The sequence below is a fragment of the Phycodurus eques genome, chromosome 2 (assembly GCF_024500275.1).
Source record: "Phycodurus eques isolate BA_2022a chromosome 2, UOR_Pequ_1.1, whole genome shotgun sequence".
NCBI lineage: Eukaryota > Metazoa > Chordata > Actinopteri > Syngnathiformes > Syngnathidae > Phycodurus > Phycodurus eques.
Window position 1 is genome coordinate 16,495,889 of NC_084526.1, and position 144,179 is coordinate 16,640,067.

At 41.2% G+C, this 144,179-nt stretch overlaps 5 protein-coding genes across 12 annotated transcripts; 4 read left to right on the top strand and 1 right to left on the bottom strand.

Annotated features, from left to right (window-relative positions):
* The first annotated feature begins 4,989 nt into the window (after positions 1-4,989).
* LOC133399425 (trans-1,2-dihydrobenzene-1,2-diol dehydrogenase-like) lies at positions 4,990-18,096 on the top strand. Its single transcript, XM_061671006.1, has 7 exons — positions 4,990-5,082; positions 10,037-10,278; positions 10,810-10,975; positions 12,207-12,459; positions 15,867-15,991; positions 17,649-17,763; positions 17,891-18,096. The coding sequence occupies exons 1-7, from the start codon at positions 4,990-4,992 to the stop codon at positions 17,998-18,000; spliced, it is 1,104 nt and encodes a 367-aa protein (XP_061526990.1). The 3' UTR covers positions 18,001-18,096.
* A 2,274-nt stretch (positions 18,097-20,370) lies between these two features.
* Positions 20,371-26,869, top strand: LOC133397611 (trans-1,2-dihydrobenzene-1,2-diol dehydrogenase-like). Its single transcript, XM_061668710.1, has 7 exons — positions 20,371-20,486; positions 22,098-22,209; positions 22,312-22,475; positions 24,292-24,544; positions 25,355-25,479; positions 25,674-25,824; positions 26,310-26,869. Exons 1-7 carry the CDS (start codon positions 20,373-20,375, stop codon positions 26,417-26,419), a joined length of 1,029 nt encoding a protein of 342 aa, XP_061524694.1. The 5' UTR covers positions 20,371-20,372; the 3' UTR covers positions 26,420-26,869.
* A 2,971-nt stretch (positions 26,870-29,840) lies between these two features.
* LOC133397618 (trans-1,2-dihydrobenzene-1,2-diol dehydrogenase-like) lies at positions 29,841-33,971 on the top strand. The gene is made up of 7 exons (XM_061668724.1): positions 29,841-30,013; positions 31,262-31,373; positions 31,452-31,615; positions 32,558-32,810; positions 32,874-32,998; positions 33,152-33,302; positions 33,727-33,971. Exons 1-7 carry the CDS (start codon positions 29,924-29,926, stop codon positions 33,822-33,824), a joined length of 993 nt encoding a protein of 330 aa, XP_061524708.1. The 5' UTR covers positions 29,841-29,923; the 3' UTR covers positions 33,825-33,971.
* pkma (pyruvate kinase M1/2a) lies at positions 33,969-61,797 on the bottom strand. 3 transcript variants are annotated; one of them, XM_061668688.1, is made up of 11 exons: positions 61,502-61,797; positions 53,888-54,072; positions 52,322-52,413; positions 51,241-51,372; positions 50,966-51,152; positions 46,185-46,455; positions 45,806-45,956; positions 45,514-45,666; positions 42,789-42,955; positions 41,364-41,545; positions 33,969-34,992 (listed from the first exon to the last, which is right to left on the bottom strand). In XM_061668688.1, exons 2-11 carry the CDS (start codon positions 54,042-54,044, stop codon positions 34,886-34,888), a joined length of 1,599 nt encoding a protein of 532 aa, XP_061524672.1. In that variant the 5' UTR covers positions 54,045-54,072; positions 61,502-61,797; the 3' UTR covers positions 33,969-34,885. The 3 variants fall into 3 exon arrangements, with proteins under 3 accessions (XP_061524672.1, XP_061524664.1, XP_061524680.1); XM_061668680.1 differs by lacking the exon at positions 42,789-42,955 and adding an exon at positions 43,698-43,864 and having other exon boundaries at positions 61,502-61,795; XM_061668696.1 differs by lacking the exons at positions 42,789-42,955; positions 61,502-61,797 and adding exons at positions 43,698-43,864; positions 60,738-60,897.
* Positions 61,798-64,447: 2,650 nt separating this feature from the next.
* Positions 64,448-107,776, top strand: LOC133397622 (protein mono-ADP-ribosyltransferase PARP6). 6 transcript variants are annotated; one of them, XM_061668766.1, is made up of 24 exons: positions 64,448-64,572; positions 69,275-69,343; positions 71,397-71,493; positions 71,785-71,862; positions 77,370-77,464; positions 78,769-78,829; positions 78,990-79,080; positions 79,251-79,317; positions 80,975-81,124; positions 85,477-85,627; positions 86,634-86,765; positions 86,946-87,041; positions 89,443-89,535; positions 90,389-90,515; positions 95,101-95,168; positions 95,372-95,439; positions 96,488-96,536; positions 96,659-96,771; positions 99,513-99,585; positions 103,815-103,884; positions 105,254-105,333; positions 105,388-105,469; positions 105,556-105,640; positions 106,122-107,776. In XM_061668766.1, exons 3-24 carry the CDS (start codon positions 71,491-71,493, stop codon positions 106,207-106,209), a joined length of 1,920 nt encoding a protein of 639 aa, XP_061524750.1. In that variant the 5' UTR covers positions 64,448-64,572; positions 69,275-69,343; positions 71,397-71,490; the 3' UTR covers positions 106,210-107,776. The 6 variants fall into 6 exon arrangements, 5 of the variants coding, with proteins under 5 accessions (XP_061524750.1, XP_061524740.1, XP_061524722.1 ...); XM_061668756.1 differs by lacking the exon at positions 64,448-64,572 and adding an exon at positions 65,211-65,358; XM_061668738.1 differs by lacking the exons at positions 64,448-64,572; positions 69,275-69,343; positions 71,397-71,493 and having other exon boundaries at positions 71,761-71,862; positions 90,389-90,514; positions 95,103-95,168.
* The last annotated feature ends 36,403 nt before the right edge of the window (positions 107,777-144,179 follow it).

A 144,179-nucleotide genomic window follows, 5' to 3' on the forward strand; every position in this document is an offset into this window, starting at 1 on the left:
TAACTACCGTCGACTTCACTGCATGCCTTGCAGCATTTTGTAAATATGTGTTTATTGGCAATTATATTGTTGTTTCCCCCTCCTTAAGCCGTCATCTTATCGTGGTGGAAGGGTTTAGTGTGTCCCAATGATCCTAGGAGCTAAGTTGTCTGGGACTTTATGCCCCTGGTAGGGTCACCCATGGCAAACAGGTCCTAGGTGAGGGACCAGACAAAGCATGGCTCCAAAGACCCGGATGATGTTTAAAAATACTGTAGCCAGCCCGAGAGGTGGGGCTCGAAGGCGACCGCCTGGTGGCCCGGCGTGTACCCATGGGGCCTGGCCGGGCACAGCCGAAAGGGTAACGTGGGTCCCCCTTCCCATGGGCTCACCACCTGTGGGAGGGGCCATAGAGGTCGGGTGCAGTGTGAGCTTGGCGGTGGCCAAAGGCAGGAAACTTGGCGATCTGATCCCCGACTACAGAAGATGACTCTAGGGATGTGGAACGTCACCTCTCTGGCAGGGAAGGAGCCAGCGCTGGGGACAAAGGTCAAGATGTTCCAACTAGATATAGTCGGGCTCGCCTCCAGACACAGCTTGGGCTCTGGTACCAGAACTCTTGAGAGGAGTTGGACTCTCTTCCACTCTGGAGTGCCCACGCTGAGAGGCGCCAAGCAGGTTTGGGCATACTTATTGCCCCCAGCTCGGCGCCTGTACATTGGGGTCCACCGTGGTGGACGAGAGGGGTCCTGATTGTTGTTTGTGCCTATGCACCAAACAGGAGTTCAGAGTACACACCCTTTTTGGAGTCCATGGAGGGGGTGCTGGAGAGCGCTCCTGCTGGGGACTCCCTCATTCTGATGGGGGACAGTGAGACCTGGAAGGGCGTGATTGGGAGGAACGGCCCCCCTGATCAGAACCCGAGCGTTGTTCTGTTATTGGACTTCTGTGCTCATCGCGGATTCTCCATAATGACCACCATGTTTGAGCAAAAGGGTGTCCATATGTGCATTTGGAACCAGGACACCCTAGACCGCAGTTCGATGATCGGCTTTGTGGTCGTGCCATCGGACTTGCAGCCGCATGTCTTGGACACTCGGGTGAAGAGAGGGGCACAGCTGTCACCGAGTGGTGTGTTTGCTACAATGGTGGGGGAAGATGCCGGTCCGACCGGGCAGGCTCAGATGTACTGTGAGGGTCTGGTGGGAACCTCTGGCAGAATTCCCTGTCCGAAGGAGTTTCAACTCCCACCTGGGGCAGAACTTCACTCATGTCTCAGGGGAGGTGGGGGACATTGAGTCTGAGTGGACCCAATGTTCCGTGCCTCCATTGCTGAGGCGGCCGACTGGAGCTGTAGCCGTAAGGTGGTCAGTGCCTGTCGTGGCGGCAAGCCCCGAGCCCGTTGGTGGACACCAGCGGGAAGGGATGCCATCAAACTGAAGAAGGAGTCCTATGGGCATTTTTGGCCTGTGGGACTCCTGAGGCAGCTGATGGGTACCAGCTGGCCAAGCAGAATGCAGCTTTGGTGGTTGCTGAGGCAAAAACCTGGGCACGGGAGGAGTTCGGTGAGGCCATGGAGAACGACTTCTGGACAGCTTTGAGGAAGTTCCGATCCACCATCCGGCGTATCAGGAGGGGAAAGCAGCACTGCTTGCACTGTCAACACTGTGCATACTGGGGATGGGGCGCTACTGACCTTGACTTGAGACTCAATTCCACTGACACGCCTTCCCATGAGGAAGCAGAGTCTGGGGTCTCTGAGGCGGGCCCTCCTATCTCTGGGGTTGAGGTCACTGAGGTGGTTAAAAAGCTCATCGGTGGAAAGACCCCGGGAGTGGATGAGATCCACCCGGACTTCCTAAAGGCTCTGGAAGTTGTGGGGCTGTCGTGGTTGAAACGCCTCTGCAACATTGCACGGACATCAGGGACAGTGCCTCTGTTTTGGCAGACTGGGGTGGTGTCCATTTTTAAGAAGGGGGACCGGAGGGTGTGTTCCAACTATAGGGCGAATCACACTCCTCAGCCTCCCTGATAAGGTCTATTCAGGGGTGCTGGAGAGGAGATTCCGCCGGGAAGTCGAATCTCAGGTTCAGGAGGAGCAGTGTGGTTTTCGTCCTGGCCGTGGAACAGTGGACCAGCTCTACACCCTCGGCAGTGTCCTCGAGGGTGCATGGGAGTTAGCCCAACGATTCTAGATGTGCTTTGTGGACTTAGAGAATGCGTTCGACCGTCTCCCTCGGGGAGTACAGTGGGGGGTGCTTCGGGAGTATGGGGTACCGAATCCCCTGCTACGGGCTGTTCGGTACCTGTACGACCAGTGTCAGAGTTTGGAGCTGGATGAAGTGGCTGGGGAGAGGGAAGTCTGGGCTTCCCTGCTAAGGCTACTGCCCCCGCGACCTGACCCCGTATAAGCAAAAGAAAATGGATGGATGGATTGATGTTGCTGTTTTTGTAGTTTTGTATGCATTTTATCTACTTGGTTTGTGTTGTGCTATTGTTTTGTCTGCGCCGTGATTGAGGATAGTTTTCTGTTTAGTGACTACCATGTTCGTTCTTACATTGTTTAAGTGATGGATGAAAATGATGGTTCTTATGCCATTTTTAAAGAGTTACTGTAATTAAATTGCACACAATTGTGTAAAAGATATTCTTAGCCCCATTGTCATTCTGCTACCTGTGCACTTACTGGGAAAGGGCACCTTATCATGCATTTCTTCTACAAAGCATGGCTCCACAAGGGGTTACAAATTCCCTATATAATCGACAATGATTGACAGGTCATGCCTTTGCAATTAAAAAAATAATAAATCCCCCACCACAATAAACAACTTCCTGGTGCTCAACTACAATTGGTGTCAGAAATGGGATTGAAAGCACAACACACATATCTCATTTCCTGTTTCACATGTCATTCGACACGTGGAGTCAAATAAAGTCATCCCCTTACAATTGTATGCTATGCAATGACATATGAATGCTGTTTTACATCACTTCAACAATATCGTCGACTATTTCCTCAGTGAAATATAGCAAAGTGCTGAAGTTGTTATTCATCGCCGATTGCATAATGACAATGATGATGATGATGATGATGAAGGATGCAGTTTGCTGTGGATGTTCTGAGCGATATCACGGCTGAGAGGCCGGGTCACGCAGTTGGATATGCAGGTGCACAGAAGCGTCGGCTTTCCTCCAGCAAACAGGCAGCACTCCCGTCAGAGGCGAACTGAGGCGTGACACGTAAAGACACACACACACAAAATCTACAATCAGCCACATCTCCGCTCTCTGCCACTCTTTGCCACACGGATGGCTGATAAAAATATCACAAACCCTGTCAGGCAATTAAACACGGGGAAACGCAGCCGACTGTGTTGTTTGCTTAATGGCGGCAGTTTGTGTGACTGGATGAGGTCGTGAGGAAATGTTCTTTAATAATTCTTGAATTAATGTTATGAAGGTAACAATTTGGAGAGTATTGCTAGCTTGTTGGCAGAACATTAACCACTGCTAGCCTTACCCTCACCCTTAACCCCGAAATCCTAACTCCAAGCTTTTCATGCTATCGTGACCCTAAAAGTAACTCATAACCGCAAACCCGAACTCCTAATATTTCCCTAACCCACGCATTAATACACTAAGCTGAACCCTACCGCATTTCCCTAGACTCCTAACCGTAACTCTAACCCCTTAACCATAACCCTAACCCTAACCCTGAGCCCAGTTGTGGGTAAATCCTCGCTGTGCTTGTGGAGGACCGGACGCCTTACCCTCCCCGGATCCTAACCATAACTCTAGGGGGGACCAGCCATAACCATAGGGCCCCTTAACCCTAGTTTGGGACAACCCTAGCTTGGGATAACCCAAGGATCCAACCCTAGCTCTAGGGTATAACCCTAATTGGGAAAACCTAAAAATAAGGAAAATAACATAATTAAGGAGGAAGGATGGAACTAATTTGAACGGATGGACGATGGAAACTAAATTAGGAAAACTAACTAAATTAAATCAAATTAGTAAAGAGCCCAAACAAAAGGGGAAAACTCAAAGAAGAGGAATAATTCTCAAAATAACCTAAAGTGGAGACTAATTAAGAAAAAGGTATTAAACAAAAGGAACAGCATGCCATATTATTCTCGGTGTGGGGGTGCCAACGATAGGGATAGTGGAAAGAAGGAGGCGGTGTCATAAATTTTTTTATTTTGGGCTTTTGGGATTTAGATTTTTTTCATTGTGGGGGTGCCATTTTTTAAAAAAAATTTTTGGGGGGGGGGAAACAGTCTGGGGATAAACAAGAAATTAGGAAACCTAAATGAAGGGCAAAATAATAATAATTTGACTTACTGAAATACTAAAATTGAGGAAGGATGGAATTTATTAGAAAGGAAGGAGGACGGATCAACAAATCAAAATCAAACATGAATGGAGGGTAATTTTTTATTATTATTTTTTTTTTCGTGATGTGGCAAAATGCATTTGACAAAATAAGATCCTAATTTTGATAGACTTTAATTGAGTAGTAACCATGAGCCAGTGTAATTAAGTAATTTCAGGAGTAAATACTGCCCAGAATAAACAGGCACTCAGCAAAATGTGCATTTGAATTGGAATAGTCAAGGAACGAAATAAAAAGATTAACTATTAAATTTTAAATCCTGCTCCATTAACAATCCAGCTTGTGCACAGTTGCACACCCATTTTTAGACGTCACTGTCAAGGATCTAAAAGTACTTACGCAAATTCAGTGGTTCTGCGATTTTAGTTAGTCTGTGAAACCATCGCAAAAGCAAAGCGAGAACATGCAAACTTCACAAAGTAAGAACGGAGAGCAGATTTGAAATCCCACCTCAGAAATGTGAGGCGGGTGTGCTAACCACTTATCTACCATGCCACCTAGCCCTAAACCCTCACCCACTAACCCTAATCCACACTGTTGATCTTACCCTAATGCTGCTTCTCAGAGCACATTCAAAGGTGATTGTTCACATTGAGGACCCTCTTTTGACCACAATGGATCCTATCATCCTCAGCAAGCGCAATCGTTATCTTGCCTTTCACGTCAACAGGAGCTCCAAGATGGACTCCATATCAAATAATAACAAGGTGGCGCCATCCGAAAGCAAGCGTTCAGATTCATGCCGCAGTTAATGGAGCCTCACTTCTACTGCACTGATAGATGCGATAACTTCTTAAGCACTCAAAAGGTAATAAACCGCTGTACAAGGCTTTATTTGTTGTTCATTAAAAGCCGTGTTCATGCTCTGTTAGATCGAGGCGCCGTGGAAATACGTCTCAGTGGATTTGTAACCATAAAAACACTCATTAATAAAAGGCATTCTCCTTGTATTTTGGTGGTTGACGAAAGCAACAAATCATTAGTTTTTATGAATACAAATTACGGGTCGCCTTAGCGAGACGTTGCAAGTGTTGCATCAGGCTGAAAGGAGCTTTTTCATCACAGATGTAAAGATGAGGTCATCTGAGAGCCCCTTAGGGATCAGAATGCTATCTGTTTGCTGCTTAGTTGTACATTTTACAGAGACATTGTCGGGGCGCCAGGCAACCTGTAAACAAAGGATTTCTTAAAGGAGATATACACTACTCACTGAAATTCCAGGATGAAGCTAAAATGCACTACAAACTTTACAGGTGAAAATAATTTGATCTGATCTAAATTTTGAATGCACTTGGAAAATTGTCGGATGCTTCAGTATTTTTTGCACAATTTTCTTTTCCCTAAAAGGGAGATGAGAGGCAAAATTGATAACGGGTGTTTAATCCATTACATAGGCGAGTGCAGAGCCAAGATTCGAATTTCACACCTCTTGACCCTGAGTATTCAGAAAAGACCGAAGATCGAACAGCTGCTTGTGTTTGTGTTTCAGTTCTCTTTCAGGCCACTGTATGAGTTTCATTTGAGCATCCATTTCTGAGGGCTCGTGGGGACATCACCGTTTGGACTCGTCATTCTGTGGTCAGAGCGGATTTGGAGGAACATGGAAAGAGAGAATGACGAGTGATAACTCGTTGTAAGGGCTCTGTGTGCCCTCCCCCTTTTTTCACTCTCCCCATCATCAGCACAGGCGGGCTCAGATGAAGGGCTCCAGCTAAGTCAGCTCCAGTCCAGTCTGCTCTTGAGCCCCAGATCAGCCTCCTAGAGTGTATGTGCTGCAGACAGAGATAGTGACTCTCAAAGGGGCCGCTGCCACCACAATGGTGGGCAGCTCAAAAGGCTTGCTCTACCCCAATCACACTTACTAATGGGGAAAAAAATAACAGCACAACATATAATAAATGACGGACTCACCGAACTCATCCCCGTCGAGGCCTGTCACCTTTCTTCTGCAGTGACCTTGAGATGAAGGAGTTGCTCCCATTGTTGCTGAAATACATTTGCCCCCTCCAAAAAAAAAAAAAACCCAGTGCGCCTCTCATGACAGCTGGGAAGAAGCGGGGAAGAACCCTCTACATGTTGGCATTAATCAAAACGGGATTAGGCTGCCTCTCTCTGGTCCTTTTTATTTCCCATTAATATCAAGTGTGCTGATGAAATACAGAGCTGTTAAATGGTAACTAGTTTAGCCACGGTGCATCTGCTACTATCTGCGTCCAATCACATTCAAAGGAAGTGTGCCAAAAAACATCAATAAGCCTCCTCGCGGATGGTGACCTTGCAGTTCCATCCGTGCATAATGGATTTTCATATAACATAGCTAAGGACACGGAGGGCAGCGTCTTAAGAATAATACTTTGTGTTTAATAGTTGCAAGTCTCTGGATAAAGAACATGTTTTTTTTATGTATTTGGCCATTTTTAGTGTGATTATAAGGAGAATTCAGATCTCAACATGGTGCAAAAATAGTATGTCAAGGAACCATAATTGGTCACTTGAACCAAATTCAAAATGGAGTCCACATTCCCCACTATAAGGCAGAATAATGTGTGAATTTCCTCAAAGAGAGCTTAATGTAGTAATTGAAAAAAAATTTAATTAATTGCAAAAAATATTGTGCTAATTCTGCTATAGTTAAGTATTTAAAAATATGTGTACAGTAAATTCCAATTATATTGTATATTAATTTCAAACGGCAGAAATAATGTTTTTTTTCCGCACCAATTGTTTCAACACATGGAGTTCTATTTTCCCGACTAGCGCAAATCTGGCGCGGCGCGTGGCGTATCTCTGCGAGGCGGCGTTTTTGACCGGGTTGTTGTAAATTGCATGTCTGCGCCTGTGGGCGGAAAAAGTGCCTACTTTATTCACCGCCAATCAAAGCGGCTTATTCATTCATTTCCTTTAAGTGAGGTGCAATGACAGTCTCGCATGGAGAGAGCGATCCGTGCAACACTGGAGCATTGTCACTACCCTGGTGTGGCAAAAGACAACATGAATAAATACAGTATGAGCTGGTGATAACCGCAGGCGACTGAAATATGTCCCCGGAACTCGTTAATCCATCCCCACTCGTGCATGATCGTTTGTGCATTGTGCCCCATTCTTCTCTACTGTTTCTTTAAAGACAATCTGCTGAGTCTGATCCATGTTCGCTGGTGACCCATCAGATGCCATTCAGATGCGTCCCCGCGGACATGATGCATGAATTCTTAATAACGTAAAAAAAAGAAAAAAAAAGACGTGACATCAGTGGCGGGCCATCATCCTGGCCCCGCTGAATTAATGAGACTTTCTTCCACATGCTACGTTTCTGAGGCCTAGGCATGGATCCGATGGAAGTCATCATCCGCTCACTTTGTACTCCTGTTTATCGGATGAGCGTCAATTCCAAAAAAAGGAGTAGGCTCTTTGTGAGAGAGTTTCAAGTTGGGTTCTCTGTAGGGGTCTCCCGCCACCTGAGCCTGTTGATTGACTGACTGGTCGCTTCACACCAATTTAAAATCAGGTTGTCGTGTCAGGTTACACTTTCTTATTCGCACTCAGGAACTATTTTTCCCAATACCCGTGCTGATGTTGCTGCATGGCCCTGTGGTCTCCTGTTACCCCACCACTGACCAGTTATGTCCCTTGAGGGTCACTATAATTGTTGCGAAAACAACTTCCCCTCCTCTTTTCAGTATGTAATCATCCGGCATTCTACATGTTAATCTTGAGAGCACGACCAATTGGTCGTGCTCTTTGTCTCGAGGCTCCCGCACCATCTGGGTCAGTGATACAGCAGAGTTCAATACTGTACTTGTTTCCAAGATCGCCCCAGAAAAAGTTTTAGGGCATTCCCATGGTAACGAGGTAGGAATATGAGGCCGAGCCCTCAGAAATTTGCATACAAATTGCCCAGCTGGTACCTTGTTGTTATGACAATGGCAGCACTCAGATGCTAGGATTCATTTTGGGTGTGAAACACAAAAAGAACAAACAAGTACAGTCATTGTTAAAAAAAAAAAAAAAAAGTATCTTTTGTCATTATGAAGCTGCCACACTACATGATCTCGTGTGTATGGAGTTGTGAGAAGAAAAATAATCCACTCAAGACACAATTGGATGGAATTCATATAGAAATGGACACTATGAGGGTCCAATAAAAATTCTTAATTCTTTACATTTAAAAACTACCACAAAATATCATCCATCCATCCATCCCTTTTCTGAGCCGCTACTCCTCACTAGGGTCACTAGTTCAGGGTGTACCCCGCCTCCTGCCCGATGATAGCTGGGATTGGCTTCAGCACGCCCGCGACCCAAGTGAGGAGAAGCGGCTCAGAAAATTGATGGATGGATGGATGGATTTTCATAAAACTGGACTTTAGTTCACATGATTTTTTTTTTTTTTGCCAATCCTTTCTTTAACTTCTATCAAATCCTGTGGCAAAATTTGAAAATGGATCAGTATGAAGGTCTTTCATTTAAAATGTTTCGCTTCTCATTTAAAACTGACCACAAAATACAGCCTTTAGATAAGATTTTTTTGTGTATTACATAAAATACTATTGGAGAATAGGAGCATGGTGGGCGACTGGTTAGCACATCTGCCTCACAGTTCTAAATCCCAGCCCCGCCTGTGTGGAGTTTGCATGTTCTCCCCGTGCCTGCGTGGGTTATCTCCGTGCACTCCGGTTTCCTCCCACATCCCAAAAACATGCATGGTAGGTTGATTGGAAACTCTAAATTACCCTTAGGTATGTTCCCTGCGATTGGCTGGAGACCAGTTCAGGGTGTACCCCGCCTCCCACCCGAAGATAGCTGGGATAGGCTCCAGCACGCCCGCGAACTTGTGAGGATGAAGCGGTACAGGAAACGGATGGATGGACTATTGGAGAACAAATGAATATGAATGTTTTTTTTATACACATATACATTTGAGATAATTCGTATTTTAAAATGTATTTTCCTAAAACTGGACTGGTTAAATAATATATATTTTTTTGTAACCTTTGTATTTCTTCCATCAAATCCTGGGATGGAATTTGTGGATAGATGAATATGAAGGTCAAAATGTAGGTAAAAAATGTTTTGCGTTCCATCTAAAAATGACATAAACATTACTAAATTTGATATCATTTTTCAAAAATGTGTATAATTTTTCAACATGCTTTTAATTGTTCCCTCTCATCAACTCCTCAGCCAGTGAGCGCTTAAATGTCAGCTGACAACACAGTGCCCCCTTCTGACAGCATGTGGTAGCATGTTTACCACAAAAGAAGGTAATATTTAGCTCAAGGGCAACTGAGCTCAGCTGATGCTTTTCGTTTTTTATTGTCATCCAGCCTCAGCTTTACTAACCCTGCTCACCCGTAGGTGATACAACAGTGTAATCATTTGCTTCTGTTATCAAACAGAACCTTGGATTGACCTGTGCTTGCTTCCTGCAACATTAAACTGTGCAGTTGCCCCCCCCCCCCCGCACCCTCACTCGTGTGTCGCCTGTTACAGATTGTTAGGTACAAACCATCTAATGGAAAAAAGACCTGTGTCAGCAATAAAACCGTAACCCATCAGCATGTGTTTTGGTGAGGAAGGTGACACAAGACCTCTCCAGCATTTAAAAGCACCCAGCTCCGAGGCACGGCAGCTCTTCTTGCCAAGGTCACACCTCAACAGTAGCGAGACTACAGCAGCCTCCAGCATGGCGATGGGGGGCTCTGCGGCGCCGGGAAGATCAGTCACGACTTTTGCGTGGCTCTGGTTTGGAAAACAAGCTTGTTACATCCTCACTCACATTACCCTGCATATCGTTTGTCGGCCATCGCATCGAGGAGTTTGGAGCGGGCCCAAGACTTTGCCAAGAGGCACGGTGTCCTTAAGGTGGACGGTACCTACGAAGAGCTGGCTCACGACCCAAATGTCGGTGAGTGCTACAAGAGGTGAACCATTTTTGATTCACCAGGGACTTTCAAGAAACCTGAACATGGAGAATTTTGAATTTTTGCAAATATACTTCAATCTCTAAATAAACAATTCTGAAGCTGGAACAAAAATGTTTCTTTGGCGTTTTTTTTTGTTTTTTTTTTTACTTTTGGTGGGGATGTCCCATAGAGAGACGTGGAGGCAAAAAGCTAAAATGAGCAATTATAAGAAGCCATCCATTTTCTATAGCGCTTTGACATTAGGGTGGCACGTGAGCTGAAGCCAATCCCAGATGACTGGGTGAGAGGCAGAGTACACCCTGGACTGGTTGCCATTATCGCAAAATGCCAGTTAATTCCTATCAATGCATTTTGCATAGTATTTATATCTCAAAGTAAGTGACATGGACAATTTCAAGTTTTTTTGTGGGGTTTTTTTCAGTCTTTGAGATACAAATGATATGCGAAATGCATTATTACTGGTATATTGAGATAATTTACAATTCAATTCCCATATATTCCCATTAATAATGACATTGTGTATGTGGGAGTGCTACACACAAAACACTGGCGAGTGGGTCTCAGTTTCCTCAACGCTGGCAAGAACCTGCTGCGTGAGAAATCTTTCGCCATGAACTACAAACAGGTCAAAGACCTCGCGGAAGCTGCCAGGAGGAACAACATGTTCTTGATGGAGGTAAGGCTAAAGGTTGTGGTAACAACATTATCGATTGGTCAACATTGATGTTTTCACTCATTGGGCCACTTTATTGGCCTTGCACGTCATATACTGTCGACATGTTGAGAATTGTCATTTGTCTTAAGTGTACAAACCTCATAAAATTCTTATGTCAACACTATGGGCTCTATTTTCACAAATGGCGTAAATCCAGCGGGTCAGACATTTAGTAGTAGCGCGCAGGCCTGTGGCTCTAAGAGTGGGGTTTGCTGCGTTGTGGCATTAGCCGGATTTACATGCAGTCTTTTTTTGTCATTACCGATTGAAGATCTCTGGTCAACTGTTTACATGTAATGCGATCTATTCCGATCTGGTGTATACAGTACATGTGCACTATATTTAATCGGAAGATCGGAACAGCCGTGTGCAGTAGTTGGGATTGTTTTTACTCTTTTATCAAAGCAACAGCTTGATAAAAACAAGTTCTAAGTGTAGTTAAAAACAAGATCTCTGGTTGGAAGTCAACATAGCTACGTGTGTAAACGATGACTGCGCAATTACGTCAAGACAGAGCATACGGAGACAGAGTGAAGCCCTGCACCATTCCAATTCACGGTTTACATGACGGAAAGTTACTTCTGATTGGTTTGGCAAAAGGACTATTCCACCCCTGTGAGACCGAATGAAATTCCATTCGGATTCAGCCTGTTTATGCCTGAGGTGTTTATATGAATATAAAATTTCATTCTGTTTGGACATTTGACCCGATTCTAATCATAATACAAAGCTCATACTGTACTTAAAATTTTGGCCTGCAACACAAAGAAAAAAAGTTGACCAGCAACTGGATGTAACTCGAAAACTTTAGTCAGGATCATGCTAAATTGTATTTTCCCAAACTATTTTTAAGTTCTTTATTCCCTTACATTTTGTAAATTCCTAATTTATTCTCATCCATTCCTGTTCATTTCCATGGAAAGTTTCCCACTTTGAAAATTCCCAGAGTTTTTCAACCCTAAGCCTGAACCCCTAAACCTTCCCTACCTTGACCCTAACCCATTGGACAGAAGTGTCCAGTGAGTATATACAGGTCCTGTAAATCTCTGCATGTGTCAACACAGTTTCACACTAATGTGTGAATGTACAGAAGGTCATGTCACAAGTATGCAAGGAAAACAGGGTGTTGCGTCAAAGGTGTCAGAGAAAATGGTGAGCATTGGTAATCATTAAACTACCCTGTTCCTCTCAGGCCATCTGGTCCCGCTGCTTCCCCGCACATGCCGAGGTGGGCCGGCGGATGGGCGAAGGGGCCGTGGGGGATGCCAAACTGGTCAAGGCCTACTTCGGCTCCCCCCGGCTCGACATCCCACGCTCAGTGGAGAGCGAGCGTGGAGGAGGAGCCCTGCTGGACATCGACGTGTACTGCGTGCAGTTTGTCCTGATGGCATTCGACGGTGAGAGGCCGGAATCCGTCCGGGCCACCGGGGTGTTGCTTGACTCGGGTATGAGTCAGCAACTTGGGATTAGTATCATTAACCACCCGCCATGGATCAGTGATGACAAGCTGCTTATACTGAGCGTCTAATGCTTAGCAAACTTCCTCGTGAATTGCAGAGGTGGGAAAAAGTACTCACACGAAAAAGAAGTGTGACTCAGTTAAAGTAGAACATTATGATGCAACTTAATGGACTTAATTAAAAGGTTTTTTTTTTAAAAGTATAGAAATGTACTTAAGTACAAAAGTAAAGAGGAATTTACTGTCCAAGGTACACAGTACAAAAAACAAAGAAACAACTTATTTGCACAGAAAATAGTTTATCTCTTTTCTTAACTTATATAATGCTTGTACTGAGAAGAAGAAGAAGATTAGACGGAGAATGTTTAAACGCCAGTCACTAGCTTCTGCTGTTGAAGAATTCTCCGACTAGCTGCTCGCAGTTTATAGGCTGCCACAAGACAAAACACATTTGCCACAAATCATTCTTGTAGTTGACATTGGCAAAACAATTCTCCATTCCTCCATGTCATTGGTGTCCCTGTTTTGTATCTACTTAAGATAGTTTGTCTTTGTTTTTCCCTGTTAGCTTGGGCTTAAGAAGCTTTTCTGGAACCATTATGGAATATCCACTTCGGAGGGGGGGATGCCCGTCCCTCGTTTGGTAACAACTGGGCATAAGATTAGCGAACAGTTTTCAGAAGCAACACGGAATTAGCAACATTTCTGCTTGACAGGTACGTTTGTCGCCTCTATTTGACTTCTAATTGATTGTACATTCCAAAATCTAAAACCACAAACCGATACGTTTAGTGTTACACGTAGTAACAATCTATTTACAAATATGTCATGCCAACATCGCAGCCAAGGCTAGCTAATGTCGGCTTGTTTACATTGCTACGGCTAGCTTAGCATTGCTAGTGCTGCTATTTTGTTGAAGATGCACAGTGTTCTCTGTGAATATTTTGCACAACTGTGCACTTTAATAATTGCATATCATTATGAATGGCCATGTTTAAGCATTGCAGTCACGCATGTCAGTGAAGGGCGCAGCTTTGGTCACACTGGAGGTGGAGAGGGGATTAGTGAAATGAGGTGAAAAAATGTGAACTCACCTTTTAAATTGTGGTTGACTACTATTCTCCATTCACATTTTTTATATTGTGTCATCAACCGCGGAGGTTTAAAAAAGGTCACAAGCCTACAGTTGAAACCATATGTTAACATACACTAAATAAAAAGACAAGCTGTTTTTCCTCACTGCCGGCATTAAATCTGACTCAACATTTTAGGTCATTTAGGATTACCAAAATTAGTTCTTTTTTGCTATATGCCAGAATAATGAGATTTTTTAGATAATTTTTCCATTACATTCTTCAAAGTCAGAAGTTTACATACATTTCATTAGTAAGTATTTAAAGTGTATGGCTAGGGTCAAATGTGTTGTATATATACTACGTCCTCAAAAAGGCCCAGCAGAGGATGTACTTCCTGCGGCTTCTGAGAAAGCACGGCCTGCCACCGGAGCTGCTGAGACAGTTCTGCACAGCGGTCATCGAATCAGTCCTGTGTTCTTCCGTCACAGTCTGGTTTGGTGCTGCTACAAAAAAAGACAAACTCCGACTGCAACTGACAATCAAAACTGCTGAAAGGATTGTCGGTACCCCCCTACCAACCCTTGAGGACTTGCACGCTGCCAGAACTAAGACAAGGGCATGCAAAATCCTCTCGGACCCTCCACACCCCGACCGATCAATGCAAACTAGAACTAGTAGACATTCTAACAGCTTCTTCCCTCTTGCAATCAACTTCTTAAACAGCTAACCTATAATTCCACTACAACAAGTTGGCATTTTTTTGACTTGAGTTCGTTGTTATATTTCTGTGTGGCCAATTATGTATTACTCGTGCACTCACTGTGGTTGTCTCGCCATGCTGCACTATTTGCATATACTGGCCACTCATGCCAGAGTAGAATCTGCTCCATTTGCACACGGATTGAGGAGTATCTGCAACATTTGCACAACCAACATTGTCCCAGATGATCGCACTACTCGTCACTTTAAACCGCATACACTCCTTTAAGTCTCAGCGCCCTTTGCACAATGGTCATTGCACCGGACTATTGCAATATTAGTCGTTCGAACTGCTCTAAGTGCTAGAGGACTCTGCATCTTTTTGCACAATTGTTTTTTGTCAATGTCTTGATGTCCCCAAAGTGTTCTGTAAATTGACTGTCTGTTGTACTAGAGCGGCTGCAACTACCGGAGACAAATTCCTTGTGTGTTTTGGACATACTTGGCAAATAAAGATGATTCTGATTCTGATTCTGATTCTGATATCCTCCCACAAACGTCTTACAATAGTTAGCGGGAATTTTGGCCCATTCCTCCTGACAGAACTACTGTCACTGACCCAAGTTTGTAGGCCACCTTGCTCGTACATGCCTGATCAGGTCTTCCCATATATTTTAAATAGGATTGAGATCAGGGCTTTGTGACGATCACTCAAAAACATGGACTTTATTACCTTGAAGCCACTTTGTAACCAGTTTGGCAGTATGCTTCATGTCATTGTCCATTTGGAAGACTCATTTATGGCCAACCTTTAACTTCCTGGCTGCTGGCTTGAGATGTTGCTTGAGTATTTCATGTTCATCATCAACATCATGTTCTTTCCTCATGATGCCTATCTATTTCGTGAAGTGCACCAGTCCCTGCTTTGGAAACAACCCTACAACATGATGCTGCCACCCCTGTATTTCACAGTTGGGATGGTGTTCTTGGGCTTGCAGGCTTCCCTCTTTTTCCTCCAAATGTAATGATGCTCATTGTGGTCAAACACTTCCATTTTAGTTTCGTCAGACAACAGGACATGTCTCCAAAGCATCTGGTTTTAACTGTATTTTGACAAAGGAGTATAATGCATCATTATCTCTGTAAAATTTTCTTAAGTACACCAACGAAGTATTCGTCCAACTACTGCTGAACGGAAACCCCCTCCGTCCTGCAAATAATAAATGAAAAATTAAACACACCAGGGGAGGAATTCTTCACGTGGAAAAGCCCAAAGTTATCTTTTAAAATGTCAGACTAATCCAAATCCCTCCCCCGGGAAGCACAGTAATACGGCGAGACTGACAGGCAATGTGGACCTGCTCGTCTCACAGCCAGATAACCTGCCATGAAAAACTGTCACATTATAACTGTGATTTCCTTATCTTTCACCAACCGTCTTGTTGCACCATTTAATCATCTCCTAATGATGAAGGTGTGAAATCAGATTCCTCCTCTCATCTTTTCTCCTAGTTGAGAGCTCCATTCACCTCATTGAAGCATGTTTGATCGGTGTTCCAGGAACCGAACGGTAACTAAATGGCCTTATCCATAATATTAGATTTTTTTTCCTTGCAAGGAGTGGATGATTCTGTGGTTGTGGTGATGAAGTTCTCCAGGAAGAGGATGGCTACGTGCACCTTCGCCGTCACTGTCCGTCTTCCAAACAATGCTGTCATCGGTGGCACCAAGGGGTCAATCCAAGTAAGACATCATGATTAATACACGCCAGAAATCAGATAATGTTGCAAAGCTGGAATGGCAAAAGCAAGTGGAAGACTGCAACGCAGGTTTTCACATCATGTCATCAATATGAGCATCCCATATGGAACAGGGGTGATGCATGCGGGCACCAGATAGTCCCTAAGGACCACGAGTCGCCCGCGGCCCAGTTCCACAAGTGCAGTTGCTCACCATTATGTAACGACTGCGTAAACATGCAATGCGTTGGACCCCAAAGCAAACCTCAAATAAACTGAGCGGGTTTAGCAGAATGTATCAAACAAAAGATGCTCGAATCTGATTTGACCAAATGAAGCAGAGGAGTGGCAAAGCAGTATTTCGACACTTGCTTCAAACATGCAGATAATTGTGTGTTTATAGCTTATTCAAAACCCCTTCAAATGTGTCAGAATCACTCGGCAAATGGTGCCTTTTTTCAGAAATGTAAAGCGTTACTGATACAGTACATCCCAATTCTTTTCAATAAACAAGCCAGGGAAGGAGAAAAACATTTACATGACAAATGTTTCTCTAGTGATACACACACAGTGAGATGCTGTAGTGTAGATACATAACAGTGCTGCACCCTCGCTGCCTAAAAAGAGTGCTGGCCGGTAAACTTGCCGAGATCAGGACTCATTGCATGTTTGCAGGACTCATTGCATGTTTGCTTTGGGTCTTTGTTATGTTGGAGGACCCATGATCTTTGTCTCAAACCAAGTTTTCTTCCACTGGGTAAAACATTTCAGTCTAAAATCTCTTGATAATTTTCTTATTTCATGATACCTGTCATACATTCAAGGTCTCCATTACCAGATGCAACAAAGTAGACCCACAGCATTATTGACCCACCGCCATGCTTGTTCTTTTCCTGAAAGGCTTCATCGCACCGTCTGTAAACATAATGTTTGTCTTCATTGCTATAAAAGCCCTATTTTTTTCCATCTGTCCATAAAATATTGTCTATCATTTGCTCTTTTGTATCAAACACAAATTCTGTGTGGAAAAATATTGTTTCATTTGATTCATTTTCTTCAGGAGATACTGTATTCCACATTTAGTACTTAAACTTCATGGGTGCCAATAATGGTGGGCACGACTGTAGCTACAGTAAATTAAAGTACGCCATAACATTGTCGGTTGTTCAAAGTATAAAACAAAAGGTTTTAACACCAATTGATAGTTAGCCTTAAAGTTCACTGCTGATTTTGTTTAATTATTCAATCAAGTTGTTTTGCATAAATAAAAGGTATCATTGCTTATTTTATTTTTTCCCCCATACAAGTTTCAGAAATTTTGTTCCGATTACATTTGCATTGGACTGCCATGACATTAGTATATTTATCTCATGGTTGTCTTTTCTATTATGGCCTAAAATTTTAAATCATCAGTAACTTTTTAAAAAATAGGACTTCAAGTATGTCTGTTTCAGCATGAGCTATATTTAACCATATAAAACCATTTCTAAAGATCTTTTTTTCTTTCTTTACCATTATAAATGGAATTATATGAAAATGACCACCACAAAAAAGAAAAAAGAAAATCAGATTTTTTTTTTTCAGAACTTGAATGACTAAATGCAGAGAAATGTGCACAAGAACCGTTCCTTAACCAAAACGTGTCATCTCATGTCCCGAAGGTGCGCGGGCGCACGCACTGCCCTAACAGGGTCGTGGGGAACGGCAAAGTGAGCCGGTATTCCTCTGCCAGACTTTCCTACGAAGCCGAGGACGTACGACAGTGTCTGCTTAAAGGTAAACAAATATAACAAATGTATTATTTTGTATTTATAAATTCTATTTGATCTGAATTGTGCAGGTTTTAGTTTAATAACACACATGCCCTTCAGTCATAGAGGATATTACACCTTCTCTTCATCAGGTCTTAAGGAGAGCCCACGGATGCCTCTGGCCGACTCCATCTTACTTACAGAGATCATGGAAAAAATCAGGAAGCAGGTGGGTGTCATCTTCAGCCAGGACAGCCAATGATGGCGCTTGGAGGCCCGGCCTGCTTCACTTAAAACGCTAAGACGGTAGCGACGGAGGAGAAAGCGTCTTTGCATCTCAGCGACAAAAACGACATGGCTGCCACTCCATTAAAGATACAGTACAATCAGGAAAATGATTGCGCTGTGTAGTTCTTCTACGTGTCCTCTGATTTTTTTTCTTTTGTTTTTTTTCTTTTTGGAGCCTTGACTGTCACATTAAAGGTGCAAATAAATTTTCACTCTTTGTTGTACTGCAGCGATTTGCTAAAATCACATTAATGTACACACAGCACCCCATATTGACAGAAAAAAAAATGAATTGTTTAAATTTTTCCAGATTTATTAAAAAAGAAAAACTGAAATATCACACAGCCATAAGTATTCAGACCCTTTGCTCAGTATTTAGTCGAAGCACCCTTTTGAGCAAATACAGCCATGAGTCTTTTTGGGAATGATGCAACAAGTATTTCACACCAGGATTTGGGGATCCTCTGCCATTCCTCCTTGCAGATCCTCTCCAGTTCTGTCAGGTTGGATGGTGAAAGTTTGTGGGCAGCCATTTTCAGGTCTTTCAGATGCTCAATTGGGTTTAAGTCAGGTCTCTGGTTGGGCCATTCAAAAACAGTCACAAAGTCTGAATGCTTATGGCTGTGTGATATTTCAGTTTTTCCTTTTTAATAAATCAGCAAAAATTTCAACAATTAATTTTTTTTCCCCTGTCAATATGGGGTGCTGTGTGTACATTAATGATGAAAAAAATTAACTTAAATGATTTTAACAAATGGCTGCAATATAACAAAGAGTGAAAGATTTAAGGGGTCTGAAAACTTTCCGTACCCACTGTATATATATATATATATATATATATATATATAGAGAGAGAGAGAGAGAGAGAGAGAGAGAGAGAGAGAGAGAGATTGAAGAAGAGAAGGTGGCGCTTTGAGGTCATATTTGGAAAAATATGTCACGTTTGAGACCAGAGAAGAATGGCACATGACCAGAGAGAGCCAAGCGTTGGCTTTCGAAGGAGAAAGTGGTTTGGAAAAACAAACACACACACAAACACAGCTTTTGCTGGTATTTTTCAAATAAACTAAAATTGTAATCTAGTAAATTTCCAAAAGCAACATTAATTTGATTTTACATTTTCTCTCAATAAGGTCATATATGACAATTATGTAAATTTTTAATTAAATAACACAATCTTGTTACACGTAATTACTTATTCCTCCACACTGATTATAATCAGGATTTTTTGAAGATGTGAAAGTAATATGAATACACTTTTAAACATGTATTTATCTTTAACTTATGAAAAAAATATAGAAAAGTATAATATTATGATAGCCAGGACTAAATTTACGTATTTTGCATGCATTTATTATTAAACAGTATATGATAACACTGGGTTACAAAAAAAAAAACACAAAAAAACAATTGTAATTTTTTCAACTCTGACAATTGTGCATTGCGGAACCTGAAAATGACATCCGTTTGTCTTGTTCAGGTCAGGTTTTTATGCCAAGTTGTTTATTAATCAAATGTTAAAAACTTTGTTTACTGCAAAGTGAATAGTAGGATTTGATAAAAGTAAGTACCTGTAAATTGAATGTTATGTTATCATTGTTCAAAATTCAAGGAATAAATCACTGTTTATTTTAACCTCCAAAGCAGAGGCGTCAAACTCATTTTTGTCACGGGCCACATTGTAGTTATGACTTCCCTCGGAGGGCCACTACAGCTGTGAACCCATATAAATGAAAGATTACCTCATATACTGTAATTACATACAGTATACACAACACATTGATGAATAACCAGTTTTGAAATCAGAAGCCTATAAAAAAATATTTTTTGACTATTACATTTCTTTTCAAAGTGGGATTGGTAACAAAAAATGCTTGCAAATATCTCAATGGTTGACACCACAATACAATGAGCAATTTTGATTTGCTTTCACGGGCCACATAAAATGATGTGGCGAGTCGGATCAGGCCCCCGGGCCACCAGTTTGACACCTGTGCTCTAAAGCGAAAACAACGGTACATGTAAACAAAAACGTGGCCATAGTTCAAAAAGTCCAATATGATACTTGGATTCACCACATCAAAATTATCTCAAATCAGCTAAAAAAAAAAAAAAAAATACAAGCATCTTCGACAATACATTTTTGTTAACTAGTATAATCAGGAATAATAATAATAGGACACTAAATATATATTAAATAATCGCAGATAGACGCTATTTTTTGCAGTACAATAGTGGTTTAAATTAACAAACAAACGAATAACTATACTGAATCAACCCAAGTACTGTGCTGCAAAAAGGAAGCTTTGTCTCCATCTCTCGGCGTCATGCTGCAACTGCAACCGGATGCACCGCAGTCTGTCCTCCAACATGGCAACCAGGTGGGGAATCTGCGGCGGAGGCAAGATCAGTCACGACTTCACGGTCGCCATGAAATCGCTTCCGCCTGAACACCACCAGGTATCTGTACATAAACAGCCAATAGCCCCGCCACCATTTTGCTGATTAATTCAAGGATTCCGCAAAACGTTTGCACAGGGACGTCTGACCAGTCCAAAGGTCAAAGCATAGCCACGTGTTTATTTGCCGTTTTCTCTTGCTTCCAGAAAGTTATTTACTCTCCACATAGCACATAAACGACTCAAATGTTGGTGCTGCTTTCGTAGTGTTGCATAATTGTTGTTCGAACCTTTTTATTTGGAGGTAACCGGGTGTACACAAATGCTACAAGCCACGAAAAATACAGTATTTGTTGTCAAATATACATATTATCATTGCATGATCATTTTGTAGCCAAGGGGGGTTTCGTGGGAGGCCTCATTCCGCTGTATGCGCAACGTCACGTGACCAAAAACCGGAAAAAAACAGGTTCGTGGACTACTTGTGTATGCATCACCACGGGTTGATGACATGACATGATTGTTTGAATTTTTGTATTACTACATCATCTTTCATACCATTATCTTATTATTAACATATAATTTACAGTATGTTAAAATATTTTAAATGTATTGATGAATGTATTTAGTTACTAAATATTTATTCAATTGCCATTTTCATATATATCAGTAATTGTTTAACATGGGTGAATGTATTTACTTAAATAATGTTCTTATATATTTATTATTTGTGGTTGTTTATTAGGATGTTATATAATCAAAAATCCAGGTTTGTGTACTTAAAAATATATTATTTAATCATCTATCGTAATCAGGAAATATGTCAGCCCCGCATACAGTACTACTTACTAACTTTCATCTTCATAGATGCAGCCTCGGCTCTATCTTGCGGTAAAAACGGCATCTACATGGCATCAGTCATGGAAATTCATCGCTGTTGTTGTTGTTCACTGTTTTGGAAAAAAAATGAAATTTATTTTTTGGAGAAAGCAAAAAAAAAAAAAAAAATTATTTTCTTGCAGAATTCTTTTTGTCAAATTGAAATCGGCCAATCAGAAAATCCTGCAGATTGGAGGGTTTGTCTTTTGGCCATCAGAAGAGCATAGCATCACGAATAACAAATAAAAATTGTTTTGCTGTTCATTTAATTACATGTCAGTCAGGTGTCTTTAAAAAATGACCAGTTTTAATTTCAGTATTATTAACAGTGGTTAACTTATTTTGACAGATGTGTGGTAGTAATCTATCCATTTTCTATAGCGCTTATCCTCATTAAGGTCGTGGGTGAGCTGGACTTTATCTCAGCTAACTTTGCGCAAGAGGCGGGGTACAACCTAGACTGATCACAAGCCAGTTGCAGGGTATCAAGTGGACAAAGAACAATTCACACTCACATTCACACCTATGGGCGATTTAGAGAATTGTATTCCAACCTTGGACAATTTTGAGTCTTCAATTATTAAACTGAGGAAACACGCGTAACCATGGGGAGAACAATCAAACTACACTTGGAAGGCCGGAGCCGAGTTTCGAACCCAGGACCATTCACTGTGGGCCAGACGTGCTGACATACTGTCGTTAACAATGTTCCGTACTGTATGGTTACTAAAAGTTCATCGATGGTTTTAGGAGTGAACAAATGAATTCACTTGTTTAAATAATGTTTCAACAGGTTGTGGCTGTGGCTGCTCGAAACTTGGAGCGTGCACAGGAGTTTGGCAAAAAGCACAGCATCCCTGCAATATACGCCAGCTATGAGGAACTGGCCCGAGATCCAAACATTGGTCAGTTTGCGTCAAAGGCCCTGTAGGTCAAATGTGGACTGTCGGCATATCGTCTTAAAAAAAATCAATAAATAAATGACGGAACTCTGTGTGTGTTTGTAGATGTGGTGTACGTCGGCGTGATCCACCCCTACCACCTGAAAACCTGCTTGCTCTTCATGGACGCCAAAAAAAACGTCTTATGTGAGAAGCCTTTGGCCATGAACGCCAAGGAGGTGAAGGAGATCCTGGCGTCGGCCAAGAGGAATGATGTCTTCCTCATGGAGGTGACTGCACGTTCATGCAAAATGTACACACACACAAAAGCGTGTGGACCCCCGCTATTCGTGACCACAAATAGTGAAAATCTGCAGATAGCTGACACACATAATTGCATTTTTTTTTTTAAACCCAAAAAATCCACCAGTAGGCGTTTTCGGGTTTGACCCCCCCCGACCCCCAACAAAACATGAAAAAAACAAACGGGAATAGGTCAATCCGCAGGTGCCGAACCGTGAGTATGTGGTGGTCCACAGTATTAGATTATGACATGACAGGGTGGGTGGAAAAATTATAAAGGCATTACGAATTGGCAATTAAATCCATATACCAGAACAAATGATTACATTTGAACATAAAAGTAAATATAAGAACAAAATGGAAGTAAAACGCTACCTTGGCTCGCTCCTGAACATTCAAGTGGCCAGCCATCTCAAAAAAAGGAAAAAAAGACAATGATAAAATGAGAAATGCGACAATAACAAAATCCCCATTACTTTTGTTTGTTTAAAAAATGTTTTTGTAAAGGCTTCAATGGCTAAAAGTTATATAATCCATTTCTAATGTTAATTAATTTTGACCCATCCATCCATTTTCTGAGCCGCTTATTTATCCTCACAAGGGTCGCGGGCGTGCTGGAGCCTATCCCAGCTATCATCGGGCAGGAGGCGGGGTACACCCTGAACCGGTTGCCAGCCAATCGCAGGGCACGTACAAACAAACAACCATTCGCACTCACATTCACACCTCCGGGCAATTTAGAGTTGACCTACAATGCATGTTTTTTGGGGATGTGGAGTGCCTGGAGAAAACCCACGCAAGCACAGGGAGAACATGCAAACTCCACACAAGTGGGGCCGGGGATTGAACCCCGCACCTCAGAACTGTGACCAGTCTCTAAACCAGTCTTCCACCGTGCCGCCTTTATGAATTTTTTTTTTTTTTCTTAAACATACTGTATTTTAAAGTTAAAGCAAGGTGCAGTTTGCAAAAATATACCAGTCGGTTAGAGCGTGCCGCCTAATTATTTTTAATTAAATTACTTCACCCACACCGAAACTTCAGAGAATGATTTGACAGAACGGCGGCATGTTTCCCTCCAACCGTTCGTGCTAGCAGTAGCTTGCTAGGCTACATAACATTTTATTGCCTGCTTGCGAGCCGTATCGTATTCAAAGTACGTGAACATACCTCAAGCAAGCCTTAAACGAACATCCTGTCCTGTCCTGAGCACCGGTGACCACCTACACACCTAAAATGCTTAATATCGGCCGATATCGATCAGCCCGATAAAATCCGTTTAAAGTCTCGACTGGCCAATAACAGCACAGTAGAGAAAATAGGCTACATTTCTGCTCTTTTAAAATATAATTATGGTTCAAAAGCATCTAGGGCATTTTATCAGAATCAGAATCATCTTTATTTGCCAAGTATGTCCAAAACACACAAGGAATTTGTCTCCGGTAGTTGGAGCCGCTCTCGTACAACAGTTTTTTTTCAATTTACAGAACACTTTGGAGACCTAAAGACATCGACAAAAAACAATTGTCACTCGAATGCCACAAAAAAATGAAAAGAACACCTTTGTCTGGTCCAAGGTAAGCAATGTACTGGTATCATCCAAGCTAGATAAGAATAAAAAGTGTGGCCGTCTGCATAGGCTAAACCACATGTGAAGTGTAACCAGAGAGATTGAAGGGAAATGTTTTTTTAGTAACATTTCTAAAACCCCAAATTCTGGGATGAAGCGATGCAGCCGTCCGGAGGTTTACATTACGTTGTCCGCAACCTTTACCAATGGAATCAATCATTTGTCTGTTCAAGGCTGTGTGGAGTCGATTCTTCCCGGCCTCGGTGGAGATCCGGCGGCTGCTGGCTCAGGGGGAAGTGGGCGAGGTGAAAATGGTGAGGGCCGATTTCGGCCAGCCCCTCATGCATTTGCCGAGATCAATGAACAAGGAGTTAGGCGCGGGAACCACGCTGGACCTCGGCATCTACCCGCTGCAGTTCGCCATCATGGTGTACGGCGGAGAGAAGCCCGAAAGCATCAAGGCCACAGGGGTCTGTACGGAAACTGGTACGGACTAGGAAGTTATTATTCAACGTACAGTATCTTCTTTTCTGTCTCCTATACAGTATGTCAGCAGTGGGAAAAGTATGGCCCGCAGGCCACATAGGGCTCAACTCTGTTCGTCAATCTGGCCCATTGAACATTTACAGAGGCGTGAACAAGTAGCCTGTAATATTTATTGCTTTAATTTAGCATTTTTTTCCTGAAATGTTTATAGTCAGTCGAGGTGTGTCATTTAATTTAGCATTTTCTTCTGAAATGTTTATAGTCAAGTCGAGATGTGTCATTAACATTTGCAGTTCCTTGGCACTAGAACAAGGCTTTTGGTGCCATCTTGTGGTATCTTTGAGGTATCAGACAGGGCTTTGGCACCACCTTGTGGCATCTAAAGGCTATTAGACAGGACTTGGTGCCATCTTGTGGAATCTTAAGATGTTTAAAAGGGGACAAAAACAGCAGATAGGTGACTTTTTTTTGTAACAAACAGGATAGGTTCTACAAATAAAAGAAAAACAGCAAATAGTTAATTTGCAAGTAGCAAATCGCGAACAGTTTGGCGAACACACTGTACAAGCCAGTACGATTTTTTTTTCTCCATAATAATTCGCATCCAAATGTTTACTAAGCAGTCACTTCAAGTGGGGATTCTTGTTCTCAACAACAGTCGTCCTTTCAGATTAAGTGTCACAAGAAAGCCAAAGGAAAAAACATAACAGAAATACAGAGTTAATCATTTAATGCTGGCTGAAGAGAGGTCTATTGAAGTGTCTCCAAATTGGAAGGTGTGGGTCTGTGTGTGTGTGTGTGTGTTTCCAGGAGTGGATGAGACAGTGGCAGTCACTCTCAAGTTCTCCAAAGGCCGCATGGCCGTGATCACGAGCTCCTCGGGACTGGAGCTCGACAATGACGCAGTCATCATGGGCACCGAGGGGAAAATCAGGGTAGGGGTAACGGTGCGCCGATTACACTTGTTGAAACTTGTGTACTTCAAATGAATCAATTATGAATGGAATATTTAGGAACTGCTTTTTGACACTGTTACTAACTGGAATGACTATAATTAATTAGACATCGCGGCACACTAATTGATACACGCACCACAAATAGAACTCAAGTACATCTCATTGTCTCATAGATCCCTGCTCACATGTGGTGCCCCACCTCTGTGCTGGTCAACGGGAAGGAGAGCCAGTATCCTGTCCCGGAACCTTACTTGCCCCTCAACTTCCTCAACAGTACGGGACTGCGCTATGAGGCGGAAGCGGTGCGACAGTGTTTGCTCAAAGGTGTCGTGACAAACTTTGGCAACTGTTCATGCAGTACTTTTTTATATATATATATATATATATATATACGGATAAAAAAAATCTCCAAACTTATAGCAATAAATTCTCAAATACATGAAATACAGGTATTCTCAAAATAAAAAAATTAAGTATACATTAAAATGAAAATAAACTAATACTATATAACAGCTTAAATCACTTTTCAGGTTTGTGTTCTTTTCAGGAAAATGCAGCATCTATAGTTTTTCTTCTTTTTAGCAACATCATTCATTCATTCATCTTCCGTACCGCTTATCCCCATGCAAAATCAGTAGTTTCTTTTTTGAGAGGGGAGGCCTTTAATTGTACAATCACATTTTTTAGAATAATCAACCGAATGAATCAATGTTACCAGAGGGAACAATTAAGTCGCACATCTGCCTGCACATGGCTCGGTGGGTGGTGCCGTTATGAACAATGATTATAATGTATTTTCCCCACTGCAGGGCTGAAGGAGAGTTCCGTGATGTCCCACGCTGACTCTCTCCTGCTGGCCGAAGTGGAGGACGAAGTGCGTATGCAGGTGGGCGTGGTCTACAGTCAAGACTCAAACTGAGGGTCCAACAAGAGCCACGGAGGAATCTCATTGGGATCAGAAAATCTTTTTTTTTCATCTTGGCAACCTGCTGCTGAGGGTAAAATGTGTATTTAATAATCTTAATAATTGACTATATAATAATATAATCTGTAATTATATTTTTGCAAGAAATACAATTCAAAAAGATAAAATTTAAAAATCATTACAAAATAAAGCGCTTTCCAAAGAAGTTTGGGTACTTGTCTCTTTTAAACAGTCAGAGGGGAATAGTTTATAATTTAAACTATAATGTTGATTTTTGTGGTTAGTGTCCAGCAATCGGGCAGCTCTGAGGAATAGCGGTTAGCATATGCCTCTCTGTCAGGAAATCCAAGTTTGAATCTCTGTTGGAACATCTTCGGCTATGTTCACACTGCAGGTCCATTCAGATTTTTTTTTTTTGCCCCGTGTGACGCATCAATTTTTTTTCATGTCAACGTGAACAGTACAATAAAAATTTTTCACATCCGACCCAGGCCTTTTTTGTATGTCGATATAAATTGGGGATGTATCTGATGCAAGTGCAGTCTGGATGCTCAGGTTGCACTCATCTGACCTATATGTCGTCAAAAGGCGACAAGTGTCACAATTGTTCAACAAAACAGACGTGCCACAAAAGCAATGGCGGACAAAGGAGCAAAAAAAAAAAAAAACAGTCAATGGCGGAAAGAAGATGCTTTTGAACGGATAATGATATATGGGGCAGACTTGAAATTGACAAAAATGCGTCAGCATGAGGGGCTATATTCACTTCCATAAACACGGCGCTTCATGTTGAACACACGCATAACATGACGTGTTTTGTGCACATATGTTGTCACTTCATGAAAACATTCCGTTCACATTAGAAGTCGCTTTAATTTTGGAATGTGAACGACTCCAAATTAAGATCAGATTTAACAAAAAATGTGAATTGGGCATCATGCCCTGCAGTGAACGTAGCCTTTATTTAGAATCCTCTGGGTAATCTGTTTCCCCTCAAATTTCAAAAACATAACTTCATTGAAGACTCTAAATTGTACAAAGGTGTGAATTTGAGTGTGAATCGTTTATCGACATGGGCCCTGCAATTGACTGGCAACCAGTCCAGAGTGGCTCCCGCCTCTTGCCCACAGTCAGGTGGAATAGGCTCCAGCGCACTTGTGACCTGAATGAGGAAACGCCCTATAGAAAATGGAAGGATTAACAGTTCAATAAACTATATATAAGCCATATGACAGGGCCTAAAATATTATGTTGTTGTAATATGTGTTTGTACTAGTTTGTTTTTTGAAATGGAACATTCACAGTACAGAAGCGTTCAAAGCTCCTACTCGCAACATATTAGGTAAGGGACAGAGGGTTGGGCTCTTCCAATGACAAATGACATTTTAAAGCATACAGTAATTCTTATAGCATAATAATTCACACAGTTCAAACTATTACTGCTACACTGGTCGGCATCCTCCAATTAAAAAATGTAAGAAATATAATTAGTTTCACTTCAAAAAAATGTTTAAGCTCTTGTCATATTAAATTTATTACAAGGATGAGCATTGCTATCATTTTCAAGGCATAGCTGTTTAATACAACTCTTGTACTGGAGTCTAGATCTCATGAGAATGTTGTGGCGAACGGTATATTTCCACTTAACTGCTTTTTTGGCTTCTTGTGTGTTTGTGTGCATGAAATTTGATTGCAAGCAACGAGAAAGACAACAACATCCAGAATATCTAAAGCTACTCTCGACTTAATGAAAAAGTGACGAGAAATGAAGAAAAGGGGCAGCATTGTCAACAAAAGTTTATATGTTGAATTTTGCGAGACTATTCGGAAAAAGATACGAGAAGAATTGAGAAATGATCGCCCAATAAGCCTGCTCTCAACGATTTATAAAGTCTGCAAATATATTGGACAAATGAATTAGAATCAAACTCAGTGAAGCACAGCCGATAGAACAAGCGGGTTTTCCTAGCGGTTTTAATACTATGGACCACATACAGACAGTTCAACAAATAATCGAACGAGTCCGAAATGCCTCTGTGTGTAGCTTTCATCGACTATGAAAAAGCGTTTGACTCAGTCACCACCATTTCGATACTGCAGGCGCTAGTAAATGAAGGGATAGAGCCGACCATTCTACAATCAATGTACAACGATTCTTCAGGTTCAATTCGAATTGATGATGAAAGAGTGAGAATAAGTCTAGGAAAAAGGGGTCAGGCAGGGTGAGACACTGTCTCCGAAGCTATTTACTGCTTGGCTTGAATAAATATTTAAAAAGCTCAATTGGGAAAAAGAAGGACTAAAAATTCACGGCGCTTATTTGAGCCATCTTCGTTTTGCAGACGACATCATTTTATTCTCCTACGTTGCTGAACAACTACAGCGTCGTATTCAGGAATTCGAGTTAAAAAGCCGTCACTCAGGTCTGAAAAGGAACAAAAGCAAAACGAAGGTCATGTTCAATCGTTACTGTCCACAAAAAGATATCAAAATGGAGGACTACGTCCTCGACGGCGTCGAAAACTACATCTATTTAGGCCAACTTGTGACATCCATCCATCCATCCATTTTCTGAGCTGCTTCTCCTCACTAGGGTCACGGGCGTGCTGGAGCCTATCCCAGCTGTCATCGGGCAGGAGGCGGGGTACACCCTGAACTGGTTGCCAGCCAATCGCAGAGCACATACAAACAAACAACCATTCGCACTCACATTCACACCTACGAGCAATTTAAAGTCACCAATTAATGCATGTTTTTGGGATGTGGGAGGAAACCGGAGTGCCCGGAGAAAACCCACGCAGGCACGGGGAGAACATGCAAACTCCACACAGGCGGGACCGGGGATTGAACCCGGGTCCTCAGAACTGTGAGGCTGACGCTCTAACCAGTCGTCCACCGTGTCGCCCAACTTGTAAAAATGGATGGAAATACAAGCACTGAAGTTGAACGCCGCGTGAAGCTTGCCTGGCAGGCTTATGGAAGGCTTAGTGTTATATTCAAGAACAATCTTCCCATTTGCTTGAAAATAAAAGTTTTCGATCAATATATAATATTATATATATATATATATATATATATATATATAATATAATATATATAATAGATATAATATATATATATAATAGATATAAATAATCAGTCATCCTACAAAATGTACAATCTTGATTTCAAGTGGGGGGAAAAAACCACCTCGTGACATTTGACACTTCCTGACTGAGCGTTTTAGCAAATCGTATTAAAGACGTTTCCATTCATAGCAAGGAGAAATTTCCTGTTGCGGCTGATTCAATGATACACAAAACACCAACCGTTTTAGATCCATTTTACTGGGCAGGTTGGACTATGGCTAGTTCTTTTGTCACAGGGTCACAGTTTTAAACATGCACGCACATGCCCCACCCCTTCCCCTCGAACCGTCACTGTGTACTCACTCACCAGTCTGACTTGTTAGGTGTAATCCGTTGATCTCGGATCCACGCATACAGACAGACAATAGCGATGGCAACCAGGTGGGGAATATGCAGCGCTGGCAAGATCAGTCACGACTTCATGGTGGCCCTGAAAACACTTCCGCCTGAAGACCACCAGGTATCAGTACCACAGAGAGATGCTCAGACACATTTTTAGTTTTGCATATTTGCTCTGTACTACTTCTGCTGTCTTTTGTGCAACAGGAAGTTTGTGAAATATTATTTATTTATTTAATAACAGGAAGAGGAAGTTTACATTGTTGTCTGTGTGCAGCATTTACTTCATATTAGGCTTGCCCCACACTGCGAAATGCGGTCAAACCCAATTGGACCGGATCATTGCATAGTACAGAGTTGCCATCATCAGATATGGACACCCTGAACAGCGATATATACACATTATATTGTACTTTATCACATTAATTAAATCATTAAAAGATTAATAGTTAAGGAAGAAGCAGGTTGAGAATAAGACTGAGGGTATGTCTGTGACTTCCATTAGTTTAAGAATACAAAGCACAAAAATTTAGCTTTTTCATCCATAGGCACGTTAGAAATTATACTGTAAATATAGTCAAGTACTGGTGTAAAACAATGTCTGATGTTTTATATACTGTATTTATGTGGCTCAGGGGGGGCGTGGCGCCCGTTCTGTCTCGCTTAAAACGGGAAATGCATTTTTAGCGCAAATGACAGATTGTGTGTTCATCGGCTGAAATCTGCAACGTTGTGGTGGTGACCCTTTATCCTTGAAATAAAAACCCTACATAATCCTTTAGTATTTAGTATGCATTATGTTCAATCACTTTATTTTGGTGCCAATTTAAAGAACACATGTTCGCTGTGATTGGCTGGTTGTACCCCGAATCTCGCCCGAAGTCAGCTGGGATAGGCTCCAGCACACCTGAGAGCCTAATGAGGGTAAGCGGTATGGAAAATGGATAGATGGATGATGGATATATGGTGCTTAAATGTGTTAAGACGAGAGCATCCACCATCATGAAGTGCTATAACGCGGACTCTTAAAATTTCAGTGAGGTCTTGACTACTAAAACCCATTCCAGGAATGCAAGTAATGTAACTACAATTTGACATCTTTGTATTGTATTACATACAACAAGCAATGCTATGCAAGGTTGAAAAATGAATCGACCGAACAGATTTGAAGGAGGGCAGCGCTGCATGTCTGCCTCACAGTCAAAAAGATCTGGGTTCGGCATGAAGTTCAGTGTTATTCTTGGCCGAGTTTGCTTAACTTGTGTTGCTTAACATCTGACTCCAGTTCAATCTTGGCTATAATGACAATATAATACACAACAGGAAATGGATGGATGAATTAGAAAAATATTTGTACTTTCACTGACAGACTGTCGCAGTGGCTGCCCGCAACTTAGAGGATGCCAAGAAGTTTGGCAAAACGCACAACATCCCTCGAGCGTACGGCAGCTACGAGGAGCTGGCCAAAGATCCCAACATCGGTCAGTGTTTATGTAAAGCCCGTTGGGTCGATATTGTTTTTTTTTTTCTCTGTGTTCCTATGAGTCGTGTGTGAACAGATGTGGTGTACATCGGCACCATCCAGACCAACCACCTGAGCGCCTGTTTGCTTTTCCTCAATGCCAAGAAGCCCGTCCTTTGTGAGAAGTCCCTGGCCATGACACCCAAGGAGGTGAAGGTGATCCTGGCCTGCGCCAAGAAGAACAACGTCTTCCTCATGGAGGTAATTGAAGAGCAGGTCGACACCGTGGGACCACCAGAGTTCAACTGTTTTACGTGACCCGAACCATATTGGCTGATTTACAATTGTAAAGATATAATGCATTAGATTACGGCATTCCCATCCCAACTACGTATGTGATGATTTTGATACTACCTCCAAAGGCAGAATTTTTCCTCTTATGGGTCACCACTGATCATACTAGCACAGAACCATGGAAAAAAGGCAGGGAAAATACAGGCTTGTACAGGCAGTGTAAAAAGACGACAGGACTAATTATTTGAATTCTTAATTTTCCCCACTGAATATTCTGGTCTTCTTGTTTGTGGACTTTACAGAGGTGCGCACTTCTTTTAACGCTATTCCACAGCTACGTTGTGTTAGAAGTGAGAGTTTCTGGTTCTCTGGTTCTTCTTTGCCATCACAGGTACGATTCTGTGGTGGCATCACCGGTAAAACTAACAATGACGCTGCAAGAAACGATGAACATACCCTCACGCCACCTTTTTCATGCTGTCGGTCCACCCTTTACCACTATGACAGCTTTAATTCTTCTGAAAATGCTTTGCGCAACATTTAGGAGTGTATGTAGGGTTTTTTTGACCACTCTTCCAGAAGCGTATTTGTGAGGTCACAGTGATTTTGGACAAGAAGGTCTGGCTCTCAGTCTGCAGTCTTAATTCATCCAAAAGGTGTCTTATCAGGTTGAGACCAGGACTCTGTGCAGGCCAGTCAAGTTCATCCACACCAGAGTCTCATCCATGTCTTGGTGGACCTTGGTTTATGTACTGGTGAACAGCCCAGATTTAGATTTGGTGAAGTCACGTGGGATGTGATCTCTATTTTTTTTCCTCAACACTAGAGGCATATTGTTCTTGAAAATTCTAAAAAGATTTCTTTACCTTACCTGACTGAATCCGGGCAATGCCGCTGTGTCTTTTCCAGGCAATTTGGAGCCGATTCTTCCCGGCCTACAGAGAGATCCGGCGGCTGGTCGCCCAGGGCGAGATCGGTGACGTGAGGATGGTCCGGTCCGAGTTCGGCCTGTCTGTGCTGCCTCTCCCGAGACTGGAGCTAAAGGAGCTTGGCGGAGGAGCATTGCTGGACATCGGCCTTTACCCGCTGCAATTCTCCATCATGGTGTACGGCGGAGAGAGGCCAGAGAGCATCAAAACCGAGGGAGTCATCCTAGATACTGGTAATGGAAAAAAAGACAAGGTACTGTGAAGAAAAATCTTTTATACACAAGTTTTGTTTCCAGGAGTGGACGAGACCTTGGTGGTGACGCTGAAGTTTTCCAACAACAGGATGGCGGTGTTCACCAGCTCCTCAGGGCTGCAGCTCTACAATGACGCAATCGTGGTGGGCAACAAGGGTTTAATCCGGGTATGTTAAAACGCCTGCACTTGCTTCCCGCATTTGCATTCAGCCGCATTTTTCGTGTTGCCAATAAATGTTCACGCAAAGCCACACTTGTCACCACCACCCACAGAGAATGAAATTTCACAATTTATTTCCTCATGTCTGTTGTTTGCTCAGTTCCCATCACACATGTGGTGCCCCGAGACCATGGTGGTAAATGGGAAGGAGACCAAGTACCCTCTCCCAGAGCCTCACTTGCCACTCAACTTCGTTCACAGCACGGGGTTGCGCTATGAGGCGGAGGAGGTCCGACAGTGTTTGCTCCAAGGTACTACACCAGATAAAACTGCAGAAATGGTTGCAAGTGAATTCTGTACCCTAATCCCATGTTATGGAAATGTGTGTGTGTGTGTATATATATATATATATATATATATATATATATATACCAGAACTCAACATTATCTGCATGATATATATATATATATATATATATATATATATACATACATATATATATGTATGTATATATTCGTATGTATAACAATGTGTTATATGTGAATTGATTCAAGTGTTACTCACAAAAACTACTAATTTAATTCCCATGCAAAGAGCCGAAACCTCAACACTTCCCTGGAATTTTATCAGAACTCAACATTATCTGCATGCGCATCAGAGCATCAGTAAATCCTGTTCTTCCTGTCGGTCAATGACACCTTTCAGAATAAGCATGAGCCTTTTCTCCACTGCAGGAATGACAGAAAGTCCAATCATGTCTCACGCCGAGTCTCTGCTGCTGGCAGAAATCAAAGAAGAAATTCTTAAACAAGTCGGGGTGGTGTATGACTGAATTTTATTTTTTTGGAAAGCTTTATTTTGGACAGGGTGTAAATATTTTACTTTCAAGATTAAATTTACCCTTTTTAAGATGTTCTTTCTTTGCTATTTTGAAAAATGCAAAGTCGGTCATCTGAAAATAAAGCACTGACAAAAATTTTGTTTTGGTACTTGCCCTTTTTATTGATGAACTCCAGCTACGCATGACCTCTTCATGTTCACATAGCTCTAATGGGATAATCAAAAGCTTGTCAGACAAGTGAGATTCTTACTACAGACAAGTGAGATTCTTACTTTTATTACCCACCTTCCACTGACACAAACATCGCAACCTCCCTCAAAGTGACAAAATATATATTTTTAAGTGAGACTTCTAGGTTGCCAACTTCAATATATGATCAACTAAACAGGAAATGATATATGACACATCTACGTAACAGTAACCAGCTCTGATGGGGGACGTCCATATTCTCTAGTTAGACAAAATAGACTGGAATGTCCCAAACAAAACACCATTCACAATAGTCAAATATAATAGACTGTAACACAGTGCAGAGAAAGATTAGGAGTGCAACACATTGAAAGCATAGAAGTCAATTCATACACTCACACACAAAACACTACAAGGATCTGTTTTGTGTTCATGCGGCACCACCCAAATGAGCAGAAACACGCATACACCAGATTGGGGGGAATCACGTTGAATTCATTCACTGCCAGTCCTCCATGTTAACATGGATTTTTTAATTCATCAGCCATCAATGGCAGTGATTTTAATAAATGCGTCTCAAATTAAGAAATACAGCAGCTTCTGGTCGTCAATCTGATTGGGCCCCCGAAGACTGGTTTCATTGAGGGAAATTTAACATGAAAAGGAATGGACGCAGGACATGAACCTTTTCAAAGCCACCAATAACCCCACTTGGAATGGTTATTGTGGCTGTTTGGTCGCTGATTATTGTTTTATGTGCTTGCGTATAATGTTCTACTAGCTCACATAGGAGCAGTGCGAATGAATGGTGGAGTGTTATACAGAGAACAGGCAGAGATGGAGCGGACCCATGGTTTGGCTGCTTAGGCAACCAGAACCACACGCATGGTGTTGGTGAAACCAGAGCCTGGACGCCAGCCGGTCAGGACGATAACGACGTCGCCCTCCTTGAAGAAGCCTCTCACCTTGCCTGTAGGTTACACACACAAAAACACAACAGAATTTAGCCACCTGAGCTTTGCTGATGCAACCCAAATTTCTTCCGTACACCAACTGCATGGGTTATCGCAATGCACTTGCGCCACCACATGCTGTTACACTTGAGTAGCGCCTTTGAACAAGTGAATTAGCCTGACACACCTCCCTTTTAGTGTAGTCTTGAGTAGAGTTGGAAAATTCTAGGAATTTTCAAAGTTCCAAACTTCATGGGAAATAACGTGAATAGAAAAAATTGAAGGTTACCTCTTAATAGAGATTTTAAATATATTTTAAGATAATCCCGACATAACCATATTTCATGCAAGTACAGTTCAATATCTATGCTAGACCTAAAACAAATATATCACATATATCACATTGCAGGTTTATTTAGACCACGCCCCCTACATGCACTTTACATTCTTCTATCACATGCACAGATTGAGTTCTAGTGTTTTGAATTGTTTTCAAGGACGAGAGGCTCTTTTCGTTTAGCATTTTGAATGGAACTTTGTTGGTATTTTTAGATGGGGAAACATTAATTCAACATTCATGTTTTTGTTCTACGGTGAAAGGCTTGATTTTTCCAAAAGACGTATTCAAAATTTGGTAGTTCTATTTAAAAATAAATTTGTCTAAATGTCTCGCTTTTTAATTGTACTATTTTGCATGGATGTCCCAAGCTCAACTTCCCATGGAAATTTACTGGAAATTTTCCACTGCTTTGCAACCCGTCTTGAGCAATAAATAATGTGAGCGTTTGCTGAATGTCATTGTGACATACAGTCGGGCAAAAAAAGTATTTAGTCAGCCACCAATTGTGCAAGTTCTCCCACTTAAAAAGATGAGACGCCTGTAATTTACATCATAGATATACCTCATCTATGACAGACAATGAAAAAAAAAATCACTGTCTGATTTTTAAATAATTTATTAGCAAATTATGGTGAAAAATACGTATTTGGTCACATACAAACAAGATTTCTGGCTTTCACAGACCTGTAACTTCTTCTTTAAGAGGCTCCTCTGTCCTCCACTCGTTACCTGTATTAATGGCACCTGTTTGAACTCGCTATCAGTATAAAAGACACCGGTCCACAACCTCAAACAGTCACACTCCAAACTCCACTATGGCCAAGACCAAAGAGTTGTCAAAGGACACCAGAAACAAAATTGTAGACCCGCACCAGGCTGGGAAAACTGAATTTGCAATAGATAAGAAGATTGGTATGAAGAAATCAACTGTGGGCGCAATTATGAGAACATGGAAGACATACAAGACCACTGATAATCTCCCTCGGTATGGGGCTCCACGAAAGATCTTGGGAGAATATCAAATGGTCAGATGAAACCAAAATAGAACTTTTGGTAAAATCTCAACTTGTCGTGTTTGGAGGAGACAGAATACTGCACCCAAAGAACACCTTGCCTACTGTGGCGCATGGGGGTGGAAAAATCATGCTGTGGGGCTGTTTTTCTGCAAAGGGTCCAGGATGACTGATCTGTGGAAAGGAAAGAATGAATGGGGCCATGTATTGTGAGAAAGAAACCACCTTCTATCAGCGTGGCTGGGTCTTTCAGCATGACAATGATTCCAAACACCCCCCCCTAGGAACGAAGGAGTGGCTTCGTTAAGAAGCATTTCAAGGTCCGCGAGTGGCCTTGCCAGTCTCCAGATCTCAACCCCATAAAAACGATTTGGAGGGAGTTGGAAGTCTGTGTTGCCCAATGACAGCCCCAAAACATCAATGCTCTCGAGGAGATCTGCATGGAGGAATGGGCCAAAATACCAGCAAGTGTGTGAAAACCTTGTGAAGACTTACGGAAAATGTTTGACCTCTGTCATTGCCAACAAATGGTATATAACAAAGTATTGAGATTGACTTTTGTTATTGACCAAATACTTATTTTCTACCATAATCTGCTGATAAATTCTTTAAAAATCACAGAGTGTATTTCTGGATTTTTTTTTCTCATTTTGTCTCTCAGGTGAGGTGTACCTATGATGAAAATTACAGGACTCTCTCATCTTTTGAAGTGGGAGAACTTACACAATTGGTGGCTGACTAAATAGTTTCTTGCCCCACTGCAATTGTGCGCGTTCCTATAAAACTGACTGGCATAAACACATACTGGTTTTGGTACCTTTTTTTGCAGTGTGCAAATGATGCCAAGCAAAGACATGCAGTAAAGCTTCTGTATGACAGCAGCAACCGGGATTTACCTGATCAATATGCAGTTACAGACATACAGTATGGGTCCCATTCACCCACCAGGCCTGACCTGAAGTGATGTATTTAATTGACAACTTAATATAGGCCCACACAAAATATTTAATAAAAGCCTACGTGAAATGTATTAATGCGTGATGTGTACTTGCATATTTGGTTAGGCTCATATTCCATTTGTACGTTTTATACATACTAGGCCTTCTATCACCAAAAGTAATTCAGGCACCAAGTATTTAAAAGTGAGATGCAAGTTATTAGCTAAATGTGAGACTCATCTTTCATTATTGCTTTTGTGCATAATTTGAAAAAGATTACATAGGAATAATATGATAAAATCCCCTTCAAAAGTATTGTAACGGCAAGGTCAAGTCCTTCGTTTTTGTTGTATTCTGAAAGACGCTTGGGTTTCAGATCAAATGATGAATATGAGACAAAAGTTCAGAAAACCCACTTTTATTTCATGATATTTATATCTAAATGTGTTAACCAACTCAAGACAGAGCACCTTTTGTTTGCAACCACCCACTTTTCAAGTGATCAAAAGCATTGGAACATACATTATTAAATTAACTTAAAGTGAATAACATTTCATATTTGGTGGCTTAAGCCTTACTTCCAATAACTGCATCAAGTCTGCGACCCATTGACTTCACCAGACTGTTGCATTCTTCATTTGAAATGCTTTTCCAGGCCTTTACTGCAGCCCCTTTCATTTCTTGTTTGTTTCTGGGGGTTTCTCCCTTCAGTCTCCTCTTCAGGAGGTAAAATGCATGCTCTGTTGGGTTAAGGTCCGGGGATTGACTTGCCAGTCTAAGACCTTCCACCTTTACCCTCTGATGAAGTCCTTTGTTCTGTTGGCAGTGTGATTTGAGTCATTGTATTGTTGCATGATGAAGCTTCTCCCCATTAGTTTGGATGCATTTTTCTGTAAATTGCCTGACAAAATGGTTTTGTAGACTTCAGAATTCATTCTGCTACTACCATCATGAGTTACATCATCAATAAAGACTAATGACCCCGTTCCAGAGGCAGCCATGCAAGCCCAAGCCAAGACATTACCTCCACCTTGCTTCACAGATGAGCTTGTTTGTTTTGGATCTTTTCTTTCTCCATACTTTGGCCTTTCCATCACTTTGGTAGTGGTTAATCTTGGTCTCATCAAACCATAAAACTTTGTTCCAAACTTTTGTGGCTCATCTCTTTACTTCTTTCCAAAATCCAATTAGGCTTTCCGATTCTTTTTGCGGATGAGTGGTTTGCATCTTGTGGTATGGCCTGTATATTTCTTCTCTCAAAGTCTTCTTCAAACAGTGAATTGTGATACCTTCACCTCTGCCCTGTGGAGGTTGGCAGTGATGTTACTGACTGTTGTCTTTGGGTGTTTCTTCACAGCTCTCACAATATTTGTCATCAACTGCTGTTGATACCCTTGGGGGACTTATTCAATGTCTGTTGCTCAAGTACACAAGCAGTTTCTTTCTTTTTCACGACATTCTAAATTGTTGTATTGGCTATGTCCAATAGCTCTGATCTATTTTCCCTCTTCTCTCAGCTTCAAAATAGTTTGTTTTTCTTCCATACACAGCTCTGTGACCTTCATGTTTGCTTAACATCAAATGCAGTTTTTACAGGTGAAACCCAAAGCCCAAAACAAGCACTATCTAATGTTTAAGCAATCAATCTAAAAGGCAACACCTGAGCAACGAGAAACACCCATCACTCACGTTCCAATACTTTTGCTCACTTGAAAAGTGGGTGGCTTCAAACAAAAGGTTCTCGGTCCTGAGTTGTTTGACACATCTAGATGTAAATACCATGAAATAAAAGCTAGAACTCTGAACCTTTGTCTTAGATTCATCTTTTGATGAACGTCTTCAGTATACAACAAAATACAAAGGAATTGACCTTGCCATACCAATACTTTTGGAGGGGACTATCTAAAATTGTCATATTATAAAGCAAAACAATTACATATAAAGTTATGTGTTTTACCATTATGTTAAGTGCCGAAAGCAAACATGATTAGTCAGTAGGTTCCACCTGTGTCGTGTAATGGCTGCATGATCCAAAGCTTTCAATGAGATTCAGGTTTCTTTGGGATGTCATAAAAGGTCTTAGGCTCATACTTATCAAATTTGCATGTACAGTCCATAACGCAACATGACACTAACATTATTAAGTAACAAAAATATGCGTGAATTATTGTTCTTTTGTTTAACCAGGTACGGCAATTGAGAACAGTTTTTCATTTACTATGCCAGAGGGAGGCGGCACGGTGGACGACTGGTTAGAGCGTCAGCCTCACAGTTCTGAGGACCAGGGTTCAATCCCCGGCCCCGCCTGTGTGGAGCTTGCATGTTCTCCCCGTGCACTCCGGTTTCCTCCCACATCCCAAAAACATGCATGAATTGGAGACTCTAAATTGCCCGTAGGTGTGAATGTGAGTGCGAATGGTTGTTTGTTTGTATGTGCCCTGCGATTGGCTGGCAACCAGTTCAGGATGTACCCCGCCTCCTGCCTGATGATAGCTGGCTCCGGCCCGCCCACGACCCTAGTGAGGAGAAGTGGCTCAGAAAATGGATGGATGGATGGATGCCGGAGGGAATTTAGGGTTCATTGTCTTGCCCAAGGACACTTCGACAGCGGACAGTTGGAGCCCGAATTTGGACCACCGATCCTCCAGTCAGTGGACGACCCGCATTACCACCAACAACCCGATGACTCACGGTCGGACGTTGAATTGAACAGTCTTTTTGCCAACTGGCACACCATTTGGTGACGACACCTACAAGTTGGAAGGCCAAAATAATGACGTGTCCTCAGACCAATGCAGAGAGATGGGACTTCCAAAATTGGATCTTTTTATGTATTTATTTATTTATTTATTTATTTACAGTTAGTTCCATTACTTCCTATGCTTTGTTTTTTCCTTCAGAAATTTAGCGCCACCCAAAAATTCTATGGCTACCTTAAAACCCTTATGTACAGATTAGTTAAAAAAATGTGTTCCCCCATAGTCAATAATTACAGTAAATTCTTTTTTAGCTATAAATATAAAATGGCAAATAGAAAATAAGTATCGAGGCAAGAGCATGCCTTTTTGCATCACATATCTTTACAATGCCGCGCAAACTAGTTAATTGCACACCGTTCCTAACCTTGAAATAGCAATGTGACAATTTTCTAAAAAAATCTAAAATCCTCCATAGCAAATAAATTCAGGAAAAAACAATTGGTTATTACAGTATGTGACCACTTGTCCAGCCCACACTGCTCTTCTCACGAATAATGTTCCATTTGCGCGTTTTAAGTGGAGTTTTTAGGGTAAGTGATGTCATTTGACACATCACGGTAATTTCGATGGGTCGACTTGGAGAAGCCCTGGGAATTTCGGCCCGTACAGGCTTATTGGTAGATATTTTTTACTGAAACTTGTCTGCCAACCGGAAAAAGGCTTCCCCGGGTATCAGACAAAACCAAAGCGTTGAGGAGAAATGTTGAGAAATAATCAAGTTATACTGTTTGACTCTTATTTGAAGGAATTTTTTGACCAGATTGTCTACAGGCAATCTCACACAAAAACATTCCCAAAAAAGGGAAACATTTATTTCCCAACACAGAACCTATCATCCAATTTTCTAAATTCTTAGTGCACTGTACTCCGGTTGAAGTTGCCATTCCAAACAGACTCAGCATTGACACACCGTAATTTTGGGGAAAATGGGAAAAAGTCACGGTGCTACTGAAAACCTTGTATGTCGGGATCGTCATAAACCGAGGACCCTCCGGATACAATAAAACAGCAAGGCTTGGTGCAGGCCAATTTTGAACTAAATTCAAAGCTCATTGTGAATATGGTAATCCATAGCACTGGAAAACACATGGTGTGAGGTTCCCCAAGAAGACAGCATGTCAATACATTGATTGAAGCGGGCTTTTTCCAGGTTTTCAGACTTTTACGTCAATGAGCTCTCCTCAAGTTATTTTTTTTGTTACAGTTTGCTAGTATATTTAAAATGTGAATAGGTTTATCTCCGAGAATAAGGCTGCATTTACTTGTTCTGTTCTACTTTTGCACAGTTGTGATATAAAATGAATCTCAAAAAGAATTGACACAGATGCAAAGCTTTACCCATATCCATAGCAGAGTTGACGCGCATGTCGACATCCTCGGCCCACACATCGTGGGCAGGAGCGGTGTAGAGGACTGGAAAGATCCCACGGTACAGGTGCGCTTGGCGGGCAGTCTGAGCATTACGAGTCACGGCCAGGATAGGAGCACGGGGCCTGTACCTGGAGATAAGGTGGGCAGACCTACAAAAAACCCACGAGAGGAGTTTAGCATAACTCAGAAATTTGTAATACTGTTAAGTAGTAAGTATATAAAAAAAAGCACTTTCCCATTGTACAGCACTGACTCAGCGCTACCTGCTTTGGTTTTCCACTTTAATAACGCATTAAACCAGGAAAACCAAGCCTCATTGAACACATCAGTTGAATGCTAACAAACAACAAAATTGTCCTGCATTTTCTTCTTGGTAAGGACGGGGAGACACATTTTACTCAAGTGGAGACTGAGGCCAGCAAAGCGGAGAGTCCGGAGTATCATACTTTTTTTTTTGTTGCATAATACTATATCATGAAGAACTAAGGTACACAAACTGGTCACGTTTTTTTTTTCTCCTCTCTCTCTTAAATGTTACAATTTATTACAAATGTACTTGTCCAATGAGCGACCAACAGTGGCTTAAAACACCCACAGGGAATCGGTTAGGCAGACCAGGCACTATCGTCAATACCGAGGAGAGACATGTTGAGTAGTGTAGGAACTGTGCAGTGGAAAATGGGCATTTTAGAACACAAGAGGTGCGTTAGGTTACAAATATCCCCAGAAAAACCCAACAAAAATTATTTTGCTAACTTTATTGAACAATGCAAAAGTGAATTTGTCACTATCTTCTCTCACCTAAATCACATTGCACTCCAAAAACACATTCATTCACACACACAAACACACTATATGGACAATTTGGAACACCTGACCAAGTGAAAATATCTGCTGTTACAGCTTACACTGATCTGTGAAGACTTTCGTCAAGGTTTTGGAAGATGCTTCTACTGTTTTCACCATATGGGGGATCTCAGGCTTATGACGATCCAGACATGTTTGATTTGTAGGTTAAAAACAACTAACTAGTTAATTAACTCGTTTGCGCAGTGGCTAAGAATACATTCTCATGTGGCACAAGAATGCACTCAGTTTACAGCCATACTTATTGTTTTTCAACTGATGGTTATGCATTTATGGCCAACATTTCTGTACAAATATTTATTGTTATTATGATTTCACTGAAGCGGTAGCGTAGGTTTATGACAGACAAAAGTGTCTTCAAAGTTAATTTAAAATTTGGGTTACGTCACCACCGGTAGACTAGAAACAGAGGACCCCCTATATAGGCTTCAAATTAGCTAGTGTCCAGAAGAGACAGACAGGAGAGGGGGGTGGCTTGGGTCTCATTACTTACCCTTGTCAACTAGGAATATCCCCGTGTCTTACCTGCCGGTCTTGGTGAGAACAATAATGGCGCTAGCACAGCACTTGAATGACGACTCCACGGCTCCAACAGCCGCCACCTCAGACGGGTCTCTGGTCAGATGTGAGTGTCGCCTCAGCTCTTCAAACAGCTTCCTGTGGAAAGTGGCTGCCTCGGCCTCACGCGCGATCTACGCCAGCCCCGGGGGGAACCAATTGGGGAAGGAGTGGGGGTTACTTTCTCTCACACATACCACAACATTCACACATCTGGGAAAGGCTTTAAATCACACCACTAAGTCTCCTGGTTGATATATCAGTTTTAATGCGTTTAAATAGTTGCCATTGTAAAAATGACTAGATTGGTTGGATCATCATTGGAGGATGTGTTTGAGTCAATGCTTAGCTTTTAAAGCGCACCATTTCACCATCAAAAGACCTTGTCTGTGCCATTAATCAGAGTAACAGAAAAGTCAATTAATTAGCCATTACTTTAATGTTCATGTTAAATAGAGTATGTCTGAATTTCCACCACATCTTATTTCTTAATCAACTTATCCATTGAAATGTAAATTACAACCCGTGTTCCATCACCCAAACAATTTACCTCATAAAACACCTTTCACACATTCCAACTACAGCAGTAGATAAGGCTAAAATCATCACTGAAGCCATTTAGCTTGTTTTCTCAATCTATCCATCTACCTGGGTCAAATGACAGCGTTTGTTTACTAGTATTGCCGTTGGCGCTACTGCCACCCGAAAGTATGTGTGACATCATGGTGAAAAGGTGTATTAACATGGAGAAACAACCAGCAGATTAATGAAGGTGATCACACCAGCCTCTCCCAGGTTTCCATCCGTCCCTGTCTGGCCCTACTCTTCCTCTCACAGCTGACATGAGCACCGCAAAAACGAGGACACCCGTCCTACCTTCCAGAGCCTGTGAGCACAATGATGGCTGAGGCCAAGCTCTTAAAGGAGGCCTCAACAGCACCGATGGCAATGGCCTCGGCGGGGTCTTTGCAGTGCGGTGTGGATCGACGCAGGTCCTCAAACACCTGACGGTGAAACATGGCTGCCTCGGCTTCGCGAGCAATCTGGCAAGCGAGCGAAGGCATGATGCGACAAGCAAAAGGCAAACCACCACCACACAAAGGCAGGATGATGGAAGATAGAGGAATTTAAAAAAAAGGGAATGCGTGTGCATTGAGGGAGGAGAGACACGGGAGACAATTATTAATACAAAAAATTCACAACCCTTTGCTTGATTCATTATAATGGGCTCTAGGAATGTAGGGAGTTAAAGCAGCAGTGTGTGTGTGTGTATATATATATATATATATATATATATATATATATATACACATACACATACACATACACACACACACACACACACACACACACACACACAAAGTAGTAGTGTGAAATGGATTATTAAAAAGGCAGAAAAAGACAGCATCTTAAAAGGCAGGGCAGGTTAAAGGGCTTCAAGTTGTTTCAAAGTTCATGAATTCAGAGTGACGTATTGTGAGCTATTGGGAAATATACAGTACATCGAAAATGGGGATGAATTAAAGGACCGGAATTAATTTTTGCTATGTCATTCAAGTGGAATAGAAACAACTGCATCACCCAACATCTGAATGAGATGTGATGGATGGTGACCTAGTAGTGCCCCCTGATTTGCATGGGGAAAATAAAAATTGGAATTTGTTGGATATGATTATTTATAAACGTATGAATGGAGTCGCTACATTTTTAAGCAAATGATTTTGTAGCAGTGACCAGCTAAGGGTGCAAGTACTTATGTACTATGCAATTTGCTTTTAAAAGAGTCCACAGAGGAATGCCCCTTTCAACGATCCATTTTCCATGGTGCTTATCTTCACTAGGGTCGTGTGTGAGCTGGAGCCTATCCCAGCTGATTTAGTGTACATCCTGCACTGGTCCGCAGTCAATTGCAGGGCACATATAAGAGAAACAAGCAACGATTTGCATGAAACTAACATGCATGTTTTTGAAACGTGGGAGGAAGCCGGAGTACACAGAGTAAACCCATGCAAGCACAGGAAGAACATGCAAACTCCACACAGAATCTGACCCAGAACCACAGGACTGTGAGACAGACGTGGTAACCAGAAGTCAACTGTGCTGTCCTGTATGAATTTTAATATTGTATATTTCTCATGAAAATCACACACATGCAAGTTGAATTTTAGTCTGACTCTCACTGTTGTCGGGAAATACCCCTCAACCCCTAAAAAAATCTAAGTGAAAGCTCGGCTTTAAGTGGACTCCCAAAAATATGGCATGGAATTAGATGTCATATTATCTAGAGTTCCTCCATATTTCCAGTTGTATTCCAATAACAATTGCAGGAGCTTCACTCGAGTCCCTAAAAATGGAGGCACGCTGCATTAAATGAGTGCAATTCGGAAATTGTAAATGCTATAATTTTGTGAAACTTCTTGAATAAAAGCTGAAAGTCTATACTTCGATAACAATTATTGTTTCAAATCCACCGTGGTTATGTATAAAAAGGGCAAATCATGACTACCTGGTGATTGACCGAAATGTATAATGCTGTACTTACTCAACGGTTTGGTCTGTCCCTACTACTGACCTTCAATTTCTCATTTAAAAAAAAGAAAATCAAGCAACATCAGGTAAGAATAAGTCAAAGGGGTTAATTCAATATTGTGAAAGAAAAGTCACTGCATTAATTTCTTTTATGTGAACTGACCATGTGCTGTGTGCGCACGGCCTCAAGAGGGTAGTCTCCCTTTGCGGTCTCGCCGCTCAGCATGATGCAGTCGGCCCCGTCCAGCACGGCGTTGGCGACATCGCTGCCCTCGGCGCGGGTGGGTCGCGGCTTCTTGATCATGCTCTCCAGCATCTTAAGACAGACCATCCGACAAGTTTAAGACCAAAAAAAATAAATACATCTCTTCATGTAAGTAAAGGTTGAAGAGCTATACACATAGACACATAACAAATGTTACAGCGAAGAGTGCAAAGGCATTCAAATGTCTGACCTGAGTGGCACAGGTGATTGGTTTTCCGGCTCTGTTGCATCGGCCAATCATCATCTTTTGGGCTACAAAGACTTTTTCGGTGGGGATCTCAATACCAAGGTCACCACGGGCCACCATGATGCCATCACTGGCCTCCATGATCTCGTCGAACCTGAGGGACACACGAAACAGTAGTTACCAAAGGTTGTCAGGAGGCGGCGTAGTTTGCCTTTTGGGTGTAGTGTCTCCACGAGGCCACCAGGGTGCAACACATTCACATCAGTGGTTCTTCACAATGAGCACATACTGGAGCTTATCAGATGACACGCATCTCTTATTCCTTTTCCAGAAGCTTCCCAGGAAAACAACAGAGCCATGCCTCAACTTGTTTGGCACACACCTGCGCACGCCTTCGTGGTTCTCCAGCTTGCTGATGATCTTGATGTCCTTGCCTTTCTCGCCCAGCACGGCCCTGACGGCATGGACGTCGGCGGCTTTGCGGATGAAGGAGGCGAACACCATGTCAACACCCTGGTCCACACCAAACGTCAGGTCCTGAATGTCCTTGTCGGAGACAGCAGGCAGGTCGACGGCGGCGCCGGGCAGGTTGACGCCCTTCTTGCTGCCCAGGGTGCCGCCGTTCTCAATCTCACACATGAGGAAATCGGAGCCTGGGTCAAGAAATGGATGACAAAAAAGGATGACATTATCCAACGAGTCACTTTTTTACGACACGAAATACAATCCCTCAAGGGCAAATTCAACTTCCATTCTGCTATATAAATTTTTGGTTAACACCACACAGAGAAGAAGACCACACACATGCAGCAGCCATGCAAGGAGAAGTAAAAGGGGCGTGAGACAGTGCTTCGTCTCTTGAGCTTGGGTTGGAGCTGTGATCATTCTGGTTCTCATTTTTTCCCCATCAGTCTGGTTTGGCCACTTCCATTCCACTTTGTCACTAATCTCTTCTGCTACCTGGGTTGACTTACTGCTCCTTGATGTTCTGATTTTCCAGGTCCCTAACCAGGTTTTTGTCTTTGGCCTCAGTTTCCCCCACCCCTTCTCCCCTCACCGGGTATCCATAGGTTTTCTCCTGAACACATCAGCTGCACTTCGAGAGAAGACTCTCTCCTACTGGGCGATACGGGTAGTTCTGAGGACCGGGGTTCAAATCCCAGCCCTACCTGTGTGGAGTTTGCATGTTCTCCTCGTGCCTGGGTGGCTTTTCTCCGGGCACTCCGGTTTCCTCCAACATCCCAAAAACATGCATTAACTGAAGACTCTAAATTATCCATAGGTGTGAATGTGAGTGAGAATGGCTGTTTGTTTATATGTGTCCTGCGTTTGACCCCGCCTTTCGCCCGTAGATAGCTGGGATAGGCTGCAGCACACCCGCGACCCTGGGGAGGATAAGCGGTACAGAAAATGGATGGATGGATAATTTAACAACATCCTAAAAGAAACGATATAAATCTCTGCTGACTTCCGAGGACATTTATTGATAGCTATAGCGTTTCAGAACAACAGCTCGTTTATTTTGTAGTGTTTCATAGTGTTTCTACGGCAAAACACTGCGCAAGAATATTGTATGGCACTGTTAACAATTAATTGATAACTTAACTAGCTAACTAACAAGTTATGTCCAGGCTGTATACAGGAGAATGACAAATCCGGTTCGCACAATAGTATTTTAGTTAAGCTTTTGTGACAAAACAAAAAAATTAAGATGACATCAAAATGTAAACCTAATAAAATATTTTAAATCAAATAGACTTTTGTTTGTCACTACAGCACACAACAATTTGGCTATAACACTGCAGAAAGAAACGCAGTTCATGGCGTTCTTCATGTGTTGCCAACATTTACTTGTTTTTGTTATATGGTACGTGTTTTCTAAATGACTAAATGCGAGGGTTTTCTGAGTGTGCTGTTCAGATAGCTTTTTTTTGGGCTGTAGTTCTGCTTGTGGTTTCACGTATTCCTCATACTCAGGGTTGGGAGGGTTACTATAGAAATGTATTCCGATACAGTTACTAGTTACGATGACAATATGTGACATCATGACCGTTGAATATTATTTTTTTTATTGTTTTTTTATTGTTTAGCAGCTGGTATTGGTAATAGTGTTTATTTGACTTTACAAACCGATTTTATTGGGCTGATCGGTATCGGCCGATATTTAGCATTTTACGCTGATTAGCTTTAATGTCATAATTCGCCGATCCGATCAATGAGATCATTGTTCGGCTCTGCAAAAGACATTTACTCAGCGTCGCCGTGTATATTTTAATCCAAAAGCTAGTGTATTTCTAGCCTTGTCGCGTGTCTTTTGACGTAGTATTGGAAATATCTGACGGCCAATAAAGTTCTTTAACAAAAAAATTACAATTAAAAATTTTAAAATTTTAAAAAAGCATGTCGGCGGTGTGGAACAGACAACACGTAATGTCCGGATCAAACTACAAGAAAGATTTGCTCTTTCACGATTGCACTGTCCAACTACTGCAATAAAATCTTGCATTCCGATATCACTGCATCCCGTTTTTTACGATCATTGGGCTTTATCTTGTCAACTCAAATGCGACCAGATACTCATTAGCGTGGTGACGACAACAAGAGTGGAGCGAGCCGACTGTATTATAAGGACAAAATGGGGGAAAACGTGTGTTGGTAGTCACCGCTGCTCAGGACAGGACGTTTGTTTCAGGCTTACTTGAGGTATGCTCCCGTACTTTTAATACGATACGGCTCGCAAGCAGGCAATAAAACGTTACGTAGCCAAGCAAGCTACTGCTAGCACCAACGGTTGTACGTAAATATGCCGCCATTCTGTCAAATCATGCTCTAAAGTTTCAGTGCGGGTGAAGTAATTTAATTAAAAATAAAGTAATTTAATTACAGTACGTTAGCACCCATTATTTCTGTCATGTAATGTTGTTTTGACCTGACTGATTAGAATACACGATCTGACTAGAGCAGTGATTTCCAACCTTGATGGAGCTAAGGAACATATTTTACAATTTAAAAATCTCACGGCACACCAACAAACAAAAATGTCACAAAAGGTGGATACATTAATTACTGTATTTACTTCCTGCCATCTAATAGAAGACCATTCATTTGTGTCCGTCACTATGCCTCACTGGCATAAATAGAGGAACAAAGATATACATTATTTATAGTAAATATAAATGTTTTTTAGCAATTAAGTACATACGTATATGTAAATGAACAGGTCATTTAAATAGACACATTCCTCCATCTTGTGATCGGATCGGTGATCGGTTATTGTTTTGTTTTTTTAAACTCGCTGATCGGTCCTAAAAATCCTGATCGTGTAAAACCTAGTGTTTATATAAATAAAGCAGTGGGTGATCGATGACGGGATAGTGAGATATTTACTTACGAAGTGGCAGTAGAGCTATGCCAGCTAGCACCTCCATTAGCCTCACCAACAGTCAGGATGACTGAGAGCGCAGTTTTCTTTGTAAATCAATATTAATCAAAACAAATAAATCCTCCAGTGAATGTACGCTCGAAACAGCACTGTTCCACTCTCCATTCTCTTCATTTCACTTTTAAACTGAACACGTTTGGGAAGCCAGCACTTACATTACAAAAAATAAAAATAATTAAATAAATAAAAATGTAAAAAATTGGGGTCAATAGCGACCATTTACCCACTTGTGCAGCTGCTAAACTCCTGAAAAGGTTACTTGGAGTCGGCCCACTAGTTTGAGAGCGAGAGTTTGTTTTGCTTTCCACTGAGTCACATGACTGAATCATGTCAACTTGATTCAGTGAATGAAGACTTTATGTACTTCCTCCTCTCTCTCTTCCTCCTATGGCGTCCATGCACCCCTTGGGTTGTTTTCTTAGTAGGAGTACTAGATAATGTAAAATTGCACAACGTTAAAGCAACGATCATGATTATATTGAAGGCAATATATATTGCTTACCCCTGCTGGGCTTTTGTTGGTTTAGAACTGTACTTGCCGTTTCTGCAGCAGTATGAGTGTTTGTCGGGATGGAATTGCTAGCCCCAGGCCCAACCTATCACCATTTCTAGTTTTCGGTGTTTGGAGTGGTTTGTTAGTTTTCTTCACAAGCCTAGTGCTCTCCCTGTACTAAATTATAGCCTCAAACCACATAAGGCCATGCAGACCTTAGGTTGTGTCCAAGCTTCACCTACAGAAAAAAAACCTTGTGTGTGACACATGACTGCAGCAAATCACGCAACACTTCAATGAGAATTTAATGGAGGTGGTGCGGTTTTTTTCTTTTTTTGTGCGATGCCACCACAATATCAGTGTGTCCAAAGAGGAGAAGTTTGATGATAACCATAGCTTGGAAATTGGATTGCAACATTGGAAAGTGGCACACAAGTCTCGGTCCAGGCTGCTATGTACAACATGGTTTAAGTGACAATAATAATAGAAGAATTAAAGGTGAGAACAGTGATGAATGGACCTTCGCACCCCCATTTTCATGGGAAATCTTTCAAATGCTCACAATTCAGCATTATCCATTATTATATGCTTCCGATTCGGGCTCATTTTGGCAAATTACCTCGTAAGGGGACGAGCCCAGAACGAGCGGGGGAACTTGCCATTTCCTGTTGAATTTTGGGCATTGGACCATTAAACGTTTTCATGCATCCTGTTGTTGTAGACATGTCCACCCAATTTCATGTCATTTGGTAAAAATGGTAAATGGTAAAAATTTTCAGGGCATGGTACTGAGTGACTTTTGCTGCGTCATGTTCACAATTACGACTACCATATGTAAATCGTCAGCAAGATACACCCGTTAGCAAAAATTTGTGAGTTTAGGCCCTTCACAATGCGACTGAAGCGTCAGACTAAAAAGAATAAACAGCAATTCAAAGAGGGCCTTTGCATGGCCTGGTGGTGGGGCCATAATAACAGAATGTAGTGCGTTTTCATGTGAAGAGACTCACCTCTCAGGAACACACCAGATCACTACCATGTTGCATCAAAATTCGTGTTTAACTGAAAATTTGTTGGTTTTAAGTTTTGTTTTGCAAGCCTCCCTCTTCAATTCCTTGCATGTATTGTAGTTTATTTTAAACTGGTTAAGCTAGTGATGTATATTGCCATTAATATTTACATTGTTTCTTTTGGGAAAATTATCATTTTAAATATGAACAAATCTTACCGATCTCCTTGACCTGCAGCGATATGAGTCCATCATCAATGTAGATATTGCTGCCAAGTTCTACAACTTTGGTGATGTTCTTGTAATCGAGCCACAGGATCTCGTCACTGCATTTCTCCTGGTAGCTGTCATCTAAGGTGATCTTTATCATCTTGCCCTTCTTCAGCTCCACTTCAGCTGTACCGCTCTGCCAAACCATAAAGATGTCGTCATGCGACTGTTGTTTTCAAGTCAAGTTGCCAACCAAGATGGTAGAACAGGAACGCTGAACTCACTCCCTGAATGAGGCCGGTTCTGATCTCTGGGCCCTTGGTGTCCAGGGCGATACCGATTGGCCGGTATTGGATGCTACCTGGTTCGAAGCTCTCACATGCCTCACGCACGTTCTTGATGGTCTCAGCATGATACTATGGAGAATAAAAGTTCAATTATGGAAACTTTATCAAAGGTTCTACATTCTTAATAACCAGACAAACCAGATCAATCAAAATATATAGTGCATGAGTAATAACTGCCACAATGCGGTAATTAACCTCTTTCTACTACCGCAATGACTGCGCAGTCCAACGATGAATGATTAAGTGAAGATGTTGTAGTAAATCAGGTCAAAGATGTTTATTAATTTTTTTTTATATAAGCTCTTAATACCAATTTGGAGGACAACTGTCAGGACGAGCTATATTATGCGTTATTTCACCTAAACTGTAGCAACCAACACCTTCCCTTTGTATCACTTATGAGTCAGCAGAGCATCACACAAAAATATATAGATTATAAAAGTCAACATACTGTAACTAAAACACACAAGGAAAATGCTCCATCAGCAGACCACTGATCCACTCATGTTTAATGTACAATAGTAATACTGAGGCTAATGCAGCTAATTCCAGGGCAATTTCTCTATAAAATGAAAAAATTTTGCGAAGCATGAATTTGTCTGTTAATCTCCCAGAATTCCTTGAAACACTTGATTGACCACGAATGAGCATTTTGTTTCACTATAAGCAAATAGTCTGTATGTCTGCCCTTGGTTGTACCTTTTACAATCTATGTCCAGCTGCATCATATCCAATTGAATATAGTTATCAATTTCCAGAAAGTTTGTAAGCTGGCTTGTCCAATCGTGTTTAATACCATATTGTAAATACATGCCAGTTTACTGGCAGGCATTGTATTCATAGAGTTATGTGCAATGTTTGCAAAGCTGCAAAAAGCAAAGATTGCAAAAAAGGACCAGCGCACATACTGCGATAAGGACTGATCTGCATAGGTTGAACGTGACGGCCTTTTGGTGGCAGTTGGGCTCGCCCCAGCTGGTTTCAAATACGCCAAAGAGGAAGTTATGAAACAGCTCACCTCATGTGTGCCATGGGAGAAGTTCAAGCGTGCAATGTTCATTCCGGACTTGATCATCTCCTTCAGCATGTCCACAGAGCGAGAGGCTGGCCCTAAAAAATGAGGGGAAAAAGGTTTTTTTTTTTTTTTTTTTTTTTTTTTTTTTAAATACGAATGACTGGTTGTAAATGACCACATTGAATAGTTTTGATGACTTCCTTTGCAGAATTGGGTAAAACTCAGTCAAGATTGTGGTTGATCAAGCTAGTGGGGATGCTGGTATGTTACGGTTTCATCAACCTTTTGACAAAACTGTCATTCGGTTGCCAAATTTGAAGGAGAGAATACTAGCGAAAATTTACTAGGTGGCTGTCATTACCTCAACAGACTATGTTTCATGGTAGAGATCTTTACCACAACACACACTTACTTCTTTGTCAACAAGGCATCTGGAAAGCTGATTTTAAATTTGTTTTAACAAAAAATTGGTCCGGTGCTGACATTGGACTATTGGTAAGTTGAATGGTTCAGGTTATGAATCTAGGCTCCCCTTTCCTTTGTGGATGGTCTTCCACTTTCATAAAAAATGCATATTAGGTAACATAATTTCTCGTGTATAATGCAATTTTGTTTCCCCAAGAGAAATTGTAAAAAGTCAATAGTGCGCATTACACACAGGTATCGGGGGAAATGAAAAAAAACACGTTCACATTTTATAAATGTATGCCGCCTTCTAGAGGTTATGAAAAAGCTGTACATTTTCAATTCCAATATGCCACCCCCACCTAGAGGTTTTGAGAAAGGTGTTCACTTTCATTCTAATAAGCCACGGCCACCCAGAGGCTATGAAAAAGGTGTAGATTACGCTTTCATTCCAGTATGACATGGCTACGGATGACTGCATATATGTACAGTTGTGCTCATAAAATCACATAACCTGGCAGAATTTGTAAAATATATGTTTTTTTTTTTTTTTTACAAATTCTGCCTGGTTAACTGTGTGTTTTCGAATTTACTTAATAAAAGTAGGGCTGTGAATTTCAAAATAAGAGCAAGTAAATAAAAAGAAAGTATTACATGTTCAAATAAAGTGCTTAACCTCAAAATAATTATTTGAAAAAAACCAACAAAATACAGATAATACTTTATGTTTTGATCGTATGGGTAGAAGCAAAGTCATGGATTGTAAAAATGCATTATACATGGGTAGAAAGGTTTTCCAGAATTTTGAGGTCAACTTTTGGGGGTGCGTATTATACATGGGTTATGGTAAATTGAAAATTATGGTAAATTGAAAATTCAAAATTGTCTATAGGTGGGAATGGCGACCAGTCAGGGGTGAACCTCACCTCTTGCCCAGTCAAGCCAGGAAAGGCTCTAGTTCAACAGTGAACCTGAGCAGGCGGTAGAAAATAGATCGATGATAGGGTGGCATTAGATCATTCCTCTTGGCTCAAGAATTGCATCATTTTATTGATTTTAGACAACTAAATGCAGGTTTTGTCTACTGTATAATATACTATCAGTCTAAGCTGCCTGCAACTTAACTGTCATGATAGATAGAATACAACTGTTTTATTGACACACCGATGGTGCAGATGATGCCAGTGTTGCGAGCGGTGGTGGGTTCTGAGTCGATGTCCAGCAGGCACATGTGTTCCAGGAAGGTGTCCGCCATGGCAGCGTTGAGCTGCTGCGTCTGGATGAAGGCAGAGCCCATGTCGACAATCTTTGGCTGAGGCATGGCGATTATTTTGGAGTCTGGAGAGGTCCTAAAGGGCGGAATTACAACAATGGTTTGACTTACTCGTTTTGCTTCTAGCTATTGGTATACCTGGGCACCTCACAAAGCCTTACAATCAGGTTTCATAATATGTGGCAATAGCACAGTGTGCCAAGAGAATGAAATCTAGCAAAGCAAATTTATTTATATAGCGCATTTAATACACAAAATAATGTATTTTACATAATTAAAAGCATTTAAAAATAAAGAAAAAAACTAAAATAACAGCGCAAGAAAGATCATTTAAAAGTGGAAATGGTCTAAAAAGCATATGAGGAAAAAAGTTTTTAACCTGGACTTAAAAACATTCACACTTCACTTCTATTGGCAACTTATTTCATTTGTGTGCAGCAGCGTAGCTGAAAACTGCTTTACCATGTTTGCTTTGGACTCTGTGCTCAGTTATCTGACCCGAGTCAGTAGATCTCAGAGCCCTACTGGGTTAATATTAGGCTTTACACGATGGGGATTTTTGGGGCCGATCGCCAATCAGCAAGTTTAAAAAAACCATAACCGATCCGATCACAAGGTGGAGGAATGTGTCTATTTAAATGACCTGTTCATTTACTGTATTTGCTGTGTACTTAATTGCTCAAAAAAATTACATTTACAACAATGTATCTTTGTTCCTCTATTTATGAAACAAATTAATGGTCTTCTATTAGATGGCAGGAAGTAAATACAGTAATTAATATATCTACATTTTGTGACATTTTTGTTTGTTGGTGTGCCGTGAGATTTTTCAATTGTAAAATATGTTCCTGAGCTCCATCAAGGTTGGAAATCACTGCTCTAGTCAGATCGTGTATTCTAATCAGTCAGGTCAAAACAACATTACAGAAATAATGGGTGCCAACTTACTGTAATTAAATTACTTCACCCACACCGAAACTTTAGAGCATGATTCGACAGAACGCCGGTACAACCGTCAGTGCTAGCAGTAGCTTGCTAGGCTACATAATGTTTTGTTGCCTGCTTGCGACCCGTATCGTATTAAAAGTATGTGAACATTCCTCAAGCAAGCCTTAAACGAACGTCTTCTCCTGTCCTGAGCACCGGTGACCACCAACACACGTTTTTCCCCATTTTGTCCTTATAATTCAGTCGGCGCGATCCACTCTTCTTGCCGTCGCCACGGTAACGAGTGTATCCGGTCGCATTTGAGTTGACAAGTTAAGCCCAATGATCGTAAAAAACGGGATGCAGTGGTTTTGGAATACAAGATTTTATTGCAGTAGTCTGACAGTGCAATTGTGAAAGAGCAAATTTGTCTTGTAGTCTGATCCGGCCATTACGTGTTGTCTGTCTCAGATGTGTTGTCTGTCCCACACCGCCGACATGCTGTCAAAAGACACACGACAAGGCTAAAAATAAACTAGCTTTTGAATTCAAGTATACTGTGCACGATGGCGACGCAGGGTAAATGTCATTTGCGGAGCCAATCAAATCGGCGAATTATGACAAAGCTTATCAGCATAAAATGCTAATTATTGGCCGATACCGATCAGGCCGATAAAATCGGTGTAAAGTCTTGTTCATATCCCATTAGCATGTGTTTAATGTATTCAGGACCTAAACTGTTTAGTATTTTATAGACCACTAGCAGAACTTTAAAGTCTTTTTCTAAAGCTGACTGGGAGCGAGTGTAGAAACTTAAGAATGAGTAATATGTTCTGATTTCTTTGTTTTAGGTTAAAATAAGACAGTATTTGTACAAAACAGGAGTCCCAATTCCCCCAAAGGATGTTTGTTTGCACAATACTGTATCTAGGGTGTAGAAATGTGTTGTTAAGCAATAAAACAAGATTAATGTAAAATAAACGTGGTACTGTAACTTTTAAAGTATTGAATCTGGTCAGTTAAAAAATTGTATTCCTTGCTACCTTCCTTGCCTCAATTTGGGAATTGAAACCCAAACTCAATTAAAACCGAATACGTAACACAGATGCCCTTGCAATCTAAACAAAAGTACAACGTGCCCTCACAATCTAACACATTTTGGCTACACACACACCAGTTTCGATCAAATTCTAATGGAAGGTTTTGAGTAGTTTGTTTATAATTCTCACTTGAACAAATGAAAATAACTGAAATGGCAAAAATGTATTTCAATTAGTTATTTAGTAATGATTCTGGACACCAATAGTTGCCTAATAATTGTCCACACATTGATATTCTCCAAAGAAAGCCTAAACCGCACTTTTACTTTCTTAAACATTCTTGTTTGAGGTTTATTAACATTTTGGATTAACCTAAAACACTGCGGTTGGTGATTAATACAAATAAACCTAAAAAATGAGGTTGCCTGAGACAATTCAGGCAGGTCACTCTTAAAAATACAAGTACTGAAAAGACATTGGATTGCATCGTTTTTGACAGCAAGTTATCGCAGTACTTTAAACACTGGTATACTGTGCAAACTTTGTTAAACTGTTATTTTAAAGAAGAAAATTAAATGCTTTGGCATGGTGTCATTTTCATCAGAAAAAAGAACAACTAGTATTTTGCAAGTGGTGTACTTTCAACATCCAATGTAGACCGGACTGCATGTCTACACTGTTCTCTACCAGCCATCGGCACTGGGTTGCCAATGGCAACTATTCATTATGAATCCAATGACAGGACAGAGATTACCATGTTTTTCCTCGGCGGATTATTCAAGGTTTTAATGTAGGCAGATGCTGAATAAATTTCAATGCGTATTAACAACAACAATAAAAAGTCAAGCAATATGAGCAGGGTGCATCATTGCTTCTCTTTAACAATGACTCTGGTTGCATAACCTCATGATAGAAGGGGACAGAACTACTTCCTTGTCGACATCTAATTAAAATGGAGAATGGCGGGGGTTCCAGGCTTCTACCGTCTGCCTGCATAGTGCCTGCTGCCTGATGATGTAACAGTGGTGTGAATGCAGCAGACCAGTTAGTGGCTGAGGAGAGCTGTATGTGCTCGCAGTCACATCTTGCTGTACTGCAGCAATAGAAAGCCATGGAAGAGGAAGACAGCCGAGTGGGCTGAGTCACAGGGTGCCACCGAAATGACTGTTTTTCCTCACTTGTCTTATTGTCTATTTATGGACACTGAAAACCTCTATACCACCAGGTATACATTGCTGTTGGGTGGCACAATAAAAAGTGTACTGGAGGCTAATAATTGGCATTCACAACATTCAAACTACACAACACCACAACACTAAGCACTGCTGTTGCGAGGCGGGGATTTCATTGCACATTACAAAACAAGTTGCAGCCTGAATCGCTAATAGTTGAATGAATGCCACTCAAAAACACTACAATCACTGCACATATCTGTGGATGACAGTACTACACACTGCATTTCCTCTAACAGTGGCCTGCGCTCATTCAGACACCATAGCCAAATTGATGATCAGGTGCACTTTCCCATCAGTTGCCTGCACAGCAGCAAGGCACCTGTAAAGATGAAGTTTGTGGTGGCGCTTTACAAAAAAGTAGAAACAAAAGGGTATTCATTTTGTGCAATAGCATTTTTTATCCATTCAACCTTGCTAGCCACCCCTCTGGTGTTATGGTAACAAAAGCTTACATAAATGAGACAGATGGCTCTGTATGGGAGACATGGATCGCATGTCACTCCCTAACAAAGTCAGCTGAGTAGCCTTCAGAAGCAGTTAGCAGTCACCCTGACACAGATGCAAGGCTAATTTAAGAGCTGACTGCTAATAATCCCTTCCAATCCCTTCCTAACTGGCTCCAGATAGTGGTATACTCTTGCTCTTTAAAAAGCTCTCCATCAAAACCTTTTATCTTCCTAGACACGTGCTTTATCACTTTTCTGATAACCACCCAAGTACAATCATAGGCAGGAGGAGTGCAACCATGGTGTCGTGACATTTAGGACGGTGACTCAACACAACCAAGATGGCTTCATCATCCACTCCACCAACTTGTTTGACGCACTACATACCCCCAGTAGATCATCCTGGTCCTCTTGGGGAGAAAGAGGCATGCCACCACCACTGACCGCCGGAGGAACCCCAGTGTGTTGGAGCCGCCAACACCCTGCAATAGCTGACTACACCTAGCAGTAGCAGGCCTGACACAACTGCCAACCGAGGCACTTGTGTACGGTGACAACACCTTTAGGATCTCAAGAGTAAATCCCTTCTGTGATGAAGGTGAAGTACAAAGACAGGTGCCCGGGCTGACCGGACACTGGCAGTGACGTGACACGACGGCCGTACATGAGACATCCACCACGAGATTACAGTGACTACAATGTCACTACTAGCCTTGGTCATACAATTCCCCTGACCTAAAGACAGGCTAGGGCTAATAATAAAATACAGCATGCAGCGGGCGTTTAGAAATTCAATACTCAGGATGCATGGCCAGTCATTTGGCGTATGTTTATTGGGAACTGGCCAATTGTGCGGAACTGAGCACTTGTGAAATTAAGATAATCAAACTCAGGGCAAAACGTACAGCAAATGGTTAGCCAGTGGTGGGTATGTACAAGCGCCCTTCATTTGCATTCTAGACGTGGATGGGTGAACACCTTCTCAGGGGGGAGCCTCACAGGTTCCAGAAGTGTAATGACCCCACAAAGTCATTAGATTACCATTTTCATCATTTTTGTGGAAATGGTAACGCTACCATTATATCTATTTTCAAAGGTCTTGCATTTCCAGTATTGATGCACAATAACTTTTTTTTTGCCATTGACACTGATAACTGATAACTTGCTGCTTCTCCAAACCTGTACTGATATAATTTTAAAATATGGTTTACATCAGGGGTCTTCAACTATTTCAAGACCAAGGACCCCCGAACTGATGGAAAGCCGGAGCGGGGACCCCCAATTTATGTATATTGTATATAATAGTGTTCAATCAAACTGGTCATATAATAGAATGCCTTTCTATATAAAATATAATTAAAATTAAAATAGTATTAAGCAAATAGTGTATCGTCATTTAATATCATATGTATAAAATATGTAATGTAATATAATAAGAATAAAAGAATGCCTTTTTATTGTCACTATACACAAGTACAATGAGACTGAGCTGAGATGTATAAATGTTTGTTATTGTATAAATCTTTGTTATTGTACAATCAACACTAAGGTTGCAACGAATACTTGAATCTTTCACGTAATTTGAATACAAAAAAATGCTTGAGGAATTTGCTGTGCCTCTGCGATCGCGCTTAACATGCACTGCCAGCCCTCCCAGTTTGATTGAGTTTGATACTGTATCTGTAATTATGCGTAATTAGTGTGACTTGAGCACAAGGAAAAGTCAGTCTGGGAAGATGCTGTTGGCATGAGTTTGTGATGTTCTTGTGTTGCCCGAGTTAAATAAAGCGACTGAAAGTGCATTGCCGACTCCCTTTGTTTTTGTTTTCTAAAATACTAATTAGCCATTCAAGAGAACTCACTACCTCATGCCAAAGATTCTATTTGTGAAAATAAGACAATTCAGATATCCAGTTCAACATGAAATTAATGCCTTGAAAAATATATTGACAAATATATATTAATTTTTTTTTTTTTACAAACTAGAGTAAGCATCACAAAGTGTTTATTCAAAGTAAACCAAACACAAAGCAGTCATTATTAGAGTACCACAAAAACTTATTTTTGCTCGCACATTGTTCAGAATCTAAGGAAATACAACACTTCTTGATAGTTTGTGTAAAAACCTACAAATAGCCCATAACCAACCTTTGTGGAGGTAATGAATTATTTTCAAATTATTTAATTTCCCCTCACGGGATGAACAAATCTATATACCATAAAACTAAAAGATTTGCCTCTGTAATAACGTCCGTATTAGGTTATATTAGCACTGTAACGATACCCCAAAGTTAAGATTTTAATATCAATTTCTGACCCAGAGTTCGATACACAATTCAATATTTTATGAATTAATAATATACTTTTGTAAAAAAAAAAAAAAAAAAAAAATTATGTTATAAGTATAATAAACAATCTTTATTCATAAAAAATATTTGTATCATCTGTATAAAGTATTACTATAATAACTACAATTATCAGACTGTGCCTGTGATTGCGTCGGTACCTCACTTAATTTAATTTCTAGATGGTGTAAAAAAAAAAAACATGTTTGACGAGTTGCCCTTTTAAACATTTATTGAAGCAACATGACAATTGGCTGTCATCTTTGTGGAATTTTCTTTAAAAATGTAATTTAAAAAAATTAAAAATTAAAAAACATGGAATGAGGTGTGAATGTGAGTGCGAATGGTTGTTTGTTTGTATGTGCCCTGCGATTGGCTGGCAACCAGTTCAGGGTGTACCCCGCCTCCTGCCTGATGACAGCTGGGATAGGCTCCAGCACGCCGCGACACTAGGGAGGAGAAGCGGCTCAGAAAATGGATGGATGGAATGAGGCCTAACTTGTATCTTTATGGATCAACTAATTAAAGTTCCTAAACGCACGAAGCAAAGAAAATATTATTAATGTACCCCTATTTGTGACTGTAAATTAAGCACCTGCATCTTTGTAAGTGTATTTATTGAATGTATTTATTGTCAACAAGAAGGCCTCTTATATCGCTGCGGTGGTTTGCTGACCGCTATTCATACTGGACTTAACATACTGTCATTCGTAACGTAAAAGCTACAGTTAATTTAAAGAGACCTTACATGGGAGAAGCGTGCTCTTCAACACATGGACAGTCCTCAACACACGCACAGTCCTCAACACATAGACCTTCCTCTGAAGACATTTTTAACAAAACGGCGATAAGTATAATTGTTAACAATGCAACGGAGAGCAACTTTTTAACCAGCAGTTGTCTGGATAATAATGATCTGGAGAACGTTACTACTGCGTAGTCGATGCGTCAAAAGTCACGTTCACATCACTGCGTCATATTTTCTCGCGTCGGAGCGATGGAGAGCAAATCGACCAATCGAGGCCCGGGAGACGCCGAGGCCACGCCCACAACCGGAAGCATAATGAAGCGAGTCAACGGGGCGACGACTGCATGCATCTTTGATTCACAAAGTGAATTTTAACAACAACTGATGTACCTTTGCTATGAGTGAAAGTAGAAATGACTAAGTAATCCAAAACCTTACGGCGTATCCGCCCACCAACGCAAATATAATGACAACGGTATCGGGAGAGTGCATTGCAAGATGGTTGAAAAGAAAATTACACACATCCACTTGAATCCAATAGCAATGTACGTGCATTTGTTAGGAAGACATTCGAGGACATATTTAGACAACCAATCTTACTGACAACTATTTAGGCACGCCATCAAACGGGTCACGATGAGCGAAAATGCGACCGCGTTTTAGGAAGTGCACAATGTGGGCAATAAAGTGACAGTGACGACAATACAAAACCAAATCGAGCCTAAATGAAGTGACAAAACGACCGAGAAGTTCGTTCAACCCACCTTCCCTCGTTGCAGGCCGCTCGCACTGATGTAACAGCCTAAGCAGTGACAAGCAGCTCAAGGTGATCTCTACTCTCCTTAGTCCGCCGAACTACTTTGTCATGATGCTGAGCTATATCCCTCCGAGGTAGCCAGCACACGCTTGACACACTGTAAATAAACACCAACTGCGACTCTGTTCCAGCACATTCGCGCTATTTAATATACTTGTGTATACGAGTCCCCTCGGTTATGTTACTTTTAATAAATTAAACGCCAAGAAATTAGGAGATACACGGGTAAGGCTCGCGCCTGCGAATGGATACATTGGAAACAGAGCTGCGATGGAGACGTGAAAGCAGTCAGCCAATCATAACGCAAGAATTCATCAGCAGCCTCAACACGTGACGCATGAGGGCAAATCCAGACAGGTTTCCGCAAAATCCACAAGCCAGGGTTACTTCCCTTAGTTGAAAACCGTCACCCGTGAATAGCAAAAAGCAAAATAAAATAAAAAAGCCATATTATTTACATTACACGACATATTGGTTTAAATGTAACCTGCCCAGGCACGTTTACATAAGGAGGCTGTGTGGTTTTGGTACTGAGGCAATGTCGTCATCTATAGCGTTCGAAAAATGTCCAGATAATTGATGGCAAGGGAAGCTCATATATATACAAATGTATATATGATGTGATTTTAAAGGAAGCATGTAAAGTTGACTTTTTTTTTTAATGGATTTTGTACAAATAGTTGGGTCTCTGGAGTGCTTTCCCACCCATCAAGTGAAATTAAACAATCAAGTCAATGATCTTTTTTTTATCTTCCTATTCATGACAAAAACACATTTTGGTGCAGGCAGTGGTGGCTCCACGCAAAGCCATTAAAATGCAGTCTGGACTTTGAGGAGTGAACATCTCAGGAGGAAGTGTGTGCGTGTGTGTGCGTGTGCGTGTGCGCGCGTGTATGTGTGTGCGTGTGTGTGTGTGATTTGGGAGGTTTCACTTTCTCCTTCAAACTGCAGACAGTTGGGATGCTTAATCCCTTTAGTCCGTAGGTCAGTCTCAAATAGACACCATGAGATAACCAGGGTACAGACAGATTATCCCAAAAGCCGCATCACCATTGTCTCCAACATTTACAGAGTGGCTTTGCATTCTTGATTAGTTTAATGATGATCATTATTTCAACGTTATCAGTGGTATTTATGTTTGAGGGGTAATGGACTTCCAGGTACCAACAGATTTATACGAAATAAAAGACATTTTACAAACCCAATTCCAATGAAGTTGGGATGTTGTGTTAAACATAAATAAAAACAGAATACAATGATTTGCAAATCATGTTCAACCTATATTTAATTGAATACACTACAAAGAGAAGATATTTAATGTTCAAACTGATAAACTTTATTGTTTTCAGCAAATTATCATTAACTTGGAATTTTATGGCTGCAACACGTTCCAAAAAAACTGGGACAGTGTCATGTTTACCACTGTGTTAGATCACTTTTTCTTTTAACAACATTCAATAAACATTTGGGAACTGTGACACTAATTGTTGAAGCTTTGTAGGTGGAATTCTTTCCCATTCTTGCTTGATGTACAACTTCAGCAGTTCAACAGTCCGGGGTCTCCATTATTGTTATTTTACGCTTCATAATGCGCCACTCATTTTCAATGAGAGACAGGTCTGGACTGCAGGCAAGCCAGTCTAGTACCCGCACTCTTTAATTACGAAGCCACGCTGTTGTAACACGTGCAGAATGCGGTTTGGCATTGTTTTGCTGAAATAAGCAGAGGCGTCCATGAAAAAGATGTTGCTTGGATGACAGCATATGATTCTCCAAAACCTGTATGTACCTTTCAGCATAAATGGTGTGTTCACAGATGTGTAAGTTACCCATGCCATTGGCACTAACACAGCCCCATACCATCACAGATGCTGGCTTTTGAACTTTGCGTCCATAACTGTCTGGATGGTTCTTTTCCTCTTTGGCCCGGAGGACACGACGTCCACAATTTCAAAAAACTATATGAAATGTGGACTCGTCGGACAACAGAACACTTTTCGTTGGTTTTTGGTTTTCTGAATTGTTCCTGAGCCCATGTGGTGATATCCTTTACACATTGATGTTGGTTTTTGATGCAGTGCCGCCTGAGGGATCGAAGATCACGGGCATTCAATGTTGGTTTTGGGCCTTGCCGCTTACATGCAGTGATTTCTCCAGATTCTCTGAACCTTTTGATGATATTATGGACCGTAGATGATGAAATCGCTAAATTCCTTACAATTGTAACGTTGAGGAACATCGTCCTTAAACTGTTCGACTATTTTCTCATGCACTTTTCACAAAGAGGTGAACCTCGCCCCATCTTTGCTTGTGAATGACTGAGCAACTCAAGGAAGCCCCTGTTATACCCAATCATGGCACCCACCTGTTCCCAATTAGCCTGTTCACCTGTGGTATGTTCCAAACAGGTGTTTGATGAGCATTCCTCAACTTTCTCAGTCTTTTTTGCCACCCGTCCCAGCTCTTCTGGAACGTGTTGCAGCCATAAAATTCTAAATTCATGATTATTTGCTAAAAACAATAAAGTGTATCTGTTTAAACATTAAATATATTGTCTTTGTAGTGTATTCAATTAAATATAAGTTGAACATGATTTGCAAATCACTGAATTCAGTTTTTATTTATGTTTAACACAACGTCCCAACTTCATTGGAATTGGGGTTGTACAAAGAATATAAAACAGCACCAACTGCAGCATCACTGAATTATTTGGAAAAAAATTGTCAAAGTTGTTCACAGCCATACAGCCACTCCCAAATCTGCACGTCAGCCAATCACAACCTGGCAGCCAATCAAAGCTTTGTCAAAGAAGGCTCTGCTGTGGCTGAACCGGGCGGCCTTTGACCTTCCCATCTTGTCATCCATCCAGCCTTTCAAATTTCTATTCCGCTTATGCCTTGACGCTACTCATTTGAGTAACAGGTGTGCTGGACCCTACCGGCTGACTTCGTGCGACAGGTGGCATCCTACCAGGAATCCCCCGAGTCTTCTGGGATTTTTCTGTAACGACTACAAAGTGTGAGTTTTCCCATCTTCTTATCTGAATCATGGAACACAATGACAACAAAGTTTAAGTTTCCCTGTCCTGCTTTCTGTGGATTACAGAACATTACAAGACTTGGGGCCCTAAAAACCTTTCCCCACCTCCAAAATATTTATATCTGGACTTTAAAGTTAAATGCTCAATATCTGGGCTTTGAATTCCACTGTTATGTATGTGACTGTGACGTTAATTGCTTGGTTACTTATCCGCTTGTCACAGGAGCTTTCATAGTTGATATTAAAAGTTCTTTCCATCAATTCTGGTTATTTGGTGTTCTGCACTTGGGTCCTACTCCACACACAAATAACAAATTTAGAGCAGCACATCTGTACCACTGCACTGTATTGATTTATAAAATACTGTACATATTAGTGTAGAAGAAAAACAGCAGCATCCGGAACACTAAAATACAGTGAGCATTTGTAAATGTACCTATTTGCACATTAAAAAAAAACTTATCTGGTGTTGTCTGCTAAAAAAAACGAAAACTCGCCTGTTGCTTGTGTGCTCCTGCCAAAGCAATTAAAATACGGTATTACTTTGGCGCCATCCTGCGGAATCTTGCTGATGTTGTTAAGATTTTTTTTTATTATTTTTTTCCCCGTCTGCTTTTGGGATGTCCTGTTTTGTTGGTAGCCCTTGAATGCAGCTTGAACAGGGACGAGAGTGAAAGTAAAAGTTAGTTTTTGCTTCACCTACCAGGTGTAGTCTACTTTGCCTTTAATCCTTAACATTTATTATTGTGGGTAAAGGACCAAAAGGTAAGTTTAAATACTTTGTTCTATTAGTGCGCTTATTTTTTTTGCCCATGTGTGATGTCTTTGGGCTAATATGCTAGTCAACTCAAATGAGGTAGGTTTGTGTTGAATAGTTTAACTGCTCAATATGTATAGTGGTTTATGTTACATGGGGTCAAGATTGATGCATGGTGTTGATGCTTTGCGGATTCTTTGTCCGTGTTGTTACAGAGTACAATAAATATAAAGTATGTTCACGCAACCTTTTTGTAATGATGCTGTCTGCTATGCCGCCATCTTGTGGCCTGTAGTCAATCACACACCCCTTCCCCCCCTGCCCCCCAATTACGTGCGGATTTTAACCATTCCCGTCAGGGCGTTGTCCCCAACCCTTGTGAATAGTGAGCGTTCATTGGGTTCACTGCGCGTCGTGTAAAAAAAAAAAAAAAAAAAGCTGCAATATTTTGTACCACTGCTATGTATTAAATATAACATACATAGTAGAAAAAAAAGTAAACCGGCACCATCTTTATCATTGCTCTGTATCAAATAAGAAATGCATTAGAAAGACACTAAAACAGCGGCATCTCTGTTATTGTTCTATTGCACCCAGTGTAACTCCTGGGAATCTATGGAGAAATACAACACACTTCCAACTCCTGAGCAACCGTTTTTCAAAGAGAACTTCATGGTATGTCAGTTTTTTCGAGGAGAACGACCTCAAATGACGTGTCAATAATTACAAAAACAAAAAAAAAACATAATTTTTTATATCACTTCCTGTTACAATCTTCTGGTTGACATTGGAAACGAATAAGGAATGTATGCCCTCTAGTGGTCAGGAAAACTAACATGTAAAATATGTTCATTATTGGGTTAGAATGTCAACCAGGAGATAACAGGAAATATAATAAACAGTTGTAGAGAAGCTGGAAGTTGATTTTTTTTGCATTCACATCAATCTTCTTGTTCCAGCCCTGCGCGTGGCAATACAAGTGTAATTTTCTTCATCTGCAATAGACACTATATTCTGCCTTTTTTATTTAATGTTCATGATGTAGCACTTTCCCTTTTAATATAGACTGTTTGCATGCTTATTCAGTTGCCCTTGAGTTATCAAATACATTAGTTATTATAATAATACATTCATTTTATAAGTATTTTCAATATAGATATTATTTTTGGGCACGAGCCCGGAATGAATTGATTCATTAACATAAGCATTGTGATGCACAGAAAATTGTGTATTAAATCTGACTGTGATCTTGCATACATGGCCAATTTGTGCGCAGAGTGAGAACATTTCTATGCATTTATCAATAAATTAGGCCCAAATGTGTTTGAACAAGTCTCATTTATGAAATAACTTTTGTTTTAACTATTTTTTTAACAATATGTTTAATCCTCACGAAAGAAAATGTCAGGTGGCCCAACCAAATATTTATAAAAACATCCATCCATTTTCTGAACCGCTTACCTCATTCGGGTCGCGGGTGTGCGGGAGCTTATCCCAGCTATCTTTGGGCGAGAGGCGCGATACACCCAGAACTGGTCACCAGTCAATTGCAGGGCACATATAAACAGACAACCATTCACACCTATGGGTAATTTAGTCTTTAATGAACCTACCATGTATGTTTTTGGGATGTGGGAGGAAACCGGCCGGAGAAAACCCACGCAGGCACGGGGAGAAAATGCAAACTCCACACAGGCGAGGCCGGACTTGAACCCAGGTCCTCAGAACTGTGAGGCAGATGTGCTAACCAGTCGCTCACGTGCCACACCCAATGAAGTATCTATCATTTAACAAAATTGAAAAATGTTAAAATGTTGGCTCAACATCGGAAGACAGACTTAAAATTATTATGTAAAATGTTTTAAAGTGTGTAATATATTTAAATGTAAAACTAGCAAACATTTTAAGTGTCAGGGATAATCTTATAGCTTTGAATAGTGTTATATTGTGAGACTCCTTGCAGTTGTGCCACCTGACTATTGCAACTAATTAAACAGGCTTCTGTTTGGATGCTAGCATTAGCTCCAATACCTTTTGTCATAGAGTTCAAACAGACCACTTTTTTATTTATTAAAAAAAAAAAAGTTTAATGATAAAACAACATTTTTCTAGTTTTACATTGGTTGTACCACCTTGGCATGGAAAGTGTACAAGCCTATGTGTTTGAAAGTAATTATTTTTTATCAGTATTTGACAAGAGATTTACAAACCTTTTAGCTGAGCACCAAGGTTCACTTGGGGTCATCTGGCAGATGCAGCATCCTGTATAGAGCTATTGTCTCTTCAGGTTGAAATTAAAAGTCCAATGTTTACAGTTGCGCCACCCTGACATTTAGGAAATGTAAATTGCTGGACAAAAGCTTTGCAGTTATTTATATTAAAAAAAAAACATCCAAAAGACTGCCACAGTGTTTAATTTTTACCTTAATATTATCAAGATTTAAGTTTGCTTAGTCTGCTCACTTGCTCAGACAGTTGCATCACCTGACATCTTAGGGGTTTGAGAGGGCAAAACATAAAATAATGTAATTGTATGAATATACTGACAAATGTATAAAAATAAATGGCTTTAAAAAAATAAAATCATGGATTTCATGAAAAGATTATTATTATAATTTATTGAATAACTGACTCAGACACAAAAATATGCATTTCCTGTCACTGACCCATTTCAGTTTTACATCCTTTTTGTAATACAGCAAATCCTGCCAAACAAATCTTCTGTACCTCTGGAGGAAGTGTTGCAAAGCGAAGTTTCGCCACCTGTGAATCTCAATCCAACAGGCGTTACATTGTGTGCAACAGAACAGATTCACAGGCAGTTACATTTCATTGAATAGAAAATATGAAATATGAAAATGTATCAAAACCATTTATATCCCTGCTCTGTTTTAAACATTCTATTTATATTAGAAACCAATTGAAGCTGCAATACTTGTATCAGTGCCCTTTATTAAATACTGTGTAAAATACATATTAGGGAAAAAGAAAGCAAAACATCACCATTCTTTTTCTCTGTATTATATTAGAAATAGGCGGCACGGTGGACGACTGCCTAGAGCGTCTGCCTCACAGTTCTGACGACCGGGGTTCAATCCCCGGCCCCGCCTGTGTGGAGTTTGCGTGTTCTCCCCGTGCCTGCGTGGGTTTTCTCCGGGCACTCCGGTTTCCTCCCGCATCCCAAAAACATGCATGGTAGGTTGATTGACAACTCTAAATTGCCCGTAGATGTGAATGTGAGTGCGAATCGTTGTTTGTTTGTATGTGCCCTGCGATTGGCTACCCCCCCCTCCTCCTGCCCGATGATAGCTGGGATAGACTCCTGCACGCCCGCGACCCTAGTGAGGAGAAGTGGCTCAGGAAATGGATGGATGGATATTAGAAATATGTATTAGAATGCCATCTGCATCACTGCTTTTTATTAAATACAACGTAATAGAAAGGTGATCGCCATCTATCCATTTTCTACACTCAGTATTTAATAGTAAACAAGGCCATGTACATTTGTGTAAATTTTACACAACATTGGTTCATTTACCATATGCAGACTTGCCACTGAATCTTAGAATATTGAGTATGTGCAAAGCTAATACAGTAATGTTTTTTTGTCGATTACATTGATGCACTCAACAGCATCAACATGATTACTCATCAGCAGACAGTGACTAATGACATGCGCACAAGCCTCTCTCGTCCATCTTCCCCCTTTTTTCATTATCCTCCCACTCCAGCAGCAGCAGTGCAGTCAGCTGTGGGTCACATGACTTGGCTGTCTGCTTTCACTGAGCATGCTCCAACCCCTTCAGTGTTGTCAGGCAAAATACTCTAGACGGCAGTCGGTGCGGCGAGAGCTGCAGTTGACGAACACACTGGTTCAAATTGCGGAGTTATTTTTGATGAGGTTACTGTTGTCTGTGCTTGCAGGCGCCAGGCAGGAAGAGGCTGAGGCAAGGACAGCATCCTGAGTCTCCTGAGTCTCCATCTTCTGTGAAGGTAAATATGGATGGTGGCGGTGGTGGAGGGCATGTGGAGGGGGGAGGGGTAAATCTGCACGAATGCATTTTGTGGTAAATAATCATCATGAGGAGAAATTAGGCTGATGGTGCTTTATTGGTATGTGGTACCACAAAGCCTATTTGGGATGGTGATCGTGATGGGATGGTGATCGTGTCAGGATGCTGTGTGCATCTGGGAGAGTGAAAGGGGTATTTTCATATTCCGGACATGACAAGGTAAAATTCTGTTATGAGGAAGAAGGTATTTAAAGTGACGCAGAACACAAAGACAGCATGAGGAATCTCTGTATTGACTTCATTTGGATTTTGTATTAGCATGCTCCACCGTAATGCAATGCCGTGCTGCTTTTTGGTGTGTGCAACACAGAAGTGCTTCGTGTTTTGGTTTGTGAATTATGTAAATGGTCTTTTGCGTGACACATTCAGCCATGCCCAAGCAGTTGACAAGACAACATTTCACTAACACTCATTGTTGAACTCAATGAACCAAAATTAGAGGGGCTGCTGTTTTCTTTTGTTATACAATACATGGCACCTTTATAGTTACAGTGGAACATTTAACTGGCTGATAGCTGATTTGTTCGGATTTCAGAAATAATGGAAATAGTACTAATTAATTTTGAGGTAAAACTCTCACCTATACAAAACCCTTATTTTCTACACAGGCAATGTTTTAGGTGACCGTGGTTTACAACGGTATGGATATGTGACGTTTCGAGGTAACATATGGCACGCAATGAACTAATTTGCGCAGAATACATGGTCACACAGCACAAGAAGGCACACTCAGTTACCGCTGTAATGACTCCTGCGTAAGTGTTTGTTGGCGATATTCTGTAGTAAACTGATGACCCCCGGTAACATTAACATTTTCATAAAACTGTAAAAAAAAAGAAAGTTAACTGCTATGAAAACAATAAATAAATCTCCAAACAACAAAGAATAAATAAATGTCCAAACACTCTTGTAACTTTAAAGGCAAATGAGGAGAGTGAAACAAGAGTTGCCTTGCATTAATTTTATTGTGAGACAAAAGACTCACAGACTGTGAGACAAATATGGTAAATGAACCAATGTTGTGTAAAATTTACACAACAATATCAGCAATAAAAAAGCCACCTTTTTATAACAAGTGAGGCTGCATAGAGCCTAGCCAGGAGATGGCTTGCAATGTAGAAGTTAGCAACTAACGTTTTTTTATGGTGACTCATATCATCTGACATGGCACTAACACTGCACGTAATTCCCAGTGTATATTCTTTCCCTCTTCCCGCTTGTTGAGGCTCCTTCAATTGTTACAGAAAAAGCAAAACATTTATTCTATTGCCGTTTGTTCTCTGGTTAACTGATGTCTCTTCAAGTACGCTTGATTACATTTGCACAAGGAAAAGTAAAAAAAAAAAAAAATCGCAATCACAATTATTTTTAAGTATTTATAATGTATGAATGGGAGAATATTTATATGAATTTAATTATTGGTAGATTAACTATGGTGAATAAACAATGACCTCTGCTGGTTGCAGCCAACTTTTAACTTCATTGCTTGCTTGAGATGATTAATCAACCATCAATTGCATGCGGTCCACCAAATCCGTTGCAACAAATGGTTCGATGATTATGCTTCTTTACGAAGCGCATCCCTAAACGTGACCTTATAAAAATCCAATTAACCATGGCAGCAAATCAGGAAATGTCAGTCTTTGGCTGACATCAGCAGAAATACTATTTTTGCAACGATTCCATGAAAAGGTGAGCTGGCCTGAAAAAAAGGTATTTTTTTTTTCCTCCCAAGGAAAAGACACGACACAAAGACAATCCGAGTACTGCACATCCAGCACCGCTCTCCTACACACTCTCTCTCCACAGTGATTAATGCCACTCTGAAAAGCAGGCAGAGATGGCTGTTGCTAGGAGACAGCGTAACGGTTTAAAGAAGAGTGTTTGTGACAGTGTCTAATTACATGAGGTGGTCTCTTTCTTTCTCTATGGCCACGTTTTTATGGATTTGTCTGTCTGTCTGTCATACCAAGGTGTGCAAGACGCACTGGCTTCCTTCCTCCCCACCTGTGATGTTAGGCATGTGGCCTAAACCTGTCTGATTGAGCCCTTAGAACCGTCAAACCTATGGTAAGCTAGTCAGTGCCCTGTTTGATAGAATTACCTGCTTAGCCGAATACATGAGTACGTTAAATAAATGCTATGTATTCCATTGGGCCTCTGGGGAATTTGCTTAGATTCCAATAACAAAAGGCTGGTTATTTTTAACCACTTCATAAAGTGAAATCTGTGTTTCTCCGGTCCTTTGGAGATGCTATATAAAGCTCTGTTTTTGATGCCTTTGAATAGACAAATACTGATGTGTGCGGAAAGTCACGATATTCAGCTTTAACAACAATGTTTTTTTTTAAATGCTCACAGGACATCAAAGGCCAGTGTTGGACCGACGAGGAGTCGGACGGGGAGAACGAGCCAGAGCAATTCCTGTATGGCATCCAGGTATGGAGGCGGAAGTTCAGTCCTTACCTGGTGTTGGCGTTGGGACGTCATTAACCTTGACACGCCAAAATGGATAGTTTTGTGAGGGAGTTTGTTGCATGAATCCATATGGGATAAAATCATTAGAAGTTGTTATACTGTACTTGTAAACAAGCAGTAAAAAAAACAAAAAACAGGAAGTGATTAGACCATCACTCTATGGGCCAATTGGATCATAAAGTAGTTTCTCACCAGTCTCTTGTTAAATCAAGTTATAAGAAAACTTCTTTTCATTAAGGTGAATGAAACCTTTTCTCCAGTTCTGACAAGACTGCTGCTATGTTAGTAACACTCATGCTAATCACTTTAGTGGCTGTCATTTCAGTTGGAATTCTGTCATTTGCGGCATTTAAAATGGGGTACACGTGTAGGATTTTTAACATCTTAAGCGATTTTTAAAATGTGAGGGGCTGCACACGATGGTGAAAAAATATGCCTCACTTCTCTTTGTGTGGTTTATTTGAGATGAACAACACCACACACATCGAGATGTTGTTTGTGTGGGGTTTATTCGAGATGATTCGAGATGAACAACACCGCACACGTATGAGATGTTATCATGGTGAAGCAGGGTTACCTGTCCTGCCAAAAGTCTCTTCTCAGGCACTGAACCAAGCCTACGCCACAGAATCTCTTTGTAGACATGCTGGTTGATCGTTTAGCTCACATTGAAAGGGAAAACTCAGTTTGGGTGTGAAATATATTTTATGTGACACCACCAGTCCCAGAACCTTTCTGACACAACTCTTAACCATAGCTCCACCAACAATCGTGTGTCCCTTCCACTAAACCAGATGTCACTGATCCACAGGGGATCCAGACTGCCAGAAAAATATAAAGTAGAAGAAAATGTAGCGTAGAAGAATAAATAAAGGAAGGTAGGCTAACTTAACTGGCAAACTCCACGTTTTTTTTTTTTTTTTTTTTTATGTGTGAGATGCATGTTACAAACGCTTAACACAATCAGCTCCTCCTCCTTGTGTCCGATAACAATGTGAGCTTCAGGTTGCAGTTCCGTTACACGTCACAATCCAGAAGTCCGTGGCTCGGCTTGACTTGGCGTTGACCACACATATGGTTTGTCATCGTTAACATTTGAGATTGGTGGCCTGAATGGTCCTTTAGCAGATCATGTTGGGAAAATCACTCTAAACACATCCCACGGCACAGGATAATTGATCAGTCATTTAGCGACATCCCTACAATAGGGCTTTTGTTGACTCAAAACGAGCAATGTAAAAACATTCACTATTACAACAAAGCTAGACGTAGACTAAGACCTTTGCATACTGTATTTTGACATTATTTGATTTGGCAATCTAGTACCAACATTAGGATTTTTCTTGGGTAATGTATAGCCCCGTTTCATAGTGACAAAGGCAAAGTCGCCATTGCTTTTGCAGTGCGGGGGGGCAGAGTGACCACTGGTCATTTCCATGAGATAGAACCCCCCCAACAACACAAAGAGTCATTTCAACCAAGGTTGATACAGGTGACTAAGTGTCCCGTAATCTTTTTATCCTTTGTATATTTTGACCAAAGAATGTCAAGAGTCCTTTTATTAAGACACCAGGGAATTGTTTTTGTAATGGTAAAAAAAGAAACCGTCTCCTTTTAAAGGTTGCTGCTAGCAAGGATATATTGATCAAATGTTTTTTTTAATAAGCCCTTTCTTCAGCACGAATTTTTGAAAAAATCACAGGCAGAACTGTCAACCTTTCCAGCACTTTTTACCTGTCACCTTCAGACACCTATTACATTGTGCCATCCTGCAGCTTTCCGTATTTTGCTTTAACTTTACCATCACAATCTCATCACAATCTCATCACAATCATTACTGTCCAAGGTCGAGAATCGAAATCTAAACCTAGTCGATTAGTCAATAGTTAGAACATAAAAGCAGAGGGGAGAAGATAAGGATGAAAGTGTGCGGAATTTCTCCGCAAGCCAAGGTGATCAAGTGTCTAACTTTGCGTCTTGACGGAGAAAGACATGGATAACAGTTGAGCTCCCTATTATCCATGATCTTTTTGAGCCAACTGACAGAACTGCATTGCTACAGAAGAAGAAATGTCGTCATATACCATTTTAAAATATATTCAGTACATCAAATTTGAAAGGCAGTGGATTGTTGAGATTCCGGTAATTCTATTTTACATATTGATTTAGCCAATCTTCAAGAAAATTGTATTGTAGTGAGTCACTCACAGTATATTGTTTCAATCACCTGACTTCGGTACTGGCAGCGTGGGCTCAGTTCCTACTCATTGATGGTATGAATGGTTGTTTGTCTCTATATGCCAGGAGTGTCAAACTCATTTTGTCGCGGGCCACATTGTAGTTATGGCTTCCCTCTGAGGGAAGTTATGAGTGTGAACCCATATAAAATATTGTCTCATATATGGGCAGTCCGAGGAGTAGTTGTCCTTTTGCCCAATGTCAGCTGAATGGGATAAGCAGGAGAGAAAATTGATGGATTGATGATTGTAGCCACAAAATGAGGAGTTTGAGGAGATACTGGTGGCCACGAGGCTGTCGTTTGGACAAAAAAATGCAAAATAGCAACTTTGTAAAACAATGGTGACCATAATGGTAGTTTTATCAAAACAAAACAACATCTCAACGGTCATCAAGTTTGTGTTCTTTATATTCTGCTACTGGTTGTAAAATGTTTGAATGTTGTCATAATTGAAACAAAGGTAATGTGTTTTGTAAATCTGTTAAATAAGTTTCATAATCAGTCACAAGCAACATATCGGAATGTGTATCAATAATAAAAAAAAAAACGAACACTTCGTTTGAGCATCGTCATTGCAATGTGTGCGCTGCAGTCATATCACAGGGTCCTGTGCAATGTTCCAGTCAATCAACTGTAATATTAATAAGTCATCAACAGAAGGACGAGGTTGGATATGTTAATAAAATTAGCACCATTTTTACGGTAAATTATAACCCATCAAAAACACACGGAGCAGCCCAGAGTGTTACATACTTTTTTTGGGGGGGATGATAACTATTAATGAGGACACCGGAAACAATTACACGCCTTCATTTACTGCATCTCTCTGCAGAATGCGACGAATGAATGCATGTCGCAACAGATTACACTTGGGGAAGGGGGGACAGCTCCAGCATTATTGAAGGGACACATTTCAGGTGTATAAAACATGTTTTGGTTAAACTAATGCATTCAAATATAGAAATACTAATGCATATTTTAAAACATTGGTGTAAAATAACTGATCGATTAAAAACGAATACTGTTAGGAATGTGCTAATGACTCTACAGTATAAGTGGGTATGAAAATTATTTTTTTTAACTTCATGCATGGCTTGACTATTCCTCAATACTACAGTGTATTTAAATGCAGGTAGACTTTACACAAATAACTGAATACCTTTGCGCTCTACTGAACATAGTTTTTCTAAACAAAGAGCAACGTGTGCTGGTTTTCACGCTACGTGTATCTTATCCTGTATTTTTTAACATCGGAATATAGACTATGATGCCAAAAGTATTCGCGCACTCATCCAAATGATGAGAATCAGGTGTTCCAATGACTTCCATGGCCACAGGTGTATAAAATCAAGGCATGCAGACTTTTTTTTTTTTTTTTTTTTTTTTTTTTTTTAACAAACATTTGTGAAAGAATGGGTTGCTTTCAGGAGCTCCGTGAATTCCCTCGTGAAACTGTGATAGGATGCCACCTGTGCAAGTCCAGTCGTGAAATTTCCTCTCTCCTAAATATTCCACAGTTGACTGTCAGCTCCATTATAAGAACGTGGAAGCATTTGGGAAGGACAGGAACTCAGCCAATGGTAGGCCATATAAACTGACGGAGCGGGGTCAGTGGATGCTGAGGCGCATCGTGCGAGGAGGTCGCCAACTTTCTGCTGAGTCATTCGCTACAGACCTCCCAACTTCATGTGGCCTTAAGACTAGGTCAACAACAATGCACAGATAGCTTCACGGAATAGATTTCCATGGCGGAACAGCTGCATCCAAACCATACATCACCTAGTGCAATGCAAAGTGTCGGATGCAGTGGTGTAAAGCACGCCGCCACATGACTCTAGAGCTGTGGAGATGCGTTCTCTGGAGTGACGGATCACGCTTCTTAATCTGGCAGTCTGAGGGACGAGGCTGGGTTTGGCGGTTGCCAGAGGAACGGTACTTGTCTGACTGCATTGTGCCAAGTGTGAAGTTTGGTGGTGGGGGATTGTGGTGTGGGGTTGTTTTTCAGGAGCTGTGCTTGGCCCCTTCGTTCCAGTGTCTCATCCTCTTCCAACACAACTGTGCACCAGTGCACAACACAAGGATGATAGTCTGGTGTGGATTAATTTGACTGGCCTGCACAGAGTCGTGACCTCAACCCGATAGAACACCTTTAGTATATGACCTCATAAATGCGCCTCTGGATGAATTGTCCAGAATTCCCATAAAAAAACTCCTAAACCTGTGGACAGCCTTCCAAGAAGATTTGAAGCTGTTATCGCTGCAAAGGGTGGACCAACGTCATATTGAACCATATGGATTAGGAATGGGATGTCACTTAAATTTATATCTGAGTTAAGGCAGGTGAGCAAATACTTTTTGCAATATAGTGTATATCACAGGGTTCAAGCAAATCGCAATGTCTTTATTTCCAATATCGTGCAGCCCTAATTGCCATTTACCGTAATTTCTCGTGTATAATGCACATTTCTCCCCCCCAAAAATTCATTCTAAAATGCCACCGCCACCTAGTGGTTATGAAATAGGTGTAATTTACACTTTAATTCCAATATGACGGGGGTACATATGACTGCATATATTGACATGTTGTGCTCCTAAGTTTGCATACCCTGGCAGAATTTGTAAATGTTTTATTTTTTCTTAATGGGACTGATGACTGAACAACAACCATCATTAATTTCTTTTTGGTTATGTTTTGTTTAATGACGATGCTTTTTTGAAATGCTTGACCATTTAATTGGAATCCCATTAAAATAAAATTAAACGTGTTTTGCCTGCCCTTTCATGTTTTCTTTAACTAATTGTACCCATCTTACAAATTCTACCTGGGTAATCAAACATATGAGCACAACTGTGTGTTTTCTCATTTACTAAATAAAAGTAGGGCTGTGAATTTCAAAATAAGGGCAAGTAAATAAAGTATTATGTGTTCAAATAAAGTGCTTAGGTTTTTTTTCAAAGAATTATTCTGAAGCTAACAAAATACAGATAATACTTAATGTTTTGATCAAATCATCCATTGTAAAAATGCATTATACATAAAAGGTCTTTCCAGAATTTTGAGGTCAACTTTGGGGGTGCGTATTATACATGGGTGCGCATTGTACACATGAAATTACGGTAGATTTTTTTTTCATAAAGAAAAATAAGTACCCGGTATTGACATCATGATACATGCTTCCTTCATGTCTGTTTTTTTAATGTTTAATGGCAAAAAAATCTTGTATGACAGGGGAGCTGCACCGCTGATCTCTACCGTCATCCTCAGCTCGATGCAGATATCGAGGCAGTAAAAGACATCTACACTGACAGTGCTATCGCCGTCAGGTACATAGACTTGCACAAACGCGCGCGCACACGCAGATGCACTTACCTGAACCACTACAAAGATCGACGACGTGCTCGACATTGAACAACACATTGAGTGTTGAATTGATATGACCAAAGCTGCATGAAAGTCAGCTATGTAAACCACTACATGGATCAGAATCATCTTTATTTGCCAAGTATGTCCAAAAAATACAAGGAATTTGTCTCCGGTAGTTGGAGCCGCTGTAGTACGACAACAGTCAGTCAATTGACAGAGAACTATTTTGAGACATAAGGACATTGAGAAAAACAGTCACTGAGCAATAAAGGGTTGCTAGTTACCTGGTAATGCCGGTACAATTTTTTATTTTTTTTTGACCATTGTGCAAAAAGATGCAGAGTCCTCTAGCACTTAGAGCAGTTTGAATGACTGATATAGCAATAGTCCGGTGCAATGACCATTGTGCAAAGGGCGCTCAGAATAAGAATCATCTTTATTTGCCCAGTATGTCCAAAAAACACTCCTTGAAGTCTCGGCGCCCTTTGCACAATGGTCATTGCACCGAACTATTGCAAGATTAGGCATTCGAACTGTTCTAAGTGCTAGAGGACTCTGCGTCTTTTTGCACAATTGTCGAAAAAAAAATTGTACCGGCATTACCAGATAACTAGCAACCCTTTATTGCTCAGTGACTGTTTTTCTCAATGTCTTTTTGTTTCAAAAGTGTTCTCTGTCAATTGACTGTTGTCGTACTAGATCGGCTCCAACTACCGGAGACAAATTCCTTGTGTGTTTTTTGGACACACTTGGCAAATAAAGATGATTCTGATTCTTGCATGAAAGTCAACTGTGAGACATTAAAAACACTAAACCTGGTCACTAGTCACTCGTAAGGTGACTGTGAACAACTACACCTTGGACTGGTCGTCAGTCAAAAGCAGGTTGACTACGATTAAACGCATTTAGTAGGAGTGATCCCACACAAGCTTCATCAAAGTTAGCTATGTTAACCACTACAAAGACGGCATGGATTGATAACTACTGAATCACAGGTTGACAATAAATAATCTACTGAGTGTTAAGCACTATAAAGACTGCATGGACTGCTCGCTTGTCAATCGAAGGTTGACCATGAACAACGCATTGAGTGGGAATGATCCCATGTCAGCTCCATTAAAACTGGTTGTGCAGTTTTTGTGTAATCCAAACAGGGAAAAATCTGTTCTCACATCTCAATCAAAACAATACCTCAAGTTTCGGAGTTTGGAAGAGGTAAAAATCACTGTTTGAATAAACATCTATCCATTGTGTCTTTGATTAGGGAGTATGGCATCATTGACGACGTCGACATCGAGCTTCATATTAACATTGGCTTCCTCGATGTGAGTCAGCATGCTAATAATTGTGTATCATTACTATTGTTCCTCTTGTTCATATCTATCCAACACAATGCCAGTATATTCATTTTAAGAGAAACCGCCCTAAATAGAAGGCTAACGTTGTGCCTATGTGCATGTGTATGTGTGTATGTGTCTGACTTAGGAGGAGGTTGCGACAGCTTGGAAAGTAATCAGAACAGAGCCCATTATTCTGAGACTACGCTTTTCTCTTTCTCAGTACCTCGATGGGCCCGGTGAGTAGAGATGTCGTTGTTGATGTTGATGGCGCTTTTTAGCAATTTGTGCCACTCACTGAGCGTGGGAGGTGAGTAGCACGCGTGCAGCACGAGGGAGCAGGGGAGGCGCAGGAGAAGTGTTTGCATGACTGCCCTGTGTAATAATAACGCCAGTCATCTTCCCGCAGAGCCATCAGTTGATGTGTTCCAACCCTCAAATAAAGAAGGATTCAGCCTTGGCTTGCAACTCAAAAAGTGAGCTTAGCTATGTATATATTTTCAAATTTACTGTTTTGCTTTGAATTTATTCTATACTGTAGATAGCATTTTGCAAATGTTTCAGACGATAGACGTAGTATGATATATTGTGTATGGGCTAAGGAGTAACCCAGCGGTGTCAAACTCATTTTTGTCGCGGGCCACATTGTCATTATGGTATCCCTCGGAGAGCCGTTACCACTGTGAACCCATATAAATATATGATGGCCTCATATTATTACACATTCTCTACAAATTGATGGATAACTTGTTTTCAAATCAGAAGCCAGTAAAACATTGTTTGTTCTACCACAACCCCCATTCAAATGAAGTTGGGACATTATGTTAAACATAAATAAAAACAGAGTACAATGATTTGCAAATCATGTTCAACCTATATTTAATTGAATACACTACAAAGACAAGATATTTAATGTTCAAACTGATAAACTTTGTTTTTAGCAAATAATCATTAACTTAGAATTTTATGGCTATTATCCATCCATCCATTTTCTGACCCGCTTCTCCTCACTTGGGTCGCGGGCGTGCTGGAGCCTATCCCAGCTACCATCGGGCAGGAGGCGGGGTACACCCTGAACTGGTTCCCAGCCAATCACAAGGCACATACAAACAAACAACCATTCGCACTCACATTCACACCTACGGGCAATTTAGAGTTGTCAATTAATGCATGTTTTTGGGATGTGGAAGGAAACCGGAGTGCCCGGAAAAAACCCACGCAGAAGCGGCTCAGAAAATGGATGGATATTATAGCATTGCTAAAAGAACAAATCTAATGGTGATATTTGTTTTCATAGATCTGTAGATTTGTGTTAACCACTACAACACTGCATGCCCATGCAAATCCCTTATTTGTTAAAAATAGAAAAGGTTCAGAATGTACAAACATCATATCCAACAGGAGCGCAGACCACTATCCTAAACATCACAATCGATGGATGGAATAAAACAAATACTGTTCCATTCCAGTCCTATAGGTCAGTGGCTCTGAACCATTTTAGGGTCCGGAACCCCCCACAAATTTTAAAATCATCCTAGCCCTATAAATGTTATAGATTCTTTTTAAAAAGGTATTTTATTTTCACGGACCCCTTGCAATTACTCCACGGACTACTAGGGGTCTGGTTGAGAAACACTGCGGGACGTGGTGGTACTTGGCATTACAATAAGTGGGTTCCAGCCCCAACTCCCAATTGCAATAAAAAATAACGTTTAAATTTATTTTTTTTATATTAGATTTTGCATTGAAATTAAAGGTGCTAATTTAGGGCTACATTAAAAATTGCTCTTGTGAAGGAATTCCGAAACCCGGTATCATACAGTGAAGTTACATCAAGATGGATTTTCAAAAAATAAGGTATCATCAGCTTTACGATCTGACCATATTCTTGTTTTAGACTATACTAGCTAGCTAACTTTCCTTCACATGCATCTTAATGCTGTTTTCTCTTCCCTGCACTACTTTAGTATGCATTAGAATGGTGTGTGTGTACATGCTGGTCTCAAATGAAAGGGTTTGCCTTGCCAATTATGCACAAATTGAAATGTAACCATGGGTAATATTTGTCATTTCTGTCAATAAATACCTCCCAATTCGTACTAACCCTCACGCAACTCTCATTATAATTGACAGGATCCTGAGCACATTCACGTCCCAGCAGTGGAAGCATCTCAGTAATGAGTTCCTTAAGGCCCAGCAGGAGAAGAGGCACAGCTGGTTCAAAGCCGGCGGAACCATCAAAAAGTTTCGTGCCGGGCTCAGCATCTTCTCTCCAATCCCCAAGTAAATTTCTCCTATGTTAAATGCAAAATAGGCTGTGTGTTAAGATGGTCATAAATAGTCATGATAAAGTTTTTTATGTGTATACAATTCTAATATAGTAAAAGTGATGTACGTACCACTGTGGCAGCTTAAAGATTGAACACAGTTCCTGAAATTCAAATTTCAATTACAATTTTCCCATAGGAAATATCTTTATTCTGTTCCCACGTCAAACTCTTGTTTGTTTCTTTGGTATTCTTAAAATCGGCCTGGGTCATTATGACTCACTGCATTTTCAACCATCAAAAATACTTTTTAAATACAAACATGAGTCAATTTGATCCGCAACATACCATTAGGGTTAATCATAAAACACCTGCCACTGTTAGCTTGTTTCACTGTCAGGTCAATATATTTAAAATAGCACGTGAGGGAAAAAAACATTCATAAAAATTTGTGTTTTATTTTGTCTCAAAATATTGTGGGTTAACTGTACATATAGAGCAGTATCCTTTTGTCATTTTTAATCCCCATAAAAGTTTAAAAATAAGTTATAGTTAAGCATAGAGTTAAAGATGCAGGTTTTTTTTTAATAGCAGTCATTCATACATGTATAAAAAAAGTAAACCACTAATGTAATGTAAGATGGTAAATAGATAACTTTATATAAATGGGGATGACATGATGGAGCAGTTGGCATTGGGACCTGAGCTCTTGTGGGGTACACTGAGTTCTCACATGATGTCATGCATGATAACGGTTTGGCACAAATTTCCATGTGACTAAGTAGTTCTGTAGGAATATTTCAGGGATTATTTCAGTATGTCAAAGCAAGAACCCCTAAATTTTCACGATACAGCGGTTATAAAAAGGGGTGAACATTATTGTTAAGGTTTTTTGTTTTCACGAATATGTGCAGAGTGCATTATTGTTTAGACAACAGTGCTATTTTACTACAATTACTAACAACAACTGTGCTTTCCAGGAAAACAAAATATGCTTTATAGGTACAGTATGAAAGTTTTCAAACTAGCAAGAGTTGAATGTGGGTCACTCACTCCCTAACCCCGCTGCCTCATGTCTCTGCCCAAAGTAACGTTCCCCAGCTCACTACTGCGTGTACCAAACAAAATGTTACCAATTTGATGTTCTATTTTTTCAAACCTACATTCAATTAAAAATACGAAATGTGATCATTTTACCTGACAAGTCGGTAAGAACGGTGACATCCCCATTCTGAAGTAGGTCAGCGCTGGTGGTAATTTCGAAGCCCAGAAATATGCAGCTGTCTGTGTATATGACACCACCCGTCTGTGTATATAAATCAGAATCAGAATAATCTTTATTTGCCAAATATGTCCAAAAAAACACGCAAGGAATTTGTCTCCGGTATTGGAGCCGCTCTAGTACGACAACAGTCAATTGAAAGAGAACACTTTTGAGACATAAAGACATTGACAAAAAAAACAGTCACTGAGCAATAAAGGGTTGCTAGTTGTCTGGTAATGCCGGTACATTATTTATTTTTTTGACAATTGTGCAAAAGATGCAGAGTCCTCTAGCACTTACAGCAGTTCGAATGACTAATATTGCAATAGTCCGGTGCAATGACCATTGTGCAAAGGGCGCCGAGACTTCAAGGAGTGTATACAGTTTAAAGTGATGAGTAGTGCGATAATCTGGGACAATGTTGATTGTGCAAATGTTGCAGATACTCCTCAATCAGTGTGCAAATGGAGCAGATGCTACTCTGGCATGAGTGGCCAGTATTGGTCAGCCACAGATATGCAAATAGTGCACGAGTAATATATAATTGGCCCCACAGAAATGTGACAACGAACTCAAGTCAAAAAATTGCCAGCATGTTGTAATGGAATTGTAGGTTAGGTGTTTAAGAAGTTGATTGCAAGAGGGAAGAAGCTGTTGGCATGTCTGCTAGTTCTAGTTTGCATTGATCGGTAGCGCCTACCTGGGGGAAGGAGCTGGAAGAGCTGGGTATGTGTGTATCTGGAAGAGCTGGGATGTGGAGGGTCCGAGAGGATTTTGCACGCTCTTGTCTTAGTTCTGGCAGCGTGCAAGTCCTCAAGGCTGGGTAGGGGGGTACCGACAATCCTTTCAGCGGTTTTGATTGTCCGTTGCAGTCGGAGTTTGTTCTTTTTTGTAGCAGCACCAAACCAGACTGTGATGGAAGAACACAGGACTGATTCGATGACCGCTGTGTAGAACTGCTTCAGCAGCTCCTGTGACAGGCCGTGCTTTCTCAGAAGCCGCAGGAAGTACATCCTCTGCTGGGCCTTTTTGAGGAGGGAGTTGATGTTAGTCGCCCACTTCAGGTCCTGAGAGACTGTAATTTCCAGGAACTTGAAGATCTCGACGGTTGACACAAGGCAGCTGGACAACGTGAGAGGCAGCTGTGGCGAAGGATACCTCCTGAAGTCCACGATCATCTCTACAGTCTTGAGCGTGTTCAGCTCCAGGATGTGTCGGCCGCACCTCAACTCCAGCCGCTCCACTTCCTGTCGATATGCAGACTCGTCACCGTCCTTGATGAGGCCAATGACAGTGGTGTCATCTGCAAACGTCAGGAGTTTGACAGCCGGGTGCGCTGAGGTGCAGTTGTTTGTGTAGAGAGAAGAGCAGCGGAGAGAGGACACAACCTAGGGGCGCCCCAGTGCTGATGCTGCGTGTGGATGAGGTGGCCTCACCTGCTGTGTGCTGCCTGTCAGAAAGCTGTAAATCCACTGGCAGATGGCAGGTGAGGCGCTGAGCTGGAGAAGCTTGGATGAAAGGAGTTCAGGGATGATGGTGGTGAATGCTGAGCTGAAGTCCACGAACAGGATCCTCGTGTAGGTCCCTGCACTGTCGAGGTGTTCTAGGATGAAGTGCAGTCCCATGTTGACTGCATTATCCGCAGACCTGTTCGCTCGGTAGGCAAACTGTGAAAGTGTCCTTTTCAAATCTGCAGTAGAAGGTATTAAAGTCGTTGGCTAGTGTGCTATTGTTCTCAGCTTAGGGGGATCTTCGCTTGAAATTGGTCACCGATTGGAATGCATGCCAGACTGATTTCGAGTCGCTAGCGCTAAACTGTTTTTCCAACTTTTGCTGCATAGTTCCTCTTTACAATGTTAAAGACAGTGGTCAGCTGGTTTCTAGCTCAATTGTACAGGGCCCTGTCCCCGCTCTGATATGCGTCCTCCTTAGCTTGGCGAAGCTGCTTAAGTTTGGCAGTGAACCACGGCTTGTTGTTGTTGAAAGTGCGAAATGACTTTGTTGGTACACACTGATCTTCACCGAAACTGATATAGGATGTGACAGTGTCCGTATATTCATCCAGGCTGCCAGCTGAATTTTCAAAGACACTCCAGTCTGTGCAGTGTAAACCGCTTTGAAGTTCCATCTTTGCTTCATTGGTCCACTTTTTCACTGTTTTCCCTGTACGCTTCGTGCATTTAAGTTCTTGCCTGTACGTCGGTATTAAGTGAATTAAGCAGTGATCAGACGAGCCCAGGGCGGCACGAGGTATAGCACGGTATGTGTTTTTTGCGTAGTATAGCAGTGGTCTAAAATGTTATTTTCCCTGGTAGGACAGTCGATGGGCTGCTTGTATTTAGGGAGTTTGTGGTTGAGTTTAGCTTTGTTAAAAGTCCCCGAGAATAATGAGGGGTGAGTCCGGGTGTTTTTTTTCCAATTTCGTTGACTTGTTCGGCGAGCGTTAGCAGTGTGGCGTTCGTGTTAGCTTGAAGCCAGCCAGAATGAATGATGCGAACTCATGCGGCGAGTAGAATGGCTTACAGTTAAAAAACAAAAGCACCATTATATGTTTACACGTGATTTGAATTAGTTTTGTGGCTAACCAGAGTTAAATAAGACGGCCAAGAAACTACAATAGTCTCCTTTTGCGCTAGGCTGCTGTGTTCCCCCGTGAGGCTGTGTGTCCGTGTGTAAATGATTTACAGACTATTCGGTCCCGCCTCCTGTGTCTACAGTCTCTGATTGGCTATTCTTTTCACGCTGTGCCCAGTTGTAAAATAATAGTAAAATAAAATTTGAGGCATTAGATGTGGCCAGAGAGGGATAATTTTTCAAAAGATCCTTTCAATAATACAGTAGTATGTTGTCAGGTCATACAGTTTTATATTTTATATTATACTCTATGACAAAACATTTTATTTTTTTTAAACTCCAAACTCTTGCTTAAATTCTTACTGTTATATGTGGACAGTTATGGTTATGAATGAAGGATTTGTTTGTATGGAAGGTCTTTAGTTAACTCAAAGCACACCTACTGACCTCGAAATGACAAACACAGCATTGTCTTGTTACAAGTAAACAGGAATTGCTGCACATTCTTTGCGTTTGCTCTTGTTATTAAGGTCTCCAAGTTTCCCTTTGATCCAAGACACTGTCCTGAAAGGGAAGCTGAGCGTCCCTGAACTCCGTGTGACCCGCCTCATGAATCGATCCATCTCATGTACCATGAAGAACCCGAAAGGGGAGCTCTTCAGCTATCCACCAAACAGCCAGGTTAGTGTGTCTCACGCAAAAAACTCTGCCGTTCTCCCCTTTGCCTGTACTGTATGAACAAAGGTATTTTCTTTTCTTCATCAATTTTCTTTTATGGTCACCCAAATGGGCCCAAATTCTATTGTTTGTATATTGCAGAGTGCATTTCCTCACATAGTGAGAGAGGTATTTTTTTTTTTTTTTTAACTCAACTGCAGATTGGGGGAAGTGTCTATTTGCTTTCATTTGTTAGCATTTTTATTCAGTTGAACAATAATATATAGATAATTCATAATTTTTCACAAATAAAACTGGTGCTTGGTCAAAAATAATGATCAAGCACCAAAATATATGCAGTAGCCCACATTTCCGGGTCTGTACTTTGTTCCACCCTCGTCATTTCTGTCCATACTCTGCAATTTTTTCACAATTCAAAACTTTTCCCAAGTGCCTTAATTTACTTAGTTTGTGAGATGTTTCTCTTAAAATGCCCCAGGGATTAAGAATTATTGTTCACTGACCACACCCTATTTCTCATCTTGCTGAAATGGTCTCTTGGCAGCGAGACAAGCTGGCACCTTGAGTCCATTTCTATGTGTGTATAATATGTGCTAAGAGCCCAGACTTTAATTCATCGTAGACTCTGTATACATGTTATGGTAGCTGCTTCTGTTTTTATTACCAACAAGTTTGAATTGGCTTGAGAGTTAATTTTCTGTGTGTAAAATACAATTATTTAATTGTTTAATTACAATTATTAATCTTTATTTTTTCATGATGGCCACAAGGGAGATGTATATTTGGGGAGAGGCATTTATTTGTTGTGGATGACGCACATGACATCTAATTGAGGCACAGTGTCCATTAGAGTAGACTATTACAGGAAGTAGGGTGTCTTTGTACATTTAGTTCAAATCCACTGGTTGATGTTCTCTCCTCCTGTCAATCACCACCCACCCTTTACCCTCTCTTTAATGTGACTGCTGTGCCGTTGCCCATAATGCTCTGTCTTCACTTGACTCATCAGACCGTGGCGGTCCCAGCGGCCAGGGCCCCAGCACAGATCACCACGAGGCAGCTGATTGAATTATTTTTCTCATCCCAGGCGGGCGGACACTGCAAGAACATTCCCACACTGGAGTATGGCTTTTTAGTGCAGGTGCAATACAAACTCCTCACTGTTTATAATGTACTGTATGTTAGACTCTCACACACAGTTAATATTCATCAAGGTAAACTCTGTAGCACTAGATCTTTCCATCTCAACACTGATTTAGGGAGTTTTAAGCAGGACAATTGTTATTGCCTGTGTGTCCGTGTGTGTGTTTTCTCTGACCAGATAATGAAGTACTCCGAGCAGAGGATCCCCACGCTCAATGAGTATTGTGTGGTCTGCGACGAGCAGCACGTCTTTCAGAACGGATCCATGCTGAAGGTATCAAGAGAGACAGATTAATGCATCTTAGTCGAGTTGTGTGAAAGGGTCTAATATGAAATCAGCCACAAATGGTAAATTACAACCTGAACACACGGAAAACTTCCATCCTAGTCTCATATGAAATCAGCCACTAATGGTAAATTACATGAACCCACAGAAAACTTTCATTCTACTTTTTGATCACAGGTTACGATTATATGGCAGCTAGCGTGAGAAGCTAAGTCTACACCTTCAGAGTGCTCCTTTCAAACCACAGAGGCAGATATAGACTCAAATACACAACACCAGACAATTAGTCCAAACCTGTCCTTTGCGCACAAAATCTGATCAGCACCAACTTTAAATCTAAGACCTATAAAACCAACAGGAACAGGCCAAAAACAGGAAGTAGAACAATGCGCGAAACATGACTTAACAGAATCAACACTGCTCTGTCATAAACATAAGTACTCGTGAACATCCCTGACTATCATGACACGAGAACATTAGTTTAACACTGGACAAAAGTACTCGGACACAGTCTGTGAGAGTAACCTCTGGTGCGTATTCTTCTTCTTCTCTTATCACCACTTATTATTTTATAAAGTATCCCAAAAAGCCAAAGGATATATATATATTGTAAATCCATGCACAGAGTTAACCCTTTGAAGCTGTCTGAAAGGAGGTCAAGTCAAGGGAATGTTTTATATATAAACATAAATAATATAATAATAATAATATAAACTAAGACAAAAGCTTGCAAAATCCTCTCGGACCCTCCACATCCCGGTCACCGGCTCTACCAGCTCCTTCCCTCAGGTAGGCGCTACCGATCAATGCAAACTAGAACTAGCAGACCTTCCAACAGCTTCTTCCCTCTTCCAATCAACTTCTTAAACAGCTAAACTACAATTCCATTGCAACATGAACCTACAATTCCATTGCAACATGCTGCCAATTTTTTTGGTCTTGAGTTTGTTGTCACATTTCTGTCGGGCCAATTGTACATTACTCGTGCACTCACTGTAGTAGTCTCGCCACGCTGCACTATTTGCATATCTGTTGTTGACCAATACTGAATACTCATGACAGAGTAGCATCTGCACCACTTGCACACTGATTGAGGAGTATCTGCAACATTTGCACAATCAACATTGTCCCAGATTATCGCAGTACTCGTCACTTTAAACTGCATACATTCCTTGAAGTCTTGGGGCCCTTTGCACAATGGTCATTGCACCGGACTATTCCTATATTAGTCATTCAAACTGCTCTCAGTGCTAGAGGACTCTGCATCTGTTTGCACAATTGTCAAAAAATAAAATAAAATGTATACCGGCATTACCGGCAACTCTTTATTGCTCAGTGACTGTTTTTGTCAATGTCTCAAAAGTGTTCTGTCAATTGACTGACTGTTGTCGTACTAGAGCGGCTCCAACTACCGGAGACAAAGTTCTTGTGTGTTTTTTGGACATACATGGCAAATAAAGATGATTTTGTTTCTGATATATATAAAGGCATATTTTTCCTTACTACTTACTTACTACTTTCCTTACTCTCCTTCCTTGTTGGTTAAACTCTAGCTTTTGCAAGCTTTGACGTGTTCAAGAGTTGAGGTGCCATTGTATTGTAATTATTTTAATAGGTTTTACTTGGTGTTAATAAAAGTGTATTTAGAACGCTGTGTAACTTTTGTTGAATGAGCTGCTATTTGTTAGTGAGGTGTGGTGAGGTTAGTGAGATTTTATATCAACTGGAGGCTTAACACAGGAATGACTGACGCTGCATGTCAAGATACTTATTTTGCAGCTTGCCTGTGCTTTGTCCGCCCTCGTAGTTTCTGTCCAATGGAGCAACGATCGTCACACTTGACATTGTTTCCAATTTATAGTTCACTTGCAAAATTTACAATATGAACGTGAACCGCGGCACGGTGACCGACTGGTTAGAGTGTCTGCCTCACAGTTCTGAGGACCGGGGTACAATCCCTGGCCACGCATGTGTGGAGTTTGCATGTTCTCCCCATGCCTGCGTGGGTTTTCTCCGGGCACTCCGGTTTCCTCCCACATCCCAAAAACATGCATGGTAGGTTAATTGATGTCTCTAAATTGCCCGTAGGTGTGAATTGTTTGTTTGTATGTGCCCTGCGATTGGCTGGCAACCAGTTCAGGGTGTACCCCGCCTCCTGCCCGATGATAGCTGGGATAGGCTCCAGCACGCCCGCGACCCTAGTGAGGAGAAGCAGCTCAGAAAATGGATGGATGAACGTGAACCGCACCAAATAAAAGAATAAAAGAAATAAACTCCGCTTTTTGGTCCAAACCAAACAAGTGGACCATATCCCTAATATAACTGGATGAACTGTGTAAATAATTGTCATTTGTATTTATTTTTTTTCTGTGTGTGTGCGCGCGTGTAGCCGGCTGTGTGCACAAGGGAGCTGTGCGTATTCTCTTTCTACACGCTGGGTGTGATGTCGGGGGCGGCAGAGGAAGTGGCCACCGGTGCTGAGGTGATAAGCACATACACACACATAAAATGCAATATCCGTCCATACGTTTCCTATAGCACTTGTCTTCGCTAGGGTCACAGTTGAGCTTGAGTCTATCCCAGCTGATTTTTGGGCAAGAGGGGGGGTACACCCTGGACTGGTTGCTATTAATTTGCAGAGCACATGTAGACAAACAAGCAATCACACTTACTGTGCATTCACATCTATGCACAATGTAGTCTTCAATTGGCCTAACATGCATGTTTTGCAATGTAGGAGGAGGCCAGAGCCAAGATTTAGAAAATATAAAAATTCAAGAAGAGCAAACCACAATCACATGCCACTTGACTTAGGAACACAAACACCTCCTTCAAATATACAGCTTCCCTTTTCCCATCCGAAAAAAACCTTGTAGCAACAGTGATTATCTCAGTTCATAGACGCAGTCATTCAGAAGTGGACATTAAACTGCCGAGCCAATTTGAAACCCATTGCAAACAGTTGCTAACCAAAACAGCAGTACCTGCGGAGGCGCGTAAAGTCTCAGATGAATTGAAGTCTGAAGACTCTTTGTTGTAAACAGATTCCCCGCACAGTAGTAAAAATCCATCCATCCTACTGCTTATTCTGTTGGGCATTGCTGGGAGCCAGAGACTTTTACAGCTGACTTCTGTCGAAAGGTAGACTACGACCAGGACTGGTCGCCAGTCATTCGCAGGGCACATAAAAAAGTGCACAAATATAAAGGCCTCTTTACCTGGTAGACATTCGTCCATATCCAATCGAGTCAATAAGTACCCCCTGGCCACTATTTGCGGGAAGACAGCAATCTCAGAGAGAATAATCAATCATGTTTTACCTTTCCTTTCTCCAGGTCGTCGATCTCCTTGTGGCGATGTGCCGAGCTGCGCTTGAGTCTCCCCGCAAGAGCATCATCTTTGAGCCCTACCCTTCCGTCGTGGACCCCAATGACCCCAAGACTTTGGCCTTCAACCCAAAGGTCAGTATCCCTTGAAGTACTCTTCTGTGTGCACAGACAGGCTAATGTGAACCCGGGACCTCAAAACTGTGAGGCAGATGTGCTAACCAGTTGTTCACCATGCCACCTTCTATATAACTGGTGAATCTGAAATACATAAGCTTTCTTGATTAAGGGGTAGGGTGTGCCTTAAAAATCAGTTTAGAATGTCTTTTAGGGGCCACCCTCCAAAAATGTTCCAAATGATGAGAAAACATGTTTTATAAAATTTTATAGCAGTGCTATTTTTGGTGGTGCTGTACAAGAATGCTTCATTGTGTATTGTATAAAATGTATTGACCTTATGATGTATAATGCTGTAATCATTTCATATCTACGTATATTTTAATGAAATTTGCCATTGTTCTCATTTTATGGTCCGGGTCTCGTTGCCATGTCGGGATACTGGCGTCTGTGTGCCTCAACCATTTGTAGGAGGTATTGTTTTTGTTCTTCCTGTCTAGTAAGGACAGGTTTTAAACCACTCACTGCACTCTGAACTTTCAAACGTAATGGCTTCTGATGCACTCTGCTCCCTTTGTAACTCCTTGCTAGGCCCGTCACGATAGCAAATTCTTTAGGATGATATATTTTCCCAAAAACTATCACGATAAACCAACGTATCGGTTTTTTTTTTTCTTTTTTTTTTTTTTTTATAAATACCACTGATATAATGATATTAGAGCATAATAATTAAAGTACATCCTTTTTAAGAACAATTCACTTTTAATTCTGAAGAATATTGAACACTGGCATTGAAATGTAGAACAATAAATAAAATATCTTAGATCAATAAAAAATCAAAAATACAACTAAAACACTCAGGCTCTGTTCACAAAAATTGCACATAAATATAAAACAATTGGTATAGAGAGTCATCAACCCACTAAAGAGGCCCAAAAATGTTTTATTTATTTTTATTTTTTTTATATATAAAGAAAGCCTGCCAAATTTGAATGAATGAATAAAAATCACCATGTATGTAAAATAAGGCTCTGAAATCCAGAAAAATAATACCCTAGAGCTGCAGGACTGTGTGGGCGTGTCCGCTGAAGGGGCTGAAGACAGAAATTCCCCTGTCAAAACAAATACGTCGCTGTAGTCACCTACTAGCTGAATAATGTGAGCCACTGTGGTTATGGTTAGTAGGGTTAGTAAATAGTTAACTTTCCTGTGTGTGTGTGTGTGTGTGTATTATGTGATGACTTAACACACACAACGCCACTGACGTTTTAAATGACCTCGCCACGGTCGAGCGACATGTTGAGCTTGCGAAAATAACAAATAGTTAACTTTACCAAAAGTGTCTCGGTTGTGCCACACAAACAAGGCCGGATTTGAACCCTGGGCCTTAGAACTGTGAGGCAGATGTGCTAACCAGTTGTTCACTGTGCTGCCCTGAACCATAAGTCTATATAGTATTTATCGTGACAGGCCTACTCCGAGCGTTCTTCCTTTCGCTCGATTTTGTTCATGACTTTTTGCTCTCTAACAACAGTGACCTTATCTATTCCTTGCATTTCGCTTCACTTCTACGTGTCCAGATGTTCGTGTCTCTTATTTCGTAGTACAGTCTTTTAATTTTGGGAATTCTGTGCTTGGCATCTATTACTGGAATTCTAGCACCCTACCATAAAGTCAACATTTCACCAACAACAATTGTTGTATGTTCTTTTAAATTATTTGTGTCTCTGCGAATGATGTAGAAGAACTAGTGAAATAAGGCTTTTATTGTTCATTCTGAAGCCAATTGAATATACAATATAGATATAACTGTAAAATCTCGTAAAAATTGGAACCTTTTTCTTTATCATTTTGCAAAGTTTCTCCAGTAGATAATTATCGAATCAACCCTCATTAACATGGACTTGCTAAAATGATTGAAATTGCGAAGTCACACGAGATACAATAATGGCATGATAGTTTGCTAATGATAACCATATTGCAATACAGCGATTCAGCTTTGGAAAACCAAATTTGTTCTCTTCTTTGACACAAAACTATCAATCATAGTGTTCTTATTTGGAATTTGTTCATAGATATTAACAAGAGATGCCATACTTTCGAACTTTAAAATAAAAAAAAATAAAAAAGTCAACCCCCACACATTTGAGGTTCGGCAATTGACAATATTTTTAGGTATATTTATTTATTTATTTTAAGGCACTGAACCTCCTTTAGCCGCAGAAAACCCCGCCGACTCGCAATTTCCTATGATGTAGCAAAAAGTCAGATTTAAATTTTTTTATTTTTTTTATTTTCGTGGCAAAATTAAGTTTACAGAAAAGTGGACCCTCACTATTCATGGGGAATAAGGACCGTGCTCAACCACGAATAGTGAAAATCTCCGAATAATTGACCCCCATTATAATGGCCTTGAGGAAAAAAATCTCTTTTTAAACCAAACATTTTTTGAATAAGTGGGGATATACCGCCAATAATGCCTGGATCAGACTACGAGAAATTTGGGCTTTCACAATGACACTGTGTCAAACAAACTGCCATAAAATCCTGCCGTATCTCCGTCAGCCCCTGGCAACACTATACAACACATATACAAGACCACCGTATGCTGTCTTTTATGATAACTGGGCTTTATCTTGTCAAATCAAATATTGTCGGGAGGCGGGACCAGAAACATGTCACCAGTCACCTGACCTGATACAACCATTACCATGCCGACAACAACAGCAATGGCATGCGGCAATGTATTGTGTTAAAAAAATGAACAAAAAGGGCGTTTTGGGCTGTTCATTAAAGGAGAGCTTGAGGTATGTTCACATACTTTTAACATGGCTCGCAACATAACGTTATGTAGCCACTAGCCAGCTCGTGCTAGCACTAACGTTTGGACATAAACATGATGGGGTTCTGCAGAGTCATGCTCTAAAGCTTTGGTAAATATTGGTTTGTGTACCTGAATAAATGTTGACCTCGGCAACCAAGTATGTTGACAGTGGCGAGTAGGGGAGGCAATGCCCCGGTTGCAATACGCAATCTTATTGGTCATCGTCAAGGTGCACTGTCGGAGGGTTGTCATTCATATGTCACACTACATGGAAGTTATCCTAAAAAATCAAACATGCCACACTTTTTGTTTTGGTGTCGTAGGGCCATCGTACGGCCGAATCGTTGTTCGTGGATTATGTCACTCTACAAGAAATTTTGTCGTTCCCGACAAAATATGTCAGGCCCCATCTGGGAAATCGCCTACGTTAGCAAATCGGTCCAATAACGGGGCTGAAATCCTGTAGTCTGATCTAGGCATAAGTGTTTTCCACGAAAAAATGGGGGTTGGTCCCCCTCACCCCCCAAACAAATTATGAAAAATTGAACAAATACCAGAAAAAAAAATCTGTGAATACTGTACCGTTGGTGCCAAACCACTAGTATGGACTGCATGTATGTACTTCTGGAGAACAGTTCTGAGGTTTCAGTGGTTAAAAAGTCCTGTTGCCTTTGGTATGGCTCCGTGTTTATCTATGAGGGCATGGAGTGAGGGCTAGTATATTAGTCTTATCGGCCCCCAGTGGGACGTAAACAGCCAGCTTGTATACAGTAACTAATTTGCTGGTTAAAAAACGTCACCATTTAACATCTTTAGCAATTCAATGTCCATCCAGCAGCATTTATCCATCATCCGAACACAATATCCGCACACCAACTGTTAATGCTCAGCTCATCTCTGCGTCAGGAACAGGCTAAGTAGTTAGGTGGGCATGTCGGCATGTAGCCCGCATGTCTGTCTGTCGGTTGGTCTGTCTGGTTTCGGCTCTTTGTCCAAACCAATAGGTAGCTGTACACCTATAGATATAGTAGGCTTATACTGTATATGTTTTGTTTATCTCTGCGCAATGGTTAGCACGTAACACGTTCGCCTCTCGCCACATCTCAGTTTTGCTTATACGTTGACTTGTGGCTCGGGTCAGAGGCTCAGGAGGAAGTACATTTTTTGATGAATCTTATTTTTGTCACGTACATGGAAATACGGAAGTGGAGAGCAAGAGATGTGTGATTTGCTGTCAGCTGTTTCCTATACTGTACAGTACTGCATTTTTAAGAGTACAACATTGTTTGAAGATGTTTGCAAGTATATGATATGCTATTAGTTTGACGCATGCTTTAAGTCTAAACTGTTGATAGAGGCAATTGTAACTTTATCCCTTATCACAAATTCTATCACTTTTAGGGGGAGCGTCAATTATTTCCGGAAATTTGCTATTCGAAATCGGGCTTGGTCCCTATCCGCTGTCACTATAATTTCATCCCACGAGTTATGATGGATTTATATATACTTTTGCGTTTAGAACATAGGCCTTTTTTTTTTTTTTACTCAATATGAACCAACAAATGCAACATCATTCAATATTGGTGGCATTTTTGTCAATAGTTGGATGAGATAGTAATTTATCAACTGCGCTACTAGATATAGCAACTCCACCATGAAACTTTGGTGAATGAAGCCCATTATTCTTGTCCTTTCAGTGGTTTTTAGATGTGTGCATGTTCTTTCCTTTCTCTCTCTCTCTCATTACATGCAAATGCCGCTGGGCTCCACCGATGAACACAGAAGAAGAATTATGAGAGGCTGCAGAAAGCACTGGACAGTGTCATGTCCATACGGGAAATGACCCAGGTACAAGGAGATCACAGCATAATGGAAAATATACAAAACATAGGTCATTTACTAAAGTACTCTACCTACATATATCCCAATGGTGTCTTTGCTTTTGTCCCCATTGTGGCAGTAGAGTGTTTACATTTAGATTTAAAATGTGATTTGCACATTTGGTTTTGGAAGCAAATTGAACAGAGCACATGCTTGTGTGCTTTTGCCAGGGCTCGTATTTGGAGATCAAGAAGCAGATGGACAAACTGGATCCTTTGGCCCATCCCCTGCTACAGTGGTGGGTGGAGAAAACATGTTCTAAAAAGGAGCATTTGCTCCGGCTTGCATGTTAACGGCCTTTGAATTTGCTTGGAAAAATAGCAGATGGAGCTATTAATGAATAGAAAGCTGAAAATCCTGTATATGTTATACAGTGAAACACTATGAGAACGCGACACACAGATATCATTAGACAGATTTGGCAACAGGAACAGTTAAGTATGGCAATATGTGATTGAGAGACACTTTTGACAGTCAATGAAGAAACAGCGTAATCTTAAAACAATAGTAACAGACAAACTGTTCCAGGATTATACAGTTGCCTTTTATTTGACCTGTATTAACTGTACAGGCAATGTTATAAGTAACATTTTAACTTTATTACCTGCCATACAAATCTGAAAAGAAGCTCACTGATATGGAATAAAATCAAAATTACTGTGCGCCTGGGAGGCGAGCTTCTTCACATCAACACTAAAAGTGCACGTTGCAATATGCAGTAGATTAGACAGTCGACATTAGCCATATTGTACTGAGTAGCCAGGACAGAGGTATGTGTACCTGTTTTGTCACGTAGCATTTCAAGTTCTATTTCCTGTTGTGTCACGTAGCATTTCAAGTTCTATTTCCTGTTGTATGGTCGTCATCATATTTTTCTTCCTGCCCTTCTGTAGTGTTATCAGCCCTCCAAAAAAAAACACAACACAGGACAATGAAAAATAAAAATACACTTCCTTCCATCATGCACGGTGATTGCGTGAGATTACCCAATTTTTGTGCAACTTCGTATTTTTCTCAGATTTTTAATTTTTGTACCAATTTTGAAGTTCTACTGTAACAGATAAAAAAAAAAAAAAAAAAAAAAACATTTTCCCCCATTGGTTGTTTTGTGTACCTGGAGGCAAATGTGTACAGTTACATGGTTAATTGTATTATTAGAGCGCTAAAAAAGTCAATCACATGGCCATAGATAGTTTTCACAAGAAAATTATATTTTACTTTAGTGATAACAGATTATTGATTTAATTGTACTTTTTTGTTTTTTTTTGTTTTCTGTCTTTTTGCAGGATTATTTCCAGTAATAGATCTCACATTGTCAAGTTGCCTCTTAGTAGGGTAGGAAATCAAAAGCACCTCACTTCATCTATTATCAAACAGGTTTTGCCTTGTACAATTTGAGCGTTCAATTCTCTTTTCTCATTCTTTTCTTCTCTCTCACAACGACATCATCGTGATAGCAACTGAAATTCATGCACACCTCCCACCAGTTCCTGCTGCTCAGCAGCCCTCCAGCCAAAGAGGCCCGTTTCCGCACTGCCAAAAAGCTTTACGGCAGTACCTTCGCCTTCCAGTGAGTCCATTTTGCTCCCCATCAGCGAGACACTTTGCGTCCACGCAATTTTTGTCCGTGTCACATGGGACTTTGTACATTTTGTGTGTTACATAACATAGCAATTAGCACTTGCCATTGGGCCACAGTCTAGCAGATTTCGATGGAGGTATAACAAATGCCACCACTCAGCAGGTGCACTTTGGTGGTATGTTGAGAAGCCAGAAAATGTGATGGTGAGATCAGGATTTGGATAAAAGCACATGGAGCTCTACTGGACCCTAGCATGGCCCAAATAACTGTAATTAACTGTCCTCAACATAAAACCATTCATGTTGATCCATTGTTTCAGTGCATCACCATAAAACACAAATGTTAGATTACTAGTCCGGATTTCTATTTTTAAATAATTGTCTTACTGCATTTCATCAATACATATTTAGTTATCAGTGGAAAAAAAGCACTACTGTAAATGTATAATTGTAGAACAGTGAACATATTGATATTCCTTTCCATGACAGACAGCGGAAGACTTCAAATACCCCCAAAATAGCACAAGCAATATACGTACCAAGCTTCAGTAGCTGCTTGTCACCTTGAAATAACAAATAGTGGCCAGGTGTGTTTATTTACTAATTTGCAGAGAGTACTGTCAGAGCAATGGCATTTATTAGAAAGGAGTCCTTTATTTGCACAAATACATTTTATAATAATAAATTACATGTATGTTTCAATGATTTTTGTTCAACAAAATTAGCGATACTGTATTTAAAATATTACATATAATCACAATATGTGTTTCATATTTTATTCTATTTATGGCTTCTGTGACTCACTGAAGTACAGATCTCTGTTGCTTTATCACTTTTTTAGAAATCTGCATATACACTATATACAGTATATGTACAGTGTGTTTGTATATGTACTGTACATACAGTGGGTATGGAAAATATTCAGAGCCCCTTAAATTTTTCACTCTTTGTTATATTGCAGCCATTGGCTAAAAGCATTTAAGTTAATTTATTTTCCTCATTAATGTACACACAGCACCCCATATTGACAGAAAACAATTTTTTTTTTTTTGCAGATTTATTAAAGAAAAACTGAAATATCACACAGCCATAAGTTTTCAGACCCTTTGCTGTGACACTCATATATTTAACTCGGCGCTGTCCATTTCTGATCATCCTTGAGATGGTTCTACACCTTCATTGGAGTCCAGCTGTGTTTGATTATACTGATTGGACTTTATTAGGAAAGCCACACCCCTGTCTATATAAGACCTTACAGCTCACAGTGCATGTCAGAGCAAATAAGATTCATGAGGTCAAAGGAACTGCCTGAAGAACTCAGAGACAGAATTGTGCCAAAGCACAGATCTGGCCAACGTTACAAAAATATTTCTGCTGCACTTAAGGTTCCTCCACAGTGGCCTCCATAATCCTTAAATGGCAGACCTTTGGGACGACCAGAACCCTTCCCAATTGGGGGAGAAGACCCTTGGTGAGAGAGCTGAAGAACCCGAAGATCACTGTGGCTGAGCTCCAGAGATGCAATCGGGAGATGGGAGAAAGTTCTAGAAAGTCAACCATCACTGCAGCCCTCCGCCATTCAGGGCTTCATGGCAGATTGGCCCAACGGAAACCTGTCCTCAGTGCAAGACACATGAAAGCCCACAGGGAGTTTGCTAAAAAACACTTGAAGGACTCCAAGATGGTGAGAAATAAGATTCTCTGGTCTGATGAGACCAAGACAGAACTTTTTGGCCTTAATTCTAAGCGGTATGTGTGGAGAAAATCAGGCACTGCTCATCACCTGCCCAATACAGTCCCAACAGTGAAGCATGGTGGTGGCAGCATCATGCTGTGGGGGTGTTTTTCAGCTGCAGGGACAGGACGACTGGTTGCAATCGAACGAAGGATTAATGTGGCCAAGTAAAGGGATATCCTGGAAGAAAACCTTCTCCAGAGTGCTGAGGACCTCAGCCTGGGCCGAAAGTTCTCTTTCCAAGAAGACAATGACCCTAAGCACACAGCTAAAATAACGAAGGAGTGGCCTCAGAACAACTCCGTGACAGTTCTTGAATGGCCCAGCCAGAGCCCTGACTTACACCCAATTGAGCAAGCAGGAATGGCAGAGGATCCCCAAATCCAGGTGTGAAAAACGTGTTGCATCATTCCCAAAAAGACTCATGGCTGTATTAGCTCAAAAGGGCGCTTCTACTAAATGCTGAGCAAAGGGTCTGAATACTTAGGGCTGTGTGATATTTCACTTTTTCTTTTTTAATACATCTGCAAACATTTCAACAAATCCGTTTTTTTCTGTCAATATGGGGTGCTGTGTGTACATTAATGAGGGAAAAAAATAACTTAAATTATTTTAGCAAATGGCTGCAATATAACAAAGAGTAAAAAATTTAAGGGGGTCTGAATACTTTCCGTATCCCACTGTATACAACTGACAGGGCGATCAATTGAGGTAAGGCTTTAATCAGAGTAGTGGCCGTTATTATAGTAAATTCAATACTTAACATTAGCTATATATTAGCTCTCTATTGCATCCAAGAGACTAATGCAACACAGCTCGTACATATTTTGGTTCCCAACAAAACATTCGCATGGCTGGGAAGTGAGTCGCTTAACATCGACAATGAACAAAATTGACATTGCAGTGTACATTGTGTTCTTTGTCTTACTGTACTGAGCACACAGGACATTATTCACATGCCTCTTTTCTCTCATTTCCCCCTACACTTGCTCTAGTGGTTCCCATATAGAGAACTGGCACTCTGTTCTGAGAAATGGACTAGTCAATGCCTCTTATACCAAACTGCAGGTATGTAAACCCTGGCAGTTCGCCTTCTCGGACCGTCAGCCTGGTCTGCAACAGAACGGGCTGACTGTCCGGCTGATTCATTTTTGCAGTTAATAGATGCCAGCTTCCCTTTTGGGCTGCTTTGCGGTTTGCATTTTAGCCAGCAGGGCGCACCAGCAGAATTTCCCCCCAGCTAGTGCAGTTAACAGTGACTGCCGCTCTGAAACAGAAGAGAGGGGGGGGGGGCATTAGCTGTGATGCCAGCTAGGGGGCTGCCTGTGCGTCCTCTTGGGGTGAACCACTTAAAGCACAGTGTAGGCTAGGTCTGATGCTATGGAATGCAAAGGATAACTGGACGCATAGTGAGTAAAGACTATCAGAGGAGGTCAGTAACTAAAACCAAATATGCTGAGTAAACTCACACCATGCTGGGACAAGACTCTACCACTTGTAAAAGCCAGCATTTTTCTGCCTTATTTCTGTGTTGCTGTTCTGCACTGACACGGTATGTGGATGGTAAAATGTTGGTCCGACAAGATTCCGCCTTTGGATGCAGTATCAGAGCTGTAACGGGTGGGTTAACTAATACCAGTGCAAGAACATTCCATGATACCAGGAATGGCACTCACTTAACCCACCCTGCTGTGTTGATTTGAAAGCAAAAGTATTTTTATTGTCACACCAGAGACTGCCACTGACCTAACCCCACTTTGACAGTAGCTGTAAAAAGCCTGACATTTTCGCTGTTTGTCTGTTTAGCTGTTCTTTATAAAATAGAAATGGACATAGTATCAGAGCTGTAACAAAGGCGCAAACGCACAGGCCTCACACCGGTTACGGCTCTTTTTCGTCAATTTTGCTAGCTCGCTGATTGTATAGTATGGTACAGCCGAATGTTACTCTATTCCATCCATTTTCTTTCGCTTATCCGAGGTTGGGTCGAGGGTCCAGTAGCTTTAGCAGGGACGCCCAGACTTTTCTCTCCCCAGCCACTTCATCCAGCTATTACGGGGGATCCCGAGGCGTTCCGAGGGCAGCCGGGAGACACAGTCTCTCCAGCGTATCCTGGGTCGTCCCCGGGGTCTGCTCCCGGTGGGACGTGCCCGGAACATCTCACCAGGGAAGTGAAGAGCCCAGGAGGCATCTGGCTCCTCTCTATGCGGAGGAGCAGCGGCTCTACTCTGAGCACGGCACCCTTTTCCGACTGAAGACCATGGTCTCAGATTGGAGGTGATGATTTTAATCCCAGCCGCTTCACACACTGCTGCGAACTGTTTCAGTGAGAGTTGGAGATCACTGCTTGATGAAACCAACAGAACCACATAATCTGCAAAAAGCAGAGATGCAATACTGAGGCCACCAAACCGGACCCCTTCTACACCTGTGCTGCGCCAAGAAATTCTGTCCATAAAAGTAATCGGTGACAAACAAGTCCGATTTACTGCCGGCTATGTGGACTAAACTCTTGACACTGGTCGTACAGGGACCGAACAGCTTGCATCAGGGGGTTCGGTACCCCCCGCAGGACTCCCCGAGGGACACGGTCGAACGCCTTCTCCAAGTCCACTAAACACATGTAGACTGGTTCGGCGAACTCCCATGCACCCTCGAGGACCCTGCCCGAGGGTGTAGAGCTGGTCCACTGTTCACGGCCAGGGCGAAAACCACACTGGTCCTCCTGAATCTGAGATTCCACTTCCCGACAGACCCTCCTCTCCAGCACCCCTGAATAGACCTTACCAGGGAGTTGGAACACACCCTCTGGTCCCCCTTCTTATAAAGGAGGACCACCACCCCAGTCTGCCAATCCAGAGGCACTGTCCCCGATGTCCATGCGATGTTGCAGAGGCGTGTCAACCAGGACAGCCCTACAACATCCAGAGCCTTCAAGAACTCTGGGCGAATCTCATCAACCCCCGGGGCCTTGCCACCAAGGAGCCAGACTCTGCTTCCTCATGAAGAGGTCTTCAATGTATTCTCCCCACCGACTCACAACGTCCTGAGTCGAGGTCAGCAGCGCCCCATCCCCACTATAACAGTGACGTGCGGTCAGGGTAGGCAAGTGTGGCAGAGCCTCACTGACCCCTGGTGGTCTTTCCTTTCCACTGCATGTGAATATTAAATAAAACCTTATAATTACATTGAATTGTTCCATTCTAGTTCTATGGTCCATGCTTTACATCGATTTTCTTTTTCAATCCAATAATTTCAATGATTTCATCATTAAAATAGCTGAATTTTCATATTTCCTGTTCAAATGCATAGGAAGCGCAGTTACGAGTCACGTTGAGTCATCGCTCGCATGATGCTTCGAGACACCACGCACACATCCATTCAGGCAGGCTGTGATTGGTCTGTTGCTTCACACGAGACATTTGTTTTTCCTTATTACATCGCCAATAATATGCGTTTTATCACACATGTACTGCACTTACTGACGTTTAACAGCCTGTCTAATATATTTAATGAAAGTGTATGACATTTAGTCTTTCTTGTTGACCATTAAAGCCACTAAAAGTGCACAGTGGAGTCTGGTATGTACGGTGCCACAACCAGCATGTGGCAGTGTTGAGCTTCATCGAGCGCCACAGTCACGTGACGTAGTCAGTGCCTCACCAATCATGAACACAGTGTTGATAGTGCACTGCTTCCCCCTCCTGAGACGCCGGATGGTGGACCAGAATTTCCTCGAAGCCATGCGGAAGTCTATTATTTATTGATAATTATTTCAGGTCTGAATGACCAGTACTTGTGCTCTCAATAATGGCAATTTTGATGACGTGTTTCCCACATTGATTTCGTGTTACTTGAAAGACAGTTTTATCATTTCAATTGCTATGACCTTAAGGTTATCATTAAGATTCATTTTGATTAACATTACCATTTTGAACAGGAATGAGATATCTTAAATTGTACATGCCTCTCTACATGTGCTCATTTTTCAGTTTACTTTGCGAGCTAGCTTTTTTCAAGGACATCGGTGATCAAATTAAAGAGATGAATTCCGCAGCCTGCAGAAACATCTCATTTGCACAACACAAGTGCCTGGAGAAGTGCTGAAAATAGATTAAACTCTCTTAATGTCAAATTAGGAGGTTTATTTTTAAACCTTGATGATCGCTGATGTCGTTTTGATGGCTTTAATTTGTGACTTATTTGTTCTCAAACATTTAAGCTGTGGAATCACCGCGTCCCGGCTCCACCTTGAACATAATTGTCCCCTTCCTGTCATTCTTTTCCATCTTCCTGCCTCTGAACCATCACATCAAATGTCTTGTCTTAGACTGAATTTATACCGCTGGGTTCAGGTGACACAATTTAGATTTGTTTTCCCCCTCAAGTGGCACAATTAGGATATGCACCATTGTTATATGGATCAGATTTCTACAATTCGGAATCAGGCCTGTTCCTGTGGATAACAATGCAATAGTTGCATATTGGATATCTGCCAACGCACAGATCAGATACTGTCCACCCTGTCAACGCAAGATCGATGTCATGGAAATACACCCATTAGTGACGTAAACACATCTGTGTCTGCCCAAACAACACAAACGTGTTTTAAAACCCTGATTTAAATAATAATAATAATAAAAAAAAACTGAGAAAACAGTCAACTCAATTTGGTGTGTCCACCATTAAATAACAAAAATAATTGCCAAGAGTGGATAGTGAAGGTTACCATTGTTTAATTAAATGGAGAGAAAAGTCAGCCCAGTCCACCTAAACACTATGTAACGTTGAATATTTGGATTATTCATCTGCAGTATGACTGTTTGAAATTAAAATGGGCACTCGGACGCACTTGTTGTTCCATATAATGTCCTAAATGTGTACAGTATTTTTTTCATACTAACTTGTTTGCGGTAGTACTGTAGTGGCTCCAAATCCCACAGAGACTTGGCTAGTAAAGATGCTACTGATTCTGTTAATGCCATTTCAGTCAACACTGTTTACCCTCTGGTGGCACTAATCTATGGTCTGCCTTGTCTCACTCCAGCGGTGGTCACCTCATCATTACTTAGATAATCTGAATTCTATTTATTATAAAGATGATTCTGATTCTTTACCTCACAGCCTTCTGCCCATTGGCTTTCCATTGGGAGCTGTTGGTTGTCACTTTTACACAGCCTGCTTCACAGTTGTGTACAAATAGCTATCTGTGGTGGTCTCTGTGTAGTCAAGTTTTGTTCTGTGCTACACTGATCCTAAATTATACCCCCCCCCCCCCCACTCTTCTCCAAACCAAGCTGCACGGGGCCGCATATGGAAAGGGCATCTATCTCAGCCCCATCTCCAGCATATCTTTTGGATACTCAGGTAGGAATGAGCCACTTGCGGCCTTCCCATTCACCCTGCTCCCCCTTGCCCACTTCAAGTCCTCCACACCTGCTCATGTAAAGTACACTGTAATTTATCATTTTAGCTAGATATGTAAAGGATGAGTAGCATAATGGTCTCGTGGTCAGTACATCCTTACAGTCCTAAGAATCTGGGTTTGAATCTCGCTTCATGCCTTTATCTCTAGAATTTGCATGTTCTCCCCGTGCTTGCTGGTTTTTTTCTACGGGTACTCGGGCTTCCTCCCACATTTCAAAAACATGCATGTTAGATTCATTGAAGATTGTAAATTGTCCATAGGTGTATATGTAAGCGTAAATTCCTTTATTTGGGTCTATATTTATGTGTGACTGGCTGGCGATCAGTCCAGAGTGTACCCATGGACTGGCTCCACCTAACTCGCAACCCTAATGGATCTGATCTATACTTAGGCATTTTCATTGTTTAATTAATGTGAACTAATTCTGTTCTTGAAAAAGTTAATATACTTTAATTTTGGAATTGAGACATTTTTGAGAAAAATATGCTAAAGTTAAAAAAGAGTATTACAACTGCCATCACACGAGACCTTTTTACGACACTTAAACAGAAATTGTGTGAAGTAAGTGGAAATGAATGTTATGGACATAATAAACCCTTAATCTCAACAGCTTTAGAATTAATGCAGAAAGGTTATACAGTTGAACCTATGAAGTTTGTTTTGGAATTAAAAAAATATATTCCTTGAAAGTAAAGCAAGCATCAATTAATTTTTCTTTTAGTTTCTTTTTTGTGGGATTCACCCCCGCCACCCCCCACTTATTCACAAGAGGTTTACTAACCTTAACAAAGGGTGTTAAGGGGTTTGAACAGTATAACTGGTTAACTTCTTTTTTCCACTTGAATGGCAATTAAGAATGTTAACAAGATGAGACACGCGTTTGTCAAACAAGTTAAGTTCAAACGACATTGGGTTTGTAAAATGTTAGTTACGGCATTGCCAACCCATGGAAACTCCACACAGGGAGGCTGCAGGTTACATTTGAGCCCAGTTCAGAAGAATTGTGAGGGAAATGTGCTAACTACAAGATCAGATATCATTCAAAGTCATTCAGATTCTTGTGACCAAAAAAGCTATCAATTTCAGACAGTATTTCAAACAGCACTGTTTTGACATGGTTGGTATTGCAACCAGTAAGGCACTGACAAGTAAGCTTTAGTAATATATTCAAGAACGTTTTTGGATGTTAATAACACTGTAAGAACTCCAAGCTCTGAGGGTAAAAGTCTTTCAAGGAGACTTTGGAGACCACCAGTTGCAAAAAGGTCATATTGGAATGGAGGGTTGTTTGTGTTCCGTTCTGTGCAGGAATGGGGAAGGGACAACACCGCATGCCCACCAAAGATGAGCTGGTGCAGCGTTACAACCGCATGAATACCATTCCACAGGTAAGTGATGGAATAATGCTCAACAGAATCACAAAAACGTTCCTCCTGTTCCAGTTTTGTTGTTTCAAGCAGAGTCGTCCAATCCAATCGAGATTTCTGCAAAGTCGAAATCTGAACTGCATAGCACTTTGTGAAGGTAAAAACAATTCAGAAAGACACACCAGCTCATGTACGTCCTCTCTCTCTTTTCACTTTTTAAAATGTATTTATTTTTTTTAACAGTGATCACATCCAAGGATCTGCAAAAGCACGGCAACATTTGGGTGTGTCCTGTGTCGGACCATGTTTGTACTCGCTTCTTTTTTGTGTGAGTAATAGTTTTAAATAACTTTATCCATTTTCTATAGCACCTGTCCTCATTCGGGCCTTGGGCGAGCTCTCCCGGCTGACTTGGGACACACTGGACTTAATCTTGCTGGGCAGCATGCACTCATCTGCCTGGTCCTGAGTTTGGATCTAAGCTTCAGTCCTCCTGTGTGGAGTTTGCATGTTTTCCTCGAGCTTATGTAGGGTTTTCCTGTGCTCCTCCCGCAGCAACCATAATCATGCATGTTAGGTTCACTGAAGACTGTAAATCGTCCCTAGAGTGAATGAGAGTTTGAATGCTTGTTTGTCAATAGAGTATGTGCTCTGCGATTGGCTGGCGAGCAGTCCAGGGTGTACCAAAGTCAGCTGAGAGAGGCTACGGCTCACCCATGACTAATGAGGACAAGCACAATGAAAACTTGATGGATGGAGATATCTAATATATAGTGAATGGGATAGGAATCTTATTTTTGTCTATGCAGGTATGAGGACGGCCAAGTGGGAGACGCCAACATCAACACGCAGGAGCCGAAGGTGCAGAAGGAGATCATGCGCGTGATCGGGACCTAGGTCTGCATTTCCAGGCTGATGCGAGGAGACTTTTTGCAAGCGGGGCCACACTTCATGTAAAGTAGATCCATGCGTCACCTTGGGCAGAGGTGCGCAAAGCAGGCGGTCCAAAAAAAAAAAAAAAAAAAGAGCAGGTGAATGTTTTTGAGGAGGCGAGGTATTGGGAGGACATTATCATGTTCTTTCACGGGACTAACTTCCTCTCTTGCGGACACTTTTAACCATAAACATGTTTACTGTATGGAAAAAATTGTCACTGGCATGGCTTTTCCATAGTTACATTATGCTTCATGTATTTTCTTGCTTTTTTTTTTTTTCATTCAATATTCCAGTGATTGCTACATCCATTTGTGGATCCTCTTTTAACGGATGTAAAGGCACACTGTCGTTCATCCCCTTATTGTGGGGTTGGGGAAATGTTTGATAGTCCTCCAACGGCCTTAAAAATATAATGCAAAACAAATGAATATTATGAAACATTTTGGGCTTTTTTTTCCGACTACATCGGGCGCTCTCATATGCAGCCCAGGCCTCGTAGATTCCCCACCCCTGCGAGACAAAGTGGCACTTTTTTCTTTTTTTTTTTTGGGATATTGAATATTGTTTGAGTAATGGCATCAATTATGCCTGTACAATTGATATCTAAAGGGAAAGCACAGCTCTGTAATTTTGTCCTTGGCCAATAGAATTCATTTGCAAGAATTCAATAAGGGTGGGTTTGAACTACACTAAAGGCACTTTGATATGTTGACATTTATTAATAGTTTTAATATGTTCTCATGATGAACAGCTAATAATTCTACGAGGTAAATGTCCTTTGTGTCATTATGGGAAACCAAAATACTGGAGTAAAAAAAATATTTCTTGGTTTCCACGTATCACGATTGTCTATTTTTTAAAATTTATTTAATTTTTTATATGGCAGAAATGATTTCCTGTCGTCATACTAAACAGTACATATTTGACACAAAACTAGCCAGCCATATTACCAAATTGCTGGTAAAAAAATTTTCTTTCCCCACCCCCCTCAAAGATCAATTGGTTATACTTGCAATCAAATGAATGAACGACAAGATTATGTACCAAACAGCACCTTAGATTTATGTACTTATTTTCTGTGATTGCATAATTTTGCATTTGTGGGCATCACTTCACTTGAGAGAAAATACCACAAATTAATTTGCATTAGATCCATTAAATACACATTATTAGCAAATCCTTGTATAGCTAATCTGGTTTATCAGTCGTATGTATGTATGGGCTGGTATTTTCTCTGCATCATATGAGACATTGCACTTACTCAACGCTTGCCTAAAATGATGTGTCCTGGAGGAAAATGGGGGGGGGGGGGGGGGTACATTGGGAACCTGTGATATCTTTGTCTGTACAGAGACTGGCTGTAAATACGGATGAAATATAATGAGAAAAGAACGGACGCCTTTTTTTGGGGGGCTTAGTTGCGAATTTGAACGTTTACTCTCTCTCTGTCGAAAGTATTCAAGAAGATGATAGACAGCGATGTAAAGTGGGATAAAATAAAATAAAATCCTGGTTTTGCACACTTTTATATACACTTGCCTTGTCTTTTGAGAACGCTCCCTAAGGGCGACTGTCATCACCCATCTTTCAGCAGAGGGGGGCGCTCCTCCATCATGATAGTCAAATGTGTCCTATACAACCAAAATAAATGAACTCACAACGTTAACATCACGTTAACATCACGAGCAATATTAATCATCCTTTATTCGCATGTTTGTGTCAATGTGTTATTGTAGTAGTATAACAAAACTTTTTTCCGACAAATATACTGGCCTTTTTTCTTATCACATTGGTTTCACAACATAACATTTTTCTGGTAATATATATTTTTCATCATCGGCTCCTCTACTGTAGTAAATTGGCTGATGCATTGTATAATAGGTAAGTGATGTGTCACTATGACCTCTGAAGGGAAGCACCGGCCCCTCCTGGTTTGGCCCTTTTTTTTTTTTAAGTGTAATTTCACCATCGGCCACAAAGAGGAGCTCTGGTTTTATACTTGTCTAACTTCCTTTGGATTCTTCGGTGACTAGACACGCACGCAGAGACTAGGCAGTGGTGGTTTGGTAGAATAAGAGTGGCAACAGTAGGGTCAGCGAGGTGTCTGACCACCCGGCGGGGACGACCTATGCACCATCGAAGGAAGTGCCGCAGTTCGATTCCCACACAAAAGGAGCAATTACCGGGGGGATTGTGTTAATCAAGCGCTCTTTTATTGAGCTCGGGGATGCGCCCCAGTAGGAGGTCGGCGGGTTGGGGCCGGGCCTGACCCCTGCAGTGCAATAAATGGAATGTGAAGGTTGTGCGTGCCAATTAATGCGGAGACGAGGACTGCACACGTGCGTCATCGTGTTAGTTGGGCCGCCCCCCGCAAGAGCAACAGAAGAAAAGGATTTCGATGATTTAACAAGTAGATGCTTGACAGGAGCTACAGAACCAAAAACAGCAGTTACGGGTGATTACAGAGTACGGTAACTCGCGGACCAGGTTGAGCATACAAAACACTTGTCGGCGCGTACCGGGCAAAAACAACAGGATTCGATTTCCCTACTTTGTAGTCTGGCCCCGAGCTCCGGTAAGCCCAAACTCCGATTCAAAACACAGCCCGGGTCTTTTGAATGTCAATGATTTTTATTGTATTTTCACTCTATAGGTGCACAGCACCTCCTCTCCATCATTATATCCAACAGATGACTTTTTTTCATTTAAATATGCGTTATGTTTTGTATTTAATACAGAGCAGTGATTCACATTGTCTCATAATCCTTAGTCTTGTTTTTTTAGTATCTTTTTGACACTGGCAGCTCACAGTGTTCAGTGGTCCATGGGCCAGTCGTGCTTGAGTGCTGTCAACTCTCTGTGGAAACAGTTGACGATTAAACAAAATTAGTGGACGGTAATACTATTTGCGGAGGATAGAGACAGAGCTCTGCCGGGAAAAGAGAAAAACGCGAGTAATTGACACCGCCCCCTTAAATTTTTATAATTGCCAATATAAATAATTTAAACCGTAGTGTGTAATAGTGTAATAACATTTTAAACTAATTTAAAACATACCACCCTTAAAAAAAAAAATGCCTTACAGATGACTTGCTTTCCAAAAAAAAATGCCCCGGAAGTGCATGTTTAAATGCACACGCAGCAAAGACTCCCTGTGGCCCTCTGGCTTGTCTTGGTTCCCCCTCGAAATACAAAGCTTGTCTCCCAGTCGGGATGTAACACTTCAACGTACAGTACGTACTTCCTTGACACCACTATTTAGACAGGGATTTGCCGACACCTTGTGGCATTGAAGAGTGATTCAGTGATAGGTTATTATGTATGTATTATGTATATTATGGATTCCCCCCTTAACTTTACGACTTTTTTCCTCAGAATAGCACTCATTTGCTCATTGGTGAAACATCCTTTGTTTTGATAACTTTTTTTCTGGTAACATTATGACTTTGTTGTTTTAATTTTGACTTTGTTGTCAAACGGTTCATATTTTGTCCTTGTTTCACAGTTTTCCCATAATATTACGACTTCTGTTTCTCAATTTTGTGAGTTTTTCTCGTAAGTTAACTTTTCTGTCATACCAAGTTTTTTTCTTGTAACATTACTTTTTTCTCATATTCTCACATTTTTCGGGTAACTGTTCAGTTTCTCTTAATTATACAAGTTATACACGTCCTCCATTAATTATTATTATTTAAATTAAATTTGTATGCAATATGTACTTTTTTTCCATTCTAAAATTATGACTTCTTTGTTGTTAATCCAACTTTTTTTCTGGTAAGAAGTTAATGAATGACTTTAGTCTTAACTTTTTTCTCAAAGTTATTGATTAATTTATTCAAGTGTAAAGGCCTCTTTATACTCCCGCGGTCACGCCCAGAATGCGGTGGAGATCATCTCTCGTGATTGGTTCGTTTTAGTCACATGCTGTGATGACGTACTCAGCGTTCCCCTTGGTTCGACATACCACCTATGCCGCTGCCTTTTTGATCGATTTTGCAGTATAATTATACGTATCATCTGGTCATCTAGGTCCATTTGTTCTAGCAGACACCGTTCCACGGTGGCCATTGTTGATGCTTTGTTCCTTGTTTCGGAAAGGAAAACAATTAAATCCCCGGCCCCGCCTGTGTGGAGTTTGCATGTTCTCCCCGTGCCTGCGTGTGTTTTCTCCGGGCACTCCGGTTTCCTCCCACATTCCAAAAACATGCATGGTAGGTTGATTGACAACTTTAAATACGTGTGAATGTGAGTGGTTGTTTGTTTGTATGTGCCCTGCGATTGGCTGGCAACCAGTTCAGGGTGTACCCCGCTCCTGCCCGTAGATAGCTGGGATAGGCTCCAGCACGCCCGCGACCCTAGTGAGGAGAAGCGGCTCAGAAAATGGATGGATAGATGGATGGAAAATTCTCATAATGTTTCGACTTTTTCTCGCAATAACATTGGTCTCACCACATTGACTTTTTTGATCAAAGCATTCAAGTTTGTCTTGTAACATTTTTTTCTTAAAGATAACTTTATCTAAACTTGGCGACTTTTATCTTGCAGTAACACAATTTACTACATATACTGATAGTAATATTACAATTCCTTTATTATAATCTCCCAAATTACTTGTACCAGTACACATTTTTCTTGGATGAACGTTTATTCGAGCAATGTAATAAAATAAAACCCCCCCCCAATATTCTTTTATACTCCACCAACATCTTTCATTTTTACTTTTTTTTTTTTTTTTTTTTTTTTTTTTTTTTTTTTTTACTTTTACTACAAAGACACTACTGCTGACTTCTTTCAGATGCCACTTAAGGGATGTGAGGCGACCAAGGTCAATCGGGTGGTGGGGGCATCATAAGATAATACGCTATTGCCATGGAGCCAACAGCTGTGTGCGTAATGTTTTGTGACTCGGATCCCAACTGTTTTACAGAGAGCGATACAGGAGACGCCATGTTCTGTCTTTTAACAAATGGCTTTGTGACTTTGTCATTCACCCCCTAAGTCTTAATTATCACTCTTGCCTTTTTATGATTATTTTTTTCCTGTACTCCCTGTACACAGGATCCATATGCATTCTGTATAATTCCACCGTGCAATTTGCAAGGCCAATGCGTCGTCAAAAAACAAAAGAAAGAGTGGTGGGGGGGAAAAAGTGTGGTGCAATCTGGCAGCAACAATCCCCTCCCTCAGTTCTCTCTTTTTCCTTCTCCACCCCCGTACCACTTCGATTAAAATGTGCGTGTTTTCCCTTTTGTTATTAATATAATTTTTATAGCATTCCCACTTTTCACACAACCTCCCCCCCGCCCCCCCAATCAGGCTTCAAGCAGAGGAAGAATAAATAGCTGATGTTGATTTTTTTCTTTTGTCACCCCCCGCAGCCACCTTCCCACCCCACCCTCCTTCCCCCTTCACTTTTCATCTCTACCTCCCTTCATAATTCATTTTGGGATTAATTCCTCCCGTTTTTGGAGACAATCCTAATTCTTTATTATTTCCACTTCACAGGCTTGATGACATCCACGTAGCCATATATCATATTCAGGGGGAACTTTATACCCGGCAGACCTTCTACTTTAATTTCTCCCGATACTTTTTACGGCTATGAGGCAGAAGTGTATTTTTGGTCTTATTGTACTGTGCTGACAGTGGGGACAGTGTGTGCCATTGTTGCTATGGTGGCATATTGCGAGGTCACAGTAGCCTCTTTTAGATGGAGATGCCACAAATAGTTGCATCAGAGCTGTAAAAGGAGATTTGGCATTTACAGTTTCTGCAGGGTTTCAAGCTTGGGTGAGGGTTTCAATTTAGGAAGTGAAGCCAGCATTAGGGTTTCAAGTTACGGTTTCAAACCTGGGTTAGGGTGTCAAACAAGGATTGGAGGTTTTGATTAAATTTCAATATAATGTTAGGGTTTCAAGCCAGCGGTAGAGTGGTATGTTAGGGTTTCAAACCGCGTTCAATGTTTCAAGTTAGGGTTTTAAGTTAACATAGGGTTAAGACTTCAACATTTGGTTTCAAGCCTGGTTTAAGGTTTAAAACAATTGTTAAGCTTTCAAATTTGTGCTTGAAACCAAGTTTAGGGTTCCAGATTAGGGTTTCAAGACTGTCAGGGTTTCCAATTAGGGCTTCAAACTACAGTCAAGGTATTAAATTAGGGTTTCAACAAAGGATTAGGGTTTCAAACCAGGGTCAAGGTTTCAAATTGGGCTGAAAACAAGAGTCTGGGATTTTAAATTAGGGTTTCAAGCTAAGATTAGGGTTTCAAACGAGAGTTACAAGACAGCGTTAGGGTTTCAAATTAGGGTTTTAACTAATGTTAGTTTCAAGTTAGGTTTCATACCATGGTTAGGATTCCAAATTAGGATTTCAAACCATGGGTAGGGCTTCAATTTAGGGTTTTAAGACATGGTTATGGTTCAAAGTTAGTTTCAAACCAGGGCTGGGGTTTAGAATTACGGTTTCAAACAAATATTATGGTCGAAATTGAGGATTCAAGAAACAGTTAGGGTTTCAAGTTTGGGTTAGGGTTTCAAAAAAGATTTAGGGTTTCAAATTGTGGTTTCAAGTTAGTGTTTGAAGCCAAGGTTAGGATGCAGCCAGGGTCAAGCTTTCAAGTTAGGGTTTGAAATTCGTGTCCTTGTTCACACACAACCATGACCGTTAAATTCCTTCACCTCGGCTCCTTTTCATCTTCATCTCCCTCCTCTTTGTCCGTCCTGCTCATCATCCTCCTCTTTCTTTTCCTTTTTATTCCCATTTCCCCGTCGTGCATCTCCATCACGCTTCCCTATCTGCTGTGTTCCATTTCTCTGCCTCTTGTTCCACCTGTGTACGCACGCTAGCCCTCCCTCCATCAATCTCTCTGTTCTTCTGCCAATCTTTTATTTCTATCATTCTTTTGTGATGTGTCTTTTTGTGCTTTTTGACTGTTGGCCTCTTTCTCAAATCGTCACATTTTTAAGGACCATTTTCACATGCCAAGGGCACTCTCCTTTTTTCCTTGGCATCTGGCACACACACAGACACACACAGACACACACACACACACACACAATGTCCCATATCCAATTCACTATTAAGTGGGACCCCGAATTTCCCCTGAGCTCTGTTATGGCGGCGGCCGCCTTGAGAGTCCGACTGTGTGAGATGTGTTGTCTGCTCCCTTACCATTCAATTACATGGCTGTAATCTGACAGGCTCCTCATGCCCTGTGTGTGTGTGTGTGTGTGTGTGTGTGTGTGTGTGTGTGTGTCTTCTGTCTCTACGCATTTGCGCCTCATATCATCTCTTGCCCCTGCATTTGTATTCATGTACGTGTATGCTAAAAAAATCCACATCAGGACACCAGATCGTTTATTAATTCATCAATCAGGGTTTAGGTCAATGGCTTGGATGAGCTTGCTGTGAAAAAACTTGCCCTGAATTTTAAAGCCCGTCAAACACATTTAGGATGAATTAGAAGTGTAATTGTGGGCTCCCAGATGTCCTAAATACGTGTGTATTTGTGTGTGTGTGTGTTTTTTTTTTTTTTTGTAATTATCATGATACCCCCACAAAGGTAAAGAGTAGAATTGCACCGCCTTATTTGCGATGTTCGTGTCATATGATCATGCAATTTTCTTGTCTATTAATGATATCTGCCACCTTGAACGACAGAAAAAAAAGAGCAAAAAAAGAGCAAAAAATGGACCAATGCATCGCTCCTCTTGCCACTTGTTCACAATAACCTCCACCTTGGATAATAGGAATTAGGATGCTTTGAAATAATCCACCGAATAAAAACAAAAGGAGGCCACTACAACCTTGATCATGTGCGCGATGATTGTGTCATATGATTATGCAATGACTAATCTCGCAAACTATTCACAATAACGTTAACTTGCACAATAGAATGAACAGAATGACTTGAAATAATCCACAGAGGCAAAAAAAAAAAAAAACAGCCCGCAGCACCCATGGACACATGTGACATGGATGTATCATATGATTATACGATTGCTCCTCTCGCTAGCTAATCACGAAAACTGCCATCTTGCGGAGCAGAACTAAACAGAATGTCTAGAAATAATCCACAAAATTAAAAAACAGTCCACGGCTTGCTTGATCATGTGCACGATATTTGTGTCGTATGATTACATCATTATGATTATAGGATCGCCGCTCTTGCCACTTTTAATGATAACCGCCATCTTGCATGATAGAAAGAAACAGAATAGACTAAAGATAATCATGGCATGCTAAATTATATACACACTATACTGTCATACAATATGCGATTGCTCCTCTCGCCAATTATTCATGGCGACCGCCAAATGGCACAATAGAAATAAAAAGAACAACTTGAACTAATCCACAGAGGCAAAAACAAACAAACAAAACAAACAAACAATTAATGTACAGGCACATGAAGGATGTAAGTGTCATACAGTTAGTGATGTTAACTGCCCCCTTTCACATTAGAAATCAATTTAACGACTGAAAATAATCCAGAAAGTCAGGAAAGTATGAGTACAGGACCAGTTCTTCTTGTAGGTGGGAAGCCAAGGTGTACCAAAACGTTTGTCAATATCGTGCCTGTTTGTTTATGCAGTGTCTTTTTAGTCTTTTCTTTTCCCCTTAATAATTCCATACTGGGAGTTACTGATGGTGTAGTGGTACACTCGGCTGACTTTGGTGTGGGCAGCGTGGGATCAGTTCCCGCTCAGTGACGGTGTGAATGTGAGTGCGAATGGTTGTCCGTGTCTATATGTGCCCTGCGACTGGCTGGCGACCAGTTCAGGGTGTCGTCCGCCTTTTGCCCGAAGTCAGCTGGGATAGGCTCCAGCGCCCCGCGACCCGAACCAGGATAAGCGGTGTTGAAAATGGATGAATTGGATGAATTCCGTACTGTACAAGTCATTTATCGCCAATATCAGTCCATCAAGTTCTTGCTGCATCAGTGTCACGTTCTTTCTTTTACCCTCATCTAATCCCACTATTTCCCCTTCTCGCTCTCTCTCTCTCTATCTTTCTCTTCCTCACACTCTCTCATTCTGACTGTCTATGTGACGCAGGCTCGCTCGTTGGCAGTACTGACCTGAAAAGGGCTGACATTCAGGGGCCGGTCCCCCGCCTGCAGCACTGACATTTCTGCCAGAGTTTGATGGCTCCTTTGAACTGAGATGTGTGGAAGGGAAGAGCTGCCATGTCTGCCTTTCACCCGAGCTATATAACTCCAGCTACTGTAGCGGGCGACTATAGGAGTACACACTCGGCCAATGGTCATTACTCCGACAAGATGTACTATTCCACTATTCTGGAAGGGTATTTTTACAAGATTTGAAAGTGCGTTGGGATGTTCTGTTCTGCTGTACTTCATCCCACAGGTGTTTGATGGGGTTGAGATCAGAGTTCTGTGGAAGTTCCCACAAATTTCAAAACATTGAATTGTCTAATGTGGGAAGCTGTTTGTTTTTTCATACAGCAAATATCAGATACAAGCATTAAAAATGGATACCGTGGTGTCCACTTTTTTTTTGCAGCGCTGTTTTCTTGCTGCCCTTAGTCTCAAATCAAATAAAAATGGTCTCCTTTCTGCTGAGAAGTAAATATAGGAGATGTTCTCGCTCCTCCACTGCTGTTATTGGTTAGCGTGTGAGTTCTGACTGGTGTGTTCAATGCAGCATGTTTTTTTTGCAGTGTTTTTAGAGTCAGTAATGTAGCATTAAATTCAGAAGGAAGTGAAAGGTTCTTGCCTAACCCCTAATTGGTTTACTGAGTGATTAATTTTTTTTAGTTGTGTGTCAATACTTGTGAATATACGGTATGTGAGCAAACTACACAAACTAGACACAAATCAAAGGCTCCCCTGCCGGGAGGCCTTCAAAGACACATTTTACTCTTCGATCTGATAAAACCCGTGTGCCACACAAAGGAGACCTAGTTATCTATTCACCCAGCCCCCACCACCTGGCCACGCCACCCTGCTGTGTTGCCTTCAAAGATCACCGTGTCACCCCATCCGCCCTCACAGACCTCTCTTTTACACTCATCTCCTGTGTGCACAATTCACAAGGAAGACTACAGAAGATAAAATAACGACAAAATAAAAAATAAAAAAACGGCTTGATGTTGGTTATTCCTCTGACAATCACTGCAGAGTGATGTTTTTGAAAAACTGCTCTGTTGTACAGCGAAGGCAAGCTGCCTGCCTTGGCAGAGTCCCTGCTCTTTGCTGTCATCGAAGGTTTGTTTTTCATGTGTTGGAGGATGGGAGCAAAGCACAATTAAAAACGACTCGGCTATCTATCTCCGACGAGGTGGACGAGAATCGAAACGCTTCATTTTGCTTTCCTCTGAGGAGCTGCAGTGATGTTGATGGCAGATTCCACAGCTGCACAAACAGCAATTCAAAGCCAATTGATTGCCGTTCTTGAGTATAGCGTGAAATATTTCCACATTCAAAAAGACGCATTTTTTATGTAGACATATAAGAAGAATTTAAGTTGACTCATGATGGGTTTTAATGATGAGGAGCTGCCAACAATCGTGTTTTCATTTCATCCAATTATCTTTATATCTCTCATGGTACATGTTAGAGCAGTCTCTCTAATGCAGCTCCCTTTCAAGTTCCTCTTGGATCATTTGACATTTTTTTTCAAAAATAAAGAAAATCACGTGGGAAAAAACCTTTGTACGCGTATCAAATTTTGAAATTCGACAGTTCTCGTTCTCAAAATCAAAACAAAGCCTTTAATGAGTATCACTTCCTTCGAAACTGATTTCAAACTATATTGGGATAATGAGCTACACCGACATTTAACCATCAAATGTCTTGTTAAAAACCACACATGGTTTTGTTATGGAAACCCAGCATTGGCGCTAATTAGTAGGAAACGCTCCTTATTTTCAGATAAAATTAGTTTAGCTGTTTTTTGTTGAACAAGCCCCATTTAGATGTTATATATTTGCACCTATGATTATTTATTAGCTTGTTATCTATTTGGTAATAAGACACTGTATCGGATCACATGAATGATGCATGTTCTTGCATATTCAGTAACGTCATTCAACATAATTGTTTTCTTCGTTTCTTTTCAATGATAGCTAGGCAGAGTTCATAGGAATCAATACCAACTGCCCCATAGTCCAAATGAAAAATTGTCATATAACAATTATTTCGACCCACTTGGTTTTTAAAATGACGGGACTGACTGTTTGTGCCCCTGGACAAAAAGCAGTAACAGGAACGCAGACAGGGAAATTACTACATTAATAACTTCCACACGTTGAAGTGTATGCATGAATTTGTCAATAAAATAACTGCCCTGTATTAAATATACCATACCAGCAATATAGGAAAAAGAGCATAGCTGGTAGGGCACTGCCCCTAATGCAGAGTTGCCAGAGCAGACAAGAAAATACAGTACGACCAACCTGATAATGCAAAGAAGTTAAATATGAATCAAATCTGCCCATTTAAAGTACTGTATTTCCTCAAATGCTGTGACTGCATGTATTGTACTTATACTTAACCGGGCATTTATCGGAAGGAGGTCTCTATTGAGCAGAGCTGCTGTGCCAGATGTAATTACAGCTACACTGGTATTTTTTTCTTGATGGAAATATCTGAAGACGGCACAGTGGTTTAGTAGTTAGCATGTCTTCCTTGCAGTTCTGTGGTTCAGGGTTCAAATCTTGGCACATCCGGCTTTCCTGTGTGGAGTTTGCATAGCTTCCTTCCACGTATCAAAATCATGCATATTAGGTTCATTTAAGACTCTAGATCGTCCCAAGGTATGCATGGAAGTGTGCTTGCTTGTTTGTACTGTATGTGCCCCACGATTGGCTGGCAACCAGTCCATGGTGCCCAAAGTCATCCGCAATAGGCCCCAGCTAATTCGAGACCTTAAATGAGCATTAGCGCTATGGAAAATCGGTGGATGGATGGAACACACTGTTCCGTTGCACAACAATCCCACCTCCCTAACAGGGAGCTCCCCCTCCCTCCAAGCTGCTGGGGGGCCCCGTCGAGTGCAGGGATTCTGCCTGTATGGGGCTATTGATTGCGAACCGGCTGCAGCTCACCTGCTAATTGAAAGCCGATCGGGGGGGGGGCCTCGGGCAGAGCTGTAAAACAGGCCCCGCGTGGCATTAAAAGCTGAAGGCTGACGGGCGACTGTAAATCCAGGGCTGCTAATAGTGCTAGTGTACATTCATCTGTGTGTACATCCACGCAGTACGCGTGTAGGTGTTTGTTCTACTTTATGTGCACATATTAACCACACATGTAACGTATGTGTGGGTATCTGAAATGTGTCCCTGATGACTGTAAAGTGTGTTTTTAGTCGATATTTTTATTTCAAGAATAATCTGCATGGATGTAACACAAGACTTCTTTAGACTAGCAAACTAGACTGAATCGATAGTTCTTTCTGCTAGTTGTGGCCAAGTAGTGCACTCCATTTCGCCTCAATTGCTTCAAGACATAATTAATCAACGCCCAATTCCACACAATTGACAGAATTATTAACGATCATTCAATGACTAATTGAGCCATTCCTCACGCATACACATATTTTTTAGCCTTCATTTTAAGAGTTTATATTTTTAGATAAAGGGCTATTTTATTCCCAACGGACGGATAACGCCACACAATCCATATTTTAACAATGTTTGATTGGGGAAACATGAGCCTAATAGCGTCAAACCATAAAAACAGAATAAGACAAACATGAATTAAAGATAAAAGCAACAATGAACTGTTATGTTCTTAAGTTGGTGTTGCTGTTCATTTGGTTTCATTGTCTTTCAGTTAGTCACTGATGGTGTAGCGGTACACTCGTCTGACTTTGGTCCAGGCAGCGTGGGTTCAGTTCCCACTCAGTGACGTTGTGAATGTGAGTGCGAATGGTTGTCCGTGTCTATATGTGCCCTGCGACTGACTGGCGACCAGTTCAGGGCGTCGTCCGCCTTTCGCCCGAAGTCAGCTGGGATAGGCTCCAGCGGCCCGCGACTCTAATCAGGATAAGCGGTGTTGAAAATGAATGGATGTCTTTCAGTTACTTTGGTGATCATTGGTGGGTGTAGCCGGCTGAGACGCACCTGCAAGCTATTGCAATGTGGAGGGTTTAAAACCCAGCAGCAGCTGAAAGGACTTGTCTGATTATTGCTCCTCCATACTGCCATTGCCCAGTTGGTATTCCTAGTATTCCGACTCTCGACTTCCCTGTCAATGGTTCGGTGGTATGTCCTATTTGTGTTATTTTTACTATGGTTTTCTGAGTAGTTTGCTTATATCCTTGTCCAGCCCACCCTTAATTATTGTTTTCAGTAACCCTCCTCATGACCCCCTTTTTTTTTTGTTGTTGTTATTGCTTTTGGTTGTACTTTCCAATTGTTTGCATCCGTGTTTATTTTGCGCCTTTTGTTTTATTAAAATACTATATTCATTCGTTCTACGGGTCGATGTCTGTCATGGGGTCGTTTTCTATTTACATGCTCTCGCTTGACATGAATGAGATAATTCGTCGTGGCAAATATTCAAACTTTTGACGCCGCATGCGCCACCCTCAGTGGGTGGCATAGGCAATAAAGCTTCACAATTTAGTGCTTGCCATCTGTCTACTACCTATTTATCTTCTTCATATTGGGGCCAATGTCTTCGAATGCCATAGTAGGAGTTTGTCAAAATATACAAGCCTTGGAATTCACCCAAAATGGCTGACATCCATAGACCTGTCTGTTCAATTTTGTGTTAAATGCTGAAACTGGTGACTGGGCATTTTATTTATTTATTTTTGCGCATTCCAGGGAGCACTTACTGAATGACTTTTGTGGGGTTTGTATTCAGGACCGTTACAGCACACACATTTTCACATGGATACATGCTTGCAAAAACTGAGTTTTCAAGCACGCTGGGTCCCCTCAAAAGGTGATTAATTTTGTCAGAAGAATATTTAAACCTGTAACCACATTCAGCTGGCCATTTTTCATGGCAAAGACTCAAAATGAAACTGGAACTTTTTCAAGCTGTCCAGCATACATGAATTTGCAAAAGCTGGTGATATTTCAGGCATATTGAGGCCTCCCATAACCTAGAATGCCCCCATTAAAGTGGATTCTTCTTTCAACTCTGTGTGACTAAGGAGGGGATGGTGGTGGTGCTGGCTCATGGAGGGTTGGATCACTGGCTTTCTTGCAGGATGTCACGTGGGAACAGTTTAATTGGAATGTAATTAGTGGCGGGATGATTAATTGATGGTGACAGTACATTTGGATGTCTGCATTGTAGATGTGGCAAATAAGAACATGTGAGGCCAGAGGGAGGACGATGCACAAAGAATGACATTATATGACTATTAGCTCACTGCATGACTTTTTCTCTAGCTAAATGTTCTTGGCCAGGCCTCACCAACCTTTTTGAAACTGAGACCTACTTCTTGGGGACTACCAGTTTGATACACACCTTTTTGAAATTTGCTCAAATTACCTCCAATAATATATAAACAATGATATCCATCTAAGTGAAGACATTGGTCATGTTAATGATTTACATTTTCAAATGAAAAAAAAACCTCATCAGTTCGCCTTAGTATGTTTTTGTACTCGGGTTGCTATCATGCTTTATGTTAGCATACCAACTGCTGGCATGTTTTTAAATCACATTTTGTAAAATACTATATATAGAGTACTAGACCACAGGGCAAAATGTAAGCTCCTTATCAGTTAACCACAGCAATTCCCCTAATCAGGTTGCTAAATTGCTCTATGATGGCATACCAATTCTTAGCATGTTAGCATTTGATCAATTCTCAATCTCCTCCAATCCCTCTCTGTATCGTGAGTCACTTTTTGCAGCTTTACTTCATTGCAGTTTGTTTTATCGTAGTCACATAATAGATTATCTGATACATTGTGAGAGAGTGCGGTAATTTTTCCATATGAACTGTTACTGCAAAGCAGAATGTGCAAACCAGGAGAAAAGTGTCAAAAAGCACCAGCATATATTTGCACACAATCTGCCATTTGCCACATCTGTCCACGAGGTGTTGTTAGGATTCCCAAATAGTTTCCAGGCAGTATACGCCCTACTCCAATATTACTGGCTCTAGGACATGCGCAGCTGAACTATGATTGGCTGCTGCATCCCGATAGAACACGCCCTACTGCTTCCAGACGGGAAAAGGTGTGGTGGCGTTAATAAAGTTCTCCCTAACCCACCCTAATGCCATCCTTAACCCATCCTAAATCACCTTCAGACCCCACCCCAGTCATAAACCTAACCATAACAAACTTCTTTGCTTTTATTTCATCCAAATATGATTCATGGTTGGGATAGTCATCTTGTTACATCTGCCTAGCCAACCCTTCCCGCGATGCAAGAACTAATCATGTTGCAGTGGGGCGTGTCCTCATTCAACACGCAGGTTGGCTAACGGTTAGGCAGTTAACAGCCAGCCAACTACATTCTGAATTACTAAGTACCATGTCTCTCAAGAGGCCAGTCCCTGCCTTTTAAAAGTCACGGACATTCAGTCACAGAAAACCACAGATAATACATTACCGTCGATCATGAGGATGGCGACGCCAAGTGGGCAAAAATAATACCTGAACCTCACATGCATATATTTTGGCATCATATCCATGAAGCTTTAAAATGTATATAAATATATGGTCGCTACATTGGATTTAGTTTGTCTTGGGGGTGGTTAGTAATGTAACCCCCGCAATAAATGACCGATTCCTGCTTTAGCAGCTTGTTTTTACAGTCTTGCATTGTAAATTGTCCTACATTAGTTAATGCTACAAAATTGGCTCAGCATCTCTCATGTGGAGCAAATTTTTCATTAAGTGTGGGCCTCTTACTCTAACGAATGTTGTCACAGCGGTCTACATGAGGACAGAATTAAGCTTAATCAAATGTGCCTCCAGTCAGGTCCTATCACACAGCGCCACACTCCCTCCAATGAGCTCCCGTTGCTAAATTTACATTTCATCTTAAGGGGAAAGGTAGCGGAGGGCAGGGGAGGGGATACGCAACTTTCAGCCCCACCAATCACCAAACAGGTCCTGGAAGGATGCACTCGTTCCCCGGGCCGCACAGTGTGAATAGCTGTGAAACCCCTCCTGCCACTTCCTGGGCACACTTCTGATAAATACAGTAAGTGAGAGAAAATAGAGGAGATGACAGCAGGGGAAATATTTGCTGTTGTGTTTGGAGCGCTTCTCGGAAGCAAAGAATGTGGGTTGGCGTATTTGTGCAGCTGCCTCCCAAGCATTGAGTGTTTGAGTGTCTGCCCGCTGGAGTCTATTTGTTTGTCAAAGTCACTGTGCCTGTGTTCTCCAAGATATTTGGGTCTTTGGTTGTGTGTTAATCCCATTCTCTCTCTCTCTCTCTCTCTCTCTATCTATCTATATATATATATATATATATACACACACGCATATACAGTAGTACATTTGTGTGTACGTGCACGCATGGGCATTGAAGTGTGTGTGCACAGCGTGTGATAGAATATATATCTAGGGAGAAGCAAATCCATCTGTCTTTCTTGGATACAGGCGCCAGAGACAAGGAAGACGGAGAGGTTCCGCTGCTCGTAGCTTGCTTATCACTGCTCGCTCACCACATGTTCACCAGCTTTCCAGTTTTCATCTTTCAAAAAAGAGTTGAGTCTCTCGAGAAAGCATTTGCATCATATGCAAATCTGCTATTACCTCCGCCAAGTGTGAAAATGTGAACACTAAAGGTATTGTTTTGATCGTGGTGTGTAAATTGGCATGTAAGCAAGCAGGATTACACACACAGTTTACTGAGAAACTTTCCGCAGGGGTGGAAACTGGAGGTGACCTCCCCCAATGAGTGAGCTGGAGCCTTTCCCGGCTGACTTCAGGCGAGAGGCAGGGTACACCAAGAACTGGTCGTCAATCAATCGTAGGGCACATATTGACAAACGACTATTCGCACACTTTCTTCAATGAACCTGACATCCATGTTTTAGGAATGAGGCCGGAGTACCCAGAGAAAATCCATGCAAACTCCACACTGGAGCAGAGACTCGGACCCAGACCCTCTTGGCTATAGGCCAAATTGCTAACTACTATTATACTGTTCTATTATTAACTCCACAAGGGTACCTAGTATGACCTTTGTTGCCTCTACGAACGAAAATACTGCGTGGTCCCTCCCACTCTTTCTTCAGACCCTCAGCAGCTATAAGTCACTCACTTCTCTGCCCCATAATTCTTGATCCTTGAGGTATTTTGAAAAGAAAAAAAACATCACCGTTGTCTCACAACTGTTTTAAATTATCAAAATGATGCAGAATATTTTCCAAAATTTCAAGGTTGTATATTCCTGCTAATCAACTAGTTAACCCACTTACATACAAAAATGATAGTACAAAACCATAAAATAACAATAGTACATAAACTCCTGACTCATGCACGGCATACGCAAGGTTAAAACAACAACAACAACTGGCATTTGCAGCCCAATGTAGCATTATTAAAAATTGCATACTTGGACACAGTCGTACTGTTGACTGTGTGTGATGGTTTTCCATTTCATTATACTTGAGGAGAGCATACTTTGTAAAGGCATCTCGTGCATAAATATTTTGTGGAGCGTGGTTAATAATGGAACTAAAAAAAAAAAGGCACCATTAAACTATGCTGATCTTAGAGAACGACAGTCGACGGATGAACGGGTGTTCGTGTAAATGATGTAATGATTGTGTGTTTTTACATTGGTGTACCGCCGCGGATGCTAATGGAAATTGGAAAGCTTACAGATGAATGGCATCATGTTTTTTGTGTGTATTGTAATGCACATTATTGGGGAACAAATTCGACTCTGGCAGAATTACAAATCCCTCATCCTTGCAAATGTGTTAGTGGACGACTAAAAGTGAACGCAAAACAAGCCTATAAAAAAGGCTCATCGATCATGTCAAACACTATCCTTCATATGTTCATTTGGTATTTGTTAGGTTATTGCCTCCGCGATCACAGCAGCTGTAGCTTCATAAATTCCCCCAGCATGTTGTGTTTCTATTACTATAAGTCCTCCAATTAAAATGTAGAAATATATTATAGGGACAAGGTGTCTAACACGGGGGCAGTGGAGTTGACAAATGGATAGTGACATGAAGAAGCCCTTCTTTACTGTTATCGTGCGCCTTCCTTAGTTTGTAATTCCTGCCGTATGTTTCTATTCATAAGAGAATGATTGATATGAAAAATGTGAGTACTTTGAGAAACAACCTTCCCAGACAGTTGAACTAGCATTCTAATGCTGATCCGAGGACACGATGGCAAACATTCACCATGTCCTTACCTTTTAAAGGAGACATTCCTATTTTTCGACAGTTTAAAATAGTCACTGTGTCTTACTAAACTGTCTCTGACATTTTCCTGTCAAAATGCACAAAGGCTAAAGAATTACAGGACACTTTAAATCCGCGTGTCACACCCTCGTTGAAGTCATTCAGTTTTGGGGGGGGGGCATTTTGTTCAAATGCCAAGTACGGCTTTTGTTACCTCGACAACCGGATCGGCACTAGGGCATGCTCTGTTACACTGGACACTCTGAGAGTTTTTTTTTTTTTTTTTTTAAATGTAAATAAATGTTGCTTATATTTTAATTAATACATTCTTAGGTACTATATTAATTTGAAATCCGAATAAACGTATGTGAACTTTTTTTTTTTTTTTTTTTTTTAAATGACATGAAGAATTGTACTGATAAAAACCAAAAACAAAAGTCTCCAGAAGTACAACTTCCTTGTAAAGTACTCCAATGAGCGTGTAGGGTTTAAATGATTTAAATTTACAAGGATTCCAATAAGGTCCTTGTAAAGGATCCAATTGGTGATTCCAGCCTTCTGCTTTGAATGCAACGGCTGATAATGGACCCATATACTGTTTTTGGGACAGATGTTTGATGAGAATGCCTGTTTCGTAACAAGAGTCGACCCTGGGGGAGTATTCTGTCCTCTCCTTGTAAAAATAGAGGTCTATAGAAGAAAATGTAAGGTTTTTCTGAGGCTTTCTGGTAAACAAACTCTGAGCTACGTGCAGTTTAAATGCTAAACATCATTAGGATGCAAATAGTGAGCTCGGCACTGTGTTTAGACAGCACCAGTGGACCGTGTCTCATTTGATAACATGATGTCCCTCATGTTGCCTACTGGGCCCCAAGGGCCTTTTTCAGCTGCCCTGTCTGTGACCCTCGGTTTCCCTCAAACGACCTGGCTGTGACACAGAGGCGGTTGCAGCGACTTGTCCAGTACGCATATTCCCCACGTCCTCCCCTCCCACTCATGATGCGTTTGTCAGTTTTTACTCCTGCTGCTTCGCTCTTTCGCTCTCGTTTCATCTCACCTAATGCTGACACTCCCCAGTCCTTGTTATTCCTACTGCTCTACCACAACATTTCGCCCCTGCCTTTCCCACTCTTCTTTTGGTTGTGGAGGTCCCCAGTGATTCAGAGCTAGAGTAGCCTTGTAACCTTGCTAACCAAACCCTCACTGTCATCCAGCTGTTTTGAGGCACTTTACTCCTTTCCAGCCAATGGAGAGCTCTAGTACAGATCATAAGTATTGCATCAGACAATGGCATCCGGTGCAGAATGTGAGCTGAACACATTATGCAAGTTAGAAACATGGCCCCTGATGAAAGGTGTTGAAATAGAAGAAAAGATTGTGCCTTTTCTCCTATCTTAGTGGCAAACGATGAACGTAAGAGCAATGGATTAGAAAACCGTCAAGTACTCAGGAGAGAGTATCTGTACATACTATCCAGTGCAGGGTAATATGGGTTCAAAGGATACGCATAGCCTAGAATTTTTTTCACTACAGTGATTGCTCAGAGCCTGAGTGTTTTGACAATTGAACCACACAGAATAAAAAAATATATATATCCCAGTTGAACCACATAGAATTAAAAAAAAAAATCTCAATGTCATCCAGAACCCGTATGTAAAGTAGAGAAGATAAGACATACGAAAGCAATTCAGCTTTGAGCTAAACCTTCCCAGAGACGGAAGGGTTGCGTCAGGAAGGGAATCCGGCATAATACCTGGGCCATCCAAATCATGTGGTATGACTCACTGTACCAAATGGTGGGGGAAAAAGTCCAAGAAAAAGTGATGAATTCCTCCAACTAATTTAGGAGTGAATACATTACATCAGGCAAACGGAGCAGTAAAGAGTAGATTACGTGAAACATGCCATTTGAGAATTCATGCATCCATTTTCTGTTCTGCCTATCCTATCACAATAAACTTCAGGGATTCAAGGAATGTATTTGTCATGCCGACACACATTTACACATGATATGGCATGAAATATGATACCGAGGTCCCAGATTAGCCCAATATATTTTGAGACGTGAAATATAAATAGAATTTGAAAATAAAATGAAAAAGATAAAATACTTGTCTACAGATATAGGTGCGTGCAAAGATGCAAATCCAGCAAGGATGTCGATGCAGCGGAAATACAAATACAAATGGGCTTGAATTGCACATATTTACGTGATCATTTGAACTTGAATAAAAGGCGTGGGGGAGTGGCTGATGTTGAGGCGACACAGCACTGTTCGAGTTTAAGTCTAAGAGCTTCTGGAAAGAAGCTGTTCCTCAGCCTGGTGGTCCTGCACCAGATGCTCCGTAGCTTTGTGCCTGAGGGGAGGGGATGGAAGAAAGGCTGTGTGGGGTGGGTTGAGTCTTTGACAAAGTGATGGACTCAGCTCTATCTTTTGCCTCTAGGGTCTGTGGGATAATGGTGTTGAAGGCGGAAGTGAAATCCAGGAAAAAAAAAAAAATGCAATTCAATAAAAGGTATGACCCACAAGTCATACAGAGTCCAATAGCCAAATAAAATTGAAGAGGAATGAGACAGATCAAAGCAGTTAGACTTTAGGCTATATTGTTCTATGTAGAAGAAAACCAGTTTGGTTGTAAATGACAGCAGCAGCACATTGCCTGAGAAAAGTTTCCCCACAGTCCCGCAGGTGGTGGTACGTTACAAAGACATTGATGATAACTGCCCCAAAAATCAAAAGAAAAATCCTGGATATGCTACCCAGATCCACAATAAAATTTTATGTTTTCATCCTGTCTTTTAACCCTTTGCAGAGTTTTGTGGAAAAGAGTTAATAATTAATTGGACATGGAAACATACTCTATATTACTATAAGGTAGTAGAATTGCCAGTTCCTTCCTAGTAAAGCAGCAGAGAAAAAAATGATCGAAAGCTGAATAATTAAAAAGAGAGAGATGTGTTTTTGTCATAATTCAAAACATTTTATGTGTGTCTTAAGATGTCGGTGCTTGTCAAAATACCCCAAGGATCGAGAATTATCGTGGGCTTTTCACTGTCTTTTTAGCCTGTTTTGAGTGGCTGTCCTACCTCATGCAAATGAGTCACTCCTCACCCCGCCACCCTCTACTGCGGCGTGCGCAACGCAAGTACGGCTTTGCATTGCCACGACGACTAGGCGGCGGCGCTAGGGGTTTGAACGAGGGTGATGGCTTCCACTTCCGGAGGAAGACTAAAAAATGTGGGGGGAAAAAAAAGCCAGGTAATGAGGGGGACATGCCCTTCCAGACAAGAGGTGTAAACTCTCCTTGCATTGTCCATCTTTCACTTACAGGAAGACGCCGTCATCGCATAATCAATTTGCGGGAGGCAAGTAAAACATTAATTTGGGGAGGGGATACTCGGCACGGGCTTTGGTTCGTGTCCTCAGCGAGGGCTCCTTGGCGACATAGAGTTGAAAATCGGAAGGATGCAAAATGCCCGCTGGGCCCCAAAGTAATGGTCCTCTGCACATAAATTATAGCAGAAGCAGGATGGCTTTTGACAAGGAGCGGTAACTTACTATTATTGCCTGCAACTCATGATGGCAATTCCTGCGCTAGCCAACAGGTCACAGCGATGTAATATACATGGGATTCATTGAAATGGTTTCAACACGTGTCAGAAACATTGCCGCCATTGGCTAGAAGCCTGGCATCTTGGAGAAGCAGCCTCGTGTTAATACTGACAAGCTTGCATCATTATTGTACTTGATGAATCGATTTGGAGGTCCCCCCCTGGGGTGGGGCGGGGCGTCACACAGCTGGCAGCCCCCCTATAAAGAGCCACATAAACTTTGTCGTCCAGGTAGAAGCCTGGAAATTACAAGCGGGGCTTATGAGGGTGTCCTGGAACAGCAGGGATCTAATCTCCCAAAGCCAGCGTCACCGCTTCCATGAATAGTAAACTGTGTCACAATAAAAAAAGTGGCATCATCGCCACCAAGAGCATAACAGCTTAATGGAGACACATCACTTACATTCCCTCCACAATGGGGACTCCTCACCTTGTGAGGAGAGTCGGTTTCTTCTGGCTATTTATGCTCCACATTTTTGTGTTGGTGCTGAGGAGCCGTGATGGCCGTCAATTATTTTCTCAGCTAACGGCAATAAACATGGCAGGGGCGTCCTGACATCCTAATGGTATTGATGGTGAATATTTTCATTTCGATTGAGAGGGAAAAGTAGTAGTCACATGCCAAGGGAATGGAGTCTTAAGACCGTTTCAACAACAGTTGGAGCTGGCAATGTGGGCCACATTGTTTATATTTGAGAACATTATGCGTGTACATGAATCGACAAAATGATATTGAGCCGTCTGTATGTGATTTGACGGACTATTTGCACCAAGTACATATACGGTATGCAAATGGGGAGCCTGATGTGGACACTCTGTGTATGTTTACATTGTGTGTATGTGAATGGACAGGCAGAAACTTACATTATGTGTGTATGCTAGTAGATACAACATCTATGATGTTTACATGATGCGTGTGTTTGAATGGACATACAAATGTTTGCATTATGAGTGCATGAAACTGGTTAGACTGTTTAAAGTGTACAGGATATGTTAAAAGGACAGTTTTGTTTAAATTTTGTGTGTATGTGAATGTGCGTGTATGTATGACTGGACAGACGTTTACATTGTGTGTATGTAAATGCAAAGAATAATGTCTACATTGTTTGTGGATGTGAATTGATGGACAAAAAATTATATAGTGAGTGTACAGTCATGGAAAAAAATTATTAGACCACCATTGTTTCTTTTTGTTTTGCCCATTTTAATGCCTAGTACAACTAAAGGTACATTAAGTGTTATTTTATATTTTGACGTGTTGTATTCTTCAGGTACCGTGTGGTACCAGGCATTAAAATGAACAAGAAATTGAAGAAATAAAATACATTTCTTTGACAGTAAGCGTGTCACGTGTTGTGAGCGTGGACAGACAGACAGACAGTTACTGCCTTGTATTGTGTGCATGTATTGTATGGACAGACAGATGTATGTGTGGATGTAAATTGACAGACAGAACTGCCTACATTATGTTTCACATGTGAAAAGACAGATGTTTACATGCTACGTGTATCTGAATGGACAGAAAGATGTTTACATTATGCGTGCGTGTGACAAGATGGATTTGCACATTTGCATGGGCAGATCGATGTATATAAAGAACAGTTACATATTTACCACATTCTGTGGTTGTGGACGTTTCCAATATCGTGATCTTTACATTGCTCTACCGTCCGTGTGCTGCCTCATTATTTGTCTGCGAGGTTTTCATTAGCTTTCTCAACTTGCAATTAGCACTCGTCTCTGAAGCGGAGGTGAAACAGTGGCACTCGATGCCCCTTGTCTTTATTGCATGGTTAAGTAGCTACCCTTCATGCGGCTATTAATAACACCGCGGCTATAGCTTACAAAAATATGCACTTTGGCTAACTAGGTTATCGCATAGTTTATTTTGCCTCAAAACATCACGATGAACAAATGTATCCCCTGCTCTTGCACTATCGTTTCCTTCGCTCTCCAAACCTCCTCTTTCCCCAGTTTGGGCACAAAGAGATGCGAGGAGAGAGAGGGATGTTAATTAGAAAGATGTCCACAGAGGGGAGAAGGGGGAGGGGATTGGGGGGGCGAGTATGTGGTAATGGAAAAGGGCCTCGGCATTGAAACAGATGGGCCAGAATTTATTAACTTGCAGGAACGCTTGAAGGAAGCCACTGTGACCACACCAGACGCAGGGCCAGTCAGTGTCTGGGCCCGAGCGCGCGCAGGCAGCTGGGTGCAGGTTGGGACTGTCTGGGGCGTGAAAAGAGAACACAGATTTAGCTCTGGATTGTTGCAAATGACCCGTCGGTGTGGAACAATGGATGCAATCCGACTCACTGGTTGGCATCTTTTAGTACACGGCTTGACAGCGAAGACAAATAATGGAGTCTTTATTCGCTTCAAAAGTTAGTTTTGGAATGTGAGGGGATTCTCAATTATTATTATTATTTTTTTTTTACGCACTAGATGTGATACACACTCAAAGATTCGAAATATACTCATGCAATTGGTACAGTGGAATGGAATGAGTGTGCTGCAAACAAAAGAATACCCCGAACAAATCACGTGCTTAAGGGAAACTTGGCAGGAGATCCACTAGCAATTCTCCAGCCAATCTTGATTCACTGGCCCATAGAAAAAGTAACTAAACTCAAGCACCTAAGACAAGTCTTTACAGACTGAAAATACAAATAGATTACGACCTACATATTTGGGGGATGTAATGGTTTGTGAGTATTTGTATCCCTGCTACGCAGCAGGGTGCAACATCCTCCCCACAGTCGAAGCTTCTGGGTTTGAATCTCGACTCTGACCTTCCTGATCGAGTTTGATGTTCTGCCTGTGCTTTTGTGGGTTTTGTCTGGGAACTTCAGGTTCGTTCACCCATGTTACGTAAATGAATCTATCCATTTTCTACACCACTGATCCTGTTCAGGGTCACCGGGAGATGTAGATTATCCTATCTGACTTGGGGCGAAAGGCAGATTACATCCTGAACTGGCCAGTTTCTGGCCAAAGACGTAAACCTCACTGACGTGACGTTCATAACAACGTGCAGTTATGAAATGACCTATGTAGTTGTGATAAATAGCCACATAGAATGTTGTCCAGCTTCAAGAAAAAGCAACGCTAGCAAGACTAAAATAGAATTAGCACTGTAGCAAGTGGCTACATTGGTAGCAGGACATATTCCTAATAGAGTGAACAACACAAAAGGTTATTGGTTTGAAGTTTTATTTTTTGGAATGTACAATTAATTAAAAAGCAAAAAAAAAAAAAAAAAAGGTTATAAACTTACCTGCCGAGCAGAAATTTCGCATCGCTTCTGAATCCTCAGCTACCGGAGGCCCCTTCGCTCTGCTTCCTATTGTTGCTTTCGTGCCCAGTTGTTAGCAAATGAGGGATGGGAATTTTTACTTCTTATTTTCCAGAGGTGGATATTCCACTATATTTTCAGCAACGTTCCTGTAGCATAAACTCAGCGTGAAGTGGTGTGCTGGTGACCAACTCTGAATGTCCCTGCGAGTGCACGGTAAATGATTGACACCTCGTCGGTTACACCATCTATGATTGGTTGTTCTTCCTTGGGTGCGATGGTTTCCTAAATCAAGTTGGAGACACGGTGCACGACTGGTTAGAGCGTCTCCCTCACAGTTCTGAGGACCCGGGTTCAATCCCCGGCTCCGCCTGTGTGGAGTTTGCATGTTCTCTCCGTGCCTGCCTCCTACCCGAAGATAGCTGAGATAGGCTCCTGCACGTCCGCGACCCTAGAGAGGAGAAGCGGCTCAGAAAATGGATGGATGGATGAATGGATGCATTACAATGTACAACATACTACTGTCAGATTGATATGGACAGTTTTACAACTACGACAAGAAGTGTTCCCCCCCCCGCATTTTATATAAACTCCTTTAATCTCAGGGCACAGATAGACAGACGACCAGTTCCCAGAATGAGAACCCGACCCACGATAACTGCACCGAAGTCAGACGAGTGTACCACAATCAGGCAAAAAGAAAATCATAACGCTAAATGCGACATTTACTGCATTAGAATGTTTGTATCTAAGGATAGAAATTAACGTGGAGAAGACATGTTTGCCTACTGGTGTATCCATGCACTGGATATATTTATAGCAGTATACTGTCAGTAGTAGTAAAGTTTGGCAGAGGTCCTGTGTGCTCCCTTGATGCTCTTACTGTTTACATTTGGCAGAGTGCTTGAAGCATTTAGCGGCGAACGCTGGCCTCAACTCTAAAGTGTGCACTTCTACTTCCCATTTTAACTTTCCTTACTTCCTGTAAATTAGATAGATCCACTTGGTTCTGGTCCAAGCCTTTGCTTTAGTTTTAATTGCACTCGCTTACCCATTGTATATGAATATGCTAAACAATGAAGAAAAGAAGAAAGAGAAAAAGAAAAGAGGCACCGTCCCGGAGGGATTAAGAACCCAGTGAAAAAGCACGTTATCATGCAGGAAACTGGCCTGTGCTCTTTTAAAAAAAAAATACACAGCAGCCTGCTCAACACAACAACAACAGCGCTTTTAATTGTAGCATCGCCAAAACATCATTTTTAGTCAATCTTATTGCCAATTCTGCTTTCGCCTTGGGTTACACATTAGCTCATCACTTCATGAAACACCCAGCTGGTGCAATCGCTGTGTAATTTGCTGCTGTAGCAAGGTGTGAGGTGCTGAATTATAACTGTAATTTAGCAAATCTCCAGCGACAAATGGAGTTCAATGATCTATTATAAAACTATATGTTTTGGCTTGGCACCTTTTATCAGGCATGGAGGATATAAAAAGAAGTCAAATAAAAATTTCATAAAGAGTGAAATATGGAAAATGAATGCTTTTTATGACCATGCATGTGTGTGTGTTGGTGCCGTTTAACAGGAATTCATGTCGAAGTGTGACATCCCACACGTACGTGTAAAATCCATCCTTTCGATAGCAAAAACAAACACTTTCTGCCTTTCAAGCTCAATAAAGAGATATTGGTTGCTAGCGCACTACTGGGAAGGGAATTTTGTTTGACCAGAAGGAGTAAACGGCAACATTTCGGTGGATAGAAAAAGTCTACACACCCTTGTTTAAATGCCTGATATTTCCATCCAGCTATCCATCTTTTTCCGCTTATCCGGGGTCGGGTCGGTAGCTTAAACAATCACATTCAAACTTATGTTGAAGAGGACTCAGCACATAAGTGCCACCGATGAATTTCCAATAAACTTCAGTTATTCTAGTATGTGATTGTAGTATGCTGTTCCTGACATTTTATTATGTCAAATTATTACGCATTATTAAGAGTTTCAAGCCATTTAACAGGTTTTGAAGAACTGTAAAGTAATTTATCGAATTGTAGCAGTAGGCGGTCATATTTTCTGAAATCAAAAGCTATTTCAATGAAAATCATCAGAACAAGTCAACTTACATTTTGACATACAGTAGGACCCATAATTTGACAGGAGCTGCACAATTCGTACATCCATTAAACTTGTGACTTTTGGCAAAGTTTCTGCTTGCATTTCTTTTGAAATGGTGCATTGTCATGCTTGAAGATGACTTTGTTAATGAAAGCCCAGTTCTTCTTTTGGTACCGTGAAAGAAAGTTGTTCGTCAGAAAGTCCACATTCTTTTCAGAGATAAGTTTCACACCTTCAGGGACCCTAAACCGGTCGACAAGATTTCTCCCCGGCATATTTCCGGCCAAATATATGACTCCTCAACCTTGTTGGGACATGGTGGCCTTCTACTATTCCATCCATCTGGACCATCCAGGCTTGCACAGCAATAATCAGTGGACAATCTCATGCTGCCTCTGCATCATTTGCTGCGATGAGCATAAAAGGAAATAAAGTCATGTTGTAGCCTTCCATATTGGTATTTTCAAAAGTTTGATATAGCCTGCCAGATGCATCGTACTGACTTGACATTTCAGACACAATTCCAGAGCTCCACATAAAAAAATAAATAATTAAAAAAAATAACTCATTGATGTCAGGTATTTTTATTTTTATTTTACTTTTTTAAAGTAACATTTGAAAAGGTGGATAGGTCAAACAAGTCCATTGGTTTTAATCCTTTTGATACTTGGTAGACTGAAGTCTCATAAGATTTGCACATTCTTTTCAGAAAATGTTGTTTAAACTGTTTGAAACTGTTCAATTTGTGAGGTTCCAGTTTATATTCTGTATTCAAGGGTGATCAAGGATTGGAAATTTCTCACATAATTCTAAAATCAATGTTTGTTTGAATCATCACTCGATCAAAAGGCTGGATGCAATGCTATGGATAAGCAGGTCATATTTCATCTCCATGAGATTAAACACATAGCAATCAGACCCATTTAGTGGCTTCAGCTCATTTTTAGTCTCACTAAACATTTTGTCACATTTAAGGTTGTTCGCATTATATTTTAGGGAACATTCATGTTCCCCTCTTCTTTTGTCTCAAACTGTTGCAAAGTGTCAGGTGAAGAGATGTGCGGCCCCCCTGGGCAGTGGCAGAAACATGCTGTTAATGAGGGTACTTATGGCACCACAGAGTTGTCACCACAGTCTATTTTTTTCCTCGGTGGGACAAACGCTGCGACATCCGAAGCTCACGGCGTCGACACACAAACGTTGACGCTTCACATCGCTTTAGCAAGCAGCTCGCAAGCTGCTCTGCTTTCCTCGCACAGCGCTTCGCAGAGCCTTAAATAAAGCAACAAGCTCCACACTAAATCTATTTTTCATTCGCTTTTAGCACTGTGCTCTGCACGTTGTTTGATTCTGTGCTGCAGCTTTTGGCTTTGCTAATCAAAACTCATCCTTTGTATGGCAATCTTTTTCTTGGATAAAACCTTTTTTTTTTTTAAGTGTAGAGGCAATGTTATACGGCTATTATAGCACTCTTAATTGGCTTTAGCTCGTATAAGAAAGTTGCCATTATTAAAACATTTAAACAATAAAACAACTAAATACTGATTGGTTAATTAAGCTGCATGAATTGTTTTACTCATTTGGTTAAATATTTAGTTTTTGGAAAATAAATTTTACATGTACATTTCTTTTTTTATTTTATAATTGGTTAATTCTTTGTAATTATAAAAATTATATAAAAATGAGCATTGATTATTGTTTTAAAAAAAAAAAAGTGTTGTATATTTTTACATCTTTATCTATATCAGTATGTACAAATCTTTCTATTTTAAAAATCAAATGTGGTCTCTTAAAGGATATAGCTGCTCTAAATTCTCCATACATTGGCGTGAATGTTTGTCAGTATGTGCCCTGCAAAAGACTGCCAACCAGTCCAGGAGTACCCTACCTATTCCCAAAAGTCAGCTAGGGTAGGCTCAATTTACCCATGACCCCACTGAGGACAAGCAGTATAGAATATGGATGCATAGAAGCCTCCATTAAAAGTTTAAAAACATATCATTAAGTCCACTGGGTGTGTGTCTTTGTACATTTTGATACAGTTGTCGACTGCGTGTACGCCGCTAGTGTCGTTGACCCCGCGCCTCCGCGTTTGTGTGTGAAACTTTGTAAGTTGTCAACGTCTGTGCACCAATGTCACCAAGACAAATCCCTCTACATTTCAATTCGCAGCCTGCGGGTCTGAAAACCTTTGTACTCATAAAACTGCCCAGCCAGCGAATGTGACACTTTGTGACTGTAAAGGCATCGGCAAGGGTCCACGAGAGGTCCTTTCAGTCGCTGTATTTCATTATTGTGTAATGATTATTATGAACAGAAAACTGACGCTTCCTCTGCTAAAATAAATAGCAGTCAATTTGAAATCCAAGGACACTGCGGCGTCTTTCCATATTGCTCAACTCAACTTTCATATGAAGGGAAAAGAAAAAAACATGTGAAATGATGTGTCTGCAAATTGAAACAGCCATTTTATTGGAATGGTCTCTGAATGTCGGTGACATTGCGCTGATGTTATTGTTGGTAATGGCGAGTTCAGTGGGGTGTTTATTTGAGGAGCGCTTGGCCTGACAGCTCTTGGCAAGTGCTCTCTTTCCAAGCTGTTGTTTCGCAGAGTTTGGCCGGCGACCAAAAGAATTAAAGTCCTAAGCGTCTGTATATTCAAATAAAGGCCTTGATTACAAGTACGATTTGTCACCGTGATTAATCTTTGCATGGACTTACTGGAGGAACATGTTGTGTTTATTACATATGGTGAGGGGGCTTCTTCTTGAAGCCAGTTTGCAGTCTGTCCTGGACGGATTCCAGCTACCAAGGGCGAAGATAATATACAAACAACAGTAAAGGATAAAATAAAAGATAAAACGTAGCAACATCATTTAATTGTTGCCTCTGTCTTAGCCCAAATGTGCACTTAAACTTAGCAAAACAAATTAGTCAAATCTCTGACACACAGAAGCTGCGCAGGCTATTGCCTCTGCACCCGTAAAGTTGGATCCCGTACCTCTGGCCCTGATGAACGCAGCAGCTTGTCACAATAGTACATGCGAAGCTGCGATGATGACCAAGCAGGCAGTTCCTTAGAAGCATATGAAACCTGTTGAGTTTATTTGACACTATGTTCCACAGGTTCAGTGGACGTGGTATGGAATGGACAGGGTGGTTACTAAACAGAACACTAGCTCAATTTAGGATGCAACAAAATGATGCACAATAAATGAGTAGAACACGCATACAACTCGATTAAACGAAGACAAAACTCAAACAAAGCATAACATTAATGATAAAACGGGTAGTAAGCTACAACTACTGTATTTACAAAGGCCGCTAGGCATTCTGGGATGCTCGTCTTCACCTTCCTATACACTTCGCAGAATGCCTTGCGGCATTTTGTAAAGTAGTGTTTTACATTACGTGCTCTTTGATAACGTCAGTTGTCGTTTATCATTCCCATGTGGTAGTGGTACTCATGTTTTATTTTCCTTTAACATGTAGTGCTGGAAATATCTCCTCACAGTAAGGGTGGTACCGTACTCTGTTGAGTATCTCGTTCATTCGCTGTGTGTGCAGTGCTACAAGTAAGTTCCTTATACTTGTCCATTTGTACAGTCATTTGTAGATTTTATACACATCAGGTGAATTATTATTTTAAAATAATTGTCTCCTGGAAATCCTATACACTACATGGCTCCTTCACACAGCTTACACAAATGCTTATATTTCACTGGCCAATTGGTAGTAAAAATAAATAAATACATAAATTTTCTTTGTTTAACCATGTAAAGTGTTCGATATATTGTAGAAGTTATCATTTATTCGTTATGTCTTGTAAACATAGAAACCTCCCTATTTTCAAATAAATGCAGGAGCGACGGGAGAGATTGTTTAGAGCGTGTTGAGAGGCTGTAACCTGAACAATCTCCCATGCGCCCTCCTCATGAGTAAAATGACCAACGTCTTCATTCCTTTTGTGTTTATTCATTATAATGTTTGGTGAGATAAATCCAACATAAAGCGATTGAGAAGAGTTTCTTCTCTCAATTTAGGTTTCAGTGTCTTGCTCAAAGACACTTCGACAGCGGACAGTCTGAGCTGGGATTCGAACTGCCGACCCATCGACCTGCTATCGCAACTGAGCTACAGCAGCCATTAAATCCTTATCAGATAGAAAAGAATTGGGGGTTAGACGGTGCGGTGCCAGCCCCCCCCCCCCCCCCCAGAGTAATGCCGCCATGTATGGCCGCACACGTCGCACATGCCAAAATCTGCCACTGCCAATCCAACTAATCCCATAGGAAACAATGTAGAGGCTCAAACTGTATCATAAAAAAAATAAATAAAAAAAAAACCTCAAATCTTCTATCCATCCATTTTCCATACCGGTTATCCTCTCGAGGGTCGCGGGTCTGCTGGATCCTATCCCAGCTGACTCTGGGCAAGAGGCAGGGTACACCCTGAACTGGTCGCCAGCCAATCACAGGGCACATATAAACAAACAACCATACACAGTCACATTCACACCTACGGGCAATTTAGAGTCTTCAGTTAACCTACCATGCATGTTTTGGGGATGTGGGAGGAAATCGGAGTGCCCGGAGAAAACGCACGCAGGCACGGGGAGAACATGCAAACTCCACACAGGTGAAGCCAGATTTGAACCCGGGTCCTCCAAACTCTGAGGCAGACGTGCTAACCAATCGGTCACCGTCATCTCAAAACATTATTAACTAAAATAAAGTACTCGCACAATTCTATTTTAATGTCCTATAAAAATAAATACATTTAAAAAAACACTTCAACATGTGTGAGCTGTTATTGAGCCAAAAAATTTGGTCAACTCAAAATTTCCGATGCAAATTTAGCTCAAAAGTCCTGTCCAAAAATAAAATTAAATATTTTACTATGAAATTTGGCCAGATGCAGGTAGTACTTTGAACCCAAAAAGGGCAAAGCTGATTTGAAAAATCTCAGAAAAGTCCACTTTTCAAAACCATTTTTTAAACATTTTTTTAAAATGGAAAATGGCTTTCCCTCCACTATTCCTTTTATCAGAATTATTTTTGACTTGAGCCCTTGCTTGAAACATTTGCAGGATAAATTAAGTCAGATCAAAGAAAAGCCATGAAGCAAGGCTCAATACGAATGAGTGACAAACAGACGCAGCAACAATTTAATGCATCCCTGTTATATTTATAGTTACATTACACAACATTCCGCTGAGATGTTCCCTTTGTGAGTTTTGTTTTTAATGCTCTGATAAAACACGGTATGCGTATAAGAAACAAGAAAGGTTTAAAGAAAAAGTTGTGTGAACTAAAGTTACAGATGCTGCTCATAACGCAGCCGTGGGTGCTTTTCAAATCCATGTCAGGGGAATTGAGGTTGACAGAAAAATGCCATCAGTTTTGCAACAACAGCCTCAGGGAAGGAGACTGGGAGGACTGTGAGAGCTTGTAAAAGCAAAACACACACAAAGCATATAGACAAAACACAATGGTGGGCCTGTCTGCTTATGGTTGTCGGGTAGCATTGTGGTTTGGACTTCAATATTTTAGATGTTAATTTGAGATTAAGGAAAGGAAATAAGATTACTTCAATGACCGTAACAATACTTAAGAATACAGCATTTCCTCAAATAGTGGCTTTCGCTTGTAATAGGGTCTATACAACAGCAGTTAGTCACCAAGTATATGTCATCCACAAACTGACCCATTCTTTTTTAAATTTCTTATACTACGTATATCTACTACTGTACCACCTTACGTCACGGTAGACATCTGTACTACAACCAGGCTTGGGGAGTAACGGAATAGCTGTCAAAGTCATCTGGACTGCTCGTGAGTTCGGCTATGGAGGAGCTAGCAGCGGGCTCGCACTTCGCCCGAACCTTGTTAGTAGATGTTTCACCATCCTGTCCCAAATCACCCACTGCTTTACTATTTAAACAGCGTATTACTAATACCAGCTGCTTAACTTGTCACCGGGAATACAAACGTTTTTCATTGGTTGACATCACGTATCGTTATCACCGTTTCAAAATGACCAGTGTGTGCGTGTGTGTGCCTGATTTCCTTTGTTTTCTGTCTTATTATGTACCGTGGTGTATGCGTTCCCTATAAGACAATAGAGATTAAACCAAAACATTTTTACGCAACACTTATCCTTCTCATCTTAAAAAAAAAAAAAAAAAGATATACATATATTTAAGCATATTTTTATAATAATATGTCACTTTTATTTTCATTATATAATTTTGGTATTATTCAACGCGACTCAGCTGAGTGGTAGGGTGGCACCCTAGTGCCCTCTATTAACCAGCCGCCACTGCCACTCGGTCACCATGCTGCCTCCATTTCAATCATGTACAACACTGTTAAAGTTGTCTTACGCCACTCATAGCAGTAAAACCTCAACTCAGATATTCAAGTGCAAACAGTGAGGGAGTAGTCAGAGGAGGAATGAGCATTTGTATTTTGGGGATTCATGAGCAGCCAGGAAAAGGATGTCTCACTGCGATCCGCTGACCTCTCATTTTTGTTTTTTCATTTCATTTATTACCCACCTTGCAATCACGATTCCATCATTATTCACTGGAACGTGAACAACACACCACACAGAGCATCAATATGAGGGTACAAAAATCCAAATTACATTGAAACTCAAGTTAATTTATGAAAACGTACTTCTCCCCACAAGAACAAATGACGTGTTATGAAATTGTTTCAGTTGCAAATGATGGCGTCTGAGTGAAAAGTTATACATCCAGATGTGCATGTGCAATGGAGAACGTACCCACTTCCCTCAGGCGAGGAGGTTTTCAGGCCCTTCTGCTACTACACACACACTTCCACGCAAACAAATACTGTCATACCTCATAGTGCATGCGGCGTGAATATCAATTATTGCTCCCCCTTTTCGAACCCAGGGCCAGTGGAAAAATGTTCATGCATGACGACGCAGCACCTGGCTTCCATGTGCCATATTTCCACTTTAACAGCGTAATGAAAACACAGTATAAAGGAATTGTGCGTGACACTTAAGGCATGTATTGTGACGTTACAATACGTCACCTTGACGGCGCTGTGAGTGATTCCATTAATAAGAACAGCAGAGTTTTGCATTCCCGCTGAAATGATTTTTGCCTGTGAGGCTCGGAGCTAACGGCCGAATGGAGGTTTTCCATCCAGAGCTAATTTGGGTGAAACGCGCCTCTCGTGAGCGGGCGCCTTGTGGAATTTCTCTTTCTTTCCATGTCAAATTCATACAAGCAGTTCTGAGTCCTCTTTTTGAGGTTGAAAGGGGAAGAATTGGCACATGAAGAAGCCAAGTGGAAGAAGACACGCTTGCCCGTGTTCCAACAAAGATGCCACTAACACGCCTGCTGCAATTGACGAGCAAACCTGAGGCTTCAATGTCTTCCAGCTGTGAAGGCAAACCATATTGCAGGAGGAAGATGAGGAAAAGAAACACAGAAAATATGTTAAAAACAAAAGCAAAAGAAAAAGAGCGCAGAAGTAGTTTTTGGAGATGTAGAGCATCTCCAAAGTCATAATTGAAAAATGAATAACATTTTCATAACAAAGCCATGGCCAGATGTTAGTGTAGCTCTGTGAGAACCGTCATCCCAAAAGACCGCTCACATTGACAGTTGATACATACATGCAGGCACGTACACACTAGGCTGATGTGTGGTGGAAGTTCTGAACACTAAAAAATTGTCGTTTGAGACGTTGATTGGAATGCAAATAATTTTTTCTTCTAAGAAATGACAGTACAATGAACACCTGCTATTTATGGTGGATAAGAACCAAGTGGACCGTGGACAAGGAAATCAAATATCAATTGCCGCCCCCCAAAAAGCTTTATAAGTGCCTATACTGTAGATGTCACAAGATGGCAGCCAAGTACGACATGAAGCTCCTCAACTCAATTTAAACATAGTTTCCTGGCACCAAAATGCCACAAGATGGAGGCAAAGTACTACATGAAGCCCCTCAACTCACGTCAACATAATTCCTTGGCACCAAGCTCCGACTAGATGATACCAAAGCAACACATTTATTTGGCCTGAGAACAGAAACAGTGAATAGGTCAGTTTTACAGCAAATAACAAAAAAATATGCAGGGCTTCATTGTATTACAGTCACAGTAATGATGTTGGATGCCTGTTGGTGGTCTCAAGGTTTATGAAGTCGATTCCCCAGAGGAGGAAGACAAGAAGAGCTGCTCCCTTCACATTGGCATACAAGAGGTCCAGAGTTTTTTTTATTCCCTCTTGTTGCACAGTCAAAAGGCTGCCGCACACCGAACTGTGCGGGGTTTGGCAACTGTTTTCATGAGTGATTTCGCCGCGATTCAAAATTTAAATATTGGATGTTTTACAACAATACTCAAAGGAGCTATGGGGTCTTAATGGTCCATATTTCATTACCAATTAGATTTTATATACGTTTGTATTTTTGTACTCAAGAAGATGAAACTGGCACTCATTTCCAATAATATCAACCCATGTTGTAGCAATTGGTGAATATGTAACCACCTTTGGAACGCCGCTTTTTCTTCGTTAAAATTGACACGCATGTCTTGGTGTGACGTCAGTGGCCGAAGTGGAGACCAAATTCACTGCATAGCCAGTGTGAGAAAGAGAATGTACTCCACTGTAAGGTGGCAGTATTTAGTCACATTTGATATATTGTGGCTGTTGGGTGGAATCCCCCCAAACTCCAAAATGACAACTTTTCAGGGGAAAAAAAACAATACAAAAACAGCTTGCGAGAGTTTCCGCACACCGCTTTGTTCAAGTTGGTATTATACCTTACTGATATAATATATTGTTGCGCTCTCACATGAACAGCAGCTAGCACTCCCAAATTATGTTCAATCGCTTATTTAATCTGATGATAAATAGCTAATTTATTAGGGTGTCATCGATTAAAACGATACAACACAGCGGCCGGTGCCACGCGTCCTTGCGAGCCTCGTCAACCTCAGCAATCGTCATATACCGTTGCTTTGCACTTTGACATGAACACAACAGCTATAGCAGTGTTCACGCTGCCCATCCGCCACCTCGCCAATGGTTAATTAAAACAGGATGTGGCAAAGTGAATATTGCCCACGTTAGCCAAGCTGGCGGGTCAAAATCTCGTGCGTCAAAAGCCCTTCCTGATAAAAGTTAACGCTCTCATTCTGCTGTGTGTTAACAGTGTTAGTGGTTTAGTCCCCCCCCGCCGCTTCACAAAATGCTTCATTTCGGAGCGGCACGTCGGGGAAGATAAGGCCTGATGCCGCTTGGCGCCTAATTAAAGCATATTACCGCAATGTACGTTTGAAATGTTGGTGGTCAATGTGTCCTATACGGTTTTAGAAGGCATAAAGTTAAATCAGTAAATCAATTTAATGGAAGATTTTTCTTCCATTTTTCTTCCATATTTGGAAAAAAATCTCTCCTTTTTTTTTTTTTTTTTTTTTAACAAATCTTTACCAAATTGGACCTGCGTAACGCCTACTACCTCATCCGTATCCGAGAGGGGGACGAGTGGAAGACCGCCTTCAATACCCCTCTCGGACACTTCGAGTATCTGGTCATGCCATTCGGTTTAACCAACGCCCCTGCAGTTTTCCAAACATTAATTACTGACGTCCTCCGTGACATGCTCAACCGGTTCGTGTTTGTGTACCTCGATGACATCATCATTTTCTCCTGCTCCCCCGAAGAACACCGCATCCATGTACGCCAAGTCCTCCAGCGCCTCCTCGAGAAGCGTCTATACGTCAAACCGGAAAAATGTGAATTCCACCTATTGTCAGTACCTTTCCTCGGCTACATCGTTGCAAAAGGACAACTACAAACGGACCCCACCAAAATCCAAGCGATTATCGACTGGCCCATCTCCGCGACCCGCAAAGAACTGCAACGTTTCCTTGGATTCGGCAATTTCTACCACCGATTCATCCGTAATTACAGCAAGGTCGCTACTCCCCTCACCAGTCTCACATCCACCAGCTCCCCCTTTCAGTGGACCCGAGCAGCCTCACAAGCATTCAATAAACTCAAATCCCTGTTCACCACTGCTCCCATTCTACGCCACCATGACCCTTCCCTCCAGTTCGTGGTGGAGGTTGATGCCGGAGCTGGAGCAGTCCTCTCGCAGCGAGATCCCATGATTCATAAACTTCACCCCTGTGCTTTTTTCCCCCGTCACCTATCTTCAGCAGAAAAAAATTATGACGTCAGAAACCGCGAGCTGCTAGCCATTATATGAGTCCTGGAAGAATGGAGGCACTAGCTGGAGGGATCTAAACAACCATTTCTCATTTCTCAACCTCTCTTACCTCTGCAGCGCTAAACGTCTCAACCCCTGACAAGCACGCTGGGCACTATTCCTGAGCAGATTCCATTTCAGTCTCTCCTTCCGTCCCGGTTCCTGTAACACCAAGGCAGATGCCTTCGAGCACAGCAGAACCGAATCCATCCTTCCGGCCTCCTGTTTCGTTGGAGTGGCTACGTGGGAGATCGAGCAGGTGGTCAAGGAGGGCCAAAAGACCCAACCTGATCCCAAGACCGGGCCTCCTGACCACCTGGTCATCCTGGATTCAGCACCTTCG

What these genes read in the sequence shown, in the direction of transcription:
- LOC133399425 (XM_061671006.1), top strand. Translation starts at nt 4,990, where the DNA reads ATGGATCCTATCATCCTCAGCAAGCGCAATCGTTATCTTGCCTTTCAC. An exon ending in CGGGGTGTTGCTTGACTCGG is followed by an intron (nt 12,460 to 15,866) that starts GTATGAGTCAGC and finishes TTTCCTTGCAAG; the next exon opens with GAGTGGATGATTCTGTGGTT. An exon ending in ACGACAGTGTCTGCTTAAAG is followed by an intron (nt 17,764 to 17,890) that starts GTAAACAAATAT and finishes TCTCTTCATCAG; the next exon opens with GTCTTAAGGAGAGCCCACGG.
- LOC133397611 (XM_061668710.1), top strand. Translation starts at nt 20,373, where the DNA reads ATGCACCGCAGTCTGTCCTCCAACATGGCAACCAGGTGGGGAATCTGC. An exon ending in AGGGGTCTGTACGGAAACTG is followed by an intron (nt 24,545 to 25,354) that starts GTACGGACTAGG and finishes GTGTGTTTCCAG; the next exon opens with GAGTGGATGAGACAGTGGCA. An exon ending in GCACCGAGGGGAAAATCAGG is followed by an intron (nt 25,480 to 25,673) that starts GTAGGGGTAACG and finishes ATTGTCTCATAG; the next exon opens with ATCCCTGCTCACATGTGGTG.
- LOC133397618 (XM_061668724.1), top strand. Translation starts at nt 29,924, where the DNA reads ATGGCAACCAGGTGGGGAATATGCAGCGCTGGCAAGATCAGTCACGAC. An exon ending in GGCCAAAGATCCCAACATCG is followed by an intron (nt 31,374 to 31,451) that starts GTCAGTGTTTAT and finishes GTGTGTGAACAG; the next exon opens with ATGTGGTGTACATCGGCACC. An exon ending in CCGACAGTGTTTGCTCCAAG is followed by an intron (nt 33,303 to 33,726) that starts GTACTACACCAG and finishes TCTCCACTGCAG; the next exon opens with GAATGACAGAAAGTCCAATC.
- pkma (XM_061668696.1), bottom strand. Translation starts at nt 60,820, where the DNA reads ATGTCTTCAGAGGAAGGTCTATGTGTTGAGGACTGTGCGTGTGTTGAG. An exon ending in GAACCGGCCTCATTCAGGGA is followed by an intron (nt 51,153 to 51,240) that starts GTGAGTTCAGCG and finishes ATGGTTTGGCAG; the next exon opens with AGCGGTACAGCTGAAGTGGA. An exon ending in CAACTCTGCTATGGATATGG is followed by an intron (nt 34,993 to 41,363) that starts GTAAAGCTTTGC and finishes TGTAACCTACAG; the next exon opens with GCAAGGTGAGAGGCTTCTTC.
- LOC133397622 (XM_061668738.1), top strand. Translation starts at nt 71,761, where the DNA reads ATGTTTTTTTTTAAATGCTCACAGGACATCAAAGGCCAGTGTTGGACC. An exon ending in AGTATGGCTTTTTAGTGCAG is followed by an intron (nt 86,766 to 86,945) that starts GTGCAATACAAA and finishes TTCTCTGACCAG; the next exon opens with ATAATGAAGTACTCCGAGCA. An exon ending in CTGCATAGCACTTTGTGAAG is followed by an intron (nt 105,470 to 105,555) that starts GTAAAAACAATT and finishes TTTTTTTAACAG; the next exon opens with TGATCACATCCAAGGATCTG.